Consider the following 126,830-nt stretch of genomic DNA (forward strand, 5'->3'; position numbering starts at 1 on the left):
CAAGGAGCTGTTGTGATTAGTCCACAGGCTGTTCTGCAACTAAAGAATGGACATATTTGTTAATTTATTAGGTTAATAACTGATCTCTGATGTCAAATCACCCAGCAGTAAAAAGATCTAAGATCTATTTAACTCATGAAATGTAACACTGTATTATGTAATTGTCAAATCACACTGGTGCATAACAAAATGTCTAGAGCAATTATCTTCCAGCATATCCTTTGTGGTTGCTTAGAAAATCAGTGTACCACAGCTACTTGGACCTGTGGTAACGATTTTGCCTACAGCTATGATTCATCAGTCACTGGGGCAAGATGAACGTTATGGTAAATTAGAATCAAAAATAGTGAAAGGGGGATTAGGGCAAAGCTGAGCTACTGCAAACAATAGACGTCGAGGTACCCGTGACTTTGTAATTACCAGGTCATGTCAGTTCTGCCAAATTCTTTTTTACATGGTTTGCTTTTACTCACGACCAAGTATAGCAACAGATTATAAAAGCTCTCTGATATATTACATTTTAAGATAGCTGTTTGCAGAGTAACCCTGTTAATGATTATAGCCTGATAGTGTATATAGAATCTCACTATCTATTATTGTTTGTAAATGATTTATGTCTGCTTAACTGTGAAATACTTGAACCTTGCTAATAAGTATCATTTGCTATAATTAATGTAATTTTGATTTTTTTTTTTTTCTTTTTCTCACCCTAGTATGAAAGCAAGGTAAAAATAATCAGATTACTTGCATGACTTGCATGTGTCTAGTCAATGCAGCTTGAAAGCACAGGCGGCAACGCAGAAGCAGCGTGTGGGCAGTACTTACACCAGCTGTTACGCTAAGGCTGTTAATTCAGCAAGTTGCTCCTGCTGCAACAAGCAAAGCTGCTCCCAAGTGCTTACATCTTACATGCTGTGCACACATCTACACAAACAACTTTTATTTTCTTCGCACAGCTGCTTATTTCAGCTGTGTTTGTGTATGACACTGGAATGAATTGGAAGCAAAGCTACAGCAAGCTGTATTGCCGAGTTTGGCTCTGACCTCCAGGCTGTAAGAGTGACATAGTCCCAGGTCAGGCAAGGAACGCTGCAGTCCAAGGCAAGGAAGTAGTAACTGAGGAGGGTATGAAAGCAAGGTGCAGATTTTCATCAGATTTGCCAATTCTCAATTTAAGAACAAGAGAATGAGGAGAAGATGGAGGGGGGTGTCACCTATTTCTGACTGTTTTCAGTTTGCAACTATTCATGTCCAGTACTTTTGCTTTGAAACGCTCAGATATAAACTCTACTGTTTTCCATCTTAATTCCTGGCTTGAATTAGAAAAAATGCAACTTCACCACCCACCCCACCACCCCTGATCCTGAGAAAGATTATTTCCTCCCAAGCTCCAGAAATCTTTGTTTGTGTTCCATTGAAACTGATCCCAGTTAAAAAAAGCCAGGAATTTATGCAAGATCTGAATGAACTTGGACCCTGTTTGTATGTTTTGGAAAGGAACAAGGGAAAAAGGAAGCCTTAAGAAAACATCAACCAAATGTTCAACATTTGTAAGGATGTAGAGTTCATACAGGTTGGGAATTAGAAAATAACAGCGACTGCTGATAACGGGACAGCATGAGGACAGTCTGTAACTGGACAGGGCAGGAAGGGGGTAGGAATGGGAATGGTTTCTGGATGGCAAAGACAGGACACTGGGCACTGCTGACAATGACACGGCAAGACTGTTCTGCTGATGGGAACATGAGTCTATAAAGGAACTGGGGAAGAGCTAGGAAATAAAAAATCAAAAATTAAAGGTGAGCATAACTACATGACTGTAAATAAAGCAGAATATGGATTATTTTAGTACATCAGATGCTTACTTTAATTTATGTAGAAGATGCTAATTTGCCAGAGAATACACTGCGCTTGCTAGGATGGCTGTAATGCAAAGAATGGCTTTCAGTACCAAAACATGCAGCTAAATAGTGTTTGAGAAAAATGGTTTTATTTTGTAATTAATATTCTTTAAAATCTTTTCTTTTCTTCCAGGGAGCTGATGTGTTCAGGGTTTTTTTCTCCCCACAGTTTTAGCTCATTTATTTTTCAAATTCATTTTTCTTTCTTTGAGCTGTTCATATTCAGATATTCTAGTAAACACTCATGAGTAATACTGGGAGTGAATTAACTAGTGCTTTTTTTCTTTTTGGATTTACTCTCCATGGTATGAATGGCAACCTTTTTTCTGAAGTGATTTTATAAGGGTTTTCTTCTTGAAAGCCTGGTTCAGATGTTGCTAAGTGTTAAGGTATCACTCTGGTGTTCCCAGGCCTGGGAAATCATACTTTTGCATTCAAACATGCTAGCTTTCAGGGATTTTCTTATTTCTTCTGTCAACCAGCTGATGAGTCAAACCATGGAACTTTTCAATTCTATTACAATACTTTCCTGTCTTGGATGGATAGTTAGGTTCTCTAACAAACCCAAGTGTTTTGTTTTCTTTAAAGGCCTGAGAAAGACAAATGTATTGCTGTTTCATAAGAAAATATGCAGCAGTTTTCGTAGGAAAGATACTGAGAATATAAAATACATATAAAACAAATGTCAGTCTGCCTGAACATAAAGAATTCCTAAAGCATAAAAAAAAAAAATCAAATGAAAATTTTTTTCAGTCTTTGGCAGACTTTATCCAAAATGTTTGTATGCTGCTGAAGTTCTTCTTTCATTAGGATCTAGCATGAAAAAAAAAAGAATGAAACATCTGTCTTCCAGTTAAGTTCTCTCATTGTTATGATTTCCTAGCTTGCATCCTTCTGCTTTGCCTGAGGAACAACTACGTACTTATGTTGCAGCTGACTGCATTTAAACACCAAAGGTGACAGCATTCCTTTACCAAAAAAAACCCCAAACAAACAAACCACACACTAAAGAAAAGAAAGAAAAAATGGAGGACTATTGTCAATTGGAGATAAAATGAATCTCCTGTTACAGCTTTGAGTGATGCAAGGCAGAGTGCAATATGTGCTGATAGGTGGTAGAAGGCAAGGTGTATTCATTTGAGCGTATGTGTGTATTAAAAAAAAAAAAAAAAATCAAGCATCTGTGCATTTGAAAGTGTATGTGTGTGTGTGTCTGGCTGACTGTGTTCTCCCTGAAATCTGTATCTGAACACACATTGTACTTCTATATTTTTTTTTAGGCCTGAAGTGAACTTAAAGAAATACACAGGTTGCCTCAAAGAGATTGAAATTTCAAGGACACCGTATAATATATTGAGTAGTCCTGATTTTGTTGGTCTAACCAAAGGATGCACACTAGAGGTTAGTCTAACTTTCCTGTATTTTGGTCTTAATGGGCATAAATGTTTTCTGGTTTCTGATTTTATGGCATATTAATTGCATAAGGCATATTCAGACACACAGATATGCATAAGGCATATTCAGACACAGGGATCTAACCTGAAAATCAGAACAGTTATATTTAAGAGAAAAATGAATGAGTCTGATCAGCAAATAGACCAGTTTTCCAGATTCTTGGACAGTATCACTGGGTGGCTGTGATATCCCTATCGGGTAGGATTTTCTGATATACTAAACAATGTTCTAGTTTTGTTTCAGCTGACTAAAATAGGAATAACTGATGTTAATGAGAATAGAATTAGAGACTGAAGATATTGCAAAACCCATAAAAAATATTGATGTACATAAAATCCAAGGATTTAAACAATTTTTTTTTTTTAATGTTGCTATAAAGCCATTCACTACAGAAAACCTGAGGTCCTTTGAAAATCACAGTACATATTTGGGGGTAACGGAAACAAAGTCACCTTTAGGATAGGAACTGTAGATCACTTACTGTTACAAACGACGTCTGAGCTGGAAGGCAGGTTTCTTACTGATCACTAAAAATGTGCAAAATTGGTGGTGTTATTTTAACTTTAAACACAACTCAAGTCTATTTTCAATTATTGCTGCTTCTAATTAAAGGGCTTTCAATGTGTATAAAATCCAAGGAATCTGATCCTAAATTTGGGAGAGAATATGGTACTTTTCCATGGCAAAGAAGAGTCTTTGTATATAAAAGAATATTTGCAGTGACATTTGTTTTCCAATAGATAGTTTGTTTCTTCCCTGGAAATGTATACTGTTTAAGATATTTTTTCAAGCAGATGTATGATCTAGAGTTCCCTATCAGATACCACTACGGTAAATCCAAATGAGTTGTAGTTAACCTGATGGTCTCCAAACATTTTTCTACAAAACATTAAAAGTTTCCTTTGAACAGTGAATGGAACTGTTTGGAATTTGGCCAGGCCAAAACAAAGACAAGGACTATCTTTTGCTGTGTTTATCACTTGTACCTCTGGCCTTCATCAGAGCAAAAAGCACAGAACAACAGGATGCTCAGACAGGATATCAGACTAGATGGATCTGTCATGAGATGGCCATTTTTAAGTTTGTGTTAAAACTAAACTGTAAACAACTAGACTGCTCAAATGCTTTTAGATCTTAAAAATTCACTTTCAGCAAAAATTTTCTACAGAAGTATGTATTTGTTTTCATTTGTTGTAGATTCTTTCCTGAATAGGAAAGAACAGTGTGTTCATTTTCTTCTGTTGCTATGATTCTTATAAAGTACTTTGTTTTTCACATTAGTCTGTAACACTTGAGATTTCAGAGTATGAAATCTAATTGGATTAACTATTTTGCTGGGGAATTAAAAAAAAATATTATAATTGTACAAAACAGGATAGGTAGGATAATTAATTTAAAAGAAGTGAAGGCAAAAAAATAATAGACTATAAGCTCAATTATTTAAATGCCCTCAGATTTCAGAGAAAGGTGAACATCATCATTAGGGTTTTTATCTGACATAATCTATTATCTCCAGACCTGAAAACAGTTCTACTGTACTGAAAAAATGGTGAGTTAGTTTAGAAAAAGTCACTGTTTCTATAGACTGGTCTTCTACAGCTGGAAGAATACATGAATTGGCAGTGATTACAGAACATCTTCAGGAGTACACACTGATTTATTATTTGATGACATATTTTACTCTTTAAATTGTGTTAATGACTACTAGTGTCCAAAGAGTTGGGCCATGTGCAATGAGTGCTTCATTTATGAGCCTGAGTCATTGAGGAATCAGTGCTGCTTAGAGAAGCAATAATGATGAAGCAATAATGACTGACAATTAAAAGTATTTTCTGGGCGTGTTTAACAAATAATAGAATCTAGTTTATGTTCATACAGGCTGTTGTTATCTATTGTATTGATTTGAAAGCAAAATCCATTGTATTAACTCAATGAAAAATGTTCATATAGAAAAAACACCTGTGAGCAGTTATTTTTAATCCAAGAGGTATATACCAAAATAAGACTGGAACTTTGCCTTCATGTAAGACAGGATTCCAGAATTACTCTAATGATCCCAGATGTAAACAGGTAAATTAGTGTTTGCACAACACATTGAGAGTAAATTGCTTAGTATTTATTATTACTTTTCATCTCTTCACACTAGTTATATTTACATAGTTTGTTATTTTAGTTAAGGAATCTTTCTGCATTTCGTACTCTTTCTTTTAATCCTGCTAATGCTCTTGCCTGTTCTTTTCTTCCTACAGAACATTTATACAGTTAGCTTCCCCAAGCCAGGTTTTGTGGAACTGCAGCCTGTCTCCTTTGACTTGGGCACAGAAATCAACCTCTCCTTCAGCACCAGGAATGAGTCTGGGATCATCTTGTTTGGCACAAGTGGCACAGTTGTCCCCCCCAGGAGAAAGCGCAGGTACGCTGGAAGGAAAGCTGCCCCTCTGAGGAGAAAGCGCAGACAGACGGGACAGGTACGAGGAACCTAGCAAAAGATAAAGAAAATCCACAATTTTACTGAACTTCTTCCACTTGTTATGGCTCAAGACACTCTCAGATGTTAAGATGTCTAAGTTAAAATTCAGTGCTTGGGAATGAGTTCTTTCTAATGTTATCCTTTATCTGATGGAGAATATGATAGAGGCTCAGAATTGTTTTTTTTGCATTGGAGTAACTGTTTCTTTTAAATATTTACAGTAAGGCATCCATTGCTTGTTGCTAAACAACAGATTTAGTTTTCTATCATATAAATGCTTCCATGTTGGTTTTTTAATCAAACCTAAGGATTAGAGAATACTATTCTTCACTCAGTCTGAGGACTACTTATGCACTATTAATGCTTAGAAATATCTCTCATTCCTGTTCATACAGACATAAATGAGAATTATTTTGTTTTCCCTGAGACAAAAAAAAAAAAAAAAAATCACTCTGCTAAAAGCAGTGCAAGATAAGCCCATTGTCTGGGATCACTGCTGTGGCATACAAGATTTAAGAGTGCTCCAACCTCTCCTTCTCTCCCATAAAATACAGTCTTCAGTATAAATCCTTTCTGAAGAAGAAGATAGAGTTACTCTGTTCAAAGTACCTACAGAGTCCAAGTGATTAACTGGTAAAAGAGTGATTGCTGTTAGAAATTATTCAAATCTTGATTAATTAAAAACCTCACAGACAGATATACCACAACAGAGACAAACAGAATATTTTGGTGCTTTCTTTGTTCAGGACTTCTGGGAAATGGTATTTTATTATTCTCCTTCCTGCCTCTTTTGGAAAAGAGCTCTCAGTGACCTGGAGGAACCCGCTCCAGGGACAGCACATTATAATGGCTCATACACATGACATTAACAGGGTAGGGGCTCCTTTATCATTTCCCAGCTCTTCAGGTCACAGAAGTGAGCATGACACTCATTGCTATAGTAACTGGAGGTTAGATCCTGCAATCCACTACAACTTGTTATTGGTTGCTAGAGTAACTACTAGCATGATTTGCCAGCCCTCCAAATGCAGAACTCACACTGTGATCAATGCTGTTCGGGGCTTGATGGGTTTAAGACCAGGCCTTGTAACAGCAAAAATCAGAAGAATTTTAGGTTAGAAGTCTCCATCCTTCCCTGAAAATAGGTTTGCAGAGAGTTAAACCTTTCGATGAGGCTTTTCAGCATGACCTCATTTTACCCATTCTTCATTACAAAAATATAAGAGAGCAGCAGAACCGAAACTACAGTATCTTGTCTATGGTGAGCAAATTAAAAACCAGTGTAAGAAAATAAAACATACACACTGATATAAAACTATGTGAAATAATTTATTTCCAAATGTAACTTACCTTCTCATACCAACACATGCATTGCAGGCCTACTATGCAGTGTTCCTGAACAGAGGTCGACTAGAAGTGCATATCTCCACTGGGATACGGGATCCTCACAGAATCACCATCAAACCAGAAGCTGGAGAGTTTCATGACGGCAGAGCGCACTCCATTCGGATAGAACGAGCTAAAGGGTAACAAATACCTAGAAGTGCTACAGAGCACACAGCACAGCTAATTCAACAAAGTAAATGTACCAATGTCTTTAGCAATCCGTGTAAATGCTTCTGCTGAGGCAAAGAATTGTGTGATTCCATCCTTATCTGAAAATTTTTAGAAGTTAGTTTCTGACAGTGCATATTATTCTGCAGACCTGGGTTTACATGCTTTCCTAGGCTATAAGCCTGCTTCTCCAGAGACCTGCATTTGTCTGAATTGGCATCTTTAACCTTCTGGTTCTTGGCAAGTATATTTTATTAATCAAATCTGTGGATGAGAAATATTGCTGCGGTGCAGTAAATCACCTTTTCAAGACAAAGACCATTTTCAAAGTGTATAACCGGCAACAGCACAACAGCCTGTAGTCCTTTTGAGATGCCATGTGCTGGTGTATGTATGTGGGGTTACAGTGGTGCCCAGCTAGGTATGGTAAAACAATGAAGACACACAGTCCCAGATACATAGCAGTCATTCTTATTGCTGGAAAGCCATTGCAGACCTTCTGAGACCATAGGTTTTTTAAACAGAATTTCACTTATTTTCCTTTGTCCTTTCTCAGACACTGTAAAAAATGCTAATTACACTCCATTGTTCAGAAAGGGATTAGAAATAGCACCACTGTAGTGTGTAGGACTCAGGCACTCAGTATTATTTATGGCCTGGAATAGCCCTTGTTCCAAGTAGGCTTTGTTGTGAACATTTGGACATACAAATGTGTACATACTGTACAGACATTCAGTGGATTAGTGCACTGTGCACAATGTTGTTCTGTTTTGTTTAAAAAAAAAAAAAAATCAGAAAGAAGACATTCAGCATGTTACAAAATGCACTTTTCCAAGCACGCTGAACACTGGGCTTCACCCTCTTACCCCCACAACACTGCAGCCTTCTTGAACAACAATTCCTGTCTGTCTAGTCCCAAGGTGCCTTCTGTCCTCTCTATAATTTGCTTTGCTTTGTCCTTTGTCAATATAATTTTGATTGAATTTCTATTGTATTGTTAAAGAAAATTATGCCTTCAGACAATATCTCTCCCCAGCTTCAATCAGTAGTTCAAGGTAAAACTGAATTCTTTGAGAGAAAAAGTTATTTTGGAAATAGATAACTGCATTTTGCCAAATATTTTGTGTCAGTGTGACAGAACACAAATATGCAGATGATAATACAAAGCTCTAAACAACAAAGGAAGTTCTTTTATGCAGAGCTATAGCAAGTACAGTAGCTTGACCTCTGAGAGTACATCAATACACAGTTGCTGTACAATGCCATCCAGTGATGCTTCTTGTTCAGATGAAACCACTGTGTTTTCAAAGTAGCTCTGTTACAAAACAAGTTGCCTGAATTCTGCAGTGTCTGTAACATGAAATGGTTGTGAAAATATATAAATTAAAATTAACCCCTCCTCTGCTCATCATGAACTCAAGCTTTATTTGATTAAACATGAGGAACACCCTTTGAAAACTCTTCAGAGAGATAATTGTCCATATAATTTTGCTTTCTTTTTCAAGGTAATTATAGGATACTATTGAAGGCTAATGCACATCATTGTATGGTTCTTCTTGGAGCCACAATGCTTATTATGGTAATGGCTAAAGATGAGATGAAATATTGCAAGCTGATGAAAATATTGACGATCAGTGGCCATGACTAACATGCAGCAGCAGCACAAAGGATAACACAAGTCTTGACAGTCTGATTTCTGTGCATTTCCTCTGAAGGCAGTGGGGAGAAGTGTCCTCTCTGGGACACTTCACAGAACATTAATTAGTCTGTTGCTCTGAACTGCCCCCATAGAAATCTCTCTTCTTCTGTTTCCACTACTGAAGAATCTGGGGAAATCCTAGAGATTGTCCCAAAAGATAAGTCTTTTAATACCTGCTTCCTCCAACCCTTTGAAAAATTAATCACTTCCTTACTCTACAGCTTTCTAGACCAAATAAATCCATCCAAAACTATGAGGAAATTGGACAATTTGCATGTAGTACAACAGTTACCTAACCTTTTTTAACCAGCCTCTTTTCAATAAACATTTTCACTATTCCATTGCTAGCATTTGTAATTATTGTTAAGGAAGAATACTGGAGTCCAGTATAATTTTACAGTTGAAAAAAAGTGAGATTATTCACCAGAAATTCATTAGTTCGATATTTTGTAAGGATGCTCAGTAATTCTGAAAAATCAAACTACTTACAGATACCCAACTTGGGTTTAGATAATTGTAGTAAAAGGTGGTTGAATAGGTAGATCCTGATATTTAACATGACTGTAACATATTTGAAATAACAACTGCATTTCATAAATCATCTCAGAGTTTACCATAGACACATAAAGCTTTTTTTTTGTGGTCCTGATTCTCTCCTGTCTAAATTCTATTAAATATAGTCTAACAACAGAAAAAAAAATATGCCAACTAGCATTCTGCATTCACCTTCAAAAATACTGAAGTTCTTTTCCAGTCTTTGCAACTCAGCTCACCTTAAGCTGGATTTGTTCCAAAGTTGAAGGTTTTCTATGTTTCATCAATGGTAAATTGTCCCAAAGACAGTAGTTAAATTTTTGACTCTTGTTGCTATAGCTTGTTATATATGTTACCCATCAAAATAATCCACTGTCTCTCAATTCCACCTCCCTACATCAATGCTGCTTTCTCAGTCCACACAATGTGTGGCTTGACAAACTAGTTTTTCACTTTCTGTCCGCTTTACCATGTTTCCCTGTAGATGTGATACAATCCTGCAGTGTTTGCATCTCAGTAGTTTGGACAGGCAAGAGCATTCAGCTTTTCTGTCACTCTTGGATTCTTGCTTTTACCAGAATAATTTACACTTTTCCTCATTGGTCTTTCTTCCATTCTTTCGCTTGTCTTGATCAGCCAGTGGTTCTGTGCTTCAGAGGCTTCTATATTCCTCTGTTCAACCTTAACAGTATCTTCCATGGGACTGCTTTGTCTTTGACTTGTAGCCTGTGCACTACCCATGAGAATGAATTATAGCATTTGTATCGGTACATGGTGAACTGTCAGCAGTTTTCCCACTCTGCCATGTCCCCCAGTAAAAAAGGTACCAGATCTTTTAAAAATGTACAATATGTATCTGCAGTTAGTTCTGCAACCAGAGCAGTCTGTAGCAGTGTTTGTCCCTCAGCGAGAAGACGGTAACTTATCCAAACCAGGAAATAGGGAGCCCAAACAAAATGTGACCCTATGCTGTTCCCATCCTGCTGAGCACTAGATGATTGTATCTGCCGTCACAACAGTACAGCAGGCTTGGCCCTCACCATGTCCATATCACCATGCTACAAACCACTTCTTCCTATTTGACCAGTGATCGCTATTACTGCCTTTCCTCATCACGGCTTTGCCAAGCTCTGTCAAAGACTTTCCCAGGAAGCATAGCAGTAGCTGAAAACCTTCTAGTGGTTAATATGCATTTAATGTGAGCTGCTAATTACATAATTTGAGTTGCTGAGTGTTATAGCTGGTGTAGGAGTAAATGGGGCCTGCAAAGTGGTGATTTCAGTACAAGCAATAGCCAGAGTAAAATACATATTTCTTTGCTTTCAAATCTTTTTCACAGGATGTTCAGTGTTCAAGTAGATGAAGACAGAGGCCAGGCTCAGAGATTGCCAACAGACCAGCCCATCCCTGTTAAGAAACTTTTTGTTGGGGGTACTTCTCCTCAGTATCAGACTGCACCTCTCAGAAACATACCACCATTTGAGGGCTGTATATGGAATCTTGTGATTAATGCCACGTAAGTCTCACTGATGCCACCAAATGTCTAGGTAATGTGGTCTGGTTAACAACCTTGTCTGCCAAAAGAAACTTCACTGTTGCAAGGAATCATACTAACAGCAAATCCTAGAATATGATCTGTTTTCTTAATATACCCTTCCTTTTTTTTTGTCTACAATATACACTCCATAGGCTATGGAATTAATGAACTGTTTTACAGACAAGCCAACACCTATCTATTTATCCTTAATATCAGATAAATTCTACAGTAACACTGCAGTAAGACTTGCCTCAGTGATAGGTATTTATGGTGTACTATAACACTTTAAGTAAGGTTGATCTCCAAGAGTATACAAATTCTGAGAATCACCATGGGAATTAGTTTGCTTTGTGGAAAGTGTATGCTGCAGTAAACTAGAACAAACATTAAAAGTAAAAAGAAAGGGAATGGTGAATAAAGTAAAACTTCTATAGAAAGTTCCCATCTAAATCTTTCTTTCATATAATTGAAGTACCTAAATTAAGACCTTATCACCCCACACCCCATCAATGTACATTAGAGAGAAGGACTTTTCCACAGTGTGAGTCAACCTGCCTAGGCAGGTAAAGCTCGCCAAAGAGGGTGCCTGTCCCTGTGCATTGACTGTAGGAAGGAAAGCCAGTGGTCACTCTCGCCTCTAATTTAAGCGTCCCACCCCTGTACCTGAAACAGATGAGATGAATCCTGGCTCTTGTGTCTTGTGAAATGGAAGTACACTGCAGCATATAGTTATTCTTTATAAATGGATGGTAAAAAGGCAGAAAAACTAATAACAGACATCAATTTCTTTGTGTGTTCTCAGCCCCATGGACTTTGCTCAACCAGTGTCCTTTGAAAATGCAGATATTGGCCAATGTCCCTCTCTAGAACCAGAGGTTAGGCCACCTGAGGATGAAGATAAACCAATCCACACAACAGTCCTGATCCAGCCTGAACCAGACACTAATGGGGAGAAAGAAAGTCCAAGGACAACTCCTGCTTCCCCTCCTCCTGCAGCACCTTCTCTATCTTCAGAACTTGTAAGTGTAGATCGCTTCACTCAGGTCAAGTTTGAAAAGTGTCTTTCCAGGCAAAATTAAAAAGCTAGCCATCAAGAATAATGAAGGAATTTGCTACAAAAATAGTAGCCACTCAGCATGGTATTGTAAAGGGAACACCTGTGGATAATGGAAAACTGGTTGATGTCATTTGCTTGGATTATCACAACAGTAATTTGAAGAATGATATAGCAGTAGAATTCCCTTTTTCTTGCATGCTTGGCCCTAAACACTTGCACTTAGTGTTTAACACAAGCTAAACACAAGCCTAGCTGTATCTGATCAGGGTTGGACATGAAATTTTCCTATGGGAAATCCATGTCATTATGATATTTTTCATGCTGTTCCTTGAAGCACATAATAATAGCCATGTCAGTGACAGGATGAAGAAACAGGTAAACCATAGAAGTCTTTTTGATATGTGGCAATTTCTCCACTGCTATTTTATAGCTTTAGTCAGGAGACTTATGAACTTAAGAACTGAAACATCAATTGCTTCTAAAACAAGCTGAACTGTTGTTGCCAGAAATATTAAAAAGCTAGACAGTGGTAAGCAGCTTATACAACAAATTTTAAGACACTTTGGTCACAAGTGTAGCAGTTTTACAAGTTGATGCAACATTTTACTGTCCAGAAAAGATATGTTTAGATATGTGAATATTAAACTGAATAATATATCCACTGGAAGATATTCTTAGGGGGAAAATCATTTGCATTTTGTTACACCTGCATACAACACACGGTTTATGTGGAATATAGTTCAGTATGTGTGAGGTTTCCAAACAATGTGAACAGACTGCACATTTCCCAGTTAGGAGCCTATTTTACACTACCATAATAGGACAGTTTTGAGAAGCTAACAACTGGAATATTTAATTTCCCTTTTTATATATATCAAATACAAAAGAGTTGGTCAGTTTAACAGTTTCTCCCAGATTGGCTTCATAAAATCTTTTTAACTATTTTGGGAGGCACTCTCATGCTGGGTTGGGTTCAATCTTCATTCCCATTTCACACCTCCTCACTGATACAACATTATAGAACACCGAGTTTGTTTGTATTAGGCTTTTTTGTGTGACCCAGAGATTAAGATTATCAATTAATTACATGAAGACCACAAAAAACAAGAGTTGTGATTTTCAGTGAGTCAATTGGCTGTAAATCTGTCAGTCCCTGAATTCATTGCCACAGTCATGCCCTGTTACCTGACTAATTTTCAGAATTCATATCTAGTTTTCTCTGGACATCGGTAGGATTTCTAACAATATTTTCCTACAAAAAAAGGTATAAAAATTAGGCCAAACCTTCTAACTCGTTAAGGTTAGTTTTATATTTGAGATTTATGGCCACCTTTATTGGCCAGGTACATATGACACAGCTTTATCTAAGAGGACCTGTCAGGCACTAATAAAGTCTCCACAGCACATGCAGCCATCTGTGCCAGGCAATGGGAGCCTAGCGTTCAAAATAAGCATCTTCCATCTTCGTTATTGCCCTGCCCCAAGCCCCAGAGTTACGTGTATCGGCCTTTTAATGCTCTAGGGCAGCATTTTTGATTCATTCCCACAAGGTGGAGTAGTTGTAACACGAGGGCTCTGATGCATCTTGCTGTTTGGAGTTGAAAGTAAACAAATTTGCAGTATGGTAAGGCTACCAAAGAAAGGTAAGGAACCAGGCAACAAGAAGCTAAAATGTGTTGTGAAAGAGTGCAGTCACATTATCCCTTAATCAAGCATTATAAACAAAATTTAAAAACACAGAAGCGTATGAGAGAGCAAGTGCACATGTTCTAAGACTCTAAGTACTAACTTTTAAATAGCAAAATTGAGAGGAATAGATCTACTCATTAATACCAGAAACTAGTGCCATTGTAACTAGGTGAGTTTTGTATACCACATATCTAGAGTTGTGATAACTTGAAACAGGAGTTCAAAATAAAAATCTAAATAAAACACCATGGCTCCACTTTGCTTCTTGGAAAAAATGAAACTGTTTTAGTCTGCTGAAAACTTGAAAGTATTTTAAATATGGCAAGTTTTTGGATAGTTTTTACATCCATCTAAGTTCTCCAAAGTACTTTTCTGGGGAATCATAGAATCATAGAATGGTTTGGGTTGGAAGGGACCTTAAAGATCATCTAGTTCCACCCCCCTGCCATGGGCAGGGACACCTCCCACTAGCCCAGACTGCTCAAAGCCCCGAACAACCTGGCCTGGAACACTGCCAGGGAGGGGGCAGCCACAGCTTCTCTGGGAAACCTGTTCCAGTGTCTCACCACCCTCACAGGAAAGAATTTCTTCCTTATATCGAATCTAAATCTACCCTCTTTCACTTTAAAAAATCACCCCTCATCCTATCACCACACTCCCTGATAGAGTCCCTCCCCATCTTTTCTGTAGAAGAAATGTTGCAATGAAATAAGTAACTACAGTCTAATAGTGAAATAGCACTCATATGACAGTCAATTCTACAGTAGTGTATAAAGGACTGTAGAAGGACTGTATATGGTAAATTATTTCCACATAGTAGGCTTAAATAATGTATCTGTTCTACTTAAGTCCTTTCAGGACCTTTTTTATCCCTATTATCCATCTGCATGTAAAAGAGGAGGGGAACTTAATGCCAAATGAAAAAAGCCTACTCTCTACTAAAGGCAAGACAAGATCTAGAAGTAGGACAGTTGGGAAATACACTGGTCACCAGTCTGCTGCTGCTACTTGCTACAGATGCTGAAATATTTCTCAACATTGGGTAACTGCTGCTTCTGCCTCATGTTATTCACTGCTTCTTAGGATTCACTTGCCACTGATACGAAGAGCGCCAGCCTTACTTCTGCATTTGATTCCATGACGGTATTTTCCACTCTTTCTCCCTGCATTACTTGTTTTATTAACACTATTCAGTAAACTGTGGGGACTGCTTCAGTGGTGCTCCCTTTTTCCCCCTAATTACTTTCTTTGTAATTGCTAATACAGCATTGTTTGCAGAGAATGTGTGACAGTCCAACAGTGGGCTTTTCTGTTGTTCATTTCCACTGTGATACACACCTAGCTGCTTGATTTACCAGTCAAGTCCCTGACATCTGACAAGACTGAAGTTAAGTGCAGCTGAAGAGTTCAGTCTTGAGGCTCTCAGGTAATATGGAAGATTATTAAGCAGCCAGGTTTAAACCCAGGCCATTACTGAAAAAACTAAGTTGGAATATTTTAATATAGGCTGATGACCCATGCTTAGTTCACAGTCTTGTGCAGGCTATAAAGCTGACTGTCCCTAGATGAAGTAAAAGCAGACACAAGCTTGTGAATAAAACCTGGAAGTTGTTTAAGCATGCACTACTAATGGTTTTTTCCCTTTACTGACGTTTCCACATCAACCTAATGAATGTTCACTATTATCGATCAGTTTTTATCAGTAAATAATCAGTGTATGCTTGCTATGATTCCAGCCATCACAGTGTGTTTGGGGTGCTCCCCAACTCCTTGCCCATCCTTACAGTCCTCCGGCTGGGATGAAGAAAAACTGCAGTGTTTGCTGATGCCGAGTTGCAGCTAAAGTGTCAGGGCCAGACCCTTTACTAACATATACCCGCCTAGGATTGAGTTTACTGTCAAAATATGTCTATTTACCATGTAATATGTAAAAGTGTCCCACAGAAAAGTGTGTGTTTGTGTATTTTCCAACTCATTCCTGTTGTTCCGGTATAGGTAGTTAGTCCCTATCTTCAAATTTTAGCAAGTCCAAATGCTCTTGAAAGTATTATATACACAGTACTATTATTAACATAGTTAAACTTCTAGATAAACCTGTAAAGTTTAAAATAATTAGAAACTTTAGCCAGCATTATAGGGATATATTTTTTTTCTATTTGATGATCACTGTAAGACTGCTATCACACATTCATAACTTTGCTTGCTAAAATGTCCCCATTTTCCCCCTCCATTGCACATAGATGTGTACTTGTCGTAATGCATGGTGTTCTACTCTGTCATATTCAAACCAGAGCATTCATTGTGGAAAACTAATTTTCAGAAGTGCTCTGTACTGTTGTGAAGATTTTTGTGACACGTGAAAGCAAAAAAGGTAACACTACTGAAAAACTGAATGAGAGGGGGAAAGAAATTTTCTCTTTGCGGCTGAAATCTCAGTGTCTGATGAGTCACTCATGACATTTTCAAAATGTTTCACAGAAAGAGCTCTTTGTCAGCAAAGCACCGCACCTTGTGCTTTGCAGGTCCCTGCTGAGTCAGGGCTCAAATAAGAGACTGTCGCCAATTCAAAATGGTATCAGCCACAGTGCTTAAAAACAGAGCTTGCAGCTATCAACGTTTGTTTTTTTTCCCAGCGGTATTGTCCTGATATTGTGTTGTGTTAGATCCTTTGAGTAGTTTCTTTACAATACTCTCAGTGGGAGGCAAAAGCTAGACATGAGTAGGAGCTGGTAATTACCATGGTCCCACATTGCCCTAGGCACCCCTATACAAGAGCTTTAAGGCCAGAGATTAAAAGACCTGGTGAAATTAAAAGAAAAAATTATACTGGGCAGAAGATATTTTACCTTCCATTGTTGCACCCCTTTAAGATTAATAGAAGTGGAACAGACAGGGAGGGGTTTCTTCCTTTATCCCCCGGGTAATGTGTCTACATTAGACAGCTCAGAGAGTTTTAAGAGTTGTTACTTCTGTCTGTCAGTTATTTGGCTTCCCTTATTGTTTGTGGGGGCCTTTCAACAGCACCAGGGGAAACAACAGCACATTTAACAAAGAATTAAATTGCAAAACAATATAAAGAAGTTAAATGGAGGACTTGTTGACAGGTGCAAGATCTGAAAGTACTTTTAACTCATTATTTTTAAGGTGACTAGATTTCAAATCCACAGTATACCTTGAAAACTTAAGTCTTGCCTCATTTCTGTAAGAGAGCATCCTACTGTGTAAAACTTAGCTAAGAGTGAGCTAAGAGTACACTGAGCTGCCTGGAAATCACTTAAGACTCTTGTAAACGTCCACTGATGGCATGAAAGCAGCAGTGTTCATATATTACTTTTATTTGCTTTTACAGCCAGCTTAATGAGCTCGGCTTTTACACCAAGTTCCTGTCATACTGGTTTATAACTTCAGCTGGTATGATGAGACATCAACACACTGGAAAGCTGCAGGGCCAGTGTCTAGACTAGGTGGAATACTCTCAGTCCTGAGCAGCTGCAAGACTTCCAGCTCATGCACAGCTGAGATAGATACAAAAAAATGAAGTGTTTATGATCACTGTGTATTTTTGCAGGATTCCTGTGCTGCTGACACTGAACCAGCCATTTTGGAAGGTGGCAAGCAATTTGGTCTTTCAAGGAACAGCCACATTGCAGTTGCGTTTGATGACACTAAAGTGAAAAACAGGTATATTGTTTATTTCAGCACTGAGTTTTGATGGAATTATGTTAAAATAAAGTGCCCCTCCTGATATTCTCAAAAGCATCTCCCAAAATTATGGGTTTAATCTGAAAAATATCACATCCCGTGGCTAATTCATTTCATCAAGCAAACATAAAAAACATTCAAGCATGAAATCTAGGCAATGAAGTACCCATCTAAGTAGCTCTCACAAAACCAGTTTACCTCTTTGTCAAAGTTGAGGCACACACAGATTCTAGACTGATTTGCAGAAAAACAAACAGAAGAATGGAACCAAGTCATGCAACTGAATTCATAGGTTTCTTTTTCCGAAAGAAGTTTCTTGCTTCAGTAACTTGATAATTTCTTGTAATAAGCAACCCTTTTTTTCCCCTTTGCACTGATAGTTAAAATGAAGCTTGAGCAGTATACAGGGAAAATGATATTGCCCTCCCAAAATATAACAATATATGCATATACGTGCTGATATGCAGAGGAATTCCAATAGCTGCTTATAACAGTACAGCTGGTTTTAACAGATTTGTGAAGCTGTAACTTGTTAATTGTTCATTTTTGCTCTGAAGGCACATGGATGTTAACAAATGTGTCATGTCAGACCACTAAGCACTTTTGCTGCCTTATAGTTTACAAGTCCGTCAGCCTCACACTTATTTTTACCTATAAAGGTGCTGTACTGCATAGTTTCACATATGCTAATTTTAGAAAACTAGGAATATAATTAAAATAAATATATTTTAAATAATCCTACAGTCTTTGCTTTTCTTCTGTTCAAATAAGAATCCTGGCCTGATCATTTTTATGCAATGATTTTTCACATTTATATTATGAACTACTTTCAGGAACTGACTTTGCAGCTCAGCTTGGGCTGGGTTAGTGATGTGTTGCCAGTACAGCCTTAGCATCTAGATAATATAAATCATTTCTTCCCAGATTTTTTGCTGTAGGGGAGGGTTTTGGCATAACCGTTCTGTCCAAGGGGTCAGACACACACCCATTTTCTGTTGGGAGAAATCAGAATAAGTGTTTTATATCCTGATTGTAAACTCCTCTCTGCATCTTTAAAAGTTTTGCAACCTGTCTTCAGGCAATACAACTCATTAGAAACTCAACATTTGCCAGCTGTCACTACAGCTCGCTCTTCTTTCTGAGCATTATATGTGTGGATGACGGATAACACTGCTGGAATTTTACAAGCAATGGGATTTTTTAGCAACTACAGCTGCAGCTAAGAAATATGTCTGAAATTCTATGCCAAGGTTGCACTTTTGTATTTCCACAGCGAAGGGACTAATGAACACTCCCATGTCAGGGATCAGATATGTGTGAAATGTGATTCACGTATAACCAAATTATTTTTCTTAAACTCTGATGTAAAAGTAAAATGAGCCACTAACTGTGAAGTTGTTTTAGAGGAACACAAGAAGGTAAAGCAGGTAAATTTGTCTACTCTTTGATTCTGAATATCTTTTCCTTTGTTGTTTTCCTGTTTGTTTTCTTTCCAGACTTACAATTGAATTTGAAGTCCGAACAACAGCTGATTCTGGCTTGCTGTTTTATATGGCCCGCATCAACCATGCTGATTTTGCTACGGTTCAGATAAAGAATGGACTGCCTTACTTCAGCTACGACCTAGGGAGTGGAGACACCAACACAATGATTTCCAACAAAATAAATGATGGCCAGTGGCACAAGGTATGATACTCTCTAATGTTAAACTATTCTTTTTAATGCGAAGAGCGAGCTTTGTTCTGCCTTAAGATGTTTGCCAAATGCAGTTTATACAAGCTAAACTTTACAGCCAGGAATTTCTGTAGTCTGCAAAATTTGTGCTTTCAGATTCACTGTTAAGTACACAGCACATATTTTATTAACAAAAAGTTTGTGCTGATCTTTGAAATTTGTCCTTCAGGAAACACATATTTCTGGACATATTTAGAATATGTCCCATGTATGGTAAGGAACTGCAGAAAACGTTCCTTCCTGCCTAATAGGCCTCAGGTGAGCATCAACTCATGGTGATGGAATACATCATTAAAGCCAGTTGTTTCTACATTAATAATGTCATTGTTCAGCCATAATGCTATGAACAAAGAAAAATGCAGTAACTTTTAAGTAAATCTTCCCTGCATTATTACTTCAATTCATTAGGGAATAAATATGATATTCACGGATGTATTTGGCAGCCCCTTCTGTGACTTTATGAGAGGAAGCATTTATACACAATGCCTGTGGCATTTGGATGGTAAGAGAAGGAATAATATCACAACCATGAAGTTCAGTCTGGGCCAAGGACAACAGACACATACTATATTCATGAGGTAACATGCTTGAAGTCACCAATAAAGACGGAGAAGAAAAGTATATATGTAACTATGTATTCAAGTAGTATACTATAAGAGACATTAAATTTTGGACAGGTATTTGGAAAGTCACCATCCACATCTCTATCACCAAATGAGAAGAAAATCTACTTGCATTTTCTGTTACACTTTAATTGCTCTTATGAAACCCTCTTTGCAGTCATCCTTAGTCCCTCTCTGCTTCTTTCCCACCCTGTTCTGCAGGAATTTTATTTTCACTGGATTTTTATTCATGAACTTTTTGATGATAGCAATTGCTTTAGACCAAGGTACTTCATAATGGGAAACAATAAAGTTGTAGACATTATTTATTTGGTTTGTATAATGTCTAGGAGCACTGGCAGTAGACCAGGGCCCCTTTCTGCTAGACCCTCTATAAATACAGAAGAGATTCATTTTGCTCTTTTAGTCGTTTTTTCTATATTCTAAGATAACTAACTGGAGCATATATTTCTTAATGGAAGGCTGTGGTCTTTGCGCATACAGCTTAGCACTCTGAAAGAGAGGGACCCTTGTTGTAGATTCCATTTTTGCAGGAGAGAATGGAGACTAAATCCAAAGTCACAGTTCCCAAAAACCACAAGAAAGTCCATTCTGGGAGGGGTGAAAAAGGCAACCTTTTTAAAAAAAGACCATAGTCTTTGTTTTTAAGAAAGCAGGGGCTTCTCCTTAAAATAATCCTTTTAGTGACAACCTTTTCTCCATCTGAAATGGTTTAGGTTAAAATGTTTCCATCAGACCTACAGAAGCCACACTGTGCTGCTGCTGTCTCTTTAGGTCCTCTGAAAGAGCATCTGTTCCCAGTTCCTGTCTCACTCACCAAATCCTCCTTCTGCCCAAGGTGTAATTGTCCATCTCAAATTTACTGTTGTCTGTAAACACCCAGTTCAGTCCCTCATTGTCAGGCCACCTGTTGTCAGTGTTCAGATATTCCCATTGCATGACAGATGTGCTGCCACACTGAAGCAGAAACACCCATGTTAAAGAAATCCCAAAGAAAAAGGTCATTTGTATCTCTTTGCTACTCTGGTGAGCTAACTGTGGTGCGGTTTAAAAATCTGCTAATATGTGTGTTGCATTCTACATTTATGCCTTTTTTATACCGAACCATTATTATACTGATTTGTAGAGATTTCAGTATAAACCTTTGGAAATAAATTGGCCTACAGTTGTTCCGGTAGAATTTCCTCAACTCTAGCAATAGCACTTCCTCCATGCAATTCACAGCCCATTTGTCTGAACAGAAGCCATAATACCAACAGAACATAGTTGGTATTATATTTACTCTAGCATGAACTATGATCTGAGGCACATCCAAACTAGTGGAATCATAATCTCAGTATTGTCTGCAAACATGTGCTGCAATAAAGATTTGCAACTGGTTCCATTAACATTCAGCATTTACTATTCCCAGTACTTAAAATTGCTGTCTTGATTCCATGAAAAACAATATTGTGGCATGCCTATGACAGTAACAATGAAACTTTTTAAAGAAACCCAAAGTCCTTTCAGTAATTCTAATAAATAATAGTCATGATTCCTCCTGACTCAGATGTAATTAAAAGGCGGTCACATGTTTGCACAAAACCTTCCACGGGAGCTCTGTTCCATGAACATTATCTATAGTTGCTGCCACGGTGCTTCTGCTAACCTCTCCAACTACTGTCTCCCTTATTACATATTTTGGGCTGTAAGTCTAGTTACAATTTGGCAACCCTTTGTTGTCAGAAAATTAGCTGTAATTGTATTGCATTTGTGTGTGTTTTTAGATAAAAGTCATTCGAATGAAGCAAGAAGGAAATCTTATAGTAGATGATATTTCAAACAGAACTGTTAGCCCCAAGAAGGCTGATATATTGGATGTTGTAGGAATGCTGTATGTTGGAGGATTGCCCATTAACTACACAACTAGAAGGATTGGTCCGGTAAGCACCTTTGTTTAAGTTATCTTACACTCCTTAAGTATGTCTTGATTGGTACCAATGTCTTCTCAGTGTTGTTTTGCTTTTCCCTCCCAACTGCTCAGGAATATGGATAAAATGGACATTACTGGAGGTACATTACATTCTTTCAGTGGAAAGATCTGACTTAGAATCCAGTTAATGCAAAGAACTAGAAATAGCAGAGTTAGTTACTGTTACGGAAAAATGGAAAGACCCATACACTTGTATCCACTTGCATGACCACGCAGCTAGAGAATCAGGTCTTGAATCCTACTTGTCCTCTCTCTTGGCTGTAATTCATCTAGCAAGAAATTCTAATAAACAGTGAAAGCATCTCCTAAAAGAAGCAAAATTACCCTGGACAAAGTACCCAGTAGTACTGCTGCTTAGCGTAGCAATTGGTTTTGTGTTATTATTACTAAACTAGGAGATAATGTATTTTGAAGCAAGGCCATGGAAACTCTGTTGACTTCTTTCTGTTTCCAAATCAAATGTGCATGTATCAGCTTATCACTGTTTTGGTCTAAATGCCCAGCTTCCATGCTGACACAGAAGATACCTTTACAAACAGAGAGCCCAGAGAGGTGAATATCATTCTGGGCTAAACTTTGTAGAATTAACTAGGAACACTGTATTCCCTCAGCCAGGCCATTTACTGCATCTATCTGCACAGCTCCATGTCAGTCATCTCACTTTCCTGCTGCCCTCCCACCCCCCAAAATATGCCAGTATCAGAATCAGAAAAAAAACCCTTTTCCCTGCATTATTTTTCTTGCTGCACAGAGGGATCTTTCAAAGCAGAAGCCAGAACTTGAGTGAATGTAATTAGGCTTATAGTGCAGCACAATTTGAACAAAAACCTGCACTGTCCATAGCAGCTATGTCCAGCTTCATTCTGGGTGGTTATATGGAATCAGTAAAGAGGAGGCAAAAGTACAAATCCTGGTAAGGAAACAAATCAAACTCTCAGAGAAACTGCATGTGAGTAAATACCATTGTAGTAAGATGGTTATGGGATGGCAAATACTAATCTATAGACAGGCAAGAGTCCACCATTCAGGAAGACAAAATAAATACAGGAAAAGAAGGTCTAGATCCTGCTTAAATAAGTCCTTATAATAACTTGTAGATGCGGAATGAATGGGAAGAGTAACCACTCTTGAATCTGAGAGTCATATTCCATAAGGAAAACTGACTGTAAAGATCATACTTCTCAGCAAACTGAGCAAATCTACTGATCATTTGGATTTACCAAACCAGATCTGAGGCACTGGAAAATAAAAGTAATACTTAACTACCCAGAAAATATAATTCCTAATACTATCAAATTGTGCTCTTGAAATACATCTGCAACTTACAAATACTAATCTAAGGAGAAAGGTAACACTAAATCCTTACCTATTGCTCCTTGTCAGAAGTAATGGAGGGAACCCATGCAGATAAATGGCTCAGTCTGGCAATAACAGTCATGTCAGATCCTGACAGTCTGATGTGCTTTGGGATTTAAATGAAGCTGTGACTTCAAATGTCATTCACAGAAGGTAAAAAAGAGTGCTTGCCTCTCAATCATTCTCAGTAAAATACACCACATGATGTATTAATAGTGTTGTGTTGTAGGCTTCGTGTAAAGGCTCTGAAGCAAAGTAAGTTGAAAGGATGTATTATCTTAGGGCTTTCTTCTAAAAATACATCAGCCTTTTTAAGCACTAATCTAATACGTAACTGTAGGTGGGCTGGCTTCCTATTCAGTGCAGAAGGCTAATAACTGCTTGGTTGGCTTCAGCAGATGTCACATTTTAAGCATACAAAACTGTTTTCAGCAAAAGAGATTATATTGCCTGATACCACGCTAAAGGATAACCACAGGATAAGTGAAATTTTAAAGTTAAAGAATGGTATTGTGTTGTCTACAAATCTTGCATTTCTATGATTTATTCATACAGTGAAGATGCAAGATTTGTTTTCTTTTGTGGCACCTTTCTTTTTTGATACCAAAACTTCTTGATCTGGAGATGACTTTCACTTAGAAATTAGAAAAAGGTCTATTTATGAAGAATCTGACAGAAAGCATTGCTCAGCTCAGAACTGAATTTATTTACTGATACTGCTCAGGTTCTCATGAAAATTTTGTACAGGTGTATTTAGCAATAATAAGCTATATAATTCCACAGTACATTCAGCTTCGATTTAGAAGTAAATAAATTATTTGACAATTCTTTCAAATTACTAGTCAGGGTATTGTTAGAGGAGGTAATGTGCAGAGTCAAGATTTCTCTCTGCAGGTCTGCCTTTCTTCTTTCTGTACTTATACATATTTCTATATTTTATATGCTGATTTTTATTTTCCCCCTTCCTACAGCATTGCTTATGAATGTCTTCCTTTTCTTCCTCAAAGTACAAGTTTATAATTTTCCGCTCTCTCACTGGTAACAGGGATACATTTTCCTGACTCAGCGTCAAAGACCAAAGCCTTTGTCTGAAGCCCAGAACCCAAATGCTGCTTCTGCACACCTCAGAGAGAAAACGGGGGAGAGCTCTGGGGCAGATGCCGGTGGCTCTGAGGTCCCACCGGGATACACTGATCACACCCAGGGCAACCCGGGGTGTAGCCTGGGCAGACCCTCACTCCAGCCCCAGGCAGGACCTCCCTTACAGCACCACCAGCTCAAGTGTGCACATACCACCCGCTCAGGGTCACAGAAACATGCTCCCAGTGCAGAAGCCAAACTGGAGTTGCAGTTTGCTTCCCTGCATGGGTGCCTCCATACACCCGAGTACATCCCCCTCCTCCACCTGCCTCTCAGGCTCACAGAGTGGCCCTTGTCACTCTGGTCACCACACCTATATACAGTTATTATACGAAGAACTATGTGCAGTTATCAACCTTTACATAGGGGCTTTGTTTGTTTTAGTAGCTGTGTACCTGCATTACCTCTGTCTTACCATGCAACATTAGGCCCATAGTAAAGTGATGAAAGGGGAAGAAAAAAAAATAAATAAATAAAAGCCCTAGTAAAATTACCAGCAGCCCAGAGAACTATATCCAGTATCTTCATCTACTTGCAAACCCCATAACCTAGTCAATTAAAAAGGTAAAGTATAGGCCATTAAATTCCTGCATTGCTGATGTAATTTGCTATGTTTCATTATGCAGTGTATTATTTTATGTCCCCTCCATTAAGCCAAATAGATGTGACTCAGATCACATCCCTGAAAAGTAATGTAATTCGTCCTCAGTGTGACCGAGATTAGATTCCAATTACAATCAGATATCAAGGATTAGCCATGTAAAATTCAAGTTTTATTCAGCTCCATAAATCCAGAAAAGGTACTTTTTGATGACATACTTTAGGCTGTTATTCTGAGCATTTCAGCTTGCTTTGCACAGTTACACGTTTTGTTTGAAATATTGACTACAGGTCACCTATAGCATCGATGGCTGTATCAGAAGTTTTAAAATGACAGAATCACCTGTTGACCTGGATAATCCAACTTCCAGCTTCAATGTTGGAAAATGCTTTGTCACTGCACAGAAAGGAACATACTTTGATGGAACAGGCTTTGCCAAAACAGGTAATGAACAGCAATTCTGCTGATAGGCAAAGAACAGAGAAAGAGGAGATGCTGCTTTCAAATACCTACTGTACTACATAACATCTGTTGACTGGAGGCAAAGTGAGACCAATACTTGAAACTCCCGCTGATCATTTTTAGTTCTCTTGCCTAGGAACAGACTATATGACTTTCTAGCAATGTCTCACACAGCTGCCATAACAGTTGCTTACATGATTTCACATGAAATGGAGTGCGTTAATAATGCTGAGTTAATTACCTTGTATTACTGGCAACACACTTCATATGATTATTAGGAATAACGTATTAAATAATTTTATTCATTTTATTATGCTTCCTCTTTTCTCTCCAAGTTGGTGCATACAAAGTGGGAACAGATCTGCTCGTGGAATTTGAATTCCGGACAACACGAATGAACGGTGTTCTCCTAGGAGTCAGCAGCCAGAAAATGGATGGGCTTGGCATTGAATTAGTAGATGGAAAAGTGAGTAGCAAAGCATTTTGGGCTCTTTATAGAGACTAGCTTTAGAAAGCAAAAGTAGTTTAAATGCAAGCTTACTACCCCAATCTCAGGCATCTCAATCAGTATCAGAACTGTCTTTTGTGCAGCACTTGCCCCTTCCCTTACATCAGGAGGCTCTTACACCTTTAAAATGATATTTTAAAAGATTCTGTAACACTTGAGTTTCCTAAAACTGCAACATCATGACTTAAATTAGTAAGAATATCAAAATTTTGAAGAAAATCTTTGTCATTAATAATACTTTCTCTTGTGTATATCTTTTATTTCGCAATCTGGAAAACCAGTCAGGAATCTTTCACTATAAAGAGCTTGGGGTGGGGGGGTGAAACACCCAAAAACAGAAAAAAAAAAAAAACAAACAGGAAAAATTATAACCTATACAACAGTTCTGCATATTTCCCAGACCCCAGAGGGACAGCAATCCACATAGAGTCTGGTATTACAGAGCTTTAGTGTGTGCAGTCAGAGCATGTTGACTTTAAATAAACAAACCCCCCCAAAAATAATTATTTTGAGAACTGAGTTCCATGCCACGCTTTTCAGGTGATGTTTCACGTTGACAATGGTGCGGGCCGCTTCTCTGCTATCTATGAGCCTGATGCACCAGGCAGCTTGTGTGATGGACAGTGGCACAAGGTTCTTGCAAACAAGATCAAACACCGTTTAGAGCTGACTGTGGATGACAGACAGGTGGATGGTAACAGCCCAACCAGGGCCTCGACCTCAGCGGACACAAACGACCCTGTCTTTGTCGGAGGATATCCTGGTGAGCATTTAACTCACAAATGATGCTTTGCTTACATTCTAGCACCACTGCCTTGGTGTAATGTATTAAATGAAATTAGGACTAGCATGCTGAGGATAATGGATGAGACTGTCCAAGTTTATATCAGTTGATATGGATGTTCATTTCTGCATCCAGCTGCATTTTGGAACAAGATGTTCTGCAGCACCAAGGGACTCTGACAGATTCCCCTGCCTAGTTTCAAATGTAGGCACAGAGGAGCAGGCAGACTTTCTGGCTTCTGCTGCCTACACACACACGGCCTCCCTCTTAAAACTTTATGTTTAGTAACAGCATATTTGTTATATTTCAATAGTAACAGCATTTGGCAAATTTAAATATAACTAAAGAATGCATATATGCCCTTGGGGGGCAGGGCACTATGGGTATAGACCAGCATTATAAAACCTGAGGAACTGAGGAATGTGACAACAGCTTGTACAGAGAAGTGAGAGGACACCATCTCTTTCTGATTAATATCTTTGCTCTTGGTCTGGTGGTTTTCAAAGGAAAAAAATAATTAAAATTTGCTACTCAGTATTCTGGAAGCCTTTGAGAGAATTACCTCTGCTTCACGGAGAGGAAATTGAACAGGATCCAGAACTGGGCTGAGCTCTCTAGCTATCTTCATCTTCCACTAAGCTGATAATGAATGCTAGTATTCATCTATTCATAGACCATCAATAAGTTCATCTAATAGCAGTTTTCTTTCTGAAAACACAGTCAAGATGTTTGCAAAGTGCCAATTTTGTTGCATTTATAATAAAGTTTCCCTCCAGTTTGCAAACAAAAAACCTAAGCATGTTTGCAGTATGTGTCTGCTCTAGTGCATACTGAGGTCAATGGCAAGACGCCTCTCGAGTTAATTCCTAGATGATTTTCTGGAAGTTGTTTTTCGCCCCACTCTAATGTGTGATACAGTACATCCAAAAAGCCTTCTCTCTCAAGCTTCAGAACATTTTCAAAAATGTTCTTGATACTGACAAATGAGAGTTGTAATTCAGTCACAGAGACTATTGATAAGGACCAACAACTTTGTGCCAGAAGGAGAACAGCTTTGTGGCAGCCTTTTTATAACAAAACAGAATTCTAGCATAGGAGCTAGTGCTAAAGAAACACTGCAGATGGAGTTACTATCTTGTTCTGGACTGTACATCAAGAGGAACATAGCAAGTGAAACACTGCAATCTGTACAAAACAAGCCTACACTTACATCATGTTGAAGTGATATTCCTGAGTTCAGCCACATGGCAAGTTACGAAATGATTCAATAATCCTACATGCACATTTAAACACCTCACACTTCTCTTGCTGTCTAGTCTAGCTCATCCAAGATTTATTTTAACATTCCCAATACCTAGACAGCCTCATCACAAATTTAAGACACAGTATCATGGGGTTTTGTAAACTTAGCAAGTGTTTATGTTTTCCAGTCCTCATGAGGCTTCTCCTGGCTGCATAAACAGTGCAAAACAGTTGAAAACCAGCTAGAATTAGCTGGTAGAGAATTTCCTGTGCAGAAAAACTTTTTTTTTTTCTACCAGAGCATGGGCAAGGATATAAATTCCAGGCTACCCATAAAAGCTATTATCTCCTGCAATCACTCTTTCCTGTGCAAGAAGGGACAGGATTCAGCCATCTCATCCTCTGTGAAACAGCATAATGCTATGGCCAGTCAGTCCTGTACAGGTGTAAAGTAATTTCTGCAACCCTACTTTATCAGTCATACAGATTTGTATCAGAGTGTCCCTGTAGCTACTTTTTCACTTGGAAGAACACTGAAAAACAAGTTGAGCCATGAATTTCAAGCAGTTGAGAGAAGTATTTCTAGATTCCTAGTCAAACCAAGCCTTACTTCTATCCTGTCCTTCTAGCAGGAGATGTACTCAAATCCCTGGCTTTACTGTCACCAAGGGAAAAAAAAAAATCAGAATGCTTGAAAACTCTCAAAACCAGTCCTTAAATTACGCCTGAAGTCCATACTGAGGAACTGGAACTGACTTTCTCATGATGTCAGGGCTGAGAATTGCATCCATTCTGGCCTGATTTTGTTCTGTTATTCTGTGGATAAATAGCCTAAGAATCTGCAGGACTAGCATGTATGCATCATACACTATTTGTAGGTAGCAAGCTGCCATTTGGCCATTTTCCTTAATTTCTTCTGTCACATAACTGAGTTACTTAGTTTACAATGGCAGTTTAAATGTGACAGATTCTGCCACTGTCATGATAGGACAGAAAAAGGAAAGACAACTGGATTGTTACCACTAACATAAACATTTATCACATTCACTCATAATGTTTGTCATTTTTTATATAACAAATAAAACGTACTAATATATTGCTGGGTACATTTATTCTCCTGCAGGACTCTCAGAGGACAAGCTTAAGTATCAACTCAGACTAACATAATACCTTTTGCCTTTTTTTCCCCTCCTTCAGATGGTGTGACCCAGTTTGGGCTGACTACTAATATCCGTTTCAAAGGATGTATTCGATTTCTGAAGCTCACCAAGGGTACTGCTAAACCTCAAGAGATTAACTTCAGCAAAGCTTTGGAGCTGAAGGGTGTTCAGCCACTGTCATGCCCTGCAAACTAACTGTCATTCAGCAGATATGGGTCTGTTGATATAAGCACTTCAGATTAAAAAAGAAAAATATATATCTACAGCACATTCATAATAAAATGTCTTTATGCAAGTATTTGAGTAGTGTTTGTGGTATATTCAGATGGCTATTTCAAGGTACCTCCCAAGGATGCAAGAACTAATCCTTTCCCCTCACCCCTTCTCTAGGGAGTAAAGCTATAATTTTTAGCTCTCTCTTTCCTTATAGCTTGAAATGGAAATATTTCATCATTTTTCTGATGAGTGAGACTACCAGTTAGGCAGGATGTTATCTCAAGTTGGAAGGGACCCATAAGGGTCATCAAGTCCAACTCCCTGAAATGTTCCCTGAGTGCTTTTGGTGAGGTAGATCTGTAAGCTCATGTTCGTTTACCATTCTAAATATAGTGCACTTGTGTGTGTGCACACCTCTGTCCTTCATTAGAAACAAACATATTACCTTCCTACAAAAGAGTTTGCTTTGATCACTCCCAAGAGTTTAGAAAATTCTTCTGACCATAATATTTCCATGAAAATGAGGAATTCAAAATTTTATGTAGGCTACATGGCTGCTGTCATGCTATAGCCATAGAACCAAGTGCAAGGAAGGAAAATGCGACTTGCTTGCTCAATTTATTTGGGATTACTGAAGAAAATATGTTGCATCTAAAATCCCTGCTGTATCATTTGAACAGCACTGGATTTTAACAGAGGCTATGTTGTTTGATGTTGAGAGATATAGCCTTTAACAGAAGGAGTTCTATCACTTACCTGGAAATACGGTTTTAAATGATCCTTAATAAATAAAGTTTGATACTACACCTGCCTGCAACTACATGTGATATTGAAGTTACACATAGCAACATTCACAAGCCAAGTTTCTAAAGGAAGATGAAATTTGATGCAACTGCACTGGAGCAGAATGGAGATGAAGCAGGAGAATCCCAGCGATTATTAGCACAGTACATGTCACTAATCTCTACTGTTACCTGTTTAATTAAATTCTTCACATAAAAGCAGCATCCAAAGTTTGACTCCACTGCTTCTGCTTGATGCTCTCAGTTTATGAGGAATTCTGAATGCAGAAGTCACCCTAGATCTACCTTAAATAAAATTTAGAGTGCTCTGTACATAGCAGTTTAAACGTAGATGGGGAGAAGAAAATTGCTTCCTCAATTCTCACTAAAATGCCAAATCCTGGTGATTTTCCTCAGTGCTTTGTATGATTTAGAAGACGATGAAATCATCACTGAAGTGTGGATTATCTTTTCTATGGATTCAAATTGTTAAACTCTACTTTTGCAAAGGTTGTGGTTGGACATGCAGAACAGCTACTGTACAAAATGTAAAAGCAATTACCTACACAAAAGAAAAACAACAGAAAAGAACCTAGCAGTAAGGTAACACAACCATGCAATTAAAAGAAAAAGGGTTTTAAAATTATTTTTTCCTGCCCACAGTGAGCCTTGAATACGCTTTTTCATAAATTCTGACATTATTTTAAAAAGGCTTGCTGCAAAATTTGTGCATAGGCTATCTACAAAAATGTGTGCTGCTAGAGAGCGCTCCTGCAGGAGTGCTTTGTCTTTAACAAAAGGCTTCTTTGGCATGCAATGCTTCTCCAAACTGCCATGGAAAAAACCACCTTTACACTGTGAAACTGCATTAAAGAGATGGTAATAAATATATACATTGCCACTTTAATGATCTGGGGAGTCTAATATTGATCAGATACACCTGAAGCAAAAACATCTTGCTCCTGTGAAGCCCTGAAATAATGAACTTCCGCAAGTGTTCTAGTTTTTGGTTGCAACCGGTCCTTTAATGTTAACAGTTAATGGCTGAGCAGCATTACCACAAAGTGCTAAGAATTAGTAAAACATGCATTTGTCTCTGAAATAGCCTAGTTATGAGACATGTACTGTCTTACTATGACTTCTACATTCTAATGCTACTAACAAATACACTGTAAAATAGTCATGTGTTTCTATTTTATTCTTTTTACCCTTGTATTTACCTACTCTTATCCCTATAATATTTTGGGATCGTTTGAGCAGCTCAAGAAAATAGGCTATAACACTTCAGAACATTTGAGAATTCTTGAAAAATATGAACTAATGAAGCCCCAAGACTTTTCTGCTGAGGGATATGTGCTATTGTCATGAATTTCTCACAACACACAGAACAGCCAAGCTGCTTGGCCCGTTACACCCCACAGGCATTACCTAGTTTAGAGACACATTTTGTAGCCTCTAGGTTTTATTCAGCATGTTGGATTCTTTTTTTAACCCGAACTTGCTTGCAACTTTTTTTGGGTTTGGGGTGGATTTTTTGGGATTTGAAGATAGAAAGGAAATTCAAACAACTGAGACTAGAGCGCTATGAGTTAATACTGTGCCCTGCCTCCAGAGGCAGGAAGTCGCCTCTGCTCAGCGCTGCATCACCAATGGTCTTTCACATAAAGATGTCTTTGCCTTTGAAATAAATACTGGAGTTTCTGCATGGAAGAAATGGAAAGAAAAAAAAAACTGTGAGAGGCCTTTATGTTCTTTGCTCTGTTGACTTATTTCTCCCTTGAATGGCCTTGCAGGAATGTGTGGGACAGAGCAAAAACAATGAAACAATGCACATTAATACATTTCTTGAACTTTTGGGTGGAAAAAAAAAAAAAAAAATCAACCAGCTGCTGTCCTCTGCTAAAGGAAATAAATTCAGTAGGCTGAAACAACAGACACTTCAGCAAATAGCCAAGCTAAAAGGAAACAGAAAAACCCGCCCTAATTTGTTTTTGTAGATTAGTGAGTGGATGCATTAAGTACTGTTAGTAAAGCTTTCTGCCTCTGAAGATTCAGCAGAGCATCTGAGAATGATCCCAGCTCCCTGTTATTACCTTTTGCCATACAACAGATTCCTAGATTGGCAGAATCCAGATAAAGACTGAAATTGCCTCTAACTAGCAGGTTGTGAGCCTCAGTATGCAGACTGCTAGAGATTACGTCACTGCTAACCGTGCCAGGAGCAATGTAATACCTTCCCATTTCAAGGCTGCAAACTAATACACATCTACAGAACACAAGTATTTAAACACTTAATTTGGTGGATTTTTTGCATACAGAATTTTTTCTGTCTTTTTTTTTTTTTTTGAGCATACATTAAATACTTTTCCTGTCTCTTTTAACATAGCAACCACAGGAATGCCAGCTCCAGCCTTCCCTTGTTCAGCTATGGGGCTTCTGGGAGAGCTCAGATGTCTGCTGAGGGGTTTCTCAGTACATGCAAGTAAAACTTTTCACTGACCTGTTTCTGACCAACAAGAAAAGTGTATGCCATACCTTTCATAAGAACACATTTACTGAAGGACCCACAAAAGATCTGTATCCCCACATAGACACCAGTTTTTAAACCTTCAAATAAGACCTTGCAGTTTTCAGCTGCCTAAGATTTTATGAAAGCCTATAAAACTCTTCTGAAAACATCTTATGCAATGAAAATGTTATTTGCAGAGCAATTTAGTGAGATACCATAGCTAGACCACTGGATTTTTAACCCAAGATTTTTTTCATTATATTACCTACAGTTCCTAACGAGAAAACCCTTCCAGTTCTTCGGTCATCTGTCAAGTCTTACAGCATACATATAAGATGAACTTCTGGAGAAAGTATGTAGGAAGAAGCATCACTTTCACTGTTTCATGCTTCATAAACAGACACAAAACCATCCAGACATTTTTTCAAAATAATACCTTAAATGTACTGCTGATGTGTTATGCGATGGAATTGAAACAAACCCCCAAATTATTCAATCTACATTTTTTCATATGCAAGAGTACAAATAATTTCTACAGGTACCTGAAGTCCCAGATAATTCCTGATAAGATGCATCTATTGCAAGTCCAAAAGCCAAAACTTTCCATTTCAAGTTTAGTGGACAACATCACAAAAAGGACAGGCCTTCACAAAATAAAATATCTAGTTTAAGCAAAGAAAGAAAATTCTAGGCAAAATCTCCAACAGTCAGTGCTCTCAACCACTTTTCATGCTACCCCTGGGACCAACATCAGAACCTTTAGCCCAAATCTAAGACTGTCTCACAATTTTCAGTTGGCTACAGAGTTTTCTTATTTTTGAAGAGAACTGCACTAAACTCTTAATGCTAGAGTAGCCTCCTTTTTCCCTTCTTTTTCAAAAGGATGAGTATAAAATTAAACTGATGCTTTCGGCTTGCCCCATCTTTATCTAACACTCTGTAATAATAATAATAATGAAAGTAGTTATCTAGAGTTTCAAAGCCTAAATTTTATGATATATAGTATTATGAAATATTCTGCAAGGCTGAATAATCTGCTGTAACATCTCCCCCTTTAATCATAATTTATTTTGACAACTTCAGTACTTCTAGTTGGCATGAGCAAGGAAAGATGAATGGCAGTTGAGGCCCTAGAGTAGCTAAATTTCCTGTGGTTTTCTTCATTATGATTCTGTACTGCAATATGACATGAATTTGATTTAAACAGCCAAAGGCCTCACTCTTTCACTGAGTTTCATGTCAACAGAACGGCTCCCTGGGAGAGGAAAAACTGCCATGTGCGTGCCTATCCCTCTGCACGGAGGGGATGCAGCAGTAGAGTGACGTAGGCTCCTACGTCCCTTAGGGGCATAAGGTTAGATGGAATAAATCAGGGCCCTTCCCTCCACCACTTTGAATGATTTGCCATTAGAATCTTCTTAAGAACTGTGAGGCCCGGAGGTGTAGACAGGCCTGAGATAGCACAGTCTGATACCTCTATAGTGTGTATCACACACCTGAAGATTCAGGGAAGATGCAAATACTACAAGTTATTCGAGTATTTCTTATTTAGCACCTGTTCAAGCAACAGCTCTATTTCATTCCTCTTTTAAAAATCCTATTTTTATGGTAAATTTGCTTGAAGAAAATTCATCACTCCTCATTTTTTTCTTGTTTTCTTCTTTCACTGCCTTGTAAACAACTACATCCTACAACTGAGAGGGGAGTAAATCTTCAGCTGAAAATAAATATTGCTGCTTGGAAACAAACGATGTCATGTCAATCTGTTATTGATATACCCATCAGACTACAGTTTTTACTTCAAATGACCGGAGGAAGCAACAGGCTCTCATTCACCTTATCTGTAAATGCCATTTCCAGAACTCTTCTGCCTCCTACTGCACCAGAAATCAAATTATATTTGAGAAAGCAGGGCTGAATGCCCAGACTGTGTCAGCAACCAACAAGCAGCAAACTTTGGTCACTCCAGAGGCTGCAGACAGGCCTACTATCACCCTGGGTGTTTTGTTTCAGTTCATGTCACTGGTAAAACCTTTCTTCCCAACTGGACTTGGTAGCTCTGCTGCAATTTGCTACAGCACCCAGTGTTAGCGTTACCCTTAACCGAATATAGCAGAATCCCAGTTTAGGGAAAAACTTTCAGATCTGGGTAATGTCAAGCATTACTAATTTCTTTCCACAAAAAAAAAAAACAAAAAACCACACAACAAAAAAACCTCACAACAAATTCCCCAGCAAACCTGAGATGCAAGCACAACCACTTAGATCTTTGTTACAGAGCTGCTGCATTTTAAGAAATTAAACTATCATGTGTATTCCCTCAAGCCCGTTTCTTTCTGTTAAAGGCTGCATTATTGCTAATATTCATTCCATTTTGACAATCTGAACAAATCTCCCCATAAAATAATAGAAGGTTTAACAAAGGGGGTGAATTTGGGTGGAATGGCTGATCAAATTGTTTGAGAATTCACTGGTACTGAGGCAAGTAGGAAAAACCTAAGTAACTTCTGGCTGCTGTTACAAAACCACTGTCTTGTGGAAAGTCTCAAGGTCAAAAGGCCAGGGTACTGCTAATACTGTACTGCATCTCCTCCAGGCCACGGGCAGCTGGACAAAAGAGCAAACTCCCCAGACAAAAACTACTTGCAGCAGTGAGTTGCCTTAAATCAGGAAACCCAGCTTTCATCTGACGCTGCATACAGCTGGTGCACACTGAAGGAAAAGGTTACGACATGCAAAACACTGAAATCACATCTACATACGAGATTACACATTTCTATAGCCAAGCAGACAGCTCTGAGAAGGAAATAAGCAGGTCAGAAATGCCATTACAGCAGGGCAGAGAAAAGGGTTACTACCGACGGGAGCACTCAATCTGCAAATCTGCACCAGGGCCAGATTCAAAATGGATCACAGCGGTTTGTTTCTGGCTTTTCTCATGTAAATGAAAGAATGAAAAAAAAAAAAAAAAAAAAAAAAAAAAAAAAAAAAAAAAAAAAAAAAGGAATGTAAAATTATACTCAGTGTGTCTGTATACTTTAAACTGTTTACTCTCCTGAATACTACAACTATTCAACAAGCAGCTAATAGTTATGTGAGTATAGGTAGGTTTTTCAAGAGTGTTTGGAGATTTATTTTTTTTTTCAAATTATTATGGGCCAGAACAACACTGCTTCTCACACCGCAAGTTTTTTAGTGTCCATCCTATAAAGGGACAAGAGAGAGGAAAAAACCCTCCAATTTTCAAACATTACCCTTGAAAATACAAACTAAAGACAGCAGAGCTGCAGTCCAGTTACATTAAAGAAAGATTAAGCAGTCATCATTGACCAAAATCCAACATAGCCACTTTAAACCTGGTAAAATAAACTCAATGTTCATCCATATCACAGCTCTAAGGCCAAGTTTGCAATCTGCTAACACATTCAGTGCAAGACTAAGACAAGCATGGCCACAGCACACAATCTGATTTGCACTGTATACATTGTCTATAAGGCATATGCTATTTTAAGCCTCCAAGCAGTTTTATATACTTAACTGCAGTAGCACTGTGCTCTCAAACACTAGTTTGGCACCAGTGGTACATCACTGGGTTGTGAAGTCCCTAAAATGTGATTCCATAAAAGACATTGGATGTTGCTGCTACTTAGGAACTGTTGAAAGTACTAGAACAGATGGAGAATTAAGTTTACCATTTAGCTGCCTAGTTCATGGACCATTTTCTGTTCCCCTGCCAAATGTTTCTGAAATTAAAAACTTTTATTGTTTTACTGACATTTCTTTTTTCCATGGTGGTTTTAATAAACCATTTCCTCTTTCACTTTATGGTGTGACATCTTTGTAATATTGTAATATTTGTGGCATATAAGGCCAGTTTTGACTGATAGTTTTTGCATTGATAATCTATAATTAGTCACCTTAGTAACAACAACAGGTTTCTTTCTTCACTTAGGGACAATCAAGAAAGCAAAATAAATCTTGTCCTGTACCATGAAGAATACTCTTTCAAGAGATGTGGATAGGCCTAGCTATAGAGGAAACAGTCTCAAAGCAAAGAAAAGCCCAAGCAAGCAAAAACCCTCACCACATGCTAGAAAGGGCTTGAAGAGGCCACCTAGTTCATCCTCTCCTATCTGCAGGGCAATGGCCTAGCCAGTAAATCCCCATTTGTGTTTGTTACAGGTTTCTCCTGTAATAATGCCTTTCCCTAACAGGCATCAACACTCTGTGCCTATACTTGACAAGTGTCCCAGTTGGGGAAAGACCAAGGAGAAGAGGAAATGAGCTGTGTAGCTTATATACTTGCAAGGATTCTTCAGTTCATCCTTTTTAAATGTAGTAATTCCAACTTTGGAGAGATTTCTCTCTCCTGAGCCAGTTCAAAAGAGCAGACATAACAGCACTTCAGCTCTGTAGCTGGCCAAACGCAAAGCACACTTCAAGATAAGGGCAATTTTACAGTCCTGCTTCATTTATCAAACCTGACATGTACTGCACATTATGATTTCCATGTAATGGCTTGACTGTAAATTTACCCTCAGCAAGATCCTTTTATATGCATTCAAACTAATTTACCTCTCGCTGATCGAGTCCTAACTTGTAATTTGCTTAAATGCAGAACCTAAATTGACTAAATCAAATGCATTTGCGCAAACTCAATAAACAGAACCATTACCCACTGAAGTAAGCAAGTCTCCTAAGAGTATCAAATGCTTCCTTACAGTGGAGAATTTGGCAGGAGCCAACCACCACTCCACCTAATGACCATATTTCTCCTTCGATTTCATTAGCCAGTCTGAGGACTCTAATTTTTTTTTTTTTTCCATCTAAATGGAAGTGCAAGAAGCATACATAGCTTTATCAAGTGCTGCAACCAAAGCAACTAAAGCTTATTTTCCAGTGTAATGAAAAGGAACCAGTGGAGAAAGATACATTTGAATACCCCTGTTAATGCATACATTAGCTAAGCCACAGCCATCCTTAAAGATCTCAACCACCTAGCACACTGTATCCATTTGTGGAGAAGGTCATAAAATTATTGGAGCACTGTGTCAGTACATGTTTTATACAGCAGTGCAAATACAGTTGAGTCATACTGATCTGCCTCCAACTCTGGGTTTAGAAAGAGACATTGATTTCCAATTTCAAAGTAATCATGTAAAAACTGACACACCGCCATCAGTCAAGAAGGCATCTAGCCTCTTAGTGAAGGATGCCCAAACCAGGATCCTCCCAAAAGGGGGTGAAGGCTTAGCTGCACCCCCAGCCTACTCCCAGTATTTCACTAATGTAAATTTATTTCAGTGGCTTTGTAATTTAAATGTAATGGTGGCAATAAAAATGGAAGCCAAGTGTACACCAGCTTAAGAAAACCCATGTTGGAGTAAAGTATTTAAAGCCTCATACTTATTAAAAATAATATCTGAATGGCACATGGCACACCACACATAACAACAGTTGTTTTAATATGGAGAGCTATTACAGAATCACAGAATCATCAAGGTTGGAAAAGACCTTGAAGATCATCCAGTCCAACCATTAACTTAACACTGACAGTTCCCAACTACACCAGATCCCTCAGCGCTATGTCAGCCCGACTCTTAAACACCTCCAGGGATGGGGACTCCACCACCTCCCCGGGCAGCCCATTCCAACACCTAACAACCCCTTCTAGAAAGAAATCTTCCTAATATCCAGTCTAAACCTTCCCTGGCACAATCTGAGGCCATTCCCTCTTGTCCTATCGCTTGTTACTTGGTTAAAGAGGCTCATCCCCAGCTCTCTGCAACCTCCTTTCAGGGAGCTGTAGAGGGCGATGAGGTCTCCCCTCAGCCTCCTCTTCTCCAGACTAAACACCCCCAGTTCCCTCAGCCGCTCCCTGTACGACCTGTGCTCCAGACCCTGCACCAGCTCCGTTGTCCTTCTCTGGACACGCTCGAGTCATTCAATGTCCTTTTTGGAGTGAGGGGCCCAAAACTGAACACAGGAATGGAGGGGCGGCCTCACCAGTGCCGAGTACAGGGGTCAGATCCCTTCCTTGTCCCTGCTGGCCACGCTATTGCTGACACAAGCCAGGATGCCATTGGCCTTCTTGGCCCCCTGGGCACACTGCTGGCTCCTGTTCAGCCAGCTGTCAATCAGCACCCCCAGGCCCCTCTCTGACTGGCAGCTCTCCAGCCACTCCTCCCCAAGCCTGTAGCGCTGCTGGGGGTTGTTGTGGCCCAAGGGCAGCCCCCGGCATTTGGCCTTATGGAAACTCCTGCAGTTGGCCTCAGCCCATGGCTCCAGCCTGTCCAGGTCTCTCTGCAGAGCCTCCCTGCCCTCCAGCAGATCAACACTCCCACCCAACTTGGGGTCATCTGCAAACTGACTGAGGGTGCACTCGATCCCCTCGTCTAGATCATCAATAAAGATGTTAAACAGGAGTGGCCCCAAAACCGAGCCCTGGGGGACACCACTCGTGACCGGCTGCCAACTGGATTTAACTCCGTTCACCACAATTCTTTGGGCCTGGCCATCCAGACAGTTTTTTACCCAGTGAAGTGTGTGACCATCTAAGCTGCGAGGAGTCAGTTTCACCAGGAGAATGCTGTGGGAAACGGTGTCAAAGGCCTTACTAAAGTCAACATCCACAGCCTTTCCCTCATCCAATAAGCAGGTCGCCCTGTTGTAGAAGGAGATCAGGTTTGTCAGGCAGGACTTGCCTTTCGTAAACTCGTGCTGACTGGGCCTGAGCATCTGGTTGTCCCACATGTATTGTATGATGGTACTCAGGATGAGCTGCTCCATCAGCTTCCCAGGCACCAAAGTCACGCTGACAGTCCTGTAATTTCCCGGATCATCCTTTCAAACCTTCTTATAGATGGGCATCACATTGGCCAATTTCCAATCGGTCAGGACCTCCCCAGTCAGCCAGGACTGCTGGTAAATGATGGAAAGCAGCTTGGCGAGCACCCCAGCCAGCTCCTTCAGCACCCTCAGGTGTATCTCATCTGGTCCCATAGACGTGTGTGTCTGTGTGATGCAGTAGGTCACTGACTATCTCCTCCTGGAATATTGGGGGAGTCGTTTTTCGTCTCTGTCTTCTGGCTGTGGAGGCTGGATTCCCTCAGTACAACTAGTTTTGTAATTAAAGACTGAGGCAAAGAAGGCATTAAGTACCTCAGCCTTTTCCTCATCACTTGTTACCATGTTTCCTCCTGCATCTAGCAGGGGATGGAGGCGCTCTCTGGTCTTTCTTTTGTTGCTCACATACTTACAGAAACATTTCTTTTTGTCCTTGATTGCTGAAGCCAAATTAATTTCCAGCTGGGCTTTAGACCTCCTGATTTCCTTCCTGCATAGCCTCACAGCCTCTTTGTAATCACTGTGTGTGGCTAGCCCCTTCTTCCAAAGGCTGTAAACTCTCCTTTTTCTCCCTGAGGTGCAGCCAAAGCTCCCTGTTCATCCCAGGTGGCCTTCTCTGTCACCGGCTTCTCTTACAGCACCTGGGCACCACCTGCTCCTGTGCCATTAAGACTTCCTTCTTAAAGAGTGCCCTAGCCTTCCCGGACCCCTGTACCCTTCAGGATCATCTCCCAAGGGATCCTGTTAAGTAGGTGCCCAAACAAGACAAAGTCAGGCCTTTGGATGTCCAGGATATTACTGCAGGGCAGTACCTCTACACTAAGTGTTCTTACTGGAAGTGAGTACCATGGGTGTACCTTCAAGCTATGATGCAACAGGGGTTAAGCAGCGAAGCTCATTCTGAGTCACAGTTCGAACAAAGTATCTAGTTGCCATGAAGAAAAAAAAGCGTTACCAAATTTAGGAAGACAATACATACATTTTTTGCTGATATGTATAAAATAAATATATGACCAGAACTGAAAGTTTTAAACTAGCAGAATAATTTTGGGAAGAACTGCCAAGTTTTTAATACAAACTATTAATAAAATGTAGAATTTATTAAATATTTATCTTTAAGATGCTTTAGGAATATTAACACATCCATTTTTTTATTAATAATCAAAAGTCATAGTTTGTTCTTACTACAAACAGCACGCCTATGGTAAACCCATAAAACCCAGGAAATGAGGCTATCCAATGCAAAAACTACACCATTCTATTTCATCTGTTTCTCCTTTGAAATTTCTGCCTTCAGTTCTCTGTATGCTAAATTCTGTCAAAAATCAGTAGGACAGACTCTGTTATGGTTACCAAGATAAAATGTTAAAGAATTATGTACAGATCTACCACGGACAGATTTTCCTCAGACATGCCTGAGTAGCTCTGGTGCAGCTTCATATAGATTGGTCCTGAACAGGGATAGGAATCACAAAGGAAGGACATCTTGTGATTGAGAAATGATTCTGTATGACATGGGGTCTTGACTTGCCCTACTGCAGGTGTCAAGAACACGAAGGGTCTAGGAATTACTACTGGTGCTTTGCAATGACTATATTTTAATATTTGTGTTAAGAATTAGTGGTGGTTGATGCTAAACGTGGGGAAGCGCGGGCTTGTAGGATGACTGCAGCTGAGAACATGGTATGGCACACTCTTAGCAGTAGCATCAGCAATCCAGTGCACACTCTTTCTTGTTAGTAGAAAAAGTTGCTAAAATGCATCACCTCTTATAAAGATTTGTGTATATAGTCAATGTTTTGTGTGACAGGTACCTCACTCAACCACTGAGTTAAAAGAAAGAGAAAAGGGACACCTAAAAGACAGTCAGGTGAGAGCACAGAAGGTAAAGCAGGAGGCAACATAGAGTGACAGCAGAGAAAGCTTTACGAATGTATTTCTTCAGACAGAAACCACCAAGGGAATTCTGTCTGCTGGACTGAAACTATAGATATCTAAACCACTAAAATTAGGACCTTTGAACACATCTTTTCATTTAATTTGCTTGCTAAGTTTGCAGTTAAGATTTGCTATGTCTTCTCTGCCTAAAAATGGCACATAAACCCAGATGCAACAGCACAGGCTACTCAGCAAGGTTCTTCCCTTGTAAACAAGGGAGAACAGAATTTCCAAAACCTGCAATGGATCTGGGTCCTGGTATTTTTATTTTTTTAAGACTTTTTAGAAAGTGTACCACTTTCTATACTGAGCATTCCCCTTATTTTTCATTGTCTCTATATAGAAATTATAGTCCAGTAAATAGGATATTAGAATATACTTACTGGAATAGGTCCAGGATTAATCACATCTTTCACAGCCCCCACTCTAAAAGATTTTCAATTCTGGGTTTATTCCAGTTACAATTAGGATAGCTTGGGCACTAAGGGACATTCATGTATTTATGTGCTGTATCCTGAGGAAATAAGTGATGCAAAAGACCAGCAAAGCCATTAAGAAAGCTACAGCAGTGTTACTGCTTTAATTCCAGTGCAGGCAGAGGTTTATCAAAACCCATCAGCACATGTTCTATTCTTTATGGAAAACCAGTTATCACTCTCAGAAGTCCCCTGTCCAAAACCAACTCACCTGGAGCGCAAGTGGTGCCATACATCTAGAAAACAAAAATAAGCTGTAATGGTCTAATCACTTTCTTTTCTCCTCAAGTATATTCCACAGGCATTACCTTCCCTATTAGATGCTAAGGAAAGTACTGTGCGATCTACGACTACACTGTGAAGTTGAGAATTGCTAACGGTGCATATGCTGTAGCTGTGATGCATCTACTAGATAAGATATGGCCCAGGTACATCTCCAAAAATCGCACTCTCATTGAAGAGATGATATAGCCAGTGATTTTCAGGGGGTTGTTAATAGCAGGAGATGCTGTATTCCTTCTGGACTGCTGCCAACACCAATTAGTGCAGTCGTCAGCAGCACGGGCTCTTCAAGCACAAAGACATCTCATAACAATCTAAGCTTATATTACATAAAAATTAAATATAATCTCACATTCCCCTCTCCAGTTGTGGGAAGACAGCTGCCAACCAAGTGTCTCTAAAGAAAGCCGCCATACACTGCAAACCCTCTTATGTTTGCACAGTACAGAGTGATGATCACTTAAAAACCAATATGAATTAAATCCAAGTCAACCCTTCCTTCCTCATGCAGCTTCCCTCAAAACCAGATATTCTTGTCTACAGCAATGAACAAGAATTTATTTAGCAGAGGTGCATGTTCTTCATTTTTCACAGCAGTCAGACATACACATATTGACAGTCTGTCTCTTGCTGATCCTGCTTATAGTTAGTGCTTTTTCAAACTAAAAACCAGAATAAATATTCATCACTCACTCCCTTGCCTTGAAGCACGTTTAGTGTGACTGGAGAGATGAGGGCATGGAAGAGTCAACCGTTGTAACAATATAGCTAAAATCATTCTCTTCATGGGTAATGAGCAATTGCATTAAGGAACTGGTGTTTTTTTCTAGTTGGCTTCTTTCACTGTAAGGGAGACATCTTGTCATCTTGTCTCCAGACCCAATTTGAACAAGCTGATGAAGAACTACTGTCCCTCCAAGGCAACAATGTAATTAGAGGAAACTCTGTAGAAGCAGAAGAGGCAAATATATTCGAGGTAATTCACTGTGAACAAGACTCCAGTCAGTAGCAACCATTTTATTCCTGCATTTCTAAATTGCCTTCTTGCAGTTCACCATCAGACACTATTCAATCCCTCTATTTTGTTCTAAGAGCTTGTTTAAAGTAATGCCAGCTGACAAAGGCATAATTATTGTACGTACAGCACAGGTTAAGCTTGTCACAGTGCTTCTTTCTCAGGAAGCATCAGAAGCAAGATTAGAACTGAACTGTGCAGCTGGGCACTGCATCAGGGAGCATCTTGCCTACCTGCAAGAAGTGCTGCCTGGTTTCTTCCTCCCCTGACAGCCATTGCTAGGCCATTCTCCCCTTCTTCATGATTAAAAAGGAAAGTCAAATGCTGTTTAGCCCTTTTGGAATGAGGAAGTAATCTATCTTGTGTCTGATATACAGAATATAAGCATTATTAATCTGTCTCCCTGAACATTCTTGAGGCTGGAGCAAGGGAGTAAGCAAAATGCTTGCACTTCTACAAGTGCTGAGGCCATAACACAAAAGACATACCTGGAACTTCCTTTCCTCCCTTCCCTCCCTTACACAGGCGCTCAGGACAGGGCTATTTGCTCTAGTTCATAACTTGGTGGTGGTACCAGTGAGAAGGGAAGAAGGGCAATGGGTCCTTCCATTGACCTGCCCTCTGGAGAGCCTCTACTGGTGCCACCACTGGCACACTCCTGTCCTTCCCCACAGCCTGGGACCCCAGGTGAGTCTCCTGGGCCACTCACCTGGAAAGCAGTTCTCCTTGGTTGGGAAGTGTGGGGAGATAAAGAGATGTTCTGAGTATATTAATGCTCTTTATTTCCTCATAATATGGAGAAGATTCAGCTTTCAGAATCAAAATGATTGACATTTCTGCTATTTCCATCTTCTCTGCCACTCAAGAAACACAATGAAGCCTATGTACACGGGTTTAATTTACAGATCCAAGACTAGGTAAAGGATGCCCGGCTTGGGGCACAGCAACAAATGCTGATTAACAAAAAATGAACAAATGAGCCACGCACACTCTTTTGAGCCCTGCTCTCCTGAAAATCTAAGTCTCTCTGAGATGCTCTGTTCAGGGAAACAAGTCAGTCAACTGTAATCACCACTCACATTTTGTAAATTCAGCCAGAGTGTGAAAGATGGATTTGCTTGCCATAATCTTACAGTAAAGTTCCCTGCTTTATTTTTCTGACATAAATTTCTCCGTATGTCAGTTTGCATTAATATCATTATATTAGCTATCTTTCTATAATATTTCTGCAAACAGACTACCAAAATATACTCATGAGCCCAGTGGAAGAGCTACTTAGAACGAAGTAAATAATAATGGAAAACAATAAGCTATTTTCTGGATGAAACGTACACAGAAAATGAAAGTTTGGAACAATATATTAGTCCTCACATGCAGTTATTTTAGTTTAAAAAGAATTAAATTATTTTCTAAAGAGGAAGAAAGTTGTTCTGCTGTAATAGGTAGTAATGAGTAGTGGCTTTTTTAATGCTGCTGCTGCAACTAGAAGAAATATAAATGCATTTTCAAATACAAAGTAATATCCATCTTTCCATGGCAGAAAACAAACATGCAAATAAGTCTGTGAGCAATATCTTCTCAATGCTTCACTTGAATATGTTAATATTTTTTGTTCCATAAATTACTTTGAGCAAATGAAAATAATTTTCTTGTTAACACATTGAAAACCTCATTTGAATGGTGGCCAGAATACAAAACTTCGTCTTACACTGAAAGTGTGTAAACTTACTGTGAAGAGAATTGCATCATAAGCGACTGCTATGTCATAACAGGAAGACAAACATTCCCTAAGAAAAATCATAGTGGGTCGGACATTACCAAAATAAAACTCAGTTCAGTATACTTCACATTTCTAGCTCTAGAAATAGCTATTTGGCAGGTGAAGGACAGGAACACTTGTGGAGCAAAAAAGATTAAATGCTTCAGATGTACAAGTAATTTGATTATACTCTTGTCCAGCTGTCTCCCTACTGACTTTTTGGAAACTGTCAGACCTTAATATATTTGTACATCACATATTTCATCACTAAAATACAGTTAACAACTAGAGCAGCAAATAGTTATCTGACTTCAGTGTTGTAGCACAAACACAGCAGACTGGAACTGGAAGTGGAAGTTATTACAAAGTTCTCGATGGATCCACACCCACAGAGACTAGCAGGATAGCATCAACTACATCAAGAAGAAAAGAAAAGCAATCTGAATGCTGTAGAATCTCCTCAATGGCTTTGGCTTACAGTATACTTTTAAATCTAAGGAATTCCACTTAATATCATATCAAAACCATCCTTTACTGACATTCCTTCTTTAAGATGTTTTATGGTTGATTTTCAGCCTGGTGCTCAGTGGCACCAGGTAAGAACCTCCATATTAGCAACAACAACAACAAAAAAGAAACTACAGATGTGCTCTACTCCCTGCTGCAAGTCAGGGCATCTCAGATGCAGAATTAAAGGCTAGCACAGCCTTCATGTCTTTAAAGAAATGGCAAATCCTTATGTGAATGAGTTCCAAATACCTGAACAGATTTATTTTTTTTTTTACCTCTCCACATTCTTTTCCTTGAAAAGCTGAAAAGACCATGAAAGGTGCAGAGTTGGTAGACATTGGCAAATACTGTATTCATGGGGAAAATTTTAAAAGCCTGAATAAATGTAACACTATCTCTTTTGTTTCTAAGCAAGCTGATATCTGGGTAACTTCAGAAGGAAGTTTTTGGCCTCAACCTACATCTCAGCTCTTTTTCATGAACAAAAAGCTGTAACTCAACCCACCCTGAAGTGCAATTGCAGCAAGACCACATTAGTGGTGGAAAGAGTTATTGATGGCATCCTCTGTGTTATGACTGCTTGATCCAGTCTAATGACAAAGATCTGGAAAGTGTTACTAATATGCAACAAAGCACTATACAGTGTGAATTTTATAAATCTCCCTCCTTTCATGCATATAAATGCAGAAGCAAGAACAGACTGATTATGTTGTTACAAGATATTTTTATTATTGGAGAGCATGAATGATTGTCTGAGACATTCTGATATATATAAAACCGCTCCTATGTTGGGATGAGGGGAGGATAATGTTTTCCCCTAAACTGCAAGTCAGTCCTACAATGTGCTGAGTAACAGATGCTGTTCCAATCTCTACCATAACCTTGAGAGTTTGCTAGTTCTCAATGTCTCCACTGGCCCTCTGCAACTCCTCTGAGGCACACAGCTCAGGAGCTCTACAATGACTGTGATTGTACCTAGGTCATGTCGCTCCAAAGGGTCTATGAACTCAGCTTGGCTCTCATATTTCCCCTGACACCATTGCTCATACAGTTCATCATTTCTACCAACCCCCTCACTTGTTGGGCTGTGAATCTTCGGCAGACCTTTAGAACACAGAACAGTCAGGCTCCATCTACGGTAACAGTGTTCAGAGAACAGCCACACACTTACCAGCAACACGCTCGGTTTAAGGACACTGCAAAAGCCTTACAAGGGACTGGTGGGCCTTCATGGATGACTCAACTCAGCTGTGCCTCTGGCAGCTGCAGAACAGTTCATACCAACTGCACAAGCAGAAGGAGCTCCCTTCTGAAGCTCCACATAGCACATATAGCAGACTCTCCCACAGACTAGCCTCACCTCCACTTTTTCCAAAGCTATGGTAGTTTTGTGTAGAAGGTCTCTGTCTCCCAGAAAAAGAATTATTCCCATTGGGGCATAAACGTAACACAAGAGAGTTTATGAAATCAGAAGAAAACCTTTACCCACCTTTCTCAGCTGTTTTCATTACTCTCAAATCTTTTGTCCCAAAACACTTCTTCTTTCTGGGTTCTGCCAGCCTGATGCTCCCTCCATGTCTGTGAGGCTCAGAGGGAGCAAGGAGGACCCCCTCTCAAGAGAACAAACTACACCAGCCTCCAGCTTCTACACGTCTCTCTGAAGAGGTGACCTTGTTCAGCTTGCAGCAAACAAGCTCCGACATCAGGCTGCTGTCTCTTCCAGCTGAACAAGGTAACATTCAGTCTAAACCATTTACCAAGCCAATTTGAATTTCACTTCATTAGCTACATCATCAGTGTCTTGTTATTTGTACAAATATTCAATGTCAGATGTTAACGGATATTGATTTGACACTGTTCACTTCCACTGAATGTTCCTTTTTCCCTGTGTTCTAAAATGAGGAATGGGGATGCTTTATTTTGGACTAAATTTCACAGCATAAATCTTTGTCTGAATCTTTTTCTGTCCTACAGAACTGAGGCCTAATCTCATTTGCAACAATGCTGAGCAAAGAAAACTAGAAACTCATTCTGCCATGCAGGCTATTCAAAGTGCATGCTTCTGGACTTCAGGGTAGTATTGATATTTGATCAATACAGGTAGATGATTTCGGTTTTGTTTGCTTTTGATATATTTTATTAGAATGCAAAATCCAAAGATCAGACTGGTAAATTTAGAGATAAGGGCACAGACCTTTTAGAAAAAGTAACCATTTAAGGATGTTCTCAGGTGTCTATGGAAATTGCTTTACCAGTCAGCTGCCTCCAGCTCCCAAAGATGCTCCAATATGATACAAAAAAGTATTTTCCATGTGCCAACTATAAAATCAAATTAATATAAAGTTTAAACTTTGTGAAAATTTTTAGCAAATTATGCCAAACAATTGGCTAAACTAAATGCAAGAAGAAAAAAAAAAAAGTGTTATTTGTTCATTGCTATAAAGAATAATTAATTGACTACTTTCCAACCAGTACCTCACTGTTTAGGCATCATTGTTTAAAGAGCATGCGGGATCATGCTGTTATAGGGGGTTATGGGGACAAAACACACACCCCAAATCAAGTTTCCCATGTAACATATCCAGTATAAGGAAGGCAGAACATAATATACTAAGTTCTTAAGAAAAATCTGGCCCATAAGCGTTAGAACTAGCCCTTCTGTTCCTTAATAAACTTCAATGAGACACCAGGGACAATTAGGTTGAATAGTTCTGCTTACTTCACAGTTTCTCTTCTTCTGATATAAGACTATTTAAGTTTTTATGTTTGGGGTTTTGGTTGTTTTTTGTTTTGGGTCTTGTTTGGTTTTTGTTTTTCAAAGGCATGTAGCTACACTCTGAGGACAGTCTGAAGAGGAATAACAATAAGTTAATCCTGGGAGAAGGGAAACAAGGAATTGCTATATTAGGGCAAATTTGCAGGGACCTCTACTTTAGAAATAGATTTAATAGTTTTATCTGAACTTTGTATCAAATTGATCTCAGTCTTCTGAAATTGCTGAACATCTCCCAGCTAAACCAGATTTCTACACTAAACATAAGGGTAAAATTAGGGCTCTGTATTGAAGACCTGGCCAGTACCATAACTTGTGAGATTAATATCTGTACTCAACACTGAAAACTACTATTTCCTTGTTCTCACACTCCCTTGCCAGAGCACAGACAGGAGGTGCATTGATAGGGGACCAATTAAACTAAATTAAGCCAAAAGCAGATAAAAGCCGCACTGAAACGCAGTGAGCCAAGTCATTCCTGACACCATAAATACTTAAAAGTGATACAAAAGGTCAGAGGAGAAATAAATTAATAGCTCAAGAAAAGACCATTTGTACCTATGCAGTTTCATTCCAAAATGAAAGACATTTGCAAGAAGTGTGACACAGAGGAAAAAGGATTTAAGAAAGACTGGGTAATTACAGCAGTTGTTGAACACTTCTAAGCAGATCTTTTGATGATCATTTAAGAGAATGAAGAAGCAAAACTAAAGGCACAGGACTGCTAGTAGTTTGCAGTCTCTGTAAGCCTGAAAATACTGAGTGCCTGCAGAAGCTTAGCTACGGAGCTACAATGAAGACCTGTGCACAACTTTCCTTCCTCACTTCCACAGTGTGTCTGCCTTCCAGGTCACTGGGAGACTGGAACAGCATGGATGGACTGGAAGACAACAAAAAGGGCAGAAGGAGAAGAGAGAAAACAGAAAGAATTGAAAAAGAAAATAAACTGCTTCTGAACAGGAGGGACTGCATTAGGATTCAAACAGTCCAAGAAGGGAAAATGTTGCATTCCATCAAGATTGTTGGTGGGGTTTTTTTAGTAATAATTAATAATCAAATTATCATGAAGCAGAAGACTGGTGTCATAGCAAAACCTTGACAAGAAAGCCAAGAGTCCAATGGGACTCAGCTTCTGAAATGTTGCCCTGAGGTACCAAACCAAAACATGCACACCCCACAGGGACAAGATGGGCACAGTACTGACCCTCCAGGGACACTTCCTCTTCTTAAAAAACAGCCAGAAAACAAGCAGTCACTTCACTCTTGTTTATTTAGTTCTTAAGCAGGAGCCCCTGGGGCAAGCTTTTGTTAGGGGGAAGGATAGCAGCAAGGTTTCCTGAGGTTTCAGATGTGACCTGGAGCCCCGAATGTGAGCTGGTAGAGGAGAGGCAAGCCCTGGAAGTGAAAGGAGTCTGTGGTTCAAAACTTGCACTGGCTCTTCCAATACAGCCTGTAAGGACAGAAAAACCTTCATCTTCAGAGTCACTGTAACTGCTTGCACAGCTCGGGGGATGGGAAGGAAGAAAAGTATTCTGCTAACCATTAAGCACAGGAATTTAAAAAGCACTATCTAGAGAGCACAGTACCTCCTGTCTTGGTTTACCAAAGCACACCTTGACATAAACTGTCAGGTTGCTATGGTGTCAGAGCCCCACATGCTTTTTCTTTACCTGAATTCCATGAGAGAATTGCTGTGCTTTTGTGAAGGGGGACCTACTCCAGCACTTGGCCAACAGACTGGCTGCAAAGAAAAATATTTAAAGTCAAGGAAAAGGGGAGCTGACTACAGGTGGCGATCATATCCTTTGAGTAGCACAGTATAGGGAAGGTATTAGAAGAGAATAGAAGGGTTTAACAGCTGCACTGATGTGGCTGAAGCAAAATTTACTTTTTTTTAAAAAAAAAAATTTAGTAGTGGAGCATTCAAGGCAAACTCTACAGGGATTTGGACATCCTTTAACTACCTTCACTATGTGCTACACATCGTAATACTGCAAAGGACCAGGCCAACACTGCTGACTCTACAAACAGTATCCGAAATGTTAGTCATGGCAGAATCCTCCAAACACATACCCTGTACACACACCCTTATGTACCCTGTAAGGCACATCTTAGAGGTGAGAAATAACAGTGATTCATCAAGGTCCCCAGGACTCCACCAGGGCTGGGCTAGACATGAAGCCTGTTGTCGGCACCAGCAACTTCTCTGGCTCAACTTCTCTAAGACCAAAATTTCAGATCATCAGCAGCTTGTGTGCCACAACAGCTCTGTGACTATCCAGGTGCTAGAAACCAACAGAGTCCACCTGAGGTGCTCAGAAACTATCCTTCATCTGAACAATACCAACAATACATGATCACAACTACTGCAGCCCCTCCAACCACAAGTAAGCCACAGACACAGCATGGTGGAGGAAAGGAAGAAACTGATCTGCAGGTAGAGATCAGCTGGACATCACATAAACCAAAATGCTGATGAGAGTTGATCCGGAGGTAAGAGATTTCCCAAATATCTGCATGACTGTCATACATATGACTCTGCCCTGTGGCCAAGTGACCAGTGCACACAGAGAAAAAAAAACCATCTCCTTGACCAAGATGAGAACCACCCTGGGATAGAGATGCACTGATGACACTGTTAATAACCCTTGTGCTTTTCTTCCTCCACACTGGAGTTGATGTTGCAAGAAATCTCATGAGAGATCACAAAGTTAATGACAACAAGGGTGATTCCCTAAATGAGGTCAGGAGAGTGATCCTAGTTGTTAGGAGAGGGGTAGGCCATAGTGTGAACTATCACTGAAACCTCTCATATCTGTGATGTTAGGGATCCGTAGGTACCAACTGGCCTAAAGGGTTAAAAATAGCTGACCTCATAAGCTGTGAAGAAAGATATGAGGGGTGTGCATCTGTTTTTATGGTCTACCTACAGAAGAGGGCAAAAGACTAGGTAGAAATTTAAAGGCCACAATATCAGCAGTAGTGTTCTCTGAAATACTCCCACTGTTGCAATGGTACAGAAGTGGTACAGCAGGTGTGGATCCAGTGGCATCTGAGAAAACTTCTGGAACAGAGAGAAGAGAGGAAATTTGTACAAGAAAGATATTCTTTCTCTAAGTCAATGCAGAACCAAGTTGCTTCTACAGTTATAGGGGAATTTTAAATCAAAGGCAGACACAGAAGAGCACACTGTTCAGAAACACATGTCACCTTCAGAAAGGCTCTGTAATTCCAAATAAATGTAAGTGAAAGAGTGAAGCAGAAGAGTGCCATTTAACAGGAGAGGGGAAAAAATTTTAAAATAAAGACAACAAGAAGTCTTAATATATATATACACACACACAGATTTGATTAAGAATATTACTGTGACGGGCATATCAAACACCTTGGGGTAGCGACTAATAGGCCGCAGAACTATAACAGATACAAATTCCATACACAAGGGAGTGAGACATGCATGCGCAGAGAAATAACAGATTCCCTATGAGAAACACAGATTCCCAATGAACTCAAATTCTAGGCAGAGAGAAGAAGAATGTGGTACCAGGGACCAAACATGAGCACAACAGTGAGGGTCATATGCTGAAAGAGGCTGAGGTTGGAGAGGCTGCAAACTGAAAAACGAAAGATGCCAACTATCCCTATATGTATGTGCTGTGTAAGATATGAAGCTACAATTTAAACACATAAAAAAATGCACAAGAGGCAAAGCAATTCCTGACTGGGTTCCGAGTAACATGCAGGATCTGGTTCCAAACACTGCAGAGATTCATGCAGTCACACTCCAGATATACTAAACTGCAGGAGCAGCAACAGTACCTTCCCCCATCTCATACAACTGCATTTTCTTTAAGTGTGTCTAAATAAAAAAATAAAATTAAAAAAAACCCCCAGCTATTTAAAAAAAAAAAAAAAGGATACAAGCCAACAAGTTGAAGTGTTTGCAAGGGGCAAAAACACTATAGTGGAAGCTCACTGAATTAATGTTTAACCTTTTTGTTATTTAATCATTCTACCAAAGGAATGAATTATATATAACAATTTAAAGCCATGACTATGTAGGGAAAATTTTTTTTAAAAAACAAACCAAAACCACACACACAGAGTCATGTGTTATGTAAGATTATAGTGAGCAGGACAAAAAGGGGTTTTGAGGAACAACTTGTTAAAAGGGTATTAAACCAGCTATTATTTTCTCAGGGGTAGGAATTCTGCCAGAAATTTATAGGACCGATACTTAACATGTAAATGGAGTAACCAAAGAAGAGACCACAATAGAAAAACTTCATTAATCTTTTTCATCTATATTATCTCTTTAGAATTTACAGGAGCAACTCTGGCAGAAAGATCTCAAATTGAATTTAGTTAAAAATTTGTAACACAAATTGAGAAAATAGTTACAAGCACCAGATGGTCTTCACCCACAAATTAAACAGAACGCAAATATGACACAGCTGAATTGTTAACTGTACTATCCCATTTCTGAAGATAATACTGTTCTTTTATAATGTCAGGACTCATGAACCTTTTGGAGTTTTTGAGGAAGTTGATAATCACATGGATAAGGAAGACCCAAGACTGAAACCAGACATCAAAAGTCTCAATTAAGCAATTAAATTGTTGGGGGCTGTGGTGTGTAGGGGTGAGGGTTCTCACATGGATAAACAAGTTTAAAATATGAGAAACAAAAGATAGGAATACACAGTCTCATTGCAGGCAGGTCACCAATGTGGCACTTGGGCCCAAGCTGTTCAACATACACCTGACCTTGAAGTGGGGGTAAATAAATAAAGTAGTAAGATTGGCTGCTGATACTGAATTACTGAAGTTTTTAAAGAAACAAACTGCAGAGAGCTCCAGAAGGACTTTGTGATACTGGCGACCTCATGACTGACTGGTGAAAAAATGGCAGATGAAATTCAATATAAAGCAGTGAAAATAAGAAGTCATCCCATACTGCATTCACGGTGATTGAATCTGAACTGTCTACCACTGGACTTGAAAGATCATTGCATTAATAACTATTGTCAACCCAGGGATTAAAAATAGCCAAAAGACCCAAACCAGTATCAGAAGTCATTGATGTACAGAGAACAAAAAAAATGACCGCCCCACCATACAGTTCGTGAACATTCACCTCCTGATAAGATGTGAATGCAAGGTACGTTTCAGATTTTCCCTAATCTGAGAAGACAGACCATAACAAGAAAAGGTTCAAGAAAGGCAACATAGACAACCAAACTTCTGGACTGGCTTCCACACATGGGACAACAAAAAGAGCTGCAACTCTTTGACCGGAGGACATAACAACCAAAAAGATCTATGAAACCATTAGCATCATGGCAAAGATAAACAGGCTCATAGAGCAAATAAGTCCGTTCCAAAGGGACAATACACAGTTACACTGTAAAACTTACTCCTATAGTGCTGAAGCAGCCAGTGCTAATTACTCTGCCAATTCTGTTAGTGGCATGGATGAGGTCATTTCACTTCAAAAATATGCGGTCACTTCACACTCACTCAACAATGCTGGAGAAGCAGTGGATCATCCTTCAACACAGCGTATGTACACACTTCTAGCAGCAGCCACTCCTACACATCTGTACCGAGAGACTCCCCATGCTCAGGAATGTCCTTCGGAGCACCCCATGGCAACACCAGCTCCTCTTTAAAATATATTTGTTGGGAACAACAGCCTTCTGGGGTTACATTAGAAAAAATATTATTTCTGGCCTTTTCCTCTGTACATAACGTAGACGAAACACACCAGCACAAACATCATACAGGACAGACCTTTACGTCTCTGTCTTATTAACTGCTCGAATATTGCTAAAGGGCTTTTTAAAAGAGTGGGAGAGCCAAAATAACTTGAAAGTAAAGGTAGAGACAGATGAAGGATAGCCACTCTCATCAGTACTGTCCACACTCAGCATTTCTTAATGGAGTCTTTAGGAAATTATTTTGTAACCTTAAGGACATTTCACCAGTAAAGACTTGTGATACGGCACCTAATAGATGGATCTGGGATACCAGTCCTGTCACCATCAGCATATCTAATAATGCTGTTTACTTGTGCTGTTTATGTGCTAATTACTTTTTCCTAGAACCAAATAAGTGTTTTCAGAATTTACTGTGCCACAGCCACAGGTTTCTTGGCAGAAAAAAAATAGTTCTTTCCTAGCTTTACCAATGGTGTATCTCTAGATTAGCAAGTACTTCTGTACTAGCGCAAATATAATGATTTAAGCAGATTTAATATAAGCAACTTAGAAATTCTTCAGGAAAAATGAAGAGCAGAGTATTGTAATCCTGTGTATTCTATATATACACCCAAAACACCCACATTGTGGCTTTACAGAAAAAAAATTCTATTATTATGCTTTCATAATAATTTTAATTATTCTGAACAACAACGCATTCAAAGAGGAAAATTAGCCAATTCAAAAAGAAAAAAAAATTTAAAACTCCAACCCCACACTATTGTCATGACTGCCTTTGAGTGCTGGCAACACCACCTGCAGAACATCTTCTCATTCTAGAGTGGCTAGGAATGTGGATATTCTCGTCTTTTGACTCCTCCTAGAAGACCTCTGATGAAACACTTCATGACAGAAACATTTGGTCTACAGACTTGTCTGTCCCATTTTCTCATCTTGGAAGGAACTGTAATAAATAAGAATCCTCTTCCGAAGTACTCCATTTTATGTTCACACATTGGCCCATCATTGTTATCTTAACAATACTTTTAACAGTAAGATTTAAAAACAAAATAAAACAAACAACAACAACAAAAACACAGAATAATTCTCTCACATCTAGCCAAGGCAAAAATATAACAGAAATCAGAATAAACTCTCAGCAGAGACCTACAAAAATAAAAATTCACCATCTTGGTAGAAAAAGTTGAACAAGCAAATAGGTTTTTGCATAGTGTTTTCTGATCTACTTTTTGCAAAAAGATATCTGAACTCCTAACTATATCAGAATTGTCTGTTTTCTCATTGCTAAATCCAATGAGAAGAAAGTTGGGGGTGTTTTGGTTCACAATGGCACATTAAAAGCACCATCAGATATTCTTGCCAGGACTCCAAGACTGCATGATAAAGTTTCACCCTTATCATACCCCACAAAATACTGCTTATTTCAAGATCAAGCGTTTTAAACAAAACTAGCATCCCAGATGGATGTCACCTGGCTGCATCCCAAGATTTTACAGTCACAGAAGCAAAATGCTGTACTGAGACCGAAGCGCAGAAGAACAGGAGGCAGGCTGGGATGCTGAGACAGGCACCTCTGAGCTCTGTCTTTCACAGATACGCAAAACCCCAAAATGAGCCTCAGCGACATTTCACCTACTCAGGCTCTGGTTCCTGCTGAAACTCCCTTCATGCAGGCTGAACGAGATTTATGAATAAAGACATCTTCTGGCAGACTATGGCAGAGGAGGAGCATCCAGAATAAGGGCTTGGGAGTTCATTTGCTTTAAAACTGACAAAGCACAGTATGGAAACATGCTAGAATATAATCAAGACAACTAAATTAGGCTGGACACACTATAAACTAATCCAAAATCAGAAGGCAAGATTTTAATCAAACTCTCCTCAGATTAGGGGAAAAAGTGAGTAAGTGAGACACCGGTTTCCAGTTGTTAATCCAAGGCAGCCCAGGGTTTGGAACCTCTGACATTTCCAAGCAATTACGTGTTCCCTCATTTATTCTGGGTCATTTGGAGCAAGTCATACATCTGCATGTTGATAATCCACAAGGGATATTCCAGTAATTCATCCAAGCTTGCAATTTTCTGCACTGCAAAGCTTTCTATTCTCAGTGTTTCACTGTGTCCAGACAACTGGTCACTGAAGTTGTACTTGCCTGATGCACCATCTCAGGTAAATGAGTTATGTACTGTGCGACTAACCTCAGGTGTGAGAAAAATGCATTAAATACATGACTTCAGGAAGTCAGAGATCTCTGTGCAGCTGACAGGATGGCACGAAAGCAGACAGGAACACACAAATGACCACTAGCATATATACCAGCACGGCATGGAGCAGTGTGGCATGGCACTGGAGAGCACGGGCACCTGCAGCTGCCCCATGGCCACCGCATGAGAAAGAGATATGAGAAATCATTGCTGGGCTGTGGCAAGTCAGGGTCAAGTCAGGAAACTAGAGTCTGTCTGTCTGTGGCAGCTTACTGGGATTTCACACAAAGAAGGCAACTTTCAGACAAGGAGATAAAGATGTGCATGCTGTAGGAGCGATCCTCTGCTTCTTCCCAGTGGGAGATGAATTACACCAGACAGCAAGCACACATTCATGTCATAACCAGGTGGCAGTTTCACAGCTCTGAAGGCACAAGAAATCCCATGGGAAAGCAGCACAGAACTGACTGACCTGCAAGACCTGATCTAGTGACATAGCATGTGACCAGACTGCTCATGGGAACCGAGACAATTAAACCAAAACCCAGGTGTTCTCAAGAGTAACGCACTACAGAGGCATAATGGTAACACAGAGGGCAAAGCTCATTTGGCAGGTAAAATACTCTTACGCTCTTCATGGTCATGAGTGTTACTTATTGGTTTTACAGGGCTACAGGAAGAATGAAGGATCCTTTCACTTATACCAGATGGGACTAATCAAGGAGTGGCAACATCTGCAGGGATTGTGACCTACCACCACCTCTGTACAATTCAGAACAGAGGATCTGAATGGCCAGTTATATTCCCACTACAGTTTAAAACCTGCATGTGAACCCTGTCCTTTGATACTGACCAAATTTAGAACTGATCGTTGTCCAGGACAAAGGTAATTTCCAACAGCCCTACAAGCAGAGAGAGCAGATGTACCACTACCCACCTCCTTGTCTGTGTGAACACCATGAACTGCAGGGACAGCTCAGGCCAGGAAGGTGCTCAGTACATAGGGAGGAGATGGGGATGAGCTGTCCTAACCAGGAGTTGCAGAGAAGCTGCACCACAAAAGCCAGCCCAGAAGAGCAATCGCAGCTTCATAAACAATCACCCACATCACATCAGCAAAGATTCAGAACTCAGAAGGCAACACAAGCAAGTGCTTTCACAAGCATCTAAATGCCTGATGCCAATTCCTGAATGGCTGGCTCTGAGCTATAAGCACAGCCTCCCTCCACAGTCAGAGTGTGTGTACGGCCTCTCTCCCGCATCTGTTCTGGTTCCTCAATAAGGGTTGAGCTTATGTTGTCATCTTCCCTCTGAACAAAGGGCTCGTACTGCCTCTGTCTCCCTTTCAGTTGCCTAGTTTTATGAAGCTCATAGAAACTTAATTATTTTTGAGACATTCCCTCCCCCCACTCCATTTGCCAAAAATGACTGAAGTCTGCCAGCAGATTCAAAAGTAATTAGGGGAAGACACACACAGGCAGTGAGATTACCCCAGACACCTTTCCTTTGGAAACCAGGCTAGAAACCACACTATTGTATTTATTAGAACAGTCCCCTGAAGTCAGATTCATGATTGCTGTACTTCTGTTATTGGCAATATGACAGATTTTTAAAACAATTTTTGGAGGATTATGTTTGGTTTCTACAAATCAGATTGATTTCACCCATTCTAGCCGCAGGCCAGCCATTTATGAACACTTTTCCCATCTGTTAAATGGGGATGATAAGTACTTACCTGCCTCAGATGTGGTCTGTGTGCAAACACAAACAGTGGTTTGAAGATCTTTAAAGCATTGGTCTACATAAAAAATAATTATTATAAATATTGCTGCAAGATTAGTGTATACACATTTTATTTTGAACGGCTGCAACCTTTTAAAAATAGAAGCATAATAGAGGTCTAATTCTCAGATATACTTAAGTGTGATACAGAGGAAATCATTCATTTAGCAAACCTTTCACCGAGTTACCTTTCTGCTGCAGTTTAACTCAATATGGATTGGAGAGTTCCATTACTTTTAGAATATATGACAAAGAAATAATGGGCTGGAAGAAGTTTTAAGCAGGCTTTTCTCAAACATTTCCTTTATTGTCAGTGCCTGCTGGATAAAAATGCATCTCCTTTCCCCCTGAATTCCTTTCAGTCATGCCACCGCATACTGAAAGGCCTGACGGAAACTCAGCCAAGGCTTCCAACACATCCATCTTCCTGCTCCCTACTGCCTTCCTGAAACATCACCAGCACACACACACATGCTGCTTGTTGACCTGCAATGTGAGAAAAACCTGCCATGCGGCTGCCTGCCTCACTGCTGCTCAGGTGGAGGGCAGGTGGTTGGGATGGCAGCTTTCTTCTAAGCACCCATGGATATCTGGGGATGGCACATGAGCTTCATGCAATGTGGGGAAGTAGAGGAGGCTATGGAAAATGAGTGCAAACTCTGGTCTTTGAAGAGGACGGGCAGTGTGAGAAAAGTGTCAACACGCCATGCAAGCATTGTGGACCCTCTCACCCTCCCCCGCTAATGTATATTGGAGGATGATTTTTGAGCACAAAACTACATCTACATGCTCTACAGCATCCAGGCAGCAGTATGAGGGGCCACTGTCTGCTTCCCCACTCCTTCTGTCCCCTCCTCCCAGGCCTGCAGCACAGGCAAAGCAGCAGGGATGTCAAAGGCTGTGCTGGACACATCCCTGCCACTCTGCCTGCATGGGGTTGCACACTAAGTGTTAAATCAATTCATCTGTCAGCTGGGTGAAAAAAAACCCAAAAAACTATGGATGCATTTCCCAAGTCCTCAGTCAAACAAAGACTGGCTGCCAAACTGCCCTGAATAAGCAACCCAAGCAGCGTTGTCTTCTTAATTATAAAAGATTCTTATCAGCTTACCTGAAAGCCTTTGGACTTCCCCCTTGTGTCCTAATTTAATTCTTTAATTATGAAGAATTAAGAGCCAGTATTTTCAATAAATGTTGAGAGGGCTGCTGTTCCCTCACTGTGTTATATTACGGATTTAGCTAAGGTGCGCTGTGATTGCGGTGAAGTTTTAAACTTCTAGCCAGTATTCCCTTTCCCATCAGTCATTCATGTTGCAAGACTCTATCTTATGTCTGTTTCCATACACAAAACTACAACCTACCTACAAAGATATAAAGTGTGAAATTAAAAAAATAATCACCACTTCATGTCAATTGTGTATGCTTTGCATACAAATGGAAGAATTCAAATGAGAAAAGAAGTCAGAAAAAACAACATTTAATTATAAAAGAGCTTTTAAATTAAAAAAAGATAATGGCACTAAACCAGAAACAATGTTATTTAAGAGATCATAGCCACAGGGTGGTTGTAATTTTATACTGAAACTGTACAGCTGTTCCTATCATCTGCACTTTACTCCTGATTAAAATAACATCTAGAGTTCCAGTAACAAGTAATCTTACACAGAACTATAATGTATTGTGAAAACAAACATAATTTTTGTATCACGTGACAAAACCCCTTATATTTATTACATTAGATTAATAAATATTTACCTAAGCATTGTACTGGTTTTCTACTCTACTCCTTACATTTAAAGAACAGGGAGTGTGGTTTGTTCTACTGACAAAAGTGTTTTGTCTTACAGGGTTTGCCCACAGTGGCACGGCGCTGTACCATGCAGGGGTACCCAAGTAGATGGAGTATTGTGGGCAGTACAGTCACATTAGAACAATTTCCTATTTTATTTATCCTGCTTTGGAGAACCCTTCAGTGCTTCCTCTCCATATGAAGACAGATTTGACGTTAAAAAAGAATAAATACTTAGGTCCCCAAAATTGTTCATATGCTGTGGATTACTAATCAGTAGCTGTTTAATTTTTCTATGACCTTTCAGAGTTCTGTTTCACTGCTTATATATAAAAGGGAGAATTCCAGTGGTTACTTTGAGAACACCAAGGCCTGTATCTAAAGCTCAGCAGAAAGACCCTTTATTCCTTTAATCAGCTTTGATCACATAAAAAAAATATATATAATTCAGTCCTTGATTGTATGTAGAATATTCCCTGTGAGGTCAATATAATTCTGTGTGTGCATTGAAAGAAAATATTTCATTCCAAGAATATAATTTCACAGTAGTTATTTCAGGTAGTCAGCACGTAGGTGTGAGCACTTAAGCATGGCTGAGCTAGTTTACAAATAAACTGTAAAGTGGTACACAAGACAGTGAGCCCAAAGTGTTGCTGTGGGACTGGGGCTCTGAGCTACAGTCCACAGCTCTTCGTGCTGCAACAAGCCACATCCGTCTATAATTCATTATCAGTGAATTCCACAGGGAGCTTTCAGTACTACCCTGCAAAGAGAAGGATTTGCCATAGTTCACCATTGGACTATTAATTTCTGAAGTGGTTTAGACAGCATCTATCGGCATAAGGGAAATCAGAACTTGATTTCTAGCCTCGTCCAGGATAGACCAGACATAAAGCTGATGGTAAAGAATATTCAAAAAGGCTGTATGAGCTCCACAGTAGATCTTTACACTTATTTTGATTGAAAGGTTTGGTGGATTGCTACCAATGAAATTTAGACCACAGTTTCTTTCACAGTTACTTTCTTCTTCCTGGAAGTTTTTATCATGCTAGTAATTGGCAGGTTTTGGCAGTTAATAAAATGCAATCTATCAGATGTCCAAAAAAACTGAAACAAGTGTATGAAACATGGCTGCATATCATTGATGAAAAACCTAAAGGTCTTTCTAGTGCATGACAATATTCCAGAAAGGACACTGCAAAGAGTGGTGAGCTTTAGAAATTACTCACCTTGTCACACGCTCCTTTTTTTCTTTTTCTTTTCTTTTTTTTTTTTTTTAATAATCTAAAGACAACTGAACAAGAATAAAAAATATTTAAAAGATCTAGCAAAAAAGCTGCATAGAAAGCATTTTCACAGTTGTTTTTAAACAGTTTTCATCCAACTTTACCTAGAAAGTGAACAAAACTAGGACTTCCAAAGACAAAGTATATTGCATTGCAGTTTTTTCCTGTGAATTTCACACTTACTTGGGAAATTCATATGACTGGTTTTAGGTATTTTTAATACTGTACCATTCAGGAGTGCTGATCAGGATTTGGTTCTCCAGTGTATAAGCACTGTAAAGACCTATATGAACACACAATTATACACAAACAGATTGTAGATCTCTAATATTAAAGAGGTTAAACATCTGTTTGAAGAATAAATTCTTCTGAAACAAGACCTACCAGATGGGAGGTAGATTAGTGCCATTAAAATATTTAAGGTACTTATTCTTATTTCAAATATGAGTGGGAAAACAGTGCTCTCAAAAATTTTGCTGCAAGTAAAACTGAAAATTTACTGGTAATCACTGTTGGGTTTCCATCACTTTTTTTTTTTTTTTTTTTTTTAAACTGGATAGGAGTCTATTAATACATATAACACAATTCAATGGTGAAAGGATGCACTATCCCTTTGAAACATTCATCCTTACAAAGTAAGTCCATAGGTGGTTCTTTTGCCATTAGTGATGAGCTTAGCTCTGCTTAGATTTTATAACCCACTCAGCATTTGGGTTGAGCTGGTATAGGTCCTTCATATAGGTATCATCATCAAGGCAGCGTTCTCCTAGAAATAGAAGAGATACGTGGTTACATTGGTACCAAAAAAGAAAGGAAACAACTTTCAAAGTTCCTGTCACTGTTTTATTCCATTTAGGTTTTCAAGCCCTCTCTGTGTGTTATTAAACAAAGGACAATGCAGCTGAAGCACTTGTTACTGTCATAGGAGGGAAAAGTAGTACAGTGTTCTTGGTGCATTACAAGAAATTAATTTACATCTAGTAGCTATGATGAAAATAGCATATGCTGATCCATCAAGATCTGCCTACTCCCATTCCCCTACAGGCAAAACACTATTTCATGCATTTGCAGCTCTACATCACAGCCCCTCTCCTACCCATCTCTGCAAGTGATTGGGGTAGATGGCTCGTGTGCCAGCCAGATGTTTCCAGCACCTGTGCTCCTGAAGCGGGAGGCAAGCAGAGGTGCAACATTGCAGCTGGGTTTGTCTGCCAGCTATGTGGACTCCTGGTGCAGAGCAGGCAAGAAAGCAAAACTCCCGGCTCAACCAGGATCAGTCTCTATCTGCTCCCTCTCCATCTGCTCTCCTTGCCAGGTGGCAGACTGTCTTCTCTAGAGGATTTCTGTCCCAATCTACACAACCTGTACTGCCCACGCTGCTGAACTCGGCCCTTTCCCCAACACAGGGCAGCATGGTCAGGCAGTGAGAGCACAGAGACAGTGGTTTGCCATGTCCTGACCCAGTCCTGGTCACGAAGAAATGATAGAAGTCCCGTTCAGTGCCCTGGAGCCCTATAGTGTACCAAGTACTTAGAAAATGTCTGGAGACTTCAGCAGCTCCATCTGCTAGGGGACAGGACTGCAGCACTGTGCATGTAACAATTATGAGCATAAATGTAAACATAAGAGTATATCATGAGCCTGTCAAGTGTTCCCACTTTTGGGGTCCCTCAATGTGAGTTAGTAACATTGGGCAGAGAAAGAGAAATGGCAAAGACCAGGACAGCTGGTTTACTTAAACCCGTACAGCAGATTAAAATCAGGGAGTTTCTCTTATCTCAACTGAAAGTATTAATAAAGACTAGTATTTACAAGGGCTGACTAAAGTTGAAATTGTCTGGAAGTAAACCATTCAGACAGAGGAAACATCTAAACTTCCTATCCTATTTCATAACAAAACAAACCAAATCAGCAACTAGCCATGTATTTTCTCTAAAACACATACTATTTCTGTCACATGTTTAAAGTGATACTAGGTTGTTCCAGTTTCACTGGAATTCTGTTACAAAAACTTTTTTCTACAATGATTACACCTCTGTACAATAAACAAGACACTTCTCTCCTTAAAAAAAAGTTTTACATCTGGAATCACAACCTGTTTTAACAGGCATAGCATATGTGTGTACTTACTGGATATGCAAGAGAACATATAATATGTTAACCTGGCATCCAGATATTTTAGTAACTCCTTTTTTGCCATCAAACTTAGTAAAAACACTAAAATATATCCGTTGTAGGGAACATAGGAAAGTGTTATTTTTAATTTAGTGTAAGTCTTTTGGTTCAGACACATACACACAAAAAATTATTTAAAACAGTGATTAGGTAAAAAGGAAAAAAAATCTAGAAATAGCAGTTTACATACAGGATTTAAACTTGCAGAGTACAGAAATACTGGGCATGGAATTTTATAACTTTAAATAAAGTTTGACAGGTCACAGTTACTAAGAAAAAAGTAAATGTAAGACCAATACAATACTGTTTTCTAGTTCTCTCTTTTTTTTTTTTTTTTTTTTTTATACTGTGATTAGAAACTGATTCCCAAAAATACTTCTGCATTCGACAAGGAAAATTTCAGAACCGTGTTTAAAATTATTCTTTGGCATTAACCTTGCTGATATGCTATTTACTTTAATCAAGAAGGTCTGGAAGACACAGAGCATGAAAGACTAACCATTGGAAAATTTTATCATTAGGTCATCTTTCTGGTTGAGTGTTTTTTTCCCCAAAGGAACCTGCAAGCAACACTCAAATGCAGAGCGTGAAGGACTGTACGTTCACTTATTATGCCCCAATACAAAGAGATGAATAAGATGAACTTCAGGCACCTTCCTACCCAACCTTTCTGTGCTTCTTCACCGTACATACATATCAGAAACATCTGTTACAGTTGCCGTCTTCCTCTGGGAAAGATAATAAAATACTACTAATATAATGATCACACCAACATCTCTGCTTCCTTCTCCCCAAGGTTAACTGTCTGCCTTAGTGTCAGGGAGAACTAGGGACATGAATAAAAATGCAACCACAGTGAAGCCCTTGGACAATGTACCACAGAATCCTATTCTAGCAAAAGAAGTTGCTCAGAAGCCATTCTTACCAATATTTCCTCCTATTTCGTAAAGAAAGACCTCTTCTCTCTTGAGTGTTTGGAGATTTCCACTGTCAGGAACAAAACACAGTAAATAACTATATTGCAAAAAAGCTTGTACATCAGCCACTTAGATGTGTCTGGGAGAAAGTGTGCTAATTAAGATCAGCAGTGTAGCTGTCATAAACCCTTCATGCTTATGCTCATTTACTGATACAGCAAGTGAACAAGAATACCCCTGCATACTAGTGCAAATGAATAGTCCTGCAAGTGAGCAATACACTGTAGAAAAGGTAAAATAAGATAGATATGAAGAAACTGTGGGGTTTAGATAAGAATTCCACTCTTATTAGCAAGTAGCCTGATATTTACCCTCCAGTTATTCTTTCACTGCTGCTGTAAAAATAAGTATTCCCCTCAAACAATTCATAGTTCTGAACAAGTCTTATGGTTGGGTGGGAGAAACCACATTCTTGCTGGTTTTAATTTTGCTGCAACTAAGAGAAGTAAAAAAAGGACAGTGGAAGAATAAAGCCCCTGTATTATAAAGAGACTCTATTATTCTCTCTGCTTAATTGTAGTAATAAGGCACAGCCAGAAAATAACTTTCTGTCGAAAGTGTAAACCTCTAAAAACAGCATTTAGAAAAAAGCAGCTTCTTAATCTCAACTAGTGTATCATATTATTACTTTAGCATGAATAGTTATATATGATGCACATGTGTTAAATTTTTTTTTGCTAAGTCTGAGATAGAGATATATATATATATAAATATAAATGGATTTGGATGACACAAATGTAGCTTTCCTTTTAAATCACTGCACATGCATGACATTTACACATATTTATCTCGCAAAAAACCATTTTTTTTACAAAATATTTTATTTCTCTTTTCCTCATTCCTTTGTCTCCTACACTTATTTTCTTGGAGTTTCCTTCTGTCTTGTTCCCAGAAAGTTACAAAACTATTCCAGAGCCATCATATTAAACACCAATTAATTTTTTACTAATGGCACTCATGTATTCCTGAAGGCTTTGTGAGCTTTATTGACATTAGGAGTGGTAAGTTAATTCCTCAAGCATGTATTCTAATGGCTAAATTCAGCTGAAAAGTTCATGAACTGGACTTAAAGTATTTGAAAACTTTTTTCTTGATATATGTAAAGCCACTTCTCCCAAAATGATAACAAAACAAAAATGCATTTGTACCTTTTCTGGCTGAGAAACCTGGCTACTATATCACCAGCTTTCAGTTCTTCTGTCAGCTGTATTGCCATGGAAACTTTCGAAAGATGAAGAGCTTGCACCCGTATCACTCCCTGAGGAACATCAGCCTGCAAAGCAATAACGGTGTTGGAACAAAGCTTCTAGCAGCTAGCTATCATGAGCTTCTCAAAATACAGTATGGTATAAGTAACCTAGTACAGTGCTCTGTACTTAACTACTATCTACTACACTTTGCTGCGGAAATATGATAACTACATGTACTACATACATTCAGTAAATTATATCTGTCCGAATCTCTTTTTAACAGCAGGGAGAACTTTAGAACAAACGAACAGTAGTGTTTAATTATTTTTCAAAGATGTCAAGAACAACAATAATAATTACTGCTATATTAAAACCACACTTTGGTAAGATAAGAAACATATGAGATTGATGTGGAAAGGGACTTCCTGCAAGTATGAAAGCCAGGTAACCCCCCTGCACCGCCCCCTCGCTAAAATTTCCAGAAGAAACCTTTCCAATTTCATTTAATCTGAATTTTGTGCCAAAAAAAGAAATCACAAAGTATTCACAGGTCAGTCTACTTTAAGTGATTCCTCTTTTCAAGTACTATTTCCTTTTAAAACAGATACTCACTACTGTAGTTTTTTCTCCCTATTTTTTATTCTCCAGAATATATTCAGCTAGTCAACCTGAAGGTCTGACTAAATAATGGATTTGTATTTTATTTCAACCCTCAAATCCTTGATGATGAATATCAATCATATTAGTTACAGAGAAGAAGGGCTCCAAAGGACAGGTTTTTTGCTCATCTTGCAGTACATGACATTCGAAGTTACAAAAGGCATAATTTATTTGTGAATAAGGTCCTAATTTCTGTTCCTGGAAATCTTGAGGTAATTTTTCTATTCGTATTACATTACCATTTACCCAAATGTACTCATTTTGATAGGAAAAGAAATGTGAGAGTCTCAGTAGTCAAGGTTGATTATGACAGTTCATTCTCTTTTTCCCCCCCCTATTTACTGCAATTGTAAGGCTGAACATTTCTTCTGCCATAATCAATGAACAAATCTGGGCACCTGTGAATCTAGAATAGCTTCTCTGAAACCATCAGAGTTAAACGAATATAGAACAAGTATGAACGTGAGCAGAATCAGAAGCACAGCTTCCTGAGAAAGCTAAAGGCTCGTTACTATACAAATGATGAGCTATGGCAAGTAATTTTAACCAAACAATCTAGCTATATCCAGCCTTATTATTTATGGATTTAAAAATACTAGACATAATAACTATTTATGTCTAAAGCATTAAGAATCAGCAAACGGTGAATTTGCTTCATAGTATCATGGAATCAAAGATTTGTAAGATTGATGTGTTCTCAAAGAGCAACTCCCTGCATTTATCCCTAAATTTGTGAAATCTGTTCTTTAAGGCCTCCACCTCTGGAAATAGTGGCTTTAGCCACTAACTCCTGCTTAGAAATCTTTTGCCTCTTTCCCAATTGTTGGGAATCTGGCAAAAGTGATTCAGTGAAAATGAAAGGAAGCTTTTAAGGATGAAATGTTCATTTACAGGTGTCCCTAACTGGTCTTTCATCAAATTCAGCACAGTAAATTTAAATTAGTTTTCATCTTTGTATACCATTCTGTATAATTTTGTCGCAGTTAATTTTAATGGAGTTTTTCCAACCTTCGGCTGGATAACGTTTTTTTTTCCTCTATACAGCAGGCATATGACAAATGATTTAAAAACCTGCCTGCTTTGAGTATATGAGAAAAAGAACAAGAAATGTCCACAGAGCTGTAACGCTATGGTCACTGATCAAACAGAATAATTACTTTGTTTATTCAGACAGAATCATTACTAGCTCAGCTAATGAATATATTTTGCCACTTTCACCACCTGCACTTACAGAAGAACTCATGCTCAGCTGCACAGTATGTTCATGGAGCCCAGCTACAGAGTGAACAGCTACTGAGCATCCCCTAGCCCATTTACTGTGCAAGTTGGTGGGAAAGAAAGTGCGGCCATAAAACCTCAAGGAGCAGAGTCACAGAAGGACCCGTTCTCTGCACAGCACAGTTCAAAACATCCAAGTTAGGGCTCTACATCACAACATATAAGCCAAGTACCTATAAGGAGATTGACAATAAGCTGAAAGGTGGGTCACCTATGCTGACTAGTTTGTGAGTCCCCTCTCCTGCCTCACAGGCTCTCTCGGGATGAGGTTCCTAACACTGAAACCTCTGGTTGAGTTAGGTACCTGCACACTTCAAAAACCTGAAGAGAGATACATCTTTAGTTGATGGAAAACACACTGGCCTACAGTATTTAGTCTGTAGCAGCACAGCACGTCACCTGTGAAGTAGATATCTTATTTCAAATTCTTTCTTTTCAGAGGGACTTGGACCTTTATATCCCAAAAGAACCACAGCTGCTTGGTTACAGGATATGGGGTGGGTCTCTTCCAGATTCTCCTGTTCCATTTTGCATAACACACTTAAATATTCATCAGGCTAACTGAAGATAGGAATGAAGTGACTGTGCAATATTTTCACTAACTACTCAGATGACACAATATATTATATAATATATATAATATTAAATGTGTGAATGATACCAAGCAGGAATAGGGCATGAGCCTTATGAAGAACAAAACAGGAATTCAAAAAGATCTTGCTACATGGGAGACAAAGTCTGAGAGAAATGAGATCCAGTTGTTCTCTGAACTGTGAAGTGATGCACCTAGTTTAGGACAAACAACTGCAAAACTATATATAGAGAAATGGTTTAGCAGGTAGAAATTTTTTTAGTAAAAAATCTGGCACTGCAGCGAATAACAAGTTCAGCAAGAGTCAGTAACTTATACTATGAAAATTCAAACAGGTCATGCAAACACCACAGCTATGGGATACCATGGTTATTCTAACCTGATAAGCCCAGTAGCATTGCACTGTGCTGCTAACACAACTGATCCTTTTTTTTTTGGAACAATTGCAACATACAGAGGAATACATGACAGATGGTATAAATCTGGCTAATGCTAGTAAGTAAATTTCCAGTCTTGAGGGCATCTTTCTTTGCCTGGCTAGAGCACTATGGCCCCAACAGCAACATAAAGACTTAATCCCTAACACTGACTTGGGGCCATAGGTATGCAGAGGTATCTCAAAAAGCAATTAACCCTCACTAACCCTCTAACATTAAACACTTTCAATTAACCCTCGTGAGCCCTCTAATATTAACCACTCTCAGCCCTGTACAGAGATCTTGCCCAAATTTTGCAGTAAATGCTATTTAACCTCTGTCTTAAAAGGGGAAATGTGATTGATAGAGAGGCCTCATCAGAGATAAGATGAAATTTTATCCAAATGGGCTGACTGCTATTAAGAATGCAGATAGTGAAGTATTTCTGGAGAGTATGGAAGTGACTCAAGCTCTGTCCATCTATCACATGGGGTGCATGTGGTAGAAAATAGCAACTTTTACATAGTTTGTATTCAGCTGCATGCAAGATAATTAGCTCTCAAAAGTTTCAAATGGTTTTCACTGGATTGGGGATTCACCACAAACCTGGGTGCCTCACTCGCCACCGAATACTGAAATGCAGTTCAGGAACTGCACAGGAAAGTCACCTCGATTTCAAATTAAGGAAGTATAAAATGAAAATTGGGGGGGAGGGGGTCACAACAAATTTTCCTTCAAGACTGAGACAATTTTTTACTTGGAAAAATACATAAAATTGTCATTCACAATGAAGCCTTACCAATTTGTGAATATGATTTTAAGAGTAATGTGTTCTCAGGCACCCAGATGACTGAATGTTTCAAATAAGCATGAAGGATTTGTGAAAAACTGTACCATTTAATTTTGAAAAAAAACACAAACAAACAAAAAAAACCAACCCCCCCCAAAAAAAAACCACCACAGAATTCTAGGGCTTAAAGGAAATTACTGAATCGTAACTTTATATTTACATTTGAGTAAGAATGTATTACATGAGACTTCAGTTCTAACTCTCCAGTGGATTAAAAAGGCATATTTTACTCTAAAAGACCAACAGCACTGAATTACAAAAAAATCCAGTACCTGAATTTGCAACAGCATTTGCCTATTTCAGTGTATTTGCTGTTATTTCAATGTTGAACAGGGGATGGCAGCATTAAGTATCATCTCATCATAACTGAATTGTATTCAAAGAATTCTTTTCTTATTAGACAGTGTAAAACAAATGTCAGTGTTTAATTAGCTTTATTTTAAAATTTTAAGCCCTCATTCTGTGAATAGATTCCTTCATATAGATAGAAATGAAAGTAAGGCAAAGTGATGCCTGGGGAATTAATTAATTTTGGACATTAAGAGATGTGTCAAATATCGCATACAAAATGAGGTAAGAACACTGAAATATTAGTCTCCAGCAGATATTGGATGCAGTTGTCCAAAGGATCCAGATATATGCACATTAAAAAAAAAAAAAAAAAAAAAAAAAAAAAAAAAAAAAAGGCATACTTGCAAGATCAAACCAGGCAGATTTGGGGGATATTATAAATTATTCTTTTGCTGTATTCTATTTTTTAGCTTAGTAGCTTAAAAAAATGCCTTTATTAGCATATGACAACCTTTTTCTGTAACACTTTGCTATACACATACTTGAGAAGAAAGAACACCATTCAGTCCGGTGCATTTTTACAAGCTACCACAAGATGTCTCTAATTCACCAGAATCTTCAATATGACTTCAACCCACAAGGTGGTATTTTCATGCTACCTAAATCTGTATGTATTCATTATGTTATCAGGATACACATACTTGGTGTTACCTGTTAACATATTTAAAATAACTTTGGAATCATTATTTCAAATGCATTATAATTAACATATTATACTGTATAGACTAATGAGCTTCAAAAAACTGTAATTATTAACTTCCTTGACATCATAAATAATAAGCAATTTATGGTACACAAGATATATTTTTGAAAAGTTTTGATGTCAGTGAAAACAGTTCAATTAAAATATTTCTAAAGACAGGAAAAAATAACACTATAATGCCACAGTTTTGGAGGGTTTTTTTTCATTGTGAAGAATGTGTGAAGAGTGTTATGCTGAAACTCATGCCTTGACATTGCTGATTGGTCTGGCAGAAGTCAATTACCTAATGGAGAGATGCTGAACTGTAGATTATATACACAGGGGTAAATTGGGAGTAGACACTTGGACAATAGCTGCCTAAGAAGCAGTTTATCAGGTTTTTTACATTTGTTTCACCCTTTGGGTTTTCTTGGAGTAAGCACACTGTGCATGCTCTAGCATGCTCCGCTTTACAAGGAATAGTTAAAGATTTATTGAGGCAAAGAGTTCAGTGGCTTGGGAAGTCCTGTAGGAGGAAGAAGGATTAAATGCTATCTTTGTTTCCAAATGCTATTAAATATCAAATAGTGAAATCTAGATCTTTTTGTTTTGAAGTCAACGCATGGTCTGCTGTGACTTCCATAGGGTAGCAATGCATCTAAACATGGGTACAGTAATACTTTTGTCACAACACTTGCTCCCTCTACAGATACAGACCTAATGTAGTTTTGTTTCAGATGTCCAAACTGAAACATGTGGAACATAATTTTTCAGAATAGAAATGTCTTGAAAAATCTGGGAAAAGAAACAGCCCAACCCTCTAAATGTGTCATGCTGGTAACCCATAAACTATGAAAACAATATTAACCTGCTATCTATCAAAATTCTTAGTTAAATTAAATGTAGACATCCCTTCCACTATATTGACTTTTTTAATAGTGATGAGTCGTATTAATAAAGTATTTCAGATGTATGATTCCTTACATCATTAGGGGTCTTCTCCTGTTTCTCATGTTTTTCCCGGTCATACGCCATCTTTTTCAGAAGTTTCTTCATAGCTTTGTCCTTTTTTTCCTTCTTCTGGCTTTCAGTGTTTTGTTTCCTCACTTGGTTAACAATAAACTTAGGAATCTAGATGAATATAGATAGTAAGTATGAATACCTATATACTTTCCTTAAGCAGCTAACTTATCAAAACTTTGTAAACTGACAGATTGTCAGGTAGAATGCAAAAAAAAAGTCTTTATTTTCAGTAATAATTAGACTCAAATAATATAAACGCTGTGAAACAACTGAAAAACTACTCATTTTGTGATGTTATATTCTACTCAGTAAGCTTTCAGGGGAAGAGAGGTGGAATCATGCAGTGTTTTTACTTTCCTCAGCCAAAAAGATTCACTCAACACTTAGTCTGCACAACAATGATAAAAACTTTTCCTCACATGCAGCAAAGGTCAAAACTGTTTAAAGTTGTTGATGGACAACAAAGCCTGTACTTCTCCAGTCTAAGTTAGAGCTTTGTTTGAGACCATGGCACAATTTCATGTTTTATCAAAACATACCTTATATAACATGAAGTTTGGCCCAAAAGGGAAATGGGCTAAAACACTGTGTTTCCTGCTAATATCTCTAAGCATAAATTAATAAATTCCTCATAACAATGTATACTGATAGGCAAATACAAAGATCCCCCGAGGACTTATTTTTGAGTTCACATATGGTACATACAATATTAAAACTCCGACCATCGGAGCTTAACTCTAGCATAGGATGTAATGACTCTGTTTCACTCCCATAAGTTACCTATGAGCAAGAACCCAGCTGAATGGGGCTGATCTTTCTCTAAATCATAGAAGTAAGTTCATATTATTTCTTTGTTCAGATGTTTTGTTTGCAAAATCTATGATTTCCCCCACCCCCAGTCAAGAATACACTTACTGTCCAGAGAATTTTTTGGTACCGAATCATAAAGCGCATGACATTCGCTGTTCCAGCTGCCATAACAAACTCGCTTTGTTCAATAGCCTTTGAGCCAAACCCATGAAACGTGAAAAGGTTTGGGGCCATCACCATCGCAACATTGTTTAACGTCATTTTATTTTTGTCTCGATGATCAATTACCCTTTGGAGGAATTCAAGAAGTGCCTGAAATAACAGCAAAACTTACAGCTCAACTCTGCGCATGAAAACATTACCAGTGAAACATGATGTTACATATTTTTTGGAAAAAGCTCTTCATTCCTAATAAAACCACATTAAAAGCAATCAATAATAGGAAGTGTGGATACGTTTGTTCACAGGACTGTAATGCAAGTTTTGTTTCCTTTAATTAATGAAGTAAATAATACTTGTTATTTTCATGGATAACATTTTCAAAAGCATCCAAGTGACTTTGAAACCCCGCACAGTAAGGTTTTTTTTCAAAACTCTTGTTATGTAGGTACATAAGTAGCATCCCACAGATGCCTGTGAAAACATTATTGTTGCCTTTTCTTAAATTGAAAGTGAACACAATAGTGCCTGCTGTCATGGTTATGCACACATGGAGTGGCTAGTTCTGTAAGGTAAGCAATTCATGAGTAAACCACTGCATTGTGAATGACAGGTAGCCACTTAGAAACTGACAATCTTCAATTCATTCAGTTCCAGATATTTGTAACTCAGCTCAGGAGCCTCCTAACTGCTTTCTACAAAGTAGGGCTTTCAAAAAGAAAGTCATGTTTAAACAATAAGACCTAAGAGGATTTTTTGCCTGTAATAGAAGATGTTCTGCATCCTACACAAATCCTGCAAATTCATTTTTGATTGTAGCAATTTTAATAGTAAGCATATTCTGAAAAAAGATGAATAGCTTTGCTACAAAAGGACAAGCCCAAATTGGAAGACTCCATGTAACGTGCTGAAAATACCAATAGGAAGTATAAATTTCTAGCTTACTGAGAGCAGAAACAAACAGACCAAAGTAAGGAATAAAAATGAAGAGCTAAACCCATTTCATACAAGCAAACTCTCTTCCATAGTATTCTAAGACTGTTTATTTTTTGCATTGGAAATAATGACTGCTGCTGCTGCAAAATAAGGAACAAAACTTGTAAGAGAAAAGGTCGTTCACTGGGAGATTATTACTGCAATCTCCTGGAAAAGTTTCAAGTCACATTCTTAAAAGTCATTTGGGAGGAATTGGGGTCCTAAGGTTGGTGGTTTTTTCTGAAGTTCTGTGAAATATGAAAAAAAGAAAGAATCACTAGTTTCAGCATTAAGTTGGAACTGAAAAAAAAGAATGTTAAAAGACAACAGCATTCATTGTAGTGGATTCACAGAAACAGACAAAATATTTGTGCAGGAAAAAAAGCATTAGCAATTCTAACCTTCAGAGTGTCTCTGTTTGCTTCAGGTAGAAGGAGAACCAAAAGATTCAAAGCTTGTAGTTGCTGTTTCTTCGTTGGAAGATCTGCCAGTGAAGCACATGAACCTCAGTATTTTAAAATTGTCATTTGTCCTCTTCAAAAAGCATGATTTCAGAGTGGAAACCTCTTGCAAAATGCTGAATACATACACATGGCTAATTGTCATAGTATGACAAAGGACTGGCAAATCTTTGTTTTCTGATACTCATTTCCAAATGTTCTTTCAGGATTCAGTTGCTGTATGACTCAGCAGTCTTCTGGCAATATTTTCTAGATGCCTTGTGATTCGTTATTTTGCAATGTTAGAAGAAGAAATAGTCAGTTAACAATTCCTCCCTTTTTGAGCCTGTGCCCCAACATATGAAAGGGTACATTCAAAACTGCTTTCACAGTTTCTCTGATTGCCTTAACAGTTGCATGGTCTCCCAAGTCACCCACGCAGAATGAATACCACGTGTTGCTGAATAAGGCAGGTCTCCAGCAACATAAGCAGCAGCAGCTGCAATGGCAAACCAGCAGGGATAAGGCCAAGAGCAGAGAAGCTTTGCACACACTCACAGCAGTGAGTGCCATACCAAACGTCCCAAAGTATAATTAAAGAAAAGTGACGTTGGTTCTGCCTTTTACCCAATTGCTCAGCAGTGATTCATCCACCCAAGGTGCAGGATGAGCGCATCCCTACACTCCCCCACCTCCCTGAAGAGCTCCTACATTCTGGCAGTGTGGAGCAGCAGAAAGCCCCAGCTCTCTCATGTTTGTCACTTACGATAAACTTCCTCCTGTTATGCTTTAGAGGACATGCTCTGGCAAGTATTCTCAGCAGATTCCCAATGAATCAAGCCATATCTAAAACAAGTGAAGAAGGAGGTACCTGCACTTGACATGGTTTTATCACACTATTTCAAAATTCAACTGGGCTGTTCTCATGCATTCTGCTGGGATTCCAACTGAATTGCTATCTCAAATACATTTCATCCACATCACTTTGGGAGGTACCACCAGAAAAAAAAGTTCATAGATGAAAAAAACCCACAAAACTTACTGACTACTTTCTACCATAATAAAAATTAAGTACTTGAATAAATGACAAATTATACAGCTATCTAAAACACGCGAGTAGTGATAACAGTGTATCTACCTGTTCTAGAAAGTAAGGCTTAAATTTATTCCAAAACCCCATGTCACAATGTTTAAAAACCAACAAGAATCAATCTTTTCCTAGGAAAGCAAGCAAAAATACAACTGCAAAACAAGTAAGATTTGTTACTTAAATCAAGGTTTTCTGTCTGTTCACCTAAATAACAACTGAATTTTAGCTGTTCCTTAAATTATAAAATCAAATTGTTTAAATCAAGTTGTTTAAATACTTATTTCTAACCACACTACTTAGTCACAGGATCATGAAAAACACTGATTACTGTCACAAAGATGGCCCTTTTTCTCTACCACCTAGTCTTATTACATGTAAGTAACAAGATGGGCAGACAATTTAAACACTGGGAGGCTATGAAGTGCTATGTCTGTTTTGGCTCGATGCAGAAAGTGTTTTGGATCTTGGCACCTGAGAATTTTCTGGGTAAGTAAAACCACATAAGCCTTCAGACCAAGCAGAAACCCTCTTGGCTCCAATCAGTATCTGGTAAGTGGAACAACCTTGAGGAGCTGTTTGCTGCCAGCATCAGTTGAAAGCATTCTGGACAGCTTTAACTTGCCACTCAGTACTGCAAAATCAACAACACTATGTAGCAGGCCTAAGCACCAGCCCCCTACTCCCACCAACTTAAGGGCCTTGAAAGGCAACTCACAACCTGGAGACTGACACAGCCCACAGTTTTTAAGAATATTTGTCTGTCTGCCTGTCCATGGGAATTCTCTGAAAATGGCCCTTAGAAATGAGCCATTGCTCTGACTACAGACAAGGGGAATAGGTTTTTCTGAAACTTGCCCTCCTATGTTGGCTGGGGAGTTCATGTATGTGGGTTCTCACTCCTGATTCACATCACCAAGCTGGTCTCTTTAAATTACAGCTAGTGTGTTTGCTGTCTTGGTGACCAGCTGGCAAGGAGAACATTTTCACAGGAACTGCTGATCTCAAGGGACCAGGGATGATCGGCAGTTATGACTATTCTGCTCTAACTTTTCCTGTTGTGAATGGATAAAATATCCTAAACAGTAAAAATTGTCGTTTGTTAGATTTTCTTCAGAACTACTATACCGTTGCTGTTGGGGTTTTTTTAAGCAAATATTGTATATAATGGTATTAGTTTATAAACATTTTCCTTATAACCTATCTATACCTCCTAACAACTATCAGAAACATCAGAAAGCAGAAGTGTGCTTTCATTTTATGTGTAAACTATTAAAATAGATGTTACATGAAAAGTGTTATTTGTACATTAGTAAAAATATGCCCATTCAAGAGAAGTCATACTGTTGTTATTCAATTTGTTTCTCAGTTTCACATATTAATAATGAAAATACTGCTACCGCAAAGAGGGACTTCTCTGCACTGGTATCAGTTCTTTGCAGCTGAGAAAGAAAGGACACTACTCACTCTGTACATTTTGGAAAGCTTTGAGATATTCTACAGTGAGGAGTGGCTGAGGCAGTTCACGGATGAAGAGTTTTAAAAGACTTGCTGCATCATGTTGCTTTACATTTTCCCAGTTGAAAGTCCCTTCATAAAATTTTGCTTCCAATTCTTGGCAAAGACTCTGAAAAGCAGTAGATACAGAGAACCAGTAACACTTGGCTGCTGGAAGTCACACATTAGACACACAGCAATACTTTCCATACTTTGAAAGGGGGGAAAAAAGGGACAGCTGAAATATCACTTAACTCCCAACTGCCACTGATCTTTTGCTACAAAAAGACAAACTGGTGATCAGACACACTGCAAGCAAACACACAGTAACAGGCAGCAGACAGACAAATCATATAGGAAGACCATGGGCCTGCCTCAGGACCATATGGAATATACTATAAGAACGAGGTATCATACTCATTCACATAAGGGTTATTGACTTCCCCTCACCCAACATATCAAGACATGGCTGCTATACATAGCAGTTCTGAAACTGCTACCAAAGGGTGTTCCTGTAATGCATGCAATGTCATTTTCATAAACAAATACAGCAATTACGCATATTGACACACAGTTTCCTATCAAATCCTACACTAAGGTGAGACTGGTTTTCTTTAAAACACGGGAAAAAATTTTTGAGACTGGATAGCTGGATGTCTTGCCATCCAGACATCACTGGATGTCAAATATGCCCTCCATGAAAGGGGACCATACTGCAAAACATGAGGTTATGCAGCAGAATAAACAGCACTGCAAGTGGCAGTGACAACTCATAACTCCAGGGTCGGGGAATGGCAGGGTACTGCCAGTGGACATTACCACATACCTGCCTTGCTGCCATGCAAGTGCCATTACTGGGCTTCCAGAGGTGTACAAATGGGAACATGCTACAAAGACTGAGTCCCTCTTAATCTCTCATTAAGCATCAGTCCCAGCCTTGCATCCACTTCATTTCTTTGCCAGTCTAGCAGAGAGGGAAGTGGCCTCAGTATAGTGCCAGTTGCCCTGAGGCACCTCTCACAAGTCCCTCCCTTTTTCTTCTCAGTTCTTCCAGACAGAAACGGAGGACAGAGACGATGGCTTGTTTTGTAAAGTATGTGAGATGGAGTAGGGAAAGGGCTATGGAAAAATATGGCCTTAATTATTTATCTGGACAAGAAGGGCACATTGGATAGAAGATACCAGATACATTTTTAAGATAATGTTCTCATTAAATTTAACTTTGTCCAAATGGAAAATGGATATATTTCCAGAGAAAACACACTTAGGTTGATATAAAAGTTGGATGTTCCAAATTGTGCTCCAGAGAGATCTTCTGTCTCTACTGATTACATAGTGGGTTCAAAGGTGCAAAGATCCTAACTCAGATGTCTGAAGTCAAGTGGGTATGATTTCCTGCTCATCAACAAAAGCAATCTTTAGAAATAAAGACGAAGATTCTCCCTCTGAGTCTCATCAGCTCCTCCATCCACATTCAGACCAAATCACTGTGGCAAATGCAGTGTTAAACATCTAGATAAAATGAATTATTTTAGCTGAGAGGCAAGGGCGGAAATGTCAGCTATGCATCCTAATGCACCAACGCTTAGATTTTAAAGTAAATGTATTTAACTATAGGGTATATGCAATGTATTTTTTTAAATAATAACTCTAAATTGTATAGAATAAGATAGCAAAATATTTTTTCTCGAGATTATCTGTGCCTATATTGTCTTTTTCTATAGGAGAAAAAAAAGTTTAACAAAATTAAGAGAAGGCATCAGTCCTTTAGTATGCTAAATTTTTTAGTTTTCTATAAATTTTTCTATTTGAATAAGTAAAGGAACTTAACATCTTTGCTAACAAAACAATTGCTTAATTCAAAGAAGCAGCTCCTGCAAATAAATAGATAAAGTATTAATGAAAGTCAAATAGTGAATGATCCCCTGCCTGGGAAATCGCATTAAACTTATAAAATCAAAGAATAAACAAAATCACTCTAAACTCATTCCAGTTTTCAGAACTGATGAAAAGTGGAAAATAAAGAATGAAGCAAAATTGTAAAAATAATAGTATCTTAGTTACTGGTAAATAAACAAAGCCAATTTCCATAATATTCTCTTCTTTCAGTTGTTTCTAATGAACCATCTGCTGGACCAAGATCTACATGACAGAGGCTGGCAGATGTCTTCGGACAGCTGAATCCACTTAAATGGTCCTTTCTGTTTAGAATTTAAGGCCAGTTCAGATCGTCTTTTTAACACATTGACTCTTGGCGTGAATCATACTGTGTATTTAGTTTCCTGCATTAAGGCAAATACTGGGGAAGAGTCAGCATGTAATTGGCACTCATTCTGCAAAGTCTCAGTGTGCATAGACGTGCCTAACAAGATTGTTCTTAGTGAGCTGAGTAGTTATATCGCTGTTCATAAAAATAAATGTGAGAGGTTCTTCAGTGCATGCTGGCTGCCTTGCCCTATAACACAGGTTAAGTCTAGCTATTAAAATAGGCTCACAATGCCAGAGAAAAGCTTCCTCCTGGGGTAGAAAGACTGTGTATGAACTGTTCAGATGATTAAGCTGGTTCAGGGAAAAAGCAAAAGACTGGAAAGCTCATGCCAAGAATTAATGAGATTTTGGCACAACTGAACTTGAAACATAGCCTTGATTCTCCTTCAAACTTGAACTCCAGTCTGCTCCCCAACACTACACTGGATAAAACCATCGGCTTTCTGGCTAATATAACTCAGTTTTCTTTGTAAAGAGATTTTGCTTTCTGTGTTTGAAGACTTTCATAACAACCTGGTGTTAAAATATACTTGTATGACAAAATAAAATCAGCAAACACAGATAAGTTTTGGGGGATGTTGAGAATCTGTGCAATGTTTTACCTTTACTCTTGTTGCAACTCCTGGTATTCTAAGAAGTCCTTCTGTTCCCAGAGTTGCCTCCTCTATCTGGGCAATCAGCTGTCAAACACAAAACAAATTGCATGAACAAAGATGCCAATTAAAAATTACTGGTAGATAGTTCTAATATATTGGAACCTTAATGTATGTATCTCTGTGTGTATGTGTATGAACGAATTTGTGCACACACGTATGTTACAAGTAGACACACAGTTTACAAATGGATTACAGTTTTATGAGTGCTATTAAAGAACAGTTTGTCTATTAAAAAAGAAAACTCTATTGTTTAGACCTCCTTCAAGTATCCTACAAAGACTGAAGCAGGTTTTTTTCAAAATTACTCCGGCTTCAAAAATTCCCTTGTTAAAATGTCTCCGAATTAAAACAATAAAGGTAACGTTAGAGATAAGGCACTGACTTTTTCACAAATACTCCTTTTTATAACTTTACCAGAGAAGAACTAGGTACATTTAGGCTTTAAACAAGGCTCAGTTTTACAAATACTGGCATTCTCCTAACAAACTCAACAGTTCACAATCCTACACACGGCTTAGATAAATTAGAAGTTCTGTAAAAGTACTTAAAACATGTATCATAAATGTTATTTCTCTAAAAGATATGTCTAGAAACATTCACTGAAGGATGGATCTAAGAGTATTCAACAGAAATTTGTAAACATCAAAAGCTAATGACATCATTTTAGCACAAATGTTTCTCACAATGTTTAACTAGGGCAGTGCCTTTGTTACATACATGCAAGAGTTGTGCCAGCTCTTTGAGTAAGAAAAATTATGCAACACAGTTGTGCTTTCTCCAGCTACAGAAATTAAAGGGGGTTTACCTACCACTGTATTTATGTAACTGATAAATACATAAAAAAAGATGAGGGAGAAAAAGCCACAAAGTTAGAAAACAGCACTAAAGGTTCTCGTATATTTTCCTTGGTTAAAAAAAAAAGTGCTAACTGGCCACATCCAACTCTCACCGTACCCGGCTTAACACCAGAGCAGTGGCTGCCACTCTCATCTGTCGGACACAAAGACGCTGCGGGCATGTTGTGTGATTCGCCACCCTCACCACGTCTACGGGGAGGCAAGATCTGATGGCACTGCCAGTAGACATGACTGCTTCACACACACTCACCCACAAGTGCCCCCTTGGCAGGCAGCAAGATGGTGGCCACTGGCCAGCACCAGCCTCCTGCCTATGGGAAACCCCCACTTCATGTCCATCAGGGCTGTTTGGCATGGCTTCATTAGCAGGCCAGAGACCTAAATCACTATCAACAGAAACTTCTGGTGGAGTTACATGGATTGGTATTACCCTCAGGTTTTCCAGTCAGAAAACCCCTAGGCTAAATTAGTCAACCTTTTTAACCCTAATTCCTCAATAAAATAAAAGCTAGGTGTAGTTTTTATTACAGGATTTTTTTTTTTAATTAAGCAGCCTTCCTATTAGCTTGGTTTGTTTCATTTCAGTGATAACCAAGGTACAGTTTAAAAGCAGTATGCACAAAAATATTCTTTCTTGCACTTTATATAAATCCCCTATTCTTGGAAAGCATATGTTACAGAGAACAGGCAGAAGAAATGGGAAACTTTTTATTTTCATATTCTCATTTAAAGAAAAACTGTATTCCAAATGATGTCTCCACCTTGCAAAACAAATCACATCTATAAGTTAGAAACGTTTATGTAGAATTTTCTTCGTGAAGAACTATGCTTACTATGTTGCCAGGATAGCACAGCGATCAATCCCTTTTTGTCATTTGATTTCTTTTTGTCTAGATCTCATCTTTCCCAGAGCTGTATTTTTACGATCCTGAGGAAGCAATTTCTGGCATGAATGACACAGAAGTAGTTTTGAGAGAGTGATGCAGAACTACTTTGAGATTTCTATTTCTTGAAAAATAACAAGCAGGTCCTCAAGTCTACTGAAACGGTGATGACACAGCGCTGAGTTTTTGTCAGTGTTAGGACAGGTCCACACACCGTGGTCTCTCCCTTCTCAAGCAATGAGACCTGCTATGCATGGGCTGTAAATCCAGGGTCTCCGTCATCCTTCCCATTATCCTCCCTATTACCATGACATTATACGGACCAAAGCATCCTCCCATGTACTAAAGCAATGCATCTTCTGGAAAAGGGGTGTTGCCACCATCAGAGGCAGTTATCTAGCCAGACTGCCACCCCCTAGCCACCTCCCTTCTGGCCCAAATCACTTCTGAAAGGAGAAAACCACTTCCTAGAAAGGTCAGTTCCACCTGTGGGCCAGGGATTGAGAATTTCTATGGAACTTCAAGTATTTGCTCTGAAAAAAATAAAGGGCAGCCCTACTGATGATGGAAGTTACATCACTGTTATGAAATGGAATTTGGCTGCAGTGGGTTCTTATGCTGATTGTCAGTTTTCACAGGCTTGTTAGTAAACTTGCCTAAATCATGGAGACCAGTTCTGACAAAGAATGAACTTTATTCCTTTAACTCAAAATATGTCTGATACAAAGCAAAGTATAACATTTACTGAATTAATAAATAAAGCTGCAAATAAAATTTACAATAACTTTGATTGATTAGAGTAATAGACTGAAAACTGTGCTACAGGGAGCAAATAAATCTAGGACAAAATGTTATTTGTTTGTCATTTGCAAGTATGTAACAAGCTGACTTGTTCATGCCTATTTACCTTTTGAAAAATCAGTGGGATCTTGGTTCCCGGCACCTTCTTCTGATCCTGTTCCAGTAAAATTGACAGCGGGACACCAAACAGTCCAGAGTCTGAAGAATAAAGCAAAAGAAACTGAGATATTATCCACATCTGTCATGTGATAATGGCATAAAACCACATTTTTGAAGCGATAAGCCTATTCAATACATTCAGAGCTATTGACCTTTTGTTCAAAGTGTTTGAATGTCTTCGTCAATCAAGTTATTACACAAAGCATTCCAGCTAAAAGGATTCATTCATCTCTTCCTTCAACCATAAATCAGGAGTCTTCTGTTTTCACTTCAAATTGCCATCCACATATTCTGCAGTACAGTGAAGCAAACTGCATAAATGAACCATCTGCGTGGTTCTGGTTTGCAGAGTGGGTGTGATGATGACCCTGCAATGCAGATCTTCATCACTCAATGCAAGCTATTATAGTTAAGATGCAAATGGCATGAGTAAAATATCCAGAAATTTGGCTACTAAAATGAGACAGATGTAATTATCACCCAGTTACTCTGAACACTTCTCTCTATGAGGGTTTTGAAAGAAGAGCTTTTCAACCCCTGTGCTTTTACATTATACACCATCAGGATAGCAAGATCACCATCTCGCCAAAGGTGGGTTTTTTTATTTTTAATAAAAGCAGAAGTACGGTCAAGTCTTGGTTAGAAAATAGTCTTTACAATAGTACTAAGGCAATGTAAATGAAAAAAATGGAATATAGTCTCTGTTAATCTAGCCCTGATGCAAAACTAGCCTTAGTTTTCCAGTAAATGGACTGCCAGTTGTTTATGGCCCAGCTGAATAGAAGTGAATGACTATTAAAAGACAGCTGTACTAGTAACAACTAACCCAAAGTTTGCTGACATAGAACTTCTCTGTCAGAAGTACTGATAATTGCTGTATGTGCAATTTTTCTGAAACAGCATATAACACTACACGTAGCTAAAAACTCCTGCTTGGTATGATGCCATGCCAATATTGAGCACAGAACAGTTGTAATTACTGAAAAGATGTCAGCCCTTGAGGGAATGTGATGTATGTCAAAGAAACATCAGTTTCAGTGCCAAAACAGGGAGTTTTTGTATCTCTATCAGCTTAAAAAGTCTACCTATAAAATATGCAGGGACTCATACATGCAGTCAATATCCATACCCCATGGTTTTATCATCTTGAAGATCTTGTCAATAATATAAGTTTCTACTGAGATGAAGTTGGAGAAACAAACTGAAGGAAGTCAATAGAAAGGCAGGGTTGGGCACAGCACAGCATTCTCCAGAAGGAGTAAGTTTTCATCGTCTTTACATACTCGGGCACAAAGGGGAAGAGCCAATAGATTCACTATTGTGTGAATCAATCGGCCAAACAATACTTCAGGAATAAAGAGGTTAGGGTCAGGTAGAGCAACAAGGCACTGAAGGCATTACGTTGCAAAAGCAGATTTGTTTGGCAGAAAGTGTGATATGTCATTGCCTATTTTCTACACATTTCCATGAATCTAGCCCATTTTTTTAACTTTAAAAATAGCTTTTAAGCAATTCAATGCTTTTCATGACTGCCTGTCATTCAGCTAATAATGCTATGAGTGAAATTCAATTAACAATAAATTTGGTAAGACAAATTAAGACCCAAAATACAACAGAAAAAAGTGGTTTGTCTCTGTTCATTAGTGAAAGCAGAAGCACTTCATAGAATCATAGAATAACAGGTTGAAAGGGACCTCAAGGTCCAAACTTTCTTGGCAGAAGCGCTTCTACAAGAAGAAAATGCATTTAAGGGATGAAGGTTGCATAGATGTTTCTGTCTACACCTTTTACATTTAAAAAGTTATTTTCTACTACTGTAAAGTGAAGAGCATATTCTGAAGAATCTATTGTACCTTGCTGTGTATCTCTCAACCCTCTCCATTGCTTTCAATTATTTAAAGTGAGCTATTGCACTGTCACATTCACTGAACCTTGACAACAGTGTTTTGGCCAAGGCAGGCTTGTGATTAACTGGTAACACATTTCAAGCTCTTGTAAAGCATTTACCAGAAGCCAGAAATACAGAAAACAAACAAAGCACTGAACACCTCTAGCATCTTGAAATTGGTTTCCATGTGTCCTATGTTCCCAAGAAAAGAACTGTGATTATACATATGCTCCAACAGCTTACAGAGCAAAACAATGCATTGTGGCTGTCTCAACATCCTCTGCAACAGCCCAAATCTTCCACTTAATATTACACCATTCAGCATAAAATCTGCACTACGGCCTGAGGAAATACTGGATGGGCAAGGCCTATGTGACACAGGAAAGTTTGTACCAGACAGACAAAGGAAAGCAGGTGACAAAGACTCCCAGCATCTCCAGCCAAGGGCAACGAAATCAAAAAAGTCAGGTAGAATCACAGAATCATAGAATTATTTAGGTTGGAAAAACCTTTAAGAACATTGAGACCAACCGTAAAAGTAGCATAGTACCCACCTTCAGGAAAGCAGAAAAAGGATACCCACAAAGAGCTTATATACGTACCCTCCCAGGGAATCTATCAGCACATACAAACTTCTGTGAAGCAATTCTTGCACAGCACATTACTAAGATAGTACCCTTGCTTCACTCTTTGGTTTATCTGCCCAGTGACTGACCTGAGTTTTAACTTTAGACAAAAAGCATGGTCCCATAACTGGAGTGACTGTGTGCATGAACTTGCTTAAAGTGTGCCTTGAGTTAAGGCATATAATTAAATGTTTCTCAGGATCCACGTTACTATTAATATAAATTTTCTAATGGAAAATCATAAAGAACCGACCACATTTGTTTTATTGGGTTAAAGTAGCCACATTTGGTTCAGAACATGAAACACCAACTCACCTTTGGTTTTGATTTTCACAGCTTTTTGCTGCTTGAATTCTGTCCCAAGTATGTCATAGAGAGCAGTTAATTCAATCAGTGCTAAAGAATAGACTTTCTTCATGTCCTGAGGGGCCAGGTCACCAATCTTTGTGGTTCCTGTTTTGTCCTTTGGCAGCCTGAAATTCTAAAAGCAGAGATTTGCAGCAGTGAATAATCCACGTCATAACAAAATTACTTAGTTCAAAGGCTGTGCTTCCTTCCGGGCACAACATTTCATCATGAAGCCCGCTGTTACTGACTAAACCACAGAAGACTCCTCCAGATAGGTTGAAAAGCAGATGATCTTAAAATCACAGGAAGATTTAGGTTCATAGTAACTTCTGGAGGTCACCTAATTCAACTGCCTACTCAAAGCAAGGTTAAATTCAGTCTGATTGGGTTGTTTGTTGCATTGTCCAACTGAATTTTGAGAACTCCCAGTAACCTCTTCGGGTACCTGTTCCAGTGCTTAATGCTCTCATGGAGAGTTTTTTTACTTTGCAAAACAGAATTTGCCCTGTAGTCACTTGTGTCCATTACCTCTTGTCCTTTCGCTTTGCACCTCCAAGAAGAGTTTGGCTTGGTCCTGCTTGTAACCACCTCTCACCCCCCCATACCACCACCTTCTGTATTCTCTTGCAATTTATAGTGGTGGAAACATCTGTCCATGAACTATCCTACGCATGTACAATTGGGATAGAAATCCCTCTGCATTTATGCACACAAAATATCATATTTGTCTGCTATATAAATAATAATAAAGGGGTTCCCTTCTTGGGGAAGGGAGATCCTTAATTATGGCTCATTTCTCCTGCACTAAATGCTCAGAAGCCACAGTCAGAAACTAATATAAGGAACTGAGCCGAGAAGGCAAGGGCCTTCCCACCTCATAGAGGTTTACAATTCCATCTCTCACCAGCAGGCTTCTAAGTAAGACTCCTGCCTGTGCCTGACGTTAGCAGTGTGCGTGACCCAAAGCAGGAAGGTTGACATGACTTTCTTCCATTTGGAAACATGTATTATATTCCAGCATTGTTTTCTCATTCTGTACAAAGTGATAGCACAGATGAATTGGTGGGTATGGTACATGACTACAAGGGCACATACCAAAACACAACCATAATTTACAAATCATAGATATACAGTAAGTTTCCCACCTTGAGGTTTCATTGACTTGCACAAACATGTATGTTTAAATGTAGCTGCCAATGATGAAGGCGTAACAAATTGTAGATTTAAATAGGTAACTCCCTTTTCCTATCTTTTTGCCACTCCATTCATCACTGAAGGAGAAAGCCCATAGCCTTCTTTGATGAATCCTTCATAAGTCTATCTAAAAGTATAGATAATGTACATATCATGCATATATATATAAGTTAGAGTATAGCTATTCTTTCCTTGTTATAGGCTGCATTAGAGAAACATGATTCAAACACTTTAGAATCCATTTTTAAATATCCATTAGTGTCTGGTTTATAATGTTTAAACTAGGATACATGGGGTAATTACTATTTGAAGAACTGCACATGTCCTTATCTAAATGAAGTGTTTGAGGAATTGTGAAACATTATTACTTCAGACACTACGTTTACTCAGACATGTTTGCATACACCATTAGAAAAAAAGTAGACATTTTTTGCACCAGTCATTAGTTTACAGGTCATACATAACTGCATGTTCATGAACTGTTAGGTAGAGAGACATCCTCAAAGAGATGCCTGAGGATCAATAACAAAATTCCTCAGAGGGTCTTCTTTTGTACTTATTTGGTACTATTGTGTACTTATTTGGTACATTCAGAACTAGCCTTAGAGTTGGAAAGAAAAACTAAGCCCAAACTAATCCTTAATTTCCTGCCATTTGACTTTAGACCTGTAGGTCATTCTGCTCTCATTCTCATTCCTCACCTATCTGCATTGAATAACTGCACAATGTTTCTACAGGCATCCACCAAGCCTTTTTAAATGACAACAGGGCTTTTATTACAGAGGTAAAGCATCTCACCTCAGATAACAGGAAAAGGGGCTGTCAACAGATGAAGGAAGGACACAGTTTGCATACAACTCCCACTAAGCCACTATTCCAGCTTAATATTACCCATTCATTATTGTTTACACATAAACTGCATTTTGCCAGACAGACAATGACATAATTAGGCATAGAATTAGTCACTTCCATGTCACTGAGAATACTGTTACCAAAAATGAGTTATTTTGAGAAGGTCTATCTTCATAAAGCTAGATCCGACAACATTCTTCCAGATCTAATTTACCCACTATCAGATAAATATCATCCAAACAGTACCACTAGTAAAAACAAAGAATGTGAGCAATAAATAGAAAACACCTACCGGGAGAAGAGTGTCACCCCCTCCACCCTTCCACATTTTGCCTACTGAGCTGTCTTTGAGATTAGCTGCCTGTTCTGCAAATGATATCTCCAAATTGATGTCAGTGTCCAGAAATGGCTTGTCTTCAAGCAGGCTCTTCTGCTCATCCGTTCCAAGTCTGAACTTTGGATCTGAAAACAGAGTAAAAAAACCTAATAATCAACAGCAGCACAACTGAGCACCGCTCAGTGCATGCGAGTAAGTTTAAAACCAAGTAGAAATTAATGCTGTGCAAGGGATGGACTTTAAGGTTGCAGATTCACTGATTTCTGCATTTTTGATGTCAATTGAAAATTTAGCTTCTTACAAGGGTCCATCTTTTGTATTTTCTTCTTGAATAATTCTGCCAAGGCATAGGGTTTTCTCCTCTTTACCTATTATGAAAAGATAAAGCAATTCACACAGCAGACTCACATAATCTTCCAGAGCCTAACAGCTTTGGCATCAGAAGTTACTCCCCAACAAACACTTAACAGCCTCAAAGACTGTAACATACTGCAACCAAATCAGCAATTCTTTCTTCTGATAAAATTACAAAAGCAAAAGGGAATGCTTCCTCCATGACCCAAAGCATTAACGTCTGGGGATAACAGGGAGTACACAGATCATGTCTTTGTCCCAACATTCTTGTCCTCACCTCAGTCTGAAGAGTCTAGATTGCTCAAAACTGTTTGCACATGTTTCCATGACACAGGGAAGGACAAAATACAAAACAATGGCCTTACTTCTCTTTCTTTGTTCCTTTGAATGAATCAAATACTAGACAAATGTAGAACATTTTTTGTTTCAAAAAAAAAAAAGGAAAAAAAGGGAGGCACTTCTGCTTTTAGAAAAAGAAGTCTAATTTCACAGTAAATCAACTGTTGTTTTTCACTCTGAAGTTAAAATATATCATGAAAGAAGCAAGATGAAAATTATATCGCAAATAACACTAATATAAAGCATCACAGACAATTTAATCAAAGAAAGATTCTGATCTCTCCACCATCTCTCTTGTGATGTGATACTTCTTAAAGTACCTCCAGGATTAGGTTCCTTGTACAAAACATTACAAATACTTGCAAAGTCTGAAATTCAGATTTAAAACCAGGGCAAACATAAACAAATCAATACTGCTCCTTTCAGCCAGACTGTGATTCTGCCACTGGCTCCTACTCACAGGACACTAGAGCCTGTTCAAAGCTAACATATCACAAGAGCAGGAAAAATGGGATGGAAACGGACATGAGTTGAGAAGAAGAACCATGAGCAGTATATATGCATTGGTATAATAATATCGTGTAACATTACAGATTAATTGCTTTACACCGCTGTGGGAAACTTTTGCATGGCCTGGAATAACTATGCTAAACTAAGCCAGCAAAAGTTTCCCAGAAAAGTTACAGGTACAGAAACATTTGACCTTGGAGCAGGGGAAGGCTGCAGATAGGCTGATTAAGAGCGAAGTCCTCAAGGAAGTGCTGCTCTACACTGATACTTTCAATGGTCTGCAAAAGAGCTGATCTGCAAGCATGCAACATAAACAACATACGAAGCATCAAATTTAAAACCAAAAATTACACCAACTCAAAAATTTTTCTGAATTGCATCTGTGTCTAATTGAAAGACACAAACCCAAGAGTAGTCTCTGATATTCTTTAGAAGGAGTCCTGAAAACGACCTCAGCCTGCCAGGGCCAAACTCAGGGGCCCTGACAGCCAGGCGAGCAACCGCAGCCACCACAGCCACTCTCTGCTAGGACATGGTGCTTCACACAACCACTCCCATGTCAACGTAATTCATCTAGAGCTGAGCCTCTTCCAGAGAGAGAAGGTGGATTCGAGTTAACACTTTGACTCTACTTACAACCAAGCAACGCTGTAAGAAACAGAATAAAACATTTCCAAATTTTGCCTGTCCTGTATGTTACTTGCCACTTGCTCTTTCCAGAGTGTCTTCTGCTGACTTTCCATAGACCCCAAAAGACGCCTGGGGCGTACGCTAAAGATTAAGCTGATCCTGAAACTAGAGCTGCTCCTTTCGTTTAAGAGATATACGAGACCTCAGTAACCAAACATATCCAAGGTCAAATTCGTCCCTGGCTTCGATCTTTGGCCTCCCTGTCTGTACATCTGTATATATCATGTAAACTGCTTAATGCATCTGAACTAAAGGAAAACAGTCCCCTGTTCCCCCTAGACTTTTGTCATGCTAATGTGGCCTATACGTGACCTACATACTTCCTACCAGCCTGGGAGGGATCGATGTTCACAAACAATAAAGCAGTAGCTCCTATTTCAGTCCTCTGGTTATAGGAAGGTGCTGTGTAAAGCAGATGTCTTGGTAGCGCTGTGCACATTTTAAAGGTCTGGAAATGCTGCTGTTGTGGGGATTTTCTTCTTGGTCGTATAGACTTGCTCCTATTGTCGTGCATTCACTAACTAGGAAGCAGCTGCACCAGGAAGCAGCTTTGGTGTTGTGCCAACTGCATGCAGTATTTCATGAGCGAAATGCAAGTGTGATACAGAAAAATGTAAATATTGTCTATAAGGATGTGGAAACCGGATTTCACATCAGTCCTGTACCCTTTCCTTGGTTCACAGTGCTATTTAAAGATCACATAAAATGATGCAAATTCCTCAGGAGGGGGGTGAGATTACATTTTGGATTTCTTTTTAATACGACATGGAAATATTGGGAGTGACAACCTTACCATTTCCTAGTTTTGCTAGAGAGTTTAGACAATACCCCAATGGAGCTATGCTGATAGATCTCAATTTATAACTGGAAAGGTAGAATGGCTGATTTTATTTTTTTGACTGACAAAGCATTTCTCTAAAAGGCTAATTCATAGACGATTTTAAATGGAAAATAAAAAACTTTTTAATCTTTTCACTAACACTATCACTCCAGCCATAGATTCCTCATCATGTAAAATGAAAAGCAGAAACAAACTCTTTAATTAAAAAATACAACCACATTTCAGTCTTTTTCCCTATCAAGAAGCAAACATTACAGCTCTTTCCCTCATCTTATATATAACAGATGAAATTTTTTCATTCATTTGTCAGATCATTATGCTTTGAGGTTACCCTTATACAGAGGTTTTATTTAACATTCTTCCCTTGTAGCTAATCCAGTGTGTTCAGGATAACTGCAGTCCCACAGTAAACTGACTTTTGCTGCTCCCCTATTTAAGCTAATGAGTATTTAGCTTTTCATCTGCTTTATTTTTCCTTTTTATTTCTTGAGATGTCTCAGCCAACATGGTTATTTACTCCTTTTCACATACATCCAAAGATAATTACTTTTTTTTTCTTTCTTAACTGTTGAACAGTTGAATACTGCTAGCTTTGCAGGTCTTTAGTGAGTGTTATGGATCACTAAAATGATGTCTTTGAACAGCTTAAGACATAATTCTCAATTTTCTTTCAGTTCTGTATCTACATGAAACAAAGAGGGACCTAAAGCCAGTGAGGGTCCTTCCAAAAAACCTCAAATATGCATCTACCAGCAAAACGATTAGGAACTCATTAAACTGTTCTGTTTGACCAGGATCAGGTAGAAAATAATAAATACATAATGGTTTCATATTGTTCCCTGAGTTTGCTTCCATTGTTTATGCAAGAAACAAGGTGTGTCAGACTGGCAAGAAAGGAGAAGTGAGCACAGGTTCACACAACGCATGTATGCTCTACATGCAACGGCAAACCATTATCATCTTCAGTCTGGCAGAAGCATTCAGGAATGCAGAATTCAAATACCCAATTAGGTACAGAGATATAAACTTTGGAGAAGGGCCAGAGTCATTCACTCTAAAAGACATCTCAATTTAAGCTTTGGAATTTTTTTTTAGATTGTCTGAGATGATATTCATATTTTTTCAGGTAAAACTGGTACTACTTCTCTGTCAAAGGGGTCTTCCGTTTAAAAAAAAATGTCTCTGGATTTGGATTTTATAAATGTTTAGCATCTCTCAAATATCAGGCATTGTTTACTTTTTTTGCCTTAAATTTATTCACTATTTGTATAACACTAATTTGTTCATCATTCTGGAGGAAAGATCACAGCACAGCACTGAAGCAGGTGCAGTGCTTTTAAAACACCACTGAACTTGCATGGTTTCACTGTAAACTGAAATGATTTTTATTTCCTGGTCCAACCTTGGGAGCAGAGCCCACTTTAGAATGTTGACAAGAACAAAAGTGTATCGGGATGTAAGCAGGCTGCATTTGCCATCCACATCACAATCTGTGCTGAGGAGAGCTAGCATATGGGATTTGCCTTTCAGAACTTCCCATTTCTGAAGGGTTCATCAGGGCCACTGGAAAAAAAGAACCAGATGTGATAAAAACTCTGTAATAATTGCTTGGTAATTTTCCAACTCTGAATCCTACAGTGCAGTTTATTGACACAAGCACCAGGCATCCCTTCCTTCCCTTGTGCTGAACCAGCAGTCTGGCAGTCCTCCCAATTTTTTACTGTTCTTATTGGAGTGAGATCTGCTGAGAGGGAGGGAGGGAGGGAAGGATTAACAGCACTTCTGGAAACACACAGATTTGGTGATATTCAGGGCTGGTTTATATTCATCTCTCTCACTTCAACTTCCATGTACATCCTGTATTGTCTGTTGCCATTTTCTAAGTCTAATCCTAAAGTAACAATTTTTCCAGTCTGCTACTGGTCAGTATTCTAGAACTGGAGCAGAATTTTCTTTGGTGGCTTAATTACAGGTAATTAACTTGCAGTAGGGAATTTGATCTACCTGCTTGACTATTTAAGTGTCTATAGGGTCCAGTGTAACACCCATGTGCTATCCAGTTCCCTGGAAGAAGAAAAAAATCCCAACATACAAACAACGCAGAATAGCAGTGTAATATATTAAAGTTTAAATGGCTGACAGTTAATATTCTGATCTCTACAGTGATGGCTATGGTGGTATAACAGACATGGTGCAACCGTTGCTTTGAAGAAATCTAAGATGATGTGGGCAACCACTCTTTTATTACTGGACCTGAAGAAGAGCAGAAAGCTTTGTCAAAGTCCTTCATCAATACTCATACTCTCTAAACAGAAACTATGGATTCAGCCAAGAACTTCTGTGATGCTCTGTCCCACCTGGCAGTGAGAGGAAAGCGTCTTCCACGGGTACTGTAATCTTGTGTAATCACACGCTGTTGAACACAACCCAGACCTATGCACACAGAATTCTATCTCTTTCCATTTTCCTTTAAAAGGTAAACAACTTTTTTCTTCCATCCCTGTTTTTCTTTCATTTTGAGCTGCAGGTATATAGCCAGTTCTCACTGGTTTTGGATGTTTACAGTCCATTTGGTTTTGTTCTCTCATATGCACTGATGAATTTATGTGTAGTGCTTCATTTCCTGTACTGTACAGCAGAGATAAGCCAAAAGGGACAAATTAAGGATCAGGAAAGACCTAAGCATAAGCAATGAGAGGAGACTTCTCCCAGATGACTTGATTATAAGATGATCACTGGTAACAAACAAGGTTTCCCAGGTGGCTCAAAGGACACAATCTACAGCCACACTTAAAAATTTCACACCACAACAACGCAGGCCATAACAGGTTTCTCAAAAGAATTTCATTTTCTTTTGCTGAAAAGTTACTTGAGATATGCACCTATGTAGTAGCTTGTGTAGTTGAAAGCCTACAAACCAAAAGGAAAACCAACAAACAAAAAAAAGGGAGTTGTTTGGCCTTACCCTTTGTTACATCTTGTGTTTCATTTTTGTTTTCATTTGTTCTCACAGCTGAGGGTTCACTTCCATCACAGACCTAAGAAAGGAACAATAAATATGTATGCCTATAAAAACCAAATGCATGGCTGTAGAAACTCCATCTGCTCTGTGGAGGATTACAACAGATACTCTGCAATTCAGGGGTATGCAGAAGCACACCTGTGTTTCAGTAGAAAACCCTTTGCCATAGGATAAGGGGATCTGAAATCTATGTAATTAGAAAATAAGTCCATTCCCTTCTTACTAAAAGATTAAGTGGGTATAAGACTTGATTTTCCAGCGTTGCAAAGAATAAGAAAATGTAGTCTTTGATCTGAAGCCATATTTTGCATGGGAAGATATAGAAAGGGAATCTGGAGGAGACATTTTGACTGACTCAGTCCAAATTCCTTCCTCTTGCAAAATCTTAAATGGTTGCCTCCCCTACAGAGCAATCCCTTCCCTTTTGCAGGGTGGCCTGACATTAATATCTGTGCTTACATCTTAGATTTCCAACAGCAAAATTAGGATACTTCAAAGGGACAACAAAACAGGAACGGATTTGAACCATCTTCTCCTTTCTACAGTGCTGCACTACCCAGTCTCAAGATTCGTCGCATTCTATGAGCTGGATGACTCCTACTATACGACAAAATATTTCAGAACATGTAGAAAATCTACACCCATATATACATTTTTATACACATATTCTTTTTGACAAATCAACAATGAATGTTTAGCAGTCTGGATTTTTAATTTTTTTTACTCAAGCACTGTATAACTCCATACTTACTAAGGAAAAAAAAAAAAAATCAAGTTTTAAAGATTTCTCCTACCACACAAATCTGTATATTTACCTTCTTTTAAAATCAGGGATCTTGAAAGGTGGAAGAAGATAGCATGACTGCCCAGAAGATTATTACTTTTTCACAGAGCAGTAGAAGGAGACTGGGAAGCTGTCAAGGTACCAAAAATACAGTTTCTCTTTGGAAATATGGCAGGAAATTTAGTAGAAACATCAACACAATTGTTGCGTTGATGCGAAACATCAACACTATTGTTTTACCTTTCCTCCTGCTTTCCTCCAGGTGAAGGGAGATTACAGGATTTTTGGAGACTATTATTAAACTGGAATGGCTTCATACAGCTGCAGATGGCTTCAGTCCTCTTTTGTTACATAAAAAGCTTTCTAATGATGGGAGAATAACAAAGCACTAAGAAAGTTACCTAGGGAGGTTGTAGAAGCTACTTCACCACAGGCTTTCTGTGACAGGTTAGATGAATAAACACAAGCAATGATTTCTGAATAATTATCTTGATTTGGAGAAAGGAATGCAGTATAGGTTTGAGGGCCTGTACTTGTATTATTTTATTTCAGTCGAGGAGACAGGTTCAGAAGGATTGTCTTTTTTTTTTTTTTCCAGTTATTTCTATATTTAATAAATATTCTAACCTTCTGTTTTATACATCTTAAATGGGTACAATCATTTGTCTGTTTGCATTGCTTCTCACTGACATCAGAAATATCAAAACATGTAGTTTAAGAGACACGGAAGTCTACTGACCACTGTGACATATCATTGTCAAACATTACAATGTGTAGCTTAAATACAGGAACATGAGTATTTCTTGTGCTTTACTGAAATAACACACTTGAAAGGGAAATTATACTGCTTTAAACTATATGATATTTTACCTAAATTGCTCTGCTATGAGATCTTATAATTTTTAGGTATAGTCAATTCCAAGTCAGATCCTGTAAAGCTTTTATGGAGCTAATATCCCTTCTGCAACCACATGCAAAGCAGAACCGTGAAAGGGAAGTTGTGCTTCGAGAACATACATTTGAGCTAACAAACTCCCCCCACTACATTTCACCTCTACTGAATTTGAAAGGAGTTGCTGAAGGAGAGGAAGCTGTTGGGGGAAGGAGGAAGTTTCGTCCCCTCAAGATTCACCATGCTTTCCACCACCACTACCACTGAGCTGAATGGCAGCGGCAGCAGCGAGAACGAGGGATGGGGCTAAATTCAGGTCATCTAGCTGTGCACTTCCATCAGGCCAGAGTCTTCTTAAGGCTGAAGACCCTGTTGCTTTTGGGAGAGCAGACATGGCACATACGCTTCTCCACAGAAAAGGAATTCTAATCATAGTCTCCATTTCCCTCCTTCTCCTTTCCTGTGTATGGAAGAGGAACTCTCCTGGTCAATACCCCATGAGAGGAAACTGAGACCCTTCAGGATCTGTCAGAGCAACATCCCACACACAGTTTAATGACACACACAAGCCCTGGGAGTTAGTACAGGGTCTAAGCCCCCAGCTGGCAGGCATAAAGACCTAAGCAAAATAAAGCAGGTTAGGTTAATGTTCCTTTTTTTCCTCTTTTTTTTTTTTTTTAAAAAACAAACAACCAAACAAAACCCACAAACAGAAAAACAAAGCGCACCAAGAGGTATGAGGTTCTGGCAGACCCTACCAGATGGCTGCAGGGCACTAGTGCACCAATATAAAAGTGGGCTTTTGGCAGCTCTTTTGGTGATTGTTGTCATGAGTTTTGCATCTACATTAAAAATTATTCAGGTTAACATCTTTACCATGGAGTGGTTGTTTTATTCATCATTTTTAGGTAATACAAGGCCATTATACATCTTTCTACATACTAAAATTGCCTAATGCAATGTCAAGTCTAGACCAAAGCTATTCCCATAAATTCAGTAAAAAATCCCTTAGAAATCAGTGAAAAGTTAAACACAAATCTGGAACTATCCCTTTTGTGCCTGTGCATCTCTCTTGCCTCCCCCCACCCCTACATGTTCCTCTCTTCTCTCTGCCAGAATCAAACAAAACGACAGACAGGAACTTACTTTTCCCTTTGAGTCATTTTGTAGCCTGAAGATATCTCTGACATCAGGAATCTGGTGCTGTTTGTTCTTTTTCCTCATGGTCTGTGTGACAGTTTCTACTCGCTTTTCTACTGCCGCCTTCTGGGTTCGGGTCAGTGTGGACAGAAACACCACACTTTCCTGGGAGTTGCCAGAGCTCTCACCAAACAGATCTGACAGACCTGCCTCCTTCAGCCATTCTTCTTCCAGTTCACCCTCTGAGCAAGGCAAAGAGGAAAAAAGCATAAACGTTAGCTTTCGAGTACTGTTAAGCAAACTGGATGTTAATGACATGATATGGTTAATGCAGTTCACAGGGAAAGTACTAAGGGGATACAAATTAGGAACAATTACACTATCATGACTTGGAAAAAAGCTATCGTTTCTAAAGAGCTTCAAAAGGGTTAACATACATCATCAAACCCTTTAAAATAGTTAATCCAATACAGATTGCTGTGGTGCAATCTTTATAATAATCTACAGCACTTCCATTAAATCATATACCATTTTATAAACATACCTAGACATGAACATGTATGGGGAAGTCTGAAAGCCTCTGATCATTGCTGCCTCACTGCAGCGAGTTCAATCCTCAATCTTTTTAGCTCCCTTACTGACATGGTTCAGCCCACTTTTCTTGATACATTACAGCCCTCCACTAGCTCAATTTAATGAAGGACAAACCAGGCTACAGGTGTCACCTTAATACTATTTTTTAATCAGTTCTTATGACACGGTCTCCAGCCTGCTGACAGCCCACAAAACAATTGTTGCTTTAGTCTTATAGCTGATAAGGTATCCTTTATTGACAGATCACTGCACATAAGACAGGAGAAAGCTATTAAATACTGTCACCAATAGCAAAACTTCTGCTTCTGAAATCAGTATGTCTCTAAAGATACTTTCTTTAAAATATTAAGTTCTGTCTGTAGAAGCTGAGATTGTGTTGAATGCCAACAACCCTCTCAAACGTTCAAGCAACACTTCCATTTATCAGAAGTACTCCAAAGATGGCACGTCAACTTCACTGTTGACTGCAGTTTCCCACAGTGCCCAGCGCACATCCAAGGGCACCCGAATATTAAGAGAGTTCAGAAAACAAACACAAAATTAAAAGTATGAATTTTGCTATGGCTGTGCAGCGAAATCCTGAGCCTCTGACAAAACTCTCTCAGATTTTGTTATTAGGGCTGGAAAGATGGGCTGCACCAATTCTCCAGAGCAGATGTGAGCAAATCTCATCTCTCCCCGCCTTGCCTTTGTATAGCTGTGTCTCAAGCAAGCCCCAGCCCAGGCATGCCCATCAGCCAGGAACAGTGTCCCACACGATCAGGAGTATTTGTACCCAAGCGAGGTGCTGCACATTAGGCAAAGTGTGGGGCAGAGCTCCATCTGTTCAAGCTGATCAACTCAACTGTGCTGACTCACTTGGCCTTCATGATAGAGTCAGAGGCTCGAGGTGGAGTGCTAACTAGGGGGAAGAAGGCTATATATAAATAAAAAAGGAAATGGTGAGTTTTGGCATGCAGAGCCTGAAGGCATAGCAGCATCAGTGAGCTGGGGTAAGAGAAGAGGCTCATGCACTGCAGAACGGTGGGCTCTGCTGCTCTGGAGAAAGCCTTGCAGCTCTGTCAGATGCCCTGCTCCCCAGGCACACAGGCTCGGAGCCTTGATGCTTTCTCCAGAGGCCAAGCTGCTACCCTCTTCAGAGCACTTGTTAATAGCAGTGATGTTTTAAAATGCCTAGGGAGGGCAGAAGTGCAAATCCCTTTTGAAAGCTAATGGAGCACATTCTTCTCACTCATGTAGAGGCCATACCAAAATGCAAAACTCATCACTTTAATTTACTGAGACTGTGCGCCTCTTGCAAGAGTGGGAGAGAGGCAGATACTGCACTGTTAAAAAATAATTTTTGAGAGAAGAGTGAAATTAAGGATGTTAGTCCTCTTTTGTCTGATAGGAGAAGAAAAAGAAATCGCCCAACTTCTTCTCAGATCATGCCCTCATGCATGGCCCATAATTAATGCCTCCGAGAAACAAAAATATTGCAACTTAACAGTCACAACAGTTACAAGCTTAGAAAGTTACTCACTAAACTTCAACCAGTTAATCATTGGCTTGTCTTCTAAAGTGTGAGGTTTCTATCCACAATAGCTACAATAAGGAACAATACACACAAAGAGTGAAAGGGTTAGTTTAACAGTAAACTGCAAATAAAGCTTCAATTGTTGTGATTTGCAAGTACAGGCACCTTTCTGATGTTCTGCAAATACCATTTAAAAGAAAACCAGCCTTTTACTTATCTCTGATACAGTTCTCTTTCAAGGCACTGCCGGTTTCTGGTGATATGCATCAGAGGCCACAGAATTTTCAAAGTGAATGTTCAGCAGAGTGACCTCTTTTTTGATTTGTGTTTGGTGGGTGCCATCTCTTGAAATAAGACTTAAAGAAAAATCCCTAAATCAGCAAACTGATGATCATTCACAAGAACAGATTTCATTACCATCTGGCTCTTTCACTACAAGTGCTACTCGTTCCTCATGATTATTTCCTCTGGTTTCATGGATGTTTTCAAGTTCCTTCCAGTAGTCATCCAAAAACAGTTCATCCAAGGAGTCCTGGGATCCTGAACGGTCAAATGATGCTCCATCAGACGTCTTCTTAGAATGGTCATGGTTCATTGTATACTGGCCAGACCGACGGCTATAAACATAAATCAAAAAGCAATTCTTGGTTAGCATTTTAAGATACAGGATATATTAATATTCCGTGAAGGCAGTTAGTGAAGAATTGTGTCTAGTATCAAAGCAAACTAGTATCAACAAGCAAACAAAAATTATATTTTTAATTCAACATTTCTGCTATACATATCTCCCAATCTGGAATGGAAATAACGACTCCAAATTCTAGTAATCCTAGTTATACCAAAGCTCTAATTCAACTCACAACAGTCAGTTCTACAAAATTCATGGTACATATTTTCCTAGCATCACCATTCATAAATAATTTTTCAGAAGTGCCTTTCTGCCTGGGTAAATTCTTCTAGCTTGACAGTACCCTGACTTTTTTCATTTGCCATCCTGCTTTTATTTTTTATTAATGTTTAGTCTGGTATCTATGATCTTAATTACAGCTGGGAGAGGACAAAATAGAATTACTGAAGTTACAGTTTGTGAAGTAAACTTGTGAATCCAAACATTTAACAAAGGCCAGTATTTGTTTCTATCTTGCTTCTTCTCTTTTTTTTGACTGAAAGCTTACCATTTTTATAGTTTGATGTTATTAGCTTTTGGTTCACCCTGCCAAATGTATGTTGCTAAAGCTTTCAAAAGGGATCTTTCATCTTAAGTATAGCTGCAACTAGAAAAAAGAAACCAACAAGCTGAAACATCTAGGTCTCATCTTGACCTCAAGTCATTGGCAAAAATTACCACAGACCTAGCAAAGAATTCTTCTTAAAAAGTGCAAAGGTTATAATGATGTCATGGAAGTTACAGGTCATCCTTGCAGTCGAATACACCAAATCAAAAGCCACAAACTGATTCAGAGTATCAGTGGATTACATGAGTAGCAACCTGGTCTAACTTCAGAGTTGGTTCTGTTATGAGTGGAGGGCAGATTGTTCAAGATGATCTCCAGTCATCCTTTCTAAACCGAGTTACTCTACTATTATGACAGTATATAAATTTTTTTCCTTGTATTAAAAAATACTAAGTTCTTAACATTTCAGAAACAGCTTCAGATGTCTTTTATGTCTAAATTTGCATCCGTATTCTAAAAAGGCAGGCATGATTTGGGGTTAAGTAATAAATATCACTTATTCCAAGAGAAAAACATATCAAAGATTAAGCATTGTGGATTTATCACAATGTAAACGCAGTAAATTAAGTTCTACCTTCCCATTTGGCTGACTTTGCAAGTTTATCTAAATAGAATTAAAAGAAAAGCACCTCGTCCTTACATTTTATCTTGGGACAACTGACGCTTATTAGCTGCCCTTAAGAAAAAAAGCTATACCTTTCTCTCTGAAGATAAGTCCCTTGTGTGTCCAAGTCACAAATCCTTTCACACCATATGTGCTTGATTCTCTGATAAGAAATACTAACTATATGGACTTTGCCTTTAAAGGTAAAGAGCCTTATGGAAGGAGTATGAGTTTCCACCCACCCTGCCTTTCTGCTCCAGGTACAAGTTAATAAATGACAATGAATTACTGAGCTAATATGTACCCCAACACCATTTCTTAACCTGTCCTTATTTGAAAGCACAGGAAAAAAATATATATATAAAGGAATATAGATCTTCTGCATCAATGGCAATAACATCTTTCTGGTAGTGCATGTTACACAATAAATACAGTTTCTCCACATAGCTACCTCAGTTCTTAAACTTCTCCTGACAGGCATGTCCTGTGTGTGACCTGAGCTGCTTGTGAAACCAACACTAATTACTAGAGAAGAACATTCTTGGAGTCACATCAGAAGTGTCCCCAGCAGCCAACGTAGGAGCCAACGTGGCCAAAGCAGGTCAGGCTTCCCTTGCCCAGGCTCCCCTCCTCCTGAGGCTGAAGGTGCTCGGACCAGACTGCGTACACCTCACAGACAGACTGTACACTTGAACTGCAGCCTGAGTGAGGTCAGATTTCAGCTTATCATGCCTCGCTTTAACACTGTAGAGCTACTTGGCAGCTCTTTGGTGGCCTTTCACCTTTGGAACAACCTGCTCTCGCTGACCCACCTCAGCTGAAATTAAACCACCATGGCACACCATGCAAAAGATAATACAAAGTCGAATACGGGGGCTCTGGCAGGCTGAGGCAGGATACGCAGCAGCAGGCTGTGGCTCTGTGCCACACTTCCAGGGCAATGCTCCTCCTGTCCTTCCAAAAAAGCCAGCTCGTTACCTTCCCCAGACTAAGTCCTATCTCAGAGAAGTCTGTGTCCCGAAATGCACAGCTGATACTCAGCACAAAGCACCCAAGGCTGTTTTCAGGGTCCTAAGAGCATTTACTGTACATTAAAAACACTCCATTAACTCTCAGAGGCTGTGCCCCACCCTTCAATCACCACTCACAGGCCTGCTCTACTCAACCAAACGTAAGCTGCTTTTCTTGTAAGGCTCTTCCTGGCCTGACCTTTCCATCTCTCATTAATGTATAATATAGCAGCTCCCAACTCTGAGCAGGTAGTAACATCTCTTCTCATGAAAGCCCTTAGAGAAGGACACGAACGACCAGAGGAACCTGCCAAGAACTATTCACACAAAAAACCTCACTGCTGTGCTGCAGATCTCTCCTTCAAAATCCATGTCACAGCGGGCAGCCCCGGCACCACGCGGGCTCTTCAGGAGCCGAGGGCACAGGCTGCGGCCACACCACTCCCGCTCCACTCATCAATTAATTGTCTTCCCTTGTTGGACTCGATCAACACTCTATCGCCAGTTTCTGTTTGGACTGCAAACCCTTTCAAAGCCATCTGCATTTGTCCACATCCACAATCAACGTTTCTATGGGCTAGGACAGAGAGAGGCTCAGGCTGGGACACAACAACTGCTAGAACTTTAGCTGACAGAGCAGGTCAGATCTTGTTTTCACTTCACTTGGGGTTCAATGTTTCTTGCTTTGCATACCCCACCAGAGAAAGACACCAGTGAAGCAGTATTCGGTGCATGATCTGCACAGCAGTAGCTCCAGGCAGTCTCATCTCTGTCCCTTCTATGAACCCCTGTGCACAAAGAGGCACAAAAACCCCAAGACTCTTTGAGGATAATAAGGACCAGTCTTGATACCGTAGGGTTGGTGTAGATAAGAAAAATAATTTTTAAAATTTACAGCATAGGGAAAAACAGGTTGCCAATTAAGATTTTTATTTTTAGGTATCTGTTGACAAGACCAAGAACATGGGATTCCTGCTGTGACCTTTCACTAAATTCAATCCTTCTCCAAACATATGCTTAGTAAGCACGATTTGCATATCACACAATAAAAGCACACAGGTGGGAACAAGTTAAGGCCAAGAAAAAAATAGAGAAGAGGACAAGTAATCATTCTTAGTATTAATATTATAAGGAATCTGGAAGAGAAACGTTTTAAAAAATATTTAATTCCACATTGACAGAAAGACTCATTAAAAAAAAATAAAATTAAGAAGTATTTCAAATACCGCATGCTGCAAACAAAATTTTGTGGAAGACTGCTTTCAAAAAAAAACTATCAGTAGGAAATAAGCACAGTTCATTACAAAAAAAAGCTATTACTGTGGTTGCAGAAAATAGGTTACTTCTCCAGCACATTATTAAGTTTTTAGTTGTTCAGTTTTTGTATTTAAAATTTGAAAAAAGGAAACTGCTTTTCACAAGTATCTTCAAGGAGATCTCTTTTCTTCCCCCTGAAAATGTAAGCTACTGCTAACAAACACAGACAATGTAATTTTCAAACTCTACTCATTTAGCATTTCCAATTACTTAATGGTAAATTTACTCTCCAGCAGGTTTTTTCAAAAAAAAACCCTCATATTTCCATTAAGGTCTTCACTAACATCACTCTCAAACTCTATTAAAATCTTATTAACAGCTATTTCCAATAATTAGTAAATAGTTTACTCTTCAAATAGCTTTACAGGGAGCAGTGCAATACTCTCACTTCCAAATTACACAGTCAGTTCTGACCTCTGATACTCAGACACGTGCCCTTTGAAGCCGATGAGATTTTTGCCTATTTATCTCAGTTACTGCAGTCTCTTACTGCAGTTAATCTTCTTGTCCCACTCACTGGAGATGCATTTATTTATTAGAAACATCAAGGATGTGAGACGAAGCACTCCAGCTCTCCAGACAGGAGCCATTAAAAATAATTCTTGTAATGAACACCATTCTTTACATTTACAAGGAAAGAAACCAGATTTGGGTTATTTCACTACGCACTGATGAGTTTCAAGTTGTGGCAAGTACTTAAGGGAGAACTGTGCGCAAGTATTTGCTTTCAGCCTTCCCTTTTGTGACCATGTCCTTTCTCAGCCTGTAAGAAAATATGACTTGTCACATAAATCACTGTTTTACACCATAATATAAATGTGGTTTTCTTCAGGTTCTGTCAGCCTGATTTTGGTTTCATCAACAGTCACTTTATACTAGTGCAGTTGCTTTACTCCTTATTTTCTTTCCTGTGAAATCTAAATCTGTCTGTTCCAGTGCCTTTTTTGCAGTTCATAACTGACATCTGTCATGTAAACTACAGCAGCTAGAGATTAAACAATTAGTAAGGTGCACATTCACTAGCATTTCAGATAATTTCAGTTCACAGAAAGTAATTCTGCCATTACTTCCACTTTTCTCTCTCAAGAATTTAGGACTTTTAATGTTTTAAAACAGCAAGTGATGAGAAAAAGATAATTTTGGTCATTTCTATAGTGATAGCCACTAATTTTGGATCTGAATATGATCTTTCTACATCACTATGCAAACGTCATAATCATATGGTATCCTTATATACTATATATATGGGTATGCATGTATTAGATGTGTAATTAATACAAGGATATTCATGGTCATAAAAACTGGGAATATAAATACACTGTTGAACCAAACATAATAGATTAACACAGCAGAAAGAGAAGTGGAGTTCCTCTAACAGAATTATTGCAGGACTGTTCACCAACTCCACGAAAGGATAAAGTCCAGTTACTAAGTACAGTATGACCATAAAACAAAAAGATACCAGTCTCTATAATCTGTTACCTTCTTCCTGAAAAAAACTGCAACAATGCAACAACGGATGAAACACCTTCTCTGACTACAAATTAGCAATCTCTTTTAAGGGTCCTTTCTTCTACCTGCTTTTCCCAAATTTTGGAATTCAAAATTCAGGCCCGAATCTTTCCTGAATAAAAACTGTCACAACTATAAAGCATCACAAGTGAAAAAAGGGAAGAGGCCATCTGATTAATTACTGGGTTTAACCTCAATTGGGATTCGACTCCTTGGGGTTAAACAAATATGGCCCTTTTCCACACCTGCCTAACAAAGCCTATGGGAGTCTCAAACACTGTTTTTAAACAGGTTCCGAATTGAAGACCAAATTAATGTTCTACAAGACTTAAAGTTTCACAAATATTTGTTTGTATCAGCCAGTTTCCAACATTGAGAACAGTGCAAAAAAAGCACGGTATTATCAAGTGACGTAATTACTTGTCAAACTGGACAAGTAATTACACCTTCTTAAGCTCTACACTGAAAATACAATCCTCGTATGTTAGACCTTAAAAGCTTCTTTAAGTAATCCTGGCCATTAACTATTGTTGCTGGGGTTCTTGTACAGACAATGTCTTGAGAACCGCAGCCCATTCAGATATACTCTCTGGCACCCCAATAAACCAGGACTTTACTTCCAAAGTTATGTAAAACAACAAAAACTTATCTGACTACAGCTACATTACAGCAGCAACTTCTGAAATGCCCGTGCAAAGGAGTCATCACTCCCAATGCCAGTGGACATTTGGCCCTTTACGTAATAGCTATTAGTAGTATTATTGCAGCCATATCTCAGCTAATACTGGGGCTCACTGATTCTGAGCATCATACCAACACGTGGTTAGATGACACAAGATACACAAAGGCTGTGAGAGGGAAAAATAGAAGTGTGGCTGTTTGGCCCAGAGAGGTGAAGCATGCTGTTCAAATTCATCATGCACATCAGTGACAGAAACAAGAATAATTCTCAGATCTCTGGAGTCTTTCACCACGGGACCACTGAGCATTAAAGATCAAGATCTGACCCACAGTGAACTGCAAGGCAGAAAAAAGGAAGCTCTGCTGTTGTGAGTTTGTGATAGACTCCAGCCCTGTGGCTATAAATAGAGTAGCACTCTCAAAACAGAATTATCTTGTTGACACAGGAGTTACAAAGTTAAGCAGTAATTGGCGTAAGTAGTCTTAAGTTTGTACAAAGGCTAACTAGATTTAAACAACAAAAAAATGCCTATGGGTACTGTAGCTCATTTTGAAAACTATTTACTGAGCAATCACATCCATGAGATACTGTGCTCTTAAATATAAATACAGGACTTCCCAAGTCCTTTCAAATCTAAACAACTAAGAAGATAACGAGAGGAAAATAATGTGGTCTCCTGTTCAGCTTCACATCCTGAAGGCTGAGCTACAGAAGTGTGGGAATAAGTAAAGCTCCTAAGCCCGAAACTCCCCCCATCCCTCCCCTCCTTTCAAAAAGGCACATAGCACCACAAGGTGCAAAGACTTCTTAACTGAATTAACCAAAGAAAGCTCTAATCTAATGGCTACAGCAGTTGCCTGGCTTGAGCTCCCTGGGACACTGGTCTGGGAGGTGATTGCCAGACCCTTCTATAGCCACAGTGCCTACCAGAAGGGCATCCTGGTCTTTCACAGTTTCTAGGCAAAGTGGCATCCCAAAGATCAGACATGAAGATAATGCAAGGCCTTGATTCCAAGGATGTGTTAAATCAAGAATTTTTATTATCAAACCATTTATTCTAATGGTTTCAACTTTAAGAAATTTCTGTCACACCACCCCTTTGCACAGTATCCAGTATTTTGCAGTGCAGCATTGAGCATCTTTCAAAGTCTCCTGTTTAAAAAAAAAAAAAAAAAAAGACATCAAAGCAGGTTCTCCTAAAGTAACTGGATTTTGCATAAAGCCACAGAGTAATGACACTACCTAACTGAATTATTTTTTTTTTAAATGTAAATGTCTTCACCTTTTTATATGGCTTAACATATTAAAAAGATTCTATTTCACTGATGGCTAAAACCTCCTGTCAAACAAAAGCCAATATTACTATCTTTCACAAGCAGCAGATAAACTTTAAGCAATACCTACCAAGACCCACATCTGGACATTTGGTGCCCAGAAGAGCACAAAAATATTTCTCACCCCATTTAAAGTGCTTCATAACTTTTGGAAGGCATTAGAGAAACTTTAGTCTGGGCTTGTACTTATGCTTTTCCTTCTAGCTCCTAAATCTTGTCACTTGTTTCAACAACTGCATTCTCTCCTTTCTACCTTTTCTATCATTTACTCTTTTTGTGACTGAAAACTCTCCTGCAACTCCATCCTACTCCATCCTTTCAAGAGAGTCATATGGAACACACAAAGACAACAGTAACAAATCACCATAATTTCCAGTGTTCTTGGTGAACTGACTGACACTTAGCGCTCCTTCTCTCCCAACTTAAAGGATTTTATTTTGGCTGTTCTGTGACCTTATGGGACATTTGGAATGTCAATTGCAATCAAACTTGCCCAAATTCCCCCTAAGCTCCAAAGAAAAACCACAGTAGTAGGAACTGAGGCAAAGCTCTGTTCTCCTTCCAAAGACAGAGTACAGAGTGATTGCAGAGAGGGTATTTAACAGTACTCACTTTCTAAATGAGCATAAAAAAGGCTGAGCAAAGAGAATATGGTCTCAGGATTTTTTTGTAATACCATCAGCTGCTGTTAATACCTGCTCAAATCTGCTCTGGAGATTAACAAAAAAAAACAACTAAACACAAACAAAAAACCCTAACCAAACCCCAAAACCCAGAAAACCCCACAAATTGGCATTTTAAACCTTTCCATGAATAATAAATGCAAAATGGGCCAAAGTTAGGGCTGCCAGAGTGTAAGTCTCAAAAGTATACACTGTACCGCTTCCAGCAACATCCTCATTATTATTTATGTAATTTTTTTTTACCTTGGTGAACATGACCTTCCTCCTTTCCCAACCCCAACCTGTCACTGTAGAAAACAGGAAGGAAATTCTGGCAATGACACAGACTATTACACTTAATATTCTAATCCACTGCACCAGAAAGGGTAGATTCCAGATGCCAAAACTTAATCTGCCTGAACTATACACAGCACTTCCAAGAAGATTAAAATATTTCATGACTTTTCCTTTAATAGGACCTCGTGTTTCTACACAGCCATTTAGACTCTACCTGTTTTCCACTTCAAATTAAATAAATTATAATTACTGTAAACCGATACACATACACACCCTATCTAAAATGATGGTACAGATTAATGGCCCCTGTGTATGATTGATGATGTGAAATGATTTACTATCAAAAAAAAAAGTGTTAAAACTAGAACATATATTTGCAAAAAGAGTTATTTGATATGCCATCCCAGATTGTTTCAGAATAAACGTGGTCTTGTTCCACTACACATAAAGTGAGAAACAATTCAGGATTGGCAACAGCAGCCATGAAGCCCGTCCCCCACAAAATGACTGTACCAGTTGTGTTTCCTCATTTTTGGGGGGACTGCTGCATTCCAGTGTCTGAGCTGTGCATGCTTTTAGCTTTATTCTCCACCCATAAAATACAGAATCCTGCTTATTTCTTTTAGTGAAAGGCAAGTCTCACGAACTCAGATTTGGAGCTTTAAATAGAACATCATGTATTATCAAACTTGCAATAAAATTATCACAATTACTGAACTGAGAAGTAGTATCAGAAGAAATCAGTTTTGGTTTTACTTCTGTATTGACAAAATGAAGTAGACCATATTGTCTCGGGTCCTGCCGTTCTGATCCTTTTAATTCTTATGCCACTTGAATGAACTCTCAAAGGCTTTGAAAACATACTCCCTATTTTTTGTCATTCCATAGAAATTTCTGGGTCAAACCCACACATTTTAGAAAGAGAAATAGATATTCCTGTGAGTGCAAAATCCATCAGAGGGGAAAACAAGAGGACAAGGGAACCTGGGTGACCTGTATAGGTACAATCACACAAGTGGAAAATAAGGAAACAAATGGCTTCACTCTAACCTCCTTTGTCACATTTTTGGCTCCGTTCCTTGGTCAGTTTCTCATTCCTTCCAAATGCCTTCTACATCACCTGGCTTCATATGGAGGCAAAACTTTGCAGTTTTGATATTTTTCATTCTCCAATTCATATCAACTACAAATATGTATGCAAATATGTTCTCTGTAACAACTCTCATGCTGCTTATTAGGAAAATATTTGAACACATCATACACATTTTGAAAGTACTTTCTCTGTAATCTTCTAAGAGAACCACTGGAACTAATCTTCTCGCAAAGAAGAGAATAAAGCATGTGTGAGATTATTTCAAGCTCCACAAATATCAAAGAGAATAACCGGGAAGTGAAATAGATACAGTATTTGTAATTCCATTATTGAGAGGCACAGAGAGGAAAGATTTAAATAATTTATTTTTCTTTTCACAGTGGAAAAAAAAATAAGCATGGCAACAAAACCTGATTGAAGCTGTCCTGGCAAATACCAGGACCACCTAGTAAAGTACAGTTACAGCCATGAAATTATACTAGAGTCACTTTTTTGCCTCTAAAAGCAATTAGCTTTCTTACCACGTTAAAGGACCTATTACTTAGACCTATAACCCTGTTACTTGCAAATATAAGGCCTACAGCACAATTCAGTAGTTTTGTTTATGCTTGGAGGAAATTGGCACACTTTCACAATCAATTTATTACAATATAATCCTTACATTCAGAAGAAATTGTAAATTAATTTGTGTGAGCATTCCCAAACAGCAGGCAAGGAAATCTATGCAGGAGTCTAAAGATGTTTTGTAAAGAAACCGTTTTCATTGTCCAAATAAACCACCAAGAAAGACTCAGTAAGACAAAGTAGATAAAGGTACTCTCAAAGAAGCTAGACGAGAGAGAGAGAGAGAAGGAAACAGAAAGGGCTGAGAAGAGCAGCATGCACAAGGTGAGCCAGAACTCCAATATTCTATTCACAAGCAAAACTGTCAGAGAGGGCAATGTTAAGAAGCATCCTTAAAAGCAAGGGTATAGGAGAGAGGAAGGCCTCAAGGCTGCAAGGGGTGGATCATTTGGATTTAGGTTCAAGCTTAGCATGAGGAAGGAGGTGTTTGCAACCAGCTTCGAAAGTGGTCACTTGGATTTCACCTGCTCTCAGAGGAGCTCAATAACGCTGCAGATATCCCTACGCATGGGGCAAACCTGCTTTGAGGAACCCCTCTAGTAGGAGCCAGGCAGAACAAGCTATGGCAGAGGTGGAGGGCAATGCAGGTCTGCCATCATCCAGTTGTTTCCTTCACACCCCTTCCCCACAGACCTACCGCACAAAGAGGGCAGCTGCAAAATCCACTGTCACCTCAGGAAAAGCAAAGAGATTGAACAGGGCACCCAGTCAGTCACAATTCTTATTTTTTATCTTCAAGGGCAACTACTAAAGCCATGAGCCTTTGCAACATCTTATTTCCTACCAAATTCATGCTTCTGAGCAAATATTCCTGGGAAATACCTGTTCCTGGGCTGTAACAACTTAATTCTCTTCAGCCCTCTCTGCACTAACAAGCACTTCCAAAGGCTTGGTGTCCTATGACCCAGCAAGAACCCTACTAAATAAAACAAAATTACATTAATATATACCCTCCCTTCTCACATTTCTGGTAGTTTTTAAATGTCAGTAGACAACTAAGCAAGCTGCAAGCAACTTGGGACCACAGATTCTCTCCTTCCGTCTCCCTCTTTGCTACCACCTCTGCTTTCTGAACATTGGCAGAAAAGACATAAAAACTTGTACTTTTTCAACCAAACTCCCTGCAAAGCTTTACTGGTACTTGTATGTGTAGGTATGTCCCTTTACTTACAGATTAAGTATACAGATGTACAGCTATCAATCTGAATAGACAGCTGCATCCATTTGCAAGTTTGGAAACACGCCTACCACAGAATTTACTACCATGCTACCTGTCCACAAGGTCCAAGCATCAAGATGAATACAAAAGCAAAACTTCAACAGTAAGGATTTAAAAGGTTTTGTTTAGTTCCAGGAAAGGAGAAAAACAAAAAGAACATAATACAACCCAAACAAGAGGGCAAAAAACAGAAAAGAAACAAACACTGGAAATTAAGAAAAGTTAAACAAAACATGCTAATACCAATCATTTAATAGGATCAACTGTTCAAAATGAAAAACCCTAAAACAAAATCCCGTATGTATTTTATTAGTAGTTGATAAAGATTTCACACATGTAATCCTTGTTTCTCATTTCCACTAACAGCATAACATTTTTTGTTCTTTACTTTTAGATCTGATTCTTTCTTGGCAAAAGCAGTCTCCTTTCCATATGGGTACATGGGCAACAAGTTCATCAAAAGATAACAAGGTCATGGAAGCCTGTCGTAATATTTTAAGGCAGCAAGAGGAAATATTCAAGACTGGTCAGAAAGGGAAGGCTGACAGACAGTGCTTGCTCTGCAGCTGAAAAAAAAAAATGTGCTCCTAGGAAAATAAGAAAAAAATGTTTCCAAAGTTATGGAAATAGAAGACCAAAAGAACTCTTACCAAATTTAGTTTAAATTACACTCATCAAAAAGAGGATGCAGGCAGGGACTGTGAGAATTCTGGGATTTAATTACTGGTAATAAGTTAAAAAACCCCAAACCTGTCATTTTTTAGATTTATAAATTATGTAGATGACAATTCTTAATAGAAGTTATTTAGGAAAGTTATTTGATTTGCTTCCTCTTTCTTTACCAGGAAACTTACAAACATGAGAGATACCAGTTTCTACAACAACATACAGGTGCCACCTATGGTTTTTCAGCTGGTAAGGTTCTTCATTATTATTGTTCAAAAAAGGTATGAGCCTATTTTGGAAGATGTAAATCAGTTATATAAAGCAACATCAATCTGTCTTTTTTAAATTACTGCATCACTAATATTAGCCATAACTTTTACCCTACATTCTCAAACAAAACACTTCAGTGGAGGCTTAATTGCCAACAAAAAATGTAAGTAAAAATGACATTGTACTCTTTTAACTTTCCCTATGTATCTAGAGGTTAAATCCCTGACTTCAACTACAGACATACTCCTTTGTGTCAACAGGGTAAAAATAGCACTTACTTTTAACACTAAGTAGCTGTGATTACAGACCCCAGTAATAATCAAGCAAAATGAAATACAATGTTTTGCATACAACACATTAAACCTGAAATAAGGCACAATCCATATGCAGATGCTTCTATAAATAAAAAAATCAAATTTTCTTTTGCTGAAAGCACACACACTGTGTACAGAAGAACAAGAGCAATGTCATGTACTCTTGAGCATTACTATCTGTGATTTTTAGTTACAGGACCAAGCTCCTCGTGAGAGACATCTGTACTTCCCATTACGAGACGCATCTTCTAAAAATGGATAACATATGTTTTTATACAGTATCATATGTACACAGGAAAAATAAAAAAACAACATTTGCTGCATGCAATATTAAGTCACATATCAAAACTCCATTTTAATGAATTTGAAATCATCATATTATGATGGTGACCTAAACCTGCAACTTGTGGGGAAGGAGGTGGGGGGCGGGGGGCAGGGGGGAGAAGGAAAGGCAGCCTTAATCAGGCCTGACCTGGGTGGGCGCACAGAGCAGAGACACTTCTAAACCTCAAAGGGAACAAGGTGTGAGACAAACCAGAGCAGAATCTGTAGGGTGCCCCACGAGTCCTTCACTCCCAGCTCCCAAGCTGCACTGCCTGACCACTCTGTCCCATCCCCAGCTCTCATGTCACCTCACCATGACGGGCAGGACACTGCTGGCTTTCCAGCTCTGAAACGCTCTCTGACACATACTAAAACTTAGGGTGACATACCAACAGTGGTGGGGAGATGATGAAGGGACCAAACATCTCTGGGCATGAGCTAGGTGAGAAATACATCCTTCAGGCTCAGGCAGGGTGACACAGTTGAGCCCCTTCCTACCAGAGGTATTAAAGTAAACGCCTTCTTACCATTTTCTGCAGTGAAAGCACACACTTGAAATCTTAGGATACAAAAAATTACTTGATTGTATAAGTAGCCAAATTCTATCTCAGAGGATAAAGAATAATTCCCTCACCAAAACAAGGCACCTGGACAAAGCCTGACATTTATAAAGACTACACAAGCACTGACAGATTGACACAAATGTGATCATGCACTTGTCAGCATCAAAAGGGTTTAAAACCTACAATGTAAGTCATCAGAGCAATGGCAAGGGAAGTAAAATGTGTTGTAAATTTGCTGTTGAATTTCTAACATAAAGATAAAAAGGAGACTTTCAAAAACAGACAAATGCCCATATACCGAAATTATACTATTTTCTCGATTCTCTAAATGCAAAACCGGTGTGTATACTTTACCACTTCTGCTACCCTTGTTGGGTGTTTTTATCCATCAGGTGCTCAGATCTCCTTTCTCTTTGAAAGTCAGGAAGGTGCAGTGAGGAATTTAGGGATATTTTCATTGACTCTGTCCTCTAGGCAACTGACCTAATTTTCCCTTTTCACCATTTCATGACAGCTCACTTGGAAGTAAATCAGCTAGAATGACTTGTAGAATGCCCTCTCAGAATAAATATGACTTTTTATTACCAAGTACAGACCCTATTGTTTTAAACAATGAAGTAATACACCGAAGTTGCCTCTTCCCCAAAAGTGACAAAGTAATGCTCTTTGGCTCCAATTCCTTCTCTGTTCACACAGGCTTCACACCAGCGCAACCTGGGCATGCAAGGGCAACACCTCAAGGCCACCTCACCCTCTACAGTAACTCGCCAGATGCAGACAGCTCCCTTTGAGCGCCCTTCTGGGAGCAGCCTAAATTCACACTTCAAAACAACCATGTGCCACATGTTGGCATCTCCCCACCCTTACAAGCAGACCCTTCCAAAGACAGCACAAGCAGTAAGGCAGCCAGCCCATTGTACACGCATTCCAATTTGGAAGAAATGGAAAGTTACCTCTGTTTACCAGCAGACACTGCATGGGAAAATTCCAGCTGTCAGGACTGCCAGAGGACTGCACCATAACATCAGAGCCAACTAGATACATAGCTGAAGCATGCCATGAGCCCAGTGTGAATCACCACTCTCTGCGGCCACAGCAGAGAGTAATTCTTTATTCAGAAATAGTGATGGGTCAACATCCATGGAAAGGCCATCAGCATCACCTCAGCCCTGAGCCTCCAGCCAACCACTAGGCTTTCTTCCACTGGAGGTCACCAGGAGGCATCCAAAGTAACACAGTCATCCTTTAAGCAGTTCAGCCACTTCCCACAAAAAAAAACCCAGTGCCACTGCTTCTTCCTTTGTATTGCTCATTCAACTTGGCACAGAAGACCTGGATTCCCAAAACTGTACAAAGGACTTGGAATGGCCCTTGTCATTAGTTTTTTCTTAATCCCATTTAATCCTATAGGTCATTATAAAAGCAGCTGCAAGGCATCCTTTAAGGGAACCAGAGTGTACACAGCTGCATCGGTCTGGTAATTATCTACACACGAGACTGCCACAGCTGGATATGCCAGCCACCTTGCCTTTCTTCCAAACTGTCAAGACAGACAAGCAGAGGCAAGCAAACCTTGGGGTATCTAGCAAAAGCAACATGCAAGATGTTTTGCTCATATACCCTTAACTTTAACAATTTCCTCATATTATGGAGAGCTCACTCAGGCAGACAATGAGCAGGCGAACTGCCATGTGCCAAGCAGCAGCAACCTGGTGACAACCATGCGAAGCAGGTGCTTCTGAGAAAGCAAAACTTGTGACATGAGGGATCCTTTGTAATGGAAAAAGACAAAGCAATACCCTCTTCTGCTTGCAAGGGTCACAAGCCTCCTCCTTAAGAAACTAAATCGATATGGATGTCCTTTCAGTAGCCTCACACAGCTGATTGTCCCATGACCCCTCACTGCAGCAGTACTCTCCCACCCTTCCCAGATGGCAACCAGTTGCAAGAAGACTGGCTACCACTTGGACTCACAGATATTGAAAAGGTGACGGTGGACTTCCTGAGATTACTTTGCCAAGCTAGGGTTTGACAGATCACACTGGTGGACAACTATCAGTGAAGAATACATTACTCTGGGTTCAGGACAAAGGCCTGGGAAACATGTGCTCTGTACCGTTAGCACTATTGAGGCCAGCCACGAGGCAGCTTACATACTGTTGTGTTCTTTTGAAGATGACTTTGCAAATAATTTCCTTGTTTAGAGTACTAGCAATGGCTTCTCTTGACAGCAACAGCTTGAACTGGGACAAGAGATCACCTCTGGCTAGCTCAGAACAAGCCACAAAAACAAAGTCACAGTTACCAAGAAAAATCAAAGATTTAAAATACTACAGTTCCCTCACTGGTTACTATAAATTGCTAAAGTGTTGCTCCTACTAGCAAAAGCAACTTGGGTACCCTTTCAGGGTATGTTTCCCTGAACAGTTTTAATTTTCCACTTTAAATCAAAAAAATCTAACTGCATACTAATATTCCAACTCAGATAAATTTCATCAGTCTTCAGAAGAATCTTGCTATAACTTACTACAGGTGACTAAAAGTTCCTAAAACCAGACAAAAAAATAATTCAGTAATGATATAAAGAACATATTGGCATAAATGTATCTTTCAATTAAAAAAAAAAAAAAGGAGAATGCATCTAAAAAAAATTAAGAATAAGTACAAAACATTCAGTAACTCAATTAAAATAATGTCAACTTAAATGGAAACAGAGATTAGTTTCTCATGTTAACAGTGTAGTGGTATAATGGAACAACTTACTTGAATAAGTCACCTTTGAAGTTTTGCATCAAAGTGAGAGGTGAACAGCTTTTATAATTATTGGAACAATGATGTATAAAATGAGAAATCATCCAGTTACTTTTCACTTCTAGACTTCCAACTTCACAAATAGTCTTAAGAACAGGTGGGGTTTTTTTTGCAGAGATCACATAATATTGTGGGACAACTTTATCAATTTTAATAGGTTTTAAGCAGTCTTACACTGAGTGTAAGAGTCCCCTATTATTTCAGATATTCATTAATAGATGATGTTGCTTATTGTAACAAAATGCTTTTATCTCCCCATCCTGATTTGCAAGTTGAACAAAATTAAATGAAAATTAAACAAATCTTAAGAAGTTAATATGCATATCTAGAAAATTACCTGTGTGCTCAGATGAAATTAGACCATCACTCCACAGAAATCAGAAAACCCATCCATAGAATTCCAGATCATCTATTCATATAAAACCGTATATACTTATGTACTACATGTATTATAGAATGGAAGAAAATAAATCCATCCAGACAGGGAAGAAATTCTAGTCTTAATTAAAGGAAATCAAAATTGTAGAAAGTAATTTATAGTAGTGGAATAAAAGAGATTTTATAGCAAAAATTGTTGCCTACAGCAACACTGCTAGCCAAAAACTTAGAGTGTTCCTAGCCAGCAAACTGAATTATAGCTATAGCTGCACACAAAATTACACAAGTCAGTATACATCATAGGAACAAATAAAGGCATTTACCAATACACCCACGTAGAAAAATGTTTGCATGTACAAAGATTTTCTGTAGATAAGAAGGTTGTAAATCAAGTGAGAAAAAAAAAAAAAAAAAAAAAAAAAAAAAGAAACAAACAAAAAAAAAAGAAACAGCATAGGCAGATGTGACCTTGATTCTTCTATTTAATAAGAACAGTATCTCCTGCTAGTGATTTGTGCAAGATAACCTACTGTCATAGTAGAATATTCTTTATCTAATTGAAGCTCCTTTGGATCAAAGTTGAATTACATTTTTATATAAAAATACCCATGTGAGAAGACTTAGATGGTGAGAAGGAAATAGAGATTCACAAACCTCTAGGAGACCAACATAACAGAGCATTGTACAAAAGGCACCAAAACTGGTCCAGAATCAGAGGTTGTGCACCTGTATCAACACCACACCACACACGGGGAAAAAAGAAACAATAAACAAAAGACCAAGCCAGACTGAAGGAAAGGTTTCTCAGCCTCGCCTTAAACCCACATGACTATGGCTACACAGATATCCAACAGGGCCATGTCAGTGCTGGGCTAAGGTCTGAGCACACTGCAGTGGAGATGTGCCCCAAGGAAGCTACCATTCAGCACAGCCCAGTAATCTTTTCCAGGAGGAATGAATCCCAGCATCCATAGGAGAGGAAACATCATTACTAAAAGATAGCCAAGAGCCTGGATCCAGGCCCCTACAAAATTTTACATACAAGCTTATATTATAATAAACGATTTGAAAGGTTTGAAGTCTATCATACAAGGTTGCTTACGCTGAGTGCTCTGACATTCTGTCCCATCCCATCTCCTGCCCCTCTTCTCACTGGCATGGCCCTCTGCAGATGTACTGACCACCAGTCAGGCTACAGATGCATTTTTCACCTCAGCTAACTGCTAACTCTCACATGCTAACTAACTGGATCTCACTCAGCAACTTCTTCAAAAGTATACAATAAAAACTGAATTTACATCTAATCTGAATATCAGAGATTAAATATATATATTTTAAATTAAGAAAAATTTTAACAACCTATACTGAGGTCTCTGCTGAGTGAAATCTCTATCAAATAATTCAGCAAGTGGACGGTGAGCAAAAACACATAAGCAAATGTCTCCCTTATACTCCCTAATAAAGGATAACAAAACTTTCTTAAACAATCACTTAAAAAGCTGAAGCAAGGCCCCAAAACCAAAACACTGTGCCACATCACACAGATTTTAATACCATACATTTTCATAAGCTGTTTTTTGATTCAAAGTACAAAGTACCAAATACCAGCTTGCACAGCATGAAGCTCAAAGTTTCCCATAAAATTTCATAAGCAGCTCCTACTAACTAGGAGAAAAAAAAAAAATCACATTTCAGTTTGGTCTTGTATGACCATCAACAGTAAGAAGTTCAAACAAATAGTCTTTTTCTCAGCTTTCACCTCAAAGGAGCACAAGTACCACAGTGTAAATATCCTTCTCTGAAAGGAGAAGGCAGGCAGAGTTTGGGTTACTAGACAGATGCTTGGGACATTTTAATTAGTACATAATATTTTCAATTATTTATATTTGTATGTCTTAGATATTTAATGTTAGTTTTCTTTACCCTTAAAACAGAAATACTGTAGGGAAAAGTTGCACTGTGTTTCCTATAGAAAAATCATATGAGCCATTCTGTTTATACTTCTCATTCCTGATACTGCTTTGAGGTACTACCTTGGGCACTATGAAACCAAAGCAATCTCTGGTGCAAAGTTCAGAGCAAAGAAAGGTGTGTTTAAACAAGGCACAAATCAGCAAGCTTTCAAGCGCTTATCAACTAACAACCAACCATAATTTAGAAACTGCACTTTAATTTACCTCATTACAGTGTGGGAATCCAAGCTGGACTTTCATTTTTTTCTGTGAGGTAGGCTGCATGATGCCACGTGCAGGTGACGAGGGGAAGGCAGATTATCTGCAGCTCTGTAAAAGGAGCGCAGGTGTTCCCCACTGCTCAACACACCTGGATCCTAAGGATCTCTTCTCACATCACAGCCTGCCTTTTGCAGGTAGACATGCACATGACTGAATCACTGGACGGTGTGAGTCAGGACTAAATGAGCTGGAGATGAAGCTTATGCTAGCTTTAGAGTGGCTGCTAAAGGACAAGCTGTACCTGAATTACCTAAAAAACTGTCAGTACAAAGTTAAGGTATAAAATACCTTTTTAACAAACCTGAACCAATGGAGTTAAAGTTTATCAGGTGAGCTTCTTACAGGATGTGGACATAGCCAGTACTAGGACTCATAAAAATGACTTATCTTGTCAAATCACAGCTCCATAATGGTCACACTAAACTGGCACAGATGTAGGCTGCTGCCAGAGCATTCTGTCAAATTCCCCTTTCCTTGAGGGTTTCCATCACTGCCCTTGTGCCAGCACTGTTACTGATGCAGTCACTTGTTGAGCCAGATTAAGAAAACAATCTGTCTGAATACAAAACTTGCAAAAAATATTGCTTTCAGTTGGATTTGTTTTTTAACCTATCTCAACCTACTTCAGTCAGCTTAGAAATGCCAATGCCAGGGGAAGAAAAACATTAGGAAGGCATAGGTGAAATGTGTAAGGAAACTCCAGTTTCAGTGATGTCCCCACTCTCTTCAGCTTCTACTTACCTCAGCTTAATATGGCCTTGACCTGCAGCTACTGTCACTGCACATCAAAACTTCTACTGGTTCAGGACAAGACTCAGGAGGCACTCCAAGATAGAAAAAGTTTCAGGAAATAGTGCAGCATGTTTCGCCCAAGATAATACTCTCAATAGAACAAGAAGATATTTCTCAAGTCTACCTGAAATACAGGCTTCTCAGGAGAAGATGACACAGGCAAGCCATCAGAACAAGCTTAGCAGGACACAAAAGCCCACCCTCTCAATGGGTTGTAATGATGGAGGGGACTATTCTCACAGTGATAACACTGTTACCAGTGTTCCCTTATCTGGTTGTGGTAAAGGGAACCATGTTGTGAGGCTCTAGCAGCTACCCTACGAAGCTGTTAGATCTATCATTCTCTGAGGAACTGCCCAGAGAAAGCACCTTCCGCCAGCCCATGGTAACCACAGCTCTGGTCTCCTGCTGCACCGGGCCAGCGAGCTTCCTCACTGTTCCGTAGCTGAGGCTTCTGGTTACTGCTCCAAGCCTATTGCTTTGTATCTGGGATCACACTCATAACCACAGCTACAACCACGATTACTAATATGACTCCTTGGGCCACTACAAGCCTACAAGAACTTTCTGCTTTATTTGTACAGTTTAAAAAAATCTAACCTCGCATTAGAGGTTCTTAGACCAGGGGCATCTCGCATCTTAGACCAGGGGCAAAGCTCCCTGTTATCTCTGGGTATAGTATAGTCCTGGATCTTACTGTTGTATTTTATTAAAGGCAGAGAATTTCTGATAGAGACAGTATTTCATCAGTGACCTTGAGTCCTGCCAACTATTGTTCTGACAGTTATACAGAAATCAGCTAAAAACAATCAACTGATTAAAAATAATAAAAAATAAACAATGTACTTTACTGAGCACATTATCACTAAACATTGACCAAACAATTCTCACACATCCTTTTATGCGTTTTCCTGGTTTTCAAATAGGGAAGTGAAAACAAAATATCTGAATTCCCGAAGCCAGAGTGAAAGCTGTCTGGGTGGTTTAGGGACTGCTGGACAGGAAGAAGAGGTAGTCTGAGGAGCAGTAAATTGAAGATTTGTACTGATGCTAAATCAAGCAAAACATGCCAACTCTTCTGCTGCAGTTTGGCACTAAATATGCAAGATATTTATTTGCTGAAGACAACATTATTCTTACTTTGTTGCTTTCTCATGTGTGGTGTACCTTCAACCACATTTCTAAGCATGCTAAACACATTCACATTTGCTCCTAATCACATACTTCACCCCAAACCATTTTGAGTTCTCCAACAATACTGGGGGCCTTGCAAAGGAAAAATTCCAACACATTTTTATTGTCACCTTTTGACCTAAGAAGCCTCACAAGGAAAGAAGAATGTTGTAGAAACATGACAGATAAAATCTCTGAAATTCTCATGAAAGCATTTCTGGGCTAACAGGATTGGGATGCTGTAGCAAGAAGGGCAGGGAACAGAGAGTCACAGAACAAGGGGGAATATCGAGCAGCTTATCCTCATGGGAAGGTATGACCATGTAAGTAACTGTTTCTGTGCACAATTTTATTCTGCTGTAATACAAGAGAGTTGGCACAAAACAGTGATCAAAGAATAAGTTCATAACCTCAGCTTTTTCAAGAGTGCAGAGGGATAAATTGCTTAGGTGCTCATCCCATAAGGTGCTTGGGGTATCACCAAAAATATACCTCAGAAAATGATGGCTAAAACTGTACTTATGAAATAAATGACGCCAATTTATTTTTTACACATCCAAATACTAAAACCCAAACCCCTTATTTTTTCCCCTATTTATTTGGTTATAAACTTTTAAATTCCCTGCCTGAACATGATTATTTTGAGATCAACAGGCAAGTTCAACAGGCAGGTTCAATGCAAAACCAACAGCCCACTGTCACATTGTAAATATTCAAAACTTATAAGTGGTGAATTTTTCTTCCCCTGGCCAAGCAGATTTACTGAGGAGTCTGGAGTGACAGTCAGCAACTCATATGTAACATAAATTTGCAATGTCACTCACAGCAGGAACCTCACTATATCACTTACTGTAATTATGGCTTCCGTTCAGCCATAGTATTCTGATTCATAGGGGAAAAAAAATGAAGGTGCGCACTCAATAACTCCAGTAAAAAAGCACTAAAAATAGAGAAGGGTGCTGGCATTGCAAACTTTACCAAAACATGTACGAGTAGCCTTTTAAGACCTTACAGCTTTCAACTCCAGCCTCACTAGTAACAGTTACAAAACAACAGTAAAATATTTGCAATAACAATAGATTAAAACTTTTCAATTCAGTGTCAGTACCAGCAGACTGAAAATGCCATTAGACTTACTCAAAAACAAGTTCAACAATTCTGTTCTTCAAAGAAAAAGAACTTAGAGAAACAATTTTAAAACATTCATTTGATACCACAACTAGAGAGCGAACATTGGAGTTGAGATTTACACAGCTCCTTTGGCACTTTGTTCATCAGACGTCCAGTTTTGCATAAAGTCTACATGCTTATAACAACACATTTAGTAATACATTGTATTATGCTCTGTATCATCTAGATTTGTACACAATCAAGCAAAAAAGTGAAAGCCTCTAATTAAAATGTTCAAAAGGCCATTATGCTTCACATTCCTTAAAGCTAGACAAGCATGACATCTCATTCTCTTCATGTCATTAAAATAAAAAAGCCTATGTACAGAAGGCTCTGATTTTCCTCTTTTCTGCTATGTAGCTCCACTGATTCAGCAGTTACTCTCATTTTATGTCTATTTAAGGACTTGACCCAGAGTAGAACCAAATAGACTGTTTGCACTGATAGTGAAGGGCATTAAATCAAACCTACATCCATGACACAGAATAATTTCGGTCACCTAATGAACTGGACTTATTGAAATAATGTTGTTTTATCATACTGACAGATGCTAAGTGGAAGGACGAGAAACACTGACAATGTCTACACAATGAGGACTGCACTGAAAAAGAAGAGTTTGAGCACATCTACGGCTCAGAAAGGACATGCAACTCAAAGTGAGTTCAACCAGGATGCTTAGAAAAACAAGATGGTGTGACTGCATCATATACAATTGGCTGAGGTGGTAATTAGCAGCAAGGAAGCGATTCTACCTGTGTAGGTGACACTCATGAGACTGACACTGAAGTACTGCAGATAATTCAGGCTAAGGGGTGAAGGAGGAGCAAAGTAGAAGGGCAAGCATAAAGAAGGATACTGAAAATGCTGAAGAAAAGTGTCACAAAAAGGATTTTCAGACTGAAGAAATAAAGAGACTTAAAGAGAATTATTTGCTCCATCTACCAAGATAAAATAGAGCAGCAACCTGATAACAGGTAACAGGCACTAGGAGGACTTTTTAATCAATTGGAAAGACATAGAAACAACTAAAGGCAGGAGCAAGATAAATTCAAAGAAGAAATAAGGGGCAAACTAGGGGGAGGAGGAACCCCATGAAGCAGGAATCCGGAATCAAGGAAGCAGGAAATGTTGAGATACCATGTCTTGTTGTCAGTAGATCAAGTTACTGAGATTAATACACCAGTAACTAAGCAACACATTAAGGGTCTGCAGTACATATTTATACATGCGTGGAGTACAAAGACACAAAAGCAATTCTAAATAAAGCAAGTTAATGTACTGTTGCCTATCGGATCTATCTGAAGATGTTGGTAAGCATCAGACAATATACACGGTTCAAATTAGCAGGCAAATCCAAATCCAGGCAGGAAAGATGTTTCTAATGCATTTAGATTAAGACTGTGCTCATGTAGAGCCTGTTAACAGATAAAAAGACTGGTATGATTTCAGAAGGTCAGCTGTAGTGTGATAGATCTTTGCTTTGCAGAATGAAGATACTGTGCTGAGCCATCCATACTGGCATCATGAAAGACAGGTTACAGGGGTTAGGAACAACAAATGCTGTGATGACATGGAGAATCTGAAATCTGTGCTGTACTAGCCGATTGTAAATGAAATTGTAAAAGGCTCCACTAACTTCTATCAGTAGTGAGTAATAATCACCTTGTGAGTTTGTTGCTTGTGCACTGAGCATTATATGTGTTCCTCACAGCACTTTAGTCCTTCATACTGGATTTCACTGGATTACAATTCCAAGAGTGAGTCACTGGTGGGAAAAGTGAGGGAAAGGAATGAGAGCTTTTCTCTCTGAAAGAATAGAGATGGAAACTGCCCTTGAAAAAAAGCATGAATTCATGCTTACTACTAGATTTCTTCTTGGCTTAATATCCAAACTATTAAGCCTTCAGATTAAACTGAGCAAATATTTGAACAATGAATGAGGAAGATTATTCTGGTAAGGAAAGAATAAACTCCTCTCGTACGTGTGATTTTTTAATATCTATTATGGTCAACATTTGAAAACATCATATATTGTGGGCAATTCATAGAAGTCTTTGCCATTTTTCCAAGCTCACAGGACATCTGTCATCTGGTTTCTTTCTCAGGGAGATCAAACAGTGAGTAATTTAGACCACAGCTGTCTGTAGAAAACACCAAGTATTTTATACCCCTCACTTGTCACCCATCACCACAGTGAACACAGATGCTACCACTACTAAGTTAGTAAAGCCCATATTTACAAAAACATATAAAAATAATTATTTTGTTTTATTCAGACTTATACAGGAAACCACAAAAATGGCACTTCTCTACAACAAAATCCAATGGAGACCCCCTGGCTGCGCTGCCGCACAGATCCAAGCTTCAGCTGGCATCTCCCAAAGTCACGCAGATTCAATAACGAAGCCGGACAGTGAACCGAGGAGACCACAGGCCCTCTCTAGCAAGTGTCACTCAAAAGAGGAGACCTGAGGTGGTGGCAATCTTCTCTCTTACAGTCAGTGAGAGTTACAGCACTCTTTCCAGAACTGGTCTGCGGTTTAGTTCCATCTCAGGGAAACAACGCATCGTTCTCATTTTGCAGGTAAGTGCTGGCAAACCAACTGCAAGATTTAAATAGGGCAAATAAGGGAGGGTGCATGTGACTCCATGGCCTCTGAGCAGGGAGAAGCTGTGTTCTCGGCTCTATGAAATGTTGGGAGTCCTTAACAAGTCATTAGCAATATGAAGATTCATAAGTCCTTCAGGAGCATATGATGTTAAACAGGCACTGGCTTGCCAAGCTTCAAAACTCCAGTGGGTCTTTCGATATAAGTTAAAGAAGTGCATGTGAAGTGGCAGCAAAAGTGCATGCGCTGGCTGCTGGTGAGCAAGTACAGCAACTCCCTGGAAACAGGTACAGGGAGGCTGTGACTCGTGTGACAATCCGGTGCAGCATGGGAGACACCACAGAACAGCAGCCTTCCAGAGAGTACACAGGTAAAGCCAATCTCCAGCAGCCACCACAGTTAAAATCATTTGTCTATTACTCAGTTGCATTTTAGACTTGGCTCTTGAAAACACTCCATAGCAGAAGTTTATTTGCCCCGTGCACTGGTACGTACGCATTTAGTTCTGCATGCACTCTGCATGAATTCACTTGTAGTTTTACCGTATCCTGTTCCCCATCCACTGAATACCACAGACTTGGTCTTAGCCTTATAATCACATTTAAAAAACAATTTTACATACATACATACACATATATATGCATACACACACACATTCACTCACTCTACAGGACAGAAACAGCCCTGCAGAGGACTCTGGATGGCATTTGATTGCCTGAGGGTAAACCCACACAGCCACATGAGAAGACTTGTTATCTGAAACACCTACATGTGGCTGGCAAATAAGACACAGGACCTGCAGTCCTTTCTGCCACAGCAGATGGGTTAAAAATCCCCAGCAAGGAACCTAAATGGCACTGGAAGTCTATGCTTAAGGGTGTAGATTTCCTGTGCATGAGGGTGACATGCCTACAAGCAGTCATTGAAACAGGGTCTTGGACTGAAACCTATTTGATTCATTCTTACTTTCCACAGTCCATGTAACAACAAATGGTTTCATGGCGAAAACAAGAAGAAATTGTTTAAAAGCTTGTGCACAGACATCATAAAGAAAAGGAGATGACACCAAAATGCAAGTAGCATGACAGCCAGTAAATGTATGGGTTAAATGGGTTAAAACTGGGAAGTGAAAAAAACGGAGCAATTTGGAAAAAAAAGTGCTATTAAAATCGAATTTGATACTGGTAATCTGCCTTTGTGATTTCTCTAAGGAAGTTCTTAAATAAATACTTAGATATACCACAGAAGTCATCCACAATCAATATCTACACTATAAGGACATATTCTTTTAACCGTTACTATAAAGTAAAATGTAAAATAAACTTCTCTATGGCACAGATGACAGCTCTGATGCTATTCTGTGCATCACCACTGCCAAGGCAATATTCCTAAATTGTCAAACTTGGAAGTAATCACACTGAAACTGTTCTAGACTTTAGTCTAGTGAACCAATGGTTAGGTAAGCCTTTCCTAAAGGAATATTTCACAGGTGCATTGTGTCTTCAAAGGGCAAAAAAAAAAAAAGGAACAGAAAAGTAGTTCAATAACCTAGTAGATCAGTAAAATTCTTAAGTTTTATGAAGCAAGATTTCTTGTATGCCTGAAGGAAAAAATAGATGGTGAGGAAGTATAGCCCTTTCCTAGGATGCCCCTTTGTTTGGAGCACTGCCAGTGTATCATTTTTTTCCAGGATGTACCAGTGCCATGCTTCCCCAACCCTCCAAAGACAAAGCAACCTCTAACAGGCACTATTTTGAATGCCTATGAAAAAAAAATTCAACACAGTTTATTCATCTCTCCAAAAGGGCTGCTTCATTACAGCTGGCACTGTATTATTTTGGTTTCCTAATATTCTGGTCCCTGTTAAAAATTACAGAGTTTTCCAATTAGCAGCAAGATGCTAACCTAGATACTGAATGTTGTAATTTTGGGGGTTTTTTACAAGGCAAAATAAGCTCAACTTCACACCAGTAATAAAATGCAGACTCTGGACTGCAGAACTGGTGCACTTACACACTGTGCAGAGCATAATGGAACAAAATATTTCAGAATGGTATGGGTTTGGGCATTATTATCATGCAGCTCTGCACATCTTGGGAATATTGATGAAGAAGTAAAGTAGGTAGAGCAATGGAAACAAATCCCTCAGAAATGTCACAATGTTTCAGAAAAGTTTTGTTTGTTTTTAAAAAGACCAAAAAAGTAACAAGTGGTCATTCCCCTCCCTCCCTGCCTCCATGAAAATAATATTTGCAACCTCTCACTTCAGAAGTAGGAGGACACTGGGGATCCAGGGCAGGAGGGAGCAGAGGAATTGGGACCATGGAGTTGAAATCCTGGTTAATGAAAACGGGAGTGGCACAGCAAAAAAGGCAGAGAGGTGTTCTTTAGTATCAGTTTAATGAGTTAAATGGCATCCAAGCATGGCCTGGAAAGCCATAACATTATCAGGGGAGGAACTCAGGCAAACTAACTGTGGGAATCCCCTGTTCTGCATAGCTTTAGCATACACATTTATATGCTATAATTAAGGAAACGAGACTGCTTTTCACATTTATTCACCCCTGCACTCCCTTAATCCCACATCAGAACAGTTTGTGAAGGATCACCGTTACTTGCATGGCAATGTCTCAGTTTACCCTGGAGGCTGTGCCCAGAAGCAGCTGCAGAGGATTGGGAATCTGATGAGATCGCTGCTCCTAACAGTGTGGCTTCAGCCCAGGAGACAAGTGTCTAGGATACAGAAGGGTCCCCCCAGGACTATGCTTATGCGTCCAGTGCCTCTGGGGACTAAGAGTAACTGTATCTTAGAGGCATGTATCCAGGCAGCCCCACATTAAAAAAGGGGGGGCTGATCTTGACAGTTTGCAGATATACAGATCCTTATTCAGAAGTTATCCCAAGGAGCAGGGAAACTTTTTTTTTTTTTTTTCCTTGTCCCTCCTGCATGAGAAGTTTGAGAAGGGGTAAAAAACACTACAAGCAAAAGTACAGAAGGTGGCAGATTTTGTGATTTTCTTGCAGAAACACAGATATTTTTCATTCCATGGTGAATAACTAGATCTGCAGTGCCCTTATACACGTAGCTAAGGTCTTATAGAGAGGTTGATAACTAACATGACTTCTGGAGAAGGAAGTACCTCAACAAAAAGAGAGGCATGGCTTTATAGTTCAAACACAGGGTAGGCTGTATTTCTGAGCTCAATTCTTGCCTTTGCCATGGACTCGTGGTGCATCAGTTTTTGTTTTGGTTTTGTTTTGTTTTGTTTGTTTTTTGGGGTTTTGTTTTTGTCCAGGGTGACACACTGTACATCCTTTTATCTTGTTTTAATCAGACTATGTCTTTGGTCAGACGTGCTCTTCCTATGGACATATGGAAACAGTGTGACATTTTCAATACCTTCCCAGTTGCAGCTGGTTTCTCAGCATTAATGAAAGTCCCATCTTTATCAATGGGATCTTTGTTGACAGTTTCAGCAAGGAAAAGGCAAGACTGAACAGGCCATAAAGACAAAACTCTCGTTTCCGCACAGCAGTCTCTCTGGTCATTGCCATGGAAAAGCCAGCAGTGCTTTTGCCTGCATCAAACACATGCTGTGAGGCACTATGAAGTCCTCAGCCTTCATAGGAGCCCAGCTGGCTTCTTCACTCGTTATCAGTTGCACCTTTTAAGCAAAATGACAAATGCTTTAAAAAGTTTGTCTCGTCCTTACCCTGCACCTTCCTTACGTTCACCACAGTAAAAAAAAACAATAATAATAATAATAATAATAATAATAATAATGATAATAATAATAATGATGGAAAGTACAAAGCAGCCAAGAGGTTGTATGAAAATCTACGCGTTTCATCCCACAAACAGGCTGACACCAAAGACCCTGGGCTCCAGCTCCCCCCGCAGCCGCGGGGCAGCACCCACCACTGCACCCCACAAACCCTCCACGAGCCCGGCCTAAAACCGCACCGACCACAAACGACTTGCTCTCAACACCGACAACGCACCCGGGCGGCCACGGGGCTGTTTTCAGCTATAAACACCTTGACAACAGCCGGCGTCTGCTCTTGGCACCCGGCTCTCAGCAGCCCAGCAAAACGCCCGGGGTTCCCACGACGTGCGGGAGTTCTTAGAGAAAGGTGTGAGGAAAAAAAAAAAAAA

General features: G+C 39.0%; 2 protein-coding genes across 3 annotated transcripts in view; one reads left to right on the top strand and one right to left on the bottom strand.

Moving 5' to 3' along the window:
• The window catches only part of LAMA2 (laminin subunit alpha 2), a 303,552-nt gene extending 274,074 nt beyond the window's left edge, over positions 1-29,478 (top strand). The window contains exons 54-66 of the mRNA XM_026844883.1: positions 714-725; positions 3,182-3,302; positions 5,606-5,824; positions 7,204-7,352; positions 10,953-11,129; positions 11,953-12,169; positions 17,465-17,577; positions 19,095-19,284; positions 21,722-21,877; positions 25,315-25,468; positions 25,822-25,952; positions 26,535-26,757; positions 29,218-29,478. Coding sequence (XP_026700684.1) covers positions 714-725; positions 3,182-3,302; positions 5,606-5,824; positions 7,204-7,352; positions 10,953-11,129; positions 11,953-12,169; positions 17,465-17,577; positions 19,095-19,284; positions 21,722-21,877; positions 25,315-25,468; positions 25,822-25,952; positions 26,535-26,757; positions 29,218-29,375 — 2,020 coding nt within the window. The 3' untranslated portion in view covers positions 29,376-29,478. The remainder of the gene's footprint in view (positions 1-713; positions 726-3,181; positions 3,303-5,605; positions 5,825-7,203; positions 7,353-10,952; positions 11,130-11,952; positions 12,170-17,464; positions 17,578-19,094; positions 19,285-21,721; positions 21,878-25,314; positions 25,469-25,821; positions 25,953-26,534; positions 26,758-29,217) is intronic.
• A 29,975-nt stretch (positions 29,479-59,453) lies between these two features.
• ARHGAP18 (Rho GTPase activating protein 18) lies at positions 59,454-121,051 on the bottom strand. Of its 2 annotated transcripts, XM_026845461.1 has the most exons (16): positions 121,045-121,051; positions 104,730-104,733; positions 98,199-98,398; positions 95,678-95,913; positions 92,799-92,871; positions 87,055-87,224; positions 84,684-84,849; positions 81,802-81,893; positions 79,100-79,177; positions 76,200-76,359; positions 73,607-73,689; positions 72,177-72,383; positions 71,223-71,369; positions 65,368-65,492; positions 64,168-64,229; positions 59,454-61,833 (listed from the first exon to the last, which is right to left on the bottom strand). In XM_026845461.1, exons 3-16 carry the CDS (start codon positions 98,374-98,376, stop codon positions 61,742-61,744), a joined length of 1,869 nt encoding a protein of 622 aa, XP_026701262.1. In that variant the 5' UTR covers positions 98,377-98,398; positions 104,730-104,733; positions 121,045-121,051; the 3' UTR covers positions 59,454-61,741. The 2 variants fall into 2 exon arrangements, with proteins under 2 accessions (XP_026701262.1, XP_026701261.1); XM_026845460.1 differs by lacking the exons at positions 104,730-104,733; positions 121,045-121,051 and adding an exon at positions 116,874-116,893.
• Positions 121,052-126,830: the final 5,779 nt, after the last annotated feature.

Source organism: Athene cunicularia (assembly GCF_003259725.1).
Source record: "Athene cunicularia isolate RWA chromosome 3 unlocalized genomic scaffold, athCun1 chr3_part1, whole genome shotgun sequence".
NCBI lineage: Eukaryota > Metazoa > Chordata > Aves > Strigiformes > Strigidae > Athene > Athene cunicularia.

Bases quoted from the DNA above. Each gene is read 5' to 3' on its own strand.
- ARHGAP18 (XM_026845460.1), bottom strand. The intron at 92,872-95,677 runs GTAAGTTCCTGT...TTCCTTTCTTAG, and splicing joins AAAATGACTCAAAGGGAAAA to GTCTGTGATGGAAGTGAACC. The intron at 76,360-79,099 runs GTAAAACATTGC...ACTGCTTTTCAG, and splicing joins GAGTTGCAACAAGAGTAAAG to AGTCTTTGCCAAGAATTGGA.